Source organism: Cryptomeria japonica, chromosome 1, assembly GCF_030272615.1.
Source record: "Cryptomeria japonica chromosome 1, Sugi_1.0, whole genome shotgun sequence".
Lineage (NCBI taxonomy): Eukaryota > Viridiplantae > Streptophyta > Pinopsida > Cupressales > Cupressaceae > Cryptomeria > Cryptomeria japonica.
The window spans coordinates 413,246,477-413,390,655 of NC_081405.1; the positions used below are offsets into that span (position 1 = coordinate 413,246,477).

The 144,179-nt window shown below is 37.2% G+C and overlaps 1 protein-coding gene across 3 annotated transcripts; it reads right to left on the minus strand.

Moving 5' to 3' along the window:
* Positions 1-34,866: 34,866 nt before the first annotated feature.
* Positions 34,867-88,778, minus strand: LOC131065450 (GPN-loop GTPase QQT1). Of its 3 annotated transcripts, XM_059218398.1 has the most exons (11): positions 88,573-88,777; positions 88,091-88,470; positions 38,645-38,689; positions 38,053-38,132; positions 37,819-37,893; positions 36,722-36,825; positions 36,340-36,496; positions 35,946-36,033; positions 35,778-35,850; positions 35,355-35,486; positions 34,867-35,249 (listed from the first exon to the last, which is right to left on the minus strand). In XM_059218398.1, exons 2-11 carry the CDS (start codon positions 88,180-88,182, stop codon positions 35,205-35,207), a joined length of 891 nt encoding a protein of 296 aa, XP_059074381.1. In that variant the 5' UTR covers positions 88,183-88,470; positions 88,573-88,777; the 3' UTR covers positions 34,867-35,204. The 3 variants fall into 3 exon arrangements, with proteins under 3 accessions (XP_059074381.1, XP_059074382.1, XP_057855948.2); XM_057999965.2 differs by lacking the exons at positions 34,867-35,249; positions 35,355-35,486 and adding an exon at positions 35,583-35,669 and having other exon boundaries at positions 88,573-88,778; XM_059218399.1 differs by lacking the exons at positions 38,645-38,689; positions 88,091-88,470; positions 88,573-88,777 and adding an exon at positions 38,311-38,584 and having other exon boundaries at positions 38,053-38,172.
* Positions 88,779-144,179: the final 55,401 nt, after the last annotated feature.

The window sequence follows — 144,179 nt, forward strand, 5'->3', positions numbered from 1 at the left end:
GAATGATGTGTGGTGTCTCTTGACTCCCAATGTTCACTGGTTGAGTTGGCTCAATCAATATAGAAGACCTTTCCTAAAAATGACTTGGAAATATATCAAGTATCTCACCTTCAGGCGCCTCAGAGAGGTTTTCACCTTTAGGTACGTCCTTTATTTTCTTGTTTTTAGATTCTGACACCACCACAATGTGGTTTTCACCATCAGATCTTTTATTTTTATTTTACTTTTTTTTGCAACTAAGATACTTGATATCTATTTCAGTCACGTTTTCACTTCGTTCACTAGTGGAAGAGTCCATATGTTCAACTGCATTGAGGTAATAGGCTAATGTATAGTCATTAGCAAAAGTAAGTATATTCATTGGCTGGTTTTGTAACGTGCAGTCAATCAGTTCTGGATGTAGTAGGGATAAATGTTGGACCAGTTCGAGGGAGTTCACGATATTGTCATCATAGCTGCGGATCGAAAAGTCAAGTTCCAGATTGATACCCTACGTAAATTTCTTGAGACCAAGAAGAGTCAGAACATGATTATTAAAGTTCACGTTAATATTTAGTTGACCCAATCCAATAGACATACTTGTAGCATCGTTCTCTATGCCAAACTGGACTTCATATTGTGGTTCAACAACAATAAGATCAATAGACAAATTTTCATAATTTTCATCAGATGATTCAGAATTTGATGCTGAGTAGATATTGTCATGAATAGGACTGTTGTCAGAGTTACCAGAGTCATCGGATGAAGTTTCTAAGTCTTCTTCAAGTGATTTAGTGAGTATATGTATGGTATCAACACCAACATCTTTCATGCTACAATTTCCTTCAAGCTCTGGCTCATTTATTATTTGTATCTAACATACTTGTTGACATGATCTTGATGTTTCTGTAATTCCCTGTCATCTACTCCATTCAGCATCCTCTGGACTGATGACTGGTTCTGCTTCTGTAGCTTCCAATTCTTCCTGTGTAGTGCTATACCTAATTTGTTATGTTTTAGTATAGAGGCACATAGATGAAAAAATTTATGGTATTCTTCCTTCCTTTAGTCCTTGTTCATAGTTTGCTTGTCTCTTTTGTCTAATTTCTTGTATTTCTTTTTCTAGTTTTATTCGCATCAGCTCTTGAGTATCATATGTGATGCTAGTAGACTCTTCTAGAGTTTCTATAGTGGATGTGTCTGAGAGGTGATATGAATCCCATTCATACTCATTTGAGTCAGTCTCTGAATCTTCTACTTGTTTCCTACTAGTGTATGTGACTAGAATTTTCAGCGGTGTAAACATTTCCCCAAATCTTTCTACTTCCTCTTTCATATCTTCCGGGACCTCTACTTCTTGTAGTATTGTAGTTGATACCATCAGAACTTGAGTCCTCATTGTCTCTTCTCTCTTGATTGCTATTTCCTCTTGTTATGTTTCATAGTTGTCTTGAAGTTGTTGAGTTTTTACTTCATGTAATGTTGAAGGTGGTGTCTTTTTCTTCCACTTAGTCTTAGAAGCATGTTTTTGGTCTGATGTTTTTCCTGGAGTGTATCCCAGTCTAGCCTTATCATTTGTGGATTTTGTTTGTAGCTGAATCGGTTCAATAATACCCTCTTGATATTTTCCCAGAGGACTAGTACCTGAATATCCCATGCATTGGATCATTTTGTAGCCAAGACCATATTGAGTTGGAGAAATCTCATAATGTCCTACTTCCTCGTTTTGACTATCTTCCTTGAAAAGCCAGTTAAGAACTGCATCCTCTTCTATTTCATCTGCCAGGGAAGTAGAAGATTGTACAAAAAGACCATCATATATGATATTAGGAGTTGAAGTTTGTGTTCTCATAGCCTCTGATGGTTTACCTAACTGTTTTGGTGATGGAGGGAGCAAGACCAATGAAAGTACCAGTTCTATTTTGTAGCCATCCACGCTGGTATTTGTGATCTTCAATCTCTTTTCTAAGTCTTTCATCAGTGCTTCTGGATTTTCATTTGTAGAAGTTGCCCTATTATGAGGCACAAAAGTATCTGCACCTTTTGTCAGTGCATTGTAGGTGACATTTGTATCAGCAGGAATAGTGACTTCAACTCTATTGGAGGGGAATTTTAAGCATTGATGGTATGTAGATGGAACTTCCTTCATTTCATGAATCCACGGCCTACCCAGTAAGATATTGTATGACAAAGGAAGATCAAGTACCTGAAAAAAGGACATCTCTCTCTACAGGTCCCACTTTGATTGGTAATGATACCAGACCTTTAGAGGTCCTTTCTTCTTCATCATAAGCTTTAATTATTATTTTCTTGGCGTGATCAATGACATTTTCAGAGAATCCTAGTTGTGTAAGCAGACTGTAAGTACAGATATTCAACCCCGCGCCTCCATCTATCAAAACATGTTTGACTCTGTGTTTATGGATCATGGCTTCAATATGCAATGGTTGGTTATGTGGATAATTTAGCGAGTTGTCATCTTCTTCAGAGAAGGTCAGATAGTGAGGTGAAGTTAGGTGACACACCATAGACTGAAATCGATCAATGTTTAAATCTTTTGGAACATTAGTGGTGAGCAATGCTTTGTTTAGGATCTCTTTGTGAGCAGAAGAGATTTTTAGCAATTCAAATATTGAGATTTGGGCGTTTGTCCTTTTCAATTGTTCGACAATGCTATATCCAAAGGGTCATGTTGAAGTTAGCCTTTTTAAATTTATCCAAGGTCGATTCTTTTTGTTTGTTTGACAAGGCTGGTGGGTTCGATGTTGCTTGAGCTGAGTTGGAAGAACTAGCTCCTTGGAGAGTGACTTTATTTTGAGAATGGGTTAGAGCTCTTGCATATTGTGATTCATTTGGTTTATCTTGGACTATAATCACATTGCAGTATTCAGATTGGGAAGACTCAATCATGTTAATGATGTTGTCATTGCTGGTATAAGTATAATTTATTTTGGCACCTCCTTTGGTCTTTGAGAAATCACCTTGTTCGTAAACAGGTAAAGGGTCCTTAAATGCTTTGTGATTAGCATTGGTCGGGTGATTCCCGACAATATTTTTACTAGTGTCTACAAGATCTTGAATCTCATGTTTGAGCTTCATACAATTGTTTGTGTTATGAGATTTATTCTGATGGAAGTCATAGTATTCATTTTCTTTCCACCATTTTGGTTTGATTTTCTAGATCATATGGCCTGGAATTATCTGGTAGCATTATCAGATTATTTGCCAATAGAGTTTTGAAAGCGGATTCATATGATTCTTCGAGAGGAGTGAAATCACGCTTAGGCTTGGAAAGCCAAGGTTTCTCTTTGAACCACTCTTTTGTTTTTTTTGGAGGATTTTTTGTTGCATCTTCAGCAACTTTGAGTGCTTGTGTGCCACTAGCCAAGATGAATATCATGGGTTTTGAGTGTGTTTTAACAGTGTCTACTACTTTGTCATTAACAACGTTCTTTTTTTTGTCTTTGCCAAATTTCCAATACTTGTTCTTTTCTTTAGAGCTAGATCCTAGTTGTGTTTCTTTCCAAGGTGAAATATCCCCTTTTTGTATGAGGACATCTTCCATTTGAATGGCATTATCTATCATTTTCTTAAATGATGGGTGTACTTGCATTTGTATACTATATTTTAGTTCTGGGACCAAGTTATTGACAAATATATCCATTTTCTCATAATCTAGGATAGGTCGTGAGTACCTAGAAAACATCTTTCTCCAACGTTGGAGGAAAGTGAGAAAAGGCTCCCATGTTTTTTGTTTAGTATTGCAAAGCTCAATCATAGTCACAGGATGTTGAATGTTGTATGAGTATTGTTGTAAGAATAGCTAGATTAGTTCTTCAAATGTTTTTATTCCTTTAGCTAGACTTGAGAACCATTCCATGGCTTGTCCTCCCAAACTCCTCGGGAAAAGGCACATGAGATACGTTTGATCATGCATGAACTCCATACAGGAAGTACAAAATTCCCTGATATCATCTTGAGGATCTGAGGTACCATCATATTTGTCAAATTTTAGGATCTCAACTCGTGAAGGAAATGGAGGCATGTATAGATTCAAATGGAAAGGGGCATATTGTCTCCAGAGAATATTGTTTTGGGGACTTATCTTTATTTTTCAGTCCTGTGATCTCAGTCTATAAGGCTTGTAATTGTTTGTGTACTATGAGTATAGGAGACTCTTCCTTTTTAGTAATGAGTGTCTGAACATCATATCCAGTAGGAAGTTTGGCACCTTGTTTTGATATTTCTAAGAAATAATCTTCCTTCTTTCTAGCCAGGATAGCTTTCATCATTTTTCTAAAGTCTTTGTCCTTTTGATAGTCACGAATATCTTTTTCTGGAGGTTCAGTGTCTTCTTCAGCTTCACTTGATGAGGAATCATTATCAGGTTTGTGAATACTAATGTTGTCTTTATCATTGTGTTTTGTCTCATATATAGTGGGAGATTCAGGTTCATTAAAAACTGGTACCCCTGATGATGAAGGTTTGTCAGTGAGCAGGTCCTTCATGTAATATGGGTTATCTTGATATGTGAAGGGTTGTCCCTTCATTTTTCATCAAATCCTCCATAGGGCCTATCAGTGACCCTGCTCCACCTTGTCTCGAGAGCTCCTGGTTTGAATAGGCATTTTTATGGATTAGTGCAACCTAAAGTTGTTTGTGATGCAGAGGTCAAGATCAATTTCAAAGCTAGTTGTTCGGTTAATGTATTGTTTGAGAGTAACAACTGAGATTTAGTCTGGTTTCAGGAAAGATCTATCCAGTATAAGACGTTTATCTAAGTTGATTCGAGAGTAGTGACTAAGATTTAGTCTAGTTTTAGGAATGATCTATCCTATGTAACACGTTATCTAAGTTACTTAAGTTTGATAGGTAGTTGATTAAACTAGCTGAAAGATGATCTACCAAATCGTGCAACACAAATGGCAGAGGTACATTGTCTTGATCTGTTTATGCTTAGGATGATGATAACCAGTATTATGCTTGCTGTAGACTATTTTAGGAAAGTTTGATTTCTCTATACTGACAAAATCAGAGATTCATATGACAAGATTTACTGAGCCAGACGACAATTTAATAGTTCCAGGATGATAACAGTTTTATTTCGTACGAGTTGCTGCCTAGTACCGTACGACATATGGGCATGTCTAGGATGACAAAAGATTCAGTGCAATTATGTATCGTACAACACGGGATTTACTTTTAGATGACAGACTGCTGGGTTTCGTACGATAGAGAATTGAGCTCACACGACAAATAATAAAACTCATATGACACCAAATATAGAGCAGGACGATAAATGATCAGATTCATACGACTGTTAACAGGATAGAGACAAAAAATTTGAGTTTTTTAATAGCTGAGTATAATAACTGAGTATGACCAATTCTGAGATGGACTGATTTTTACTCGAATAGACTAGTTTTGGATAGAATTTTGACTTGGGATAGACTAGTTCTGACACGGATAGATTTTTTGATCACTGAGCTTGTTTCTTGTTTTATCCAGTTTTCGTATACCAGTTTTTAGTTTCAGGGATGAAAACATAGAAAACATGTAGTATGAATAGTAACTCCAATCACATCATGCAAACCCTATGGAATTTGGTGAGAGAAGAAAACCTTTGCTTGTAGACTCGGGTACACACCCAATGGCTAATCAGAATAAGGTCGCTAAGTCTCACACAATGGACTCTCAACGTCGTATTATCCAACTCAAAACACTAATGGGGGCACAAAATGACAGGTATCTTGGGAGATTTACTATCTCTCTTGCACAAAGATTATCCCCCTTTCGGAGGTGAACCGAGTAGCTTCTAATTTTTTAATTGGATCTAGTAAGGGGTTCGTTCGATGTGTCGAGGTATAAACTCAATTAAGAGGTCTCCCAGCCTTGAAAACCAAGGTTCAATATAACCGAAGGTACTGAGGAGAGCTATTCCTGAGCACTGTCGTTGACTTGATTTTCGTCAAATCACGTTTATTTTATAGTGGCTTGGAGTACTTGGCATTTAGTCATTCCCACTTAGGTCATTCCCCTCACACCGACCATAAAGGCTTTAAGAGTTTTTAAGCTCCTCGGTAGGGCAGGCCTTCTAAAGATGTACAAATCTCAAACAAAGAAAATGCCTCAAGGGTCTGGATTTTTTATTGTCTAGAAAAAGACAAGAGCATACTCTCCTACCTCTCAAAATTTTCTAAAAAAATGAAAGACAGATTTGTTCATTAACCAGATAGCAATTTAGGTGCCTAAAAATGAATTTAAAGAGTACACGATGTTTGGTCGATTCTTCTCAGGCAACCTACAAAGACAACGAATCAATAGTTATATTGTCTTTGTGCGACAGGCATATTCTTCGACAAGTGTTCTACAAAAACTGATTAGGCTGTGAAAAATTCTAAGATAGATAGATAAACAGCCAGGGTCAATCATCAGAATAATCAATTTGAATCAGAAAACCAAAATCATGAAATTTTCTTTTTTGCCTTTCTAACCATAAAAATACAGAGTCGTACGACAGAGTTTACCAGATCGTACGATACAGGATTCTTGCACATACGACACCTACAGTTTGTCATTTCAGCCTGTGGAAAATATCATACGATATGACGCAGAGGCTGTACGACCGAAAATCCAAAAAGTCAAAAAACCTGAAAAATAATAAAAATAAAAAGTCAGTCTTGGAGGCCGCAAAAATGTAGTCTTCTGCCCCACGGTGGGCGCCAGAAATGTGTGTGTGAAAAGTGGAATAAGAATTTATATTTGCAAGACACAACACTTCAATTAAGTCATTACATGTATGGTTAGACAGATATAAGCATGAATAATAGAACCATAACAAATCGACTAATTTCCTTCTAAAAGATGCGAGTATAAGATTGCTCTCAGATTTTTATAAGCAATACCTGTGACTAGACTACACCAAGACGGAGGATTTAATCTATATGAGCATGATATTAAGCTAGATGGATGCAAGATGGATGAAATATTCAAGCAATAACAAATTCAAGCAATATGGATTCAAGCAATAATGGATAAAACTAAATATGGATGCAAATAATCAAAAAAATAAAAAGCAAGCACAATATATTCAATGACTCCAGAGTAAAATCAGCATAATAATAATCTCCAAGCGTGTTCTTAAAAATCTCTGGGGTGTTTGGAATGAGAGTTGAAGGATGAATTTATAGAGAATTCACAAAAGAGATGATGAAAAAGCTCAATCTAGGATTAATTGAAAATAATTGAGAAATCTGGTTCAATTAACCTTGAGATAGATTCCAATTATAGTTTAATTGAAATGCATTCAAATAAGAAGTTCAAGTTTGCATTGAAAATAAGATTTAATTAATTCCATGCATTTGTGATAAAAATAGATAATTCTTTGATTTATTTAAAAAAAAAGAGCCTTTTCAATGCAACTGAACTTCTTTTTCTAAAAAGCTTTGAGTTCTAATTTTAGAGAATAATCAATAATTCAATTAAATTTCTTTTCTGATTTCAAGTTCTAAATTTAGAAAAAAAAGTAATATCTCAAGTTTGATTTCTCTCTCAATTCAATTATTTTATTTTATTTTCAATTCAACTCTAGCTTTGTAATTAATTCCTCTTTTGTAATAAATTAATTCCTTTTTTGCATGATTAAATGGCAAATTTATTAATTAATTAAATATGCTAGGATATTTAATAAATTAAATAGGATAATTGATCAAAATGATTTTCTTGGAATGATTTAATTAATTAAATAAATATTTAATTAATATAGAGTAATTCACTTGCCATGTGACATTTGATGATTAAAGAATTAATTATGTGCTCAAGATTGATTTAATTGCCTTTGGTTAGGACCTTGGTGATGTTGTCGAGATTAGGGGCCCATGGCTTAGATGACCATTTTTAGGGTATTACAAGTATAAGATTGCTCTCAGATTTGTATAAGCAATACCAGTGACTAGACTACACCAAGACGAAGGATTTAATCTATATGAGCATGATATTAAGCTAAATGGATGAAAGATTGATGAAAGATTCAAGCAATAATGGATTCAAGCAATCATGAAGTAAAATAAATATGCAAAAAGCTAAACTAAGATGCAAATAATCTCAAAAAGCAAGCACAATATATTTAATAACTCCTGAGCGAAAAGTGTATAATAATAAATCTCCAGGGTGATTTGAATGAGAGCTTAAGGCTGAATTTATAGAGAATTACAAAAGAGATCAAGAAAAAGCACAATTGAGGATAATTGAAATAAATGAGAAATCAGATTCAGTCAACCTTGAGATAGATTCCAATTATAGTTTAATTGAAATGCATTCAGATTAGAAGTTTGAGTTTGCATTAGAGATATAATTCAATTAATTCCGTTCACTTGAGATAAAAATAGGTAATTCTTTGATTTATTAAAGAAAAGAGTCTTTTCAATGCAACTGAACTTCTTTTCTCAAAAGTTTTGAGTTCCAATTTTAGCGAATTGATTAAATTCCTTTAATTATTTTTTTGATTTCAAGTTAATCTCAATTTAGAAGAATATCTCAAGTTTGATTTCTCTCAATTCAATTTTCAATTTAACTCTTGCTTTATGATTAATTCCTCTTTTGTAATAAATTAATTCCTTTTTATGATTAAATGGCAAATTGATTAATTAATTAAATATGCAAGGATATTTAATAAATTAAAATAGGATAATAGATCAAAATGATATTCTTGGAATGATTCAATTAATTAAATAAATATTTATTTAATATTGAGTTATTGATTTGCCATGTGACATTTGATGATTAAAGAATTAATTAATATGCTCAAGATTGATTTAATTGCCTTTAGTTAGGACCTTGGTGATGTTGTCGAGACTAGGGGCCGATGGTTTAGATGACCATTTTTAGGGTATTACAGGTACAGGGTTGTAGGTTCGTATGAGAGAGACCTTCAAACACGCCATACCACAAAACATGCCCCAGTATGCCCCTTTCCATAACATACCAAGATATAGATTGATCCTGACAGTTGTGGGTAGGAGAAGTCGTAGGACAAAGTGATGCAAATCAAAGCAAACAAATCAAGTCATGCAAACAAAATGCACAAGGCCAATTGATATCTCTTTCCTAGAGTAGGATTTAGGATTTGTGGATGTACTACCAGATGGGGGAAGGATGCATCTCGATGGGCAGGAGTAATTGATGGATCTTAACAGGCAATAGACCAGAAGGCATAGACACATGAGTGCAGATGTGATACTTGATTGTTGAGACTTGATGGAATGCATGTGGATGAGTGTTTGAATAACACGCAAGTCAAGAAGAAGCCTAAGCTCGAGACTAGGAATTAAGCTCAGTTTACTGGGATAGAAGCTCTATTTGATGGGATGATCCTTATTCATGATTTAGGCAAAGACTCATCATTATATGTTGGAGGAGAATTGATAATTGGCCTGGTGAGGATAGTTTAGTGGGAGAAAATGGGTAGGGCTATTGCGGAGGATACTAGAATGAATCGTGACATCGGTGGAGGCGGTCAGGAGCACCTTGTTCATTTTCCTTTTGTTGGGAGGGGATGGCACTATCATCAGGTCAATTTTCTTGACAGAAGGAAGGAGACAATCAACAACAGACATGGTAATGGATGTCATGGGAGAAATTTTATGCAATGACATGGATTAAAGAATAAAGGAGACAAGCGGCTGCAGATAAGGAGGTGGAATGTGGAAAAGTATATCAATTCACCACCTTCAATTTAGATCACAGGGCAACCTTTCTTGCACAAATTGGTCATTTAAATAGGCTTGTACAATCCTCCTCATTGGCAAGGGGTGGGGAAATGCAAAAGACGTCAGAATATTCGATTTAAAGAATATGGATATTGGGTGGGTGGGTGGAGAAGGTAGAGTCTGACTTGATAGACGATGGATCCAAATTATTTACTACGACACCTGTGAACAGGTTTTCACCAAGGTACTTGTCTATAGCGCCATAAAGTGGTTTTCACCGATGGACAAATTGACTTTTCTTTACTTTTGCTTTTTTCATTTTTTTGTATTTTTATATTTTTTGTATTTTTCTTGATTTTTATTTTTTTTGTATTTTTCTGGATTTTTAGACAATTGGTGAGCTTCTAAAGACTTAGGCATAGAATCTCTTCAGGTGCATGATGTTCATAGGCTCATCCAAGGGATCTCCTTTGGGAATAGCCAACTGGTATGCCCCTGGTACATATTTTGTTGTGATCACATAAGGTCCAAGCCAATTAGGCTCGAACTTGCCTTTCTTTTCTCTTTCTTGAAGATTTCTCTAATTTTCCATAAGGACAAGAACACCAACTTCAAATTCTCAGGTTCTAACTTTCTTGTTGTAGCTCAAACGTAGGCAATTTTGATATACCTAAAGATGGTTTAAGGCCTTGAGGCCCCTTTCATCTAGAAATTCTAGCTCTTGCAGCCTGGTAACTATGTATTCCTCATCAGGGGGAATGTTCTATAGGGATACCCTTAGGGAGGGGATCTCAATCTCAAGAGGGAGGACATCATCAAAGTCAAAGACAAGGGAATATGGAGTGGTGTCTGTAGGTGTGTGGATGGAGGTGTGGTAAGCCCACAGAGCTTGATCGAGTTGGAGGTGCCAATCACAACCAACTTCATTGACTATCTTTTTAAGGATTTTGATTAAGGTTTTATTAGAAGCATCATCTTGACCATTGCCTTGCGCGTAATAGGGGGTGGAGAAATGGTGTTGGATATCAAACTTCTGACAAAGCTCTTTAACATCCTGGTGCTTGAAAGGTTTTCCATTATCCATGATGATAACTTTGGGGATTCCATATCGGCAATTTAGATAATTCAGAATGAATTTAGAGATTTGTTTCTCAGTGGTGAAGGTAAGAGGGATTGCCTCCACCCACTTGGTCAAGCATTCAATGGTGGTGATGATGAATTTGTGACCATTGGAGGATGCAGGGTGGATTTTCCCAATAAGATCGAGCCCTCACTGTGAGAAGGGCCAAGGTGTAATAAAAGGATACAAATCTTTTGATGGAGCGTGAATCTTGTCACCGTGCTTCTGACAAGGGATACATTTTTTCACATAATTATACTCACCTTCTTCCATTGTACGCCAATAGTATCCCATTCACAATAGATTTTTAGCCAAAGTGAGACCACTTGAGTGTGTCGCACAGATACCCTCATGTACTTTGCATAGTGTCGATTCAGCCTCTTGTTTGTCTAGATGCCTTAGGAAGGAACCATCGAAATGCCTTCTAAATAGGGTGTCTCCAAGGATGGTGTAATGGGCACAATGACGGAAAAAGGTTTATTGTTGGGTTTTAGTGAGGTGTGGAGGGATGTTGTTGTCTTTCAAGTAGGTGAAGGTCTTTCAGTACTAAGGGGATTCGGGACCAATGAGTACACACACCATCTCAGACTCGGGTAGGTCATATGCTGGTATCAAGAGTTGCTCGACCAAAAACTCAAATTTTTGACAATGTGCCGACATCTGAAGGAGAGAACCAATAGTGGCTATTGCATCTGTAGCTCTATTGTTTGTGCATATAATTTGATTGAATTTGATTGATGTAAAGTGTTGCTTGAGGTCCTCAACCATACTACGATAAGGAAGAAGCTTGTCATCTTTTATTTGATACTAATCGTTGACTTGTTTAATGACAAGTTGGGAATCACCATAGACATGTAATTCTAATATCTTCCATTGCATAGCCAAGCGGAGTCTAGTTATTACTGCTTCATATTCTGCACAATGTTGTTGGTGCATGCAAAGGCTATCTTGTATGATTTAGGGATGCAATCTCCTTGAGGTGTAACCAACAATATGCCTGCCCCCGATCTATTTTGTGTGCAAGAACCATCAAAATACAACTGCCATGTGGAAGACATAGTGATAGACATTATGGATTCATCTAGGAATTATGCAAGGTAGGGTGAACATCTTGAAGTGGAGCATATGTCAGTTGATCTACTATCACTTGTCCTTTGATTTCTCTTCTATCTACATACTCAATGTTGACCTCACTTAGTAACATGACCCATTTAGCGGTTCTCCCTGTGAGAGAAGCCTTTGATAAGAGATACTTGAGAGGGTCAATCTTAGCAATCAATTTTGTTTTATTGTTAAGCATGTAGTGTCGAAGTTTCTGTGTGTTGAAGACAAGTGCTAAGCATGCTCTTTCGATAGGGGTATAATTGAGCTCATACCCTACTAATGTGCAACTGATATAGTAAATAGCATGCTCTTTTCCTTGATCATCTGTATGTGCCAATAATTCCCCTTGTGCCATTGTGGTTGTTGATATGTACAAAAGGAGCGGTTGTCCTATAAGAGGAGGCATAAGTACGGGAGGTGATGCAAGGTATTCTTTGAGTTTCTCAAAAACCTTCTAACATAGGTAGTCCCATTTGAATTTGGTATCTTTGCATAGTAGGTGTGAAAATGGGTGACATTTATCTACAAGCTGTGAGATGAAGTGTCTAATGGATTGGATTTTTCCTTGAATGTTGCGTAGTTATTTGAGAGTCTTCAGGGGTGGTGTTTCCATGATAGCTTTCACCTTTGCAGGATCAACCTTTATGCCTCTGCGAGAAACAATGAAACCCAATAGCTTCCCAGATGTAACAAGACACACTTCTTAGGATTTAGGCGTAGCTTATACTTTTCCAACCTCTCAAAGATCTGCCTTAGGATAGGGATATGCTCATATCTTGTCTTAGATTTTCCTAGGAGATCATCCATGTAATCCTCCATAATTTAATGCAAAAGGTCATGAAATATTGTTGTCATTGCTCGTTGATATGTTGCTCTGGCGTTCTTGAGACCAAAAGGCATGACTTGATAATAAAATGTACCCCATGGCATGGTGAATTTTGTTTTGTGTTGGTCCTCTTATGCTATCTTGATCTGATTGTATCTAGAAAATCCATCCATGAGTTATAGCATTTCATGTCCTGCTATGAGATCTACGATCATGTCTATGTTGGGAAGTGGGAAGTCATCCTTAGGGCATTGTTTATTTAAATCTCAGAAATCTATGCAAATCCAAATGTCCCCAGTAGCTTTTCTAACAGGAACAATATTAGATACCCACTTAGGATAATCTATTAGTTTTATGAATCCAGCATCCAACATCTTTTGAAGTTCTTCTTTTACAAGGAGTGCAATATGTGGATGCATCTTGTGTAATTTCTGCTTTACAAGCTTAGCATTTGGTTGAACAACAAGATTGTGAACTACTAAGTTGGGATCAAGGCCTAGCATGTCAACATATGACTAAGCAAAGTTGATCTTTGTTTCTGATAGAAAATTGATGATTTTTTGTTTATCTTGATCCGATAGGGACTTAGCAATGAGAACGTTCTTTGGGGTGTCTTCAGTGCCCACATTGATAGTGTTTGTTTCTTCTATAGGTAAAGTTGGCATGTCTTGTTGCGGGGGAGCAATGGTAGGGAGATCAAGTTCCTCGTCTTCAAGTGTTTGGTCCAAGTTTTCACTGGAAGATACGCCCTTTATTTTTACTTTTTACTCATCCATAGGTGCCTCAGAAAGGTTTTCACCTAAGGAATCATGATTTTTCTTTTTATTATCTTTTTTGCGAGTAAGGGCATTAGCCTAACTACCAAAGTATCTGTTCTCATGTAGTTGGATCCTATGAACTCTATTGTAGTCTTTCAAATTGTGCATAGTCAGGAGAGACATGAGAGCATTATCATTGACACATATGTCCAAAGCAGGCTTGTCTTGTTGGTCCTAGTTTATAAGCTCGGGGTGGACAAGTTGCAACTCATGTGGAGTGGAAGGGATTATGGGGGTGATAGTGTTGATATGGGTGTCAAAGAATATGTCATCTTTGTATTCAAAAGGCATTTCATGAAATTCCTCTTCATTGAAGTCTTTGACATCCAAAGGGGAATCTAAAGGGGTACCGATGACAGTGATCTTAGGTACTAGAGTGTAACCCAAGCCCATATTATACTTGTATGAGATGGGATTGATTGGTTCTTTTATCCCTTTCTTCCGGCCCCAGGCCATGTCCTTTATAACCCATCTTATCCACTATAGTTGATGCTTTTGGGTACATTTTTTGGGGGATCTTTGCTGGTTCTTCATCCTCTTCATGATACAACCAAGAGGAAACATTTGTCTTGAGACTCTCCTCATCAGGTGGACCCCATTGCTTGAAGGGGTCATCTTTGCATTGTATAGTGGGATTGTGATTTTTTTTATTTCATTAGGCTTGCCAAACGACTTAGGAGATAGGGGGAGATTGCCTACTAGTAAGACATCCTCAAGTTTGTACTCTCCACAGCCATCATCTACGATCTTAACCTTAGGTTCTATTTGGGATGAAGTGGAGGAAACTTTAGATGTGTCATATGGAGGAGGTGGAGTGGGCCTATTTAACAGGAAATGGTATGGATGTTTCCCTTCTAAGAGCTTGCAATACTAAAAAGGTTGTGGATCACCCCTAATAGTAATTTCTCTAACATTGAAGGGAAATTTAAGGCATTGGTGGTAAGTGGAGGGAACGGCTTGAAGAATGAATCCATGAACGACCGAGAAGAATTTTATAAGGGAGATAAAGATCTAAGACTTGGCAAGGGGTTTCGACTATAACAAGGCTCACTTGAAGAGGTAAAGTGATCATGCCTTTGGAAACCCTTTCTGCATTGTCATATGCTTTGATTGTTATTTATCTTGATGGATCAACCAAGTCCTCAGAAAGTCCCAGTTTCTTTATTATCTTGTATGTACAAAGATTGATTCCAAATCCACAGCCTATCAAGATGCATTTGACCTTGTGTTTCTGGATAAGGGCTTCAATATGTAATGGTTTATTATGATCATCATCAGAGGGAGCATCCTTGGAGGTGAAAAAAAGGTGGTGTTGGGTAGTGAGGTTTCCAATGAGGGCTTGGAACTGGGTAGAATTTATGTTTTCAGGAACATGTGATTCGAGGAGGGATTGTTCCAAAATCGGCTTGTGAACGGGAGAGGTCTTGAGGAGATCTAGGATGGAAATGTGCAGGAGTCTTCCCAAAATGATCAAGGAGGTCATATCAGCAGGTGGATGATGTGGGAAGAGGATTTGGTGGAGGAGGATCTCCTTGGACAGTTACTCTTCTACGACGAGTGCTTACATTACAGTCATTATGAGAATGGGATGTGGGAGGTGGAGCACCTTGAATGACTATCTTAGCAGGATTGGGCTTGCTTGCTGGTTGTGAAGGAGGAGGACCACCTTGAATAGTGACCCTAGGTTTGTTTTGTGAAGGAGGAGGATTGGCTCCCTGAACAATGATCACATTCACATGGTTATCTACAGGCTCTATACGACCCACCAAGGAGTCCAAGTTGGATATATAATTGGTGTAATCATAGTTCATAGCATTAGATGATGAGGACTTTCCTTTGTCATGCTTTGGGAAAGGTTCCTGGTATATTTTGATTTTATCATTATTATTACCAGGTTTTGTTTTTGCTACCTCAATACCACCCTTATCAATGAGATCTTGGATGTATTTCTTGAGTTTCATACACTTTCATGTATCATGCCCATTGATGTAGTGATAGTCACAGTACTCATTCTCATTATACCACCTAGGTTTGGGTTGGTTAGGGTAAACTGGGTGAGTTATCAGAAAGACAACCGCACCATCTTGGACAAGCTTTCGGAACACAACCTCGATGGGCACCGCAAGAGGAGTATACTCCATGGAAGTCTGATTATTAGATTGGGGTGGTCGCCCCTGGATTGAGACATTGTTGGGGGGTCTTCGAGATTGATTTTTATTATTTGGCTAAGTGTTGAATTGATGATTAGTGGTGGTATATTTTGGAGGAGTGGCCATAGTTTGGACCTGCTTTGTGTCAGTGACACCGTACATTCTTGTTTGTAGACCAAAATTTTGGTTTATCATTGTTGTGAGAGGAAGTGTTCTGCTTTGATCTCTGATAATGCTTTAAAGTACCATCCTCTAACAAGACACATTCAAGAGCTAAGCCCTTGTCAGTCAACTTTTGGAAAGAGTTTATACACTGAAATGTCAAGGGTTTTGATAATTCGAGCACCAGGTTCTTTTGAAATAATTCAATTTGATGTGCATCTGGCATATCCCACTTTTGGTAAGATTTCGCCATCTTTGCAAGAAGTTGGCAAAGGTTTCTCCAAGCCTTTGTTTTGTGTTACAAATATCCATCATAGAAACATCATTGATGATGTTGTAGGCATAGTGAGCCATGAAATTTTTTGCTAAGTCCGGAAAGGAGGTGATAGAACCTTGAGGCAGGGATGAGAACCATGCAAGGGTGTCTCTGGTAAGACTCTTAGGGAAGAGTCTACGAAGATATAAATCACTATAGGAGATCTCTTGACATAAGATGTGGAACTCAAGGGCGTGCTCTCGGGGGTCACCCTGGCCTTCATATTTCATGAACTTAGGCATCTCAAACCTCAGCGGGTAGGGTGCAACTGATATTGAAGGATCATAAGGACAAGGACAGAATTCCTCAAATGAATAAGGTTTTTTTTTGTTAGTCCCTTCCTTCATGTTTTTTGATGATATTCTTCATGTCCTGAATTCCCTTGATTAGATTATGTTGTGGGTCTTGGACATGATGGACCATGTTTTCCCCAGGTATCTGGTGAGTCATGGATGACATACCACCACCACTAATATATTGGTAGGATGAAGAAGTAGGGATATGAGATGTGATGACCGATGTGACAGGAACTTGGGAGGTTATGATTGGTCGCGATCCGTGAATTGTGGTAGCATGAGAAAGAGAGGTATTGATGAAATTAGTGGTATTGTTGAGAGGAGTGCAAGATTGAGGAATAAAGACATGTGGGTGAGTAGAAGAGGATGTTATAGAAGCATGTTAGAGAACAGACGTGATCGAGTTGGATAATGGTATAGATGCTAAAAAGGAAGAAGAAGGTTAGATGGAAACCATGGGGATGGATACCACGGGTGTTATAGATTGAGGATGGATAATAGGAGCAATGATATGACTAGTAGAAAATTATCTCTATGGTCGTTGATCAAGAAAGTATCTATCGAAATCAAGGGGAAAGCGAACTCCATTTTCTATGAGGGTCTTTAGGAGATCACTAGGATTATGTCAGATGAATTTCTCCATCATTTCCTAATTGTATGAATCCTCTAAGAATGTTTGCACTTTCGGGGAGAGGTCGTCTTGATCAACCATGTTAGGGTCCACTTGTTGTTGTGGATCTTGAATGTCGGGTTGTGAATTTTGCCCTTGTGTGGGGTCCTATGTAGGATCTTGATATAGGACACTAATATCTAGCATGCCATATTATTGTTCATCCATCTTCTTCTTTTGAGATCAAGTTGTGACCATACAAGAATAATCTTAGGGAAGATTGATTAGAAGAATGATCTTGATGAAAAGACTTAGCGAAAATTTGGATTTTGATGAAGTTGGATTCAATGATTGATTGGTTCCTTAGATTAGGACAAAGTTTGATTAAGATTGCTTCTTAGTCCTTGGATGAAGATTTTAGGTGGGGGATGTGTTAGGATAACCGATGAACAACTGAGAGGGGGGGGGTGAATCAGTTGTTAACAGATTATATCAATTAATCCACTTAATAACCTTTAACTAGATCACATAAACATTAAGTACCGGAATAGCAGAAACAGATATCGGTAAACAATATAACTTAACAATAAAACAAATAATCAGCACAATGCAACCATACCATATAACACCATGATTTGTACGTGGAAAACCTGGAAAGGGAAAAACCACGATGGGAAGCCTACCCACAGTCAGATGATACTTCTACAGAAAGTATGTGATACAATGAGGGGCTTGCACATGCAGGAAGGCACACTACCTAGAGCGTACTACTCATTACAAAAGAGTCTCACTAACTACAGAGAGGTTATAACCACCTCAAGATAAATGGACAACAATCCAGAATAATGAACTGCCAGAGATAGCATCTACCATGCCTGATTACAATCTTGATTAAGCTCAATACCAGAGGCCTTTGACCTCTTCCTTGATCCTAATTCGATCACCTATGATCGACCAAATATCCTTTGCATATGATATTACATTTCACGACCACGAACATATATTCTACAATGAGATCTTGCATCAATTTATACCAACCCTAAGGCCTAAACCAATTAGGTTGGCCACCTAAAAGATATTACAATAAGATCATTACATGCATCCATATTACAATGATATGCCATGTTGGCTTAAGACCAAAACAACAATAACCAATCCATAAATCATCCTGGTAATGTGTAGAGAACACATTAACATGATATCGGTCCATAACCTAGATAGGCACCGGACCTAATCTAGGTCCACCACGCCAAAGAATTGTCTTCAAATAGTTGAAGAATGGTCAAAGAAAATCCTCAGCATCCTGAATTCCATCTAGAAGTCGCACCAACACCACTTATGCATCATGTCAAGATTTCTCAGTGAAAGCTCTGCCGGTTAAACCTTAAACCCATGTCGGTAAGGGTTTACAAGAGTGTATGATAACATTTGATCACCAAGTAAATACCAACTGACCAAAACATGCTCCATAAGAATGTAACACATAAAATCAAACATACTCCATTGATCCAAACATGTCAGAAGTGTCCAACAGATAGTCCCTTCTACTAGTAACACTAGATCTTCTACCGGTAACCAAAATCTGTCTATTGGTAACCAACCAAACAGCGAGTGTTGACATCAATGACAAAAAATAAATGCAACACATAATCAATTCATCCATATTTCCAACAAGATGTTGATGATGAAAACCACAAACAAGGTGACAACCAAGTTGGGTGAAATTTAGAAATAATGATCAAAATCTCTTTCTACTAAGGATTGACTAATTATCCTAAGCAAAAATAAGACGTGGGATTGGGGGTCTTGATCAACCCAAAAGATAAGGCAAAGGTACTTGGGGGATATTCTTTCCCAAGTACAAAAGCCAAATGATTAATTGATTAAGGATGAGGTCTAAATAAAACTTCACAAGGTACAAAACCTTAGAGTGAGATTGATTTGATTTGGATGATTGATTGAGGGATTGGATGATTAATTGATTTGATTAAGGTTTGATTGTTGGATTGATTGATGTGCTAAGTCCTTAGATGGAAGACGAAAGATCAAAGGGAAATGATAGTGATGACCAGAAGAAGGTAATGATTAGATTATTTTTAGGATGACAATGACTCAATAAGTGATAGGTTCAGACGACAAATTGTAAGGAGGGATGTGACCACCTTGATTTTGATGATAGTTGGTATTAAAAAACAAGCTTGATCCTTGGTGTAGGGCACAGACTCTTAGTTAACCACTAGCATCAAACTCATTGCTATGACCATGAGTATAATCACGATATTAGTGCAAGAAGGTCCTATGTTTGAAAAAGAGTTTGTGGTTGGTGTACCAAAACTTTCAATGTCTAATGAGTTGGGCTTGGGTGAGTTTCTTCTTCTTGACTTGATGATGGATAGACTTCTTGGGATGCTTGTACAACTTAGGCTTATGGAACATGAGGTGGAAGGTGAAGTGGACTAGGTTTGGACTTTGTAAGAATTTGGACTTTGGAATATTTGTCAAATGTAAAAAGTGGGGAGCTTGTTGTCAATCTGCTCTTGGCAAGAAAACATCAAGCATAGCGCAACTTATTGGCCAAGTGTATTACCCAATGATGAGTGTGCAAGTGACGTGGGGTCCTAGATTAGCCCAAATTGGTTTTACGGGTATAGCACAAATGAAGACACTTGAAGACAACACAACTTAGGCTAGAAAGTGGAAACCACTTGATAGGCCCCTTGCATAAGCAATACCTCACGCAGGCAAACAAATAGAGATTATGATAGCTCTGGCTCCACTCCATGACACTCACTTCTCGGGCATACTAGATTCTCTTACCCCAAAGATCCAAGGATCTATTATATGGGGAATTTATGTCTCATCCTAAGCAGATACATGAGGAGTAACTTCGGGGTACAATTTGTATCCCCTGCACTATCAAATGTAGGATTTTGGCTACTAGAACTGGTGTCTAGTGTAATTTCTAAGGGATCACCAATCTGACAACGGATTCTCAAAGAAAGCCACTTAAGGTTCTAACTAAGCTTATTGGTGTAGGAAAGGCCCCCACATACGTCAAATTCACTCAACACTCCAAAAACCCGACCAACTTATTTATATAGCGGCTCAGAAAACCCAATCGAGATCATGTAGGGAGAGTTGATATCCTCGACGTGTCCCAATTCGAGATACCCTTGTGGGGTGGTGAAACACCCAATCAAGAATAACCCTCACTGCTAAAATAAAAATAGAGTGTCGTTGATCACTCATTCTCTTACACCCAAGATCCGCGAAGGAAAGGGGAGAGGATACTAGAGTGCAAAGGTGGGTCCACTCAACATAAAGTGCGCAAGCGCACAAGAGACAAAAGACAATGATTTATTTTAGTCCCACATGAATAAGATTTTCTATCTAGAAAGCACAAAATGAAACTAAAGTAGTGGGAAAAATGCTTCTTTGGCATGTGTGCTGCAAGAAAATAGAGTTAGTAGTTTGATTTTTGACCTTGGACAATCGAAAAAGTGTGTGCAAAACTGAAAAATTAATTAGTAACCAAAACTCCTAAGGATACATCACAGGCGTTGATCCACGGGTGAATGCGTTGTAGTGCTTGCACAAGCGCTGAAGTAAGTCTGCAACCCTAAAACAAAGAATAGCAGGAAAACTAGAATTTAAAATTTTCAAGAATTTTTTGAATAACTGATACCTGAGCGGACACGCTGACGTTTGAAAGCAGGCATTCATGCACATGCGCAAACATCGAAAGACAAAAACCTGACACTAATAGTTAAGTAAATTTTGAAATTTAAAAATTTTTAAAAATGGCGGGCTTTCAGGTTCATCGGAGGTGTTGATCTACCTGTAAGCCCAAAAATGTTAATTAATTGCTTAAATTGACAAAAACATAATAAAGGAGCCTATTATACTATTGTTTTTTTTTCCTTTTTGATGTATTTTTAAATGTTTTTGTGATTTTTTAGTTAACAGAAAGAAAAAAATTAAAAATCTAGCTCTAGAAATGAGTGTCAAAAGACACTATGGTGCATGCATTGATACAGGGGGCAGTCGCGTTGATCTACAAACTTGCAAAAAATGGCGGTTAAAATTTCAAATTTTAAAAATAGACGCGTTGAACCACGTCTAACGCGCTGACGCAACGCAGCAGACACGCTGAAGTGCCTGCGAGATAAAAACACGAAAAATCACAAATAGGGTTAGAAAACAAGACGTGAATCCCACCGAGCGTGCCAAAATGAACCAAGGGAGAAAACACATGCAAGGTTATAGGTACTCAAATAACATGAAAAACCAAATAAAATGCATAAACTAACACCATTATACCTTGCAAGAGAGGGTTCTCTCGTGTTCCTCCAATTTGGACTCTTGTTGAAGCCAAGAATGTGCCCCTCCTTGACTTGTTTGGATTGGTCCAATATTGGGATGTGGGTTGCTCTCCAAATTGCACAAGGGATGAAGATGGATTATGGATGCAAATATGGCTATAATGTGGATGCTCTTGATGGATGTTTAAACTCAAACTAACAGCATAATATTACTTGGATTGGAGATGGAAAATGAAGGGGAGGAGACCCCAATTTATAGAGTTGAGGTAGGTTGAATGGACAGTTGATATTGAAGATGAATCAAGGGTGGAGATTGAAGGAAAGGGGAGCACATGGATTGAGAGGACATGATGTGACAAGTGTGGATACCAAGAGATTTTTCATAAAGACATTTCTTGTCTCCACACTCCACAATGTACATGGGGAAGAGATCCCCAAGTACATAGGGAAGACAAAAAGGAATTAAAAATTCATTGGGGGGTGAAGAGGGAATTTAAAATTCCCAAATAATGAGGTGCATGGGGATGAGACAAGAAAAGGAATTTAAAATTCCTTGGGAAGGTGAAAGGCATGGGAGAATGTGAGCTTTTGAAATCCTTGAAATAACCCAATTGGGTGCATTTAAGATGGAAGGTGAGGAGGGGACAAGTGGATTTTAGCCATAAATGGCTATGAGTTGACTTCGTGGCTAATCATGGGGATTAGCCACTAGCAAATGATTAAGAAGGAGGATTAGGTAAGATAATGAAAGATTAAGAGAAAAGTGGGATTTGTAGGAGGATTTGACAAGAGGAGAGAGAATGAGTGGGGGAATTAAAAATTGAAGAATAATGTTAAACATGATTATGAAAGATTCTAGAAGAATTAATTAGGCTAATGAGAATTTAGAAAAGTGATTTGTAGGAATCACAAGATTTAGCTAATTAGTTTAGATTAATTAACGAAAGGGATTTTAGAAGAAATAAATAATTGGATAACTTTAGAAGAATAGGGAATAACTGATTTATTAAATAGATCAATTATCTGGACTATAGTGATAGGGTTAATTAAATTAGATTTAATTAAAGCTGAGAAGAATAAGGACTAACATAATTAAATTAATTAATTATGTAAAAAGGATAAAATTAATTAAATATTTAATTTAATTACTTTTGGACGTCTACAATTGATATTTCAAATTCTTTCTGCGTCTCTTTAGCAAACTCTTTACATAAACTATCATTTCCTCTGAATATAATGTCATCAACATAAACTATAACAATTAACAACTTATCTCCAACAATATAGAAATAAAGATTACTATTTGATGTACCTTTCCAGAAATTTTGTCGAAACAAATACCTGTCTAATCTTGCATACCAGGCTCTAGGTGCTTGTTTGATTCCATACAATTCTTTCTTCAATTTGCACACCATATCCGGATCTTCTATCAGTCTGAATCCATCTGGTTACTCAATGTATACTTCTTCTTCTGGATCTCCATTCAAAAATGTTGATTTGACATCCATCTAATAAATTGTAAAGTTCTTGTAAGCAGAAAATGCAAGAAACATACATTTAGCTTCCATCCTTGCTACCAGAGAAAAATTCTCTTCGAAGTCTATCCCTTCCACCTGAGAGTATCTTTTGCATAGAAGTCTTGCTTTGTTCCTTATAGATTTTCCTTTCTCATTTAGCTTATTCTTGAATACCCATTTAGTTCCTATCACATTCTTGTCCACCGATCTAGGTACCAGCTCCCAAGTCTTGCTCTTCTGAATTTGATTTAGTTCTTCTTCCATTGTTTTTACCCAACTTTTATCTTTACTTGCTTCCTCATAAGTCTTCAACTCAATCATTAATAGAAAATAGTAGTTGGCTCGTTCTTGAGCTTTTGCAATCTTCCTTCTTGTTTGAACACCTTTTGTCTTATCTCCAATTATCTGATTTTTTGAATGATGCTTATGAACATAATTATCAGGAACTTTTGTCGAGTCTTTCTCTTCTTCTTCTACTTCATGTATTTCCTTCTCCTTTCTCTCTTTCTAATCACTTGTCTTCTCTGTAACAATCTCAACCTTATGTGCTAGAAAACATTAACCTTCTCTCTTATCCTTGATGTAGTATACATTTCCACTTGTTCTAACTCCTTCTGCAACCCTTTTAACAACCTTCTCTTTTCTGATCACACATCTGGTGCTATTGAACAAAACTTCATAGCCTTTTCTACACATTTGTCTAACACTTAACAAACTATGTCTTAACCCTTCAACATAATTAACATCATCAGTTTTATGCTTACCATCAATAGAGATACTTCTAATACCTAAAATCGTTGCACCATCTTCTTTGGCAAATTTCATCGATCCACCATCATATTTCTTGAGATTAATAAACTCATCTTTATAACTAGTCATATGATTTGAACATCTGGAGTCAATAATCCATGTATTCGGTTCTATCTTAGCATACAATGTAGTCTTGATTGTTCTCTCATCTTCCGATTTCTCCAGGGCATTCTCCTTATCTTCAATTTCTAGAAACAAGGATTCTTCATTCAAGTCATCATCAACTTCATCTTCCGATGTATGTTCCTCAATAGAACATAAGCTAGGTTCTTCTCTCTTCTATTAAATTTGTGCTTCTTAGTACTATTTTTCTTCTCATCATCATTTGGTCTCTTATAATTTTCCCTATAAGTGCAATGAGAAGCATAATGTCCAATTCTACCACAAGAAAAATATTTCAAAGGTAACTTACCTTTGTATTTTCTAGTGCCTCGCTGCAATCTTGTCATAAATTTTTCTTCAGCTTCATCTATATCTCCCCTGCATTCTGGATCATCATGTCTTGAAACATTAAATGATGCTTCTTTCTTTACTATTTTCTCTTCCTCCATTTATGAATTTTCAAAAGTTGGTAAGGTTTGTAGGATTTAGGCAAGGTCAGCAAGATCTTCTGAACAACACTACATTCATCCAAATGTCCACTAGCAGCTCTAATACCATCAGCAAGATCAGTCACTCTATGAATATAGTTCTCAATACCTTCATCTTCAAGAATTCTTAGATGCTCATAATTTTGCTTCAGATTCATCAGCCTAGCCTATTTTGTCTTTGAATCTCCTTCATATGCCAAACACAGCTTATTCCACACAGTTTTAGCTTCTTTCAATCATTTTACTCTTCCAGACACCAAATCACTTATACAACTAAAAATTATAGCTCCATCCTTCGCAGTAGTCTCCTTTAGCTTTATCTCATCCAGAGTTTTAGGACCACCTTGCAGAGGTGTATATCCAGTCTGAATGATTTCCAAAATTCCATTTCGCAATGTCTCCAAATGCGACTCCATTCTCTCCTTCCAGTACATAAAATTTGTACCATCAAAGATTGGAACTTTGTAATGCATGTCGTGTGCCATACCAGATCTACCTCAAGCAATTAAGCTTACTCAAAAGGAATCTTGCTCTGATACCAATTGTTGAACCCAAGGCAGGACTGAGACGAGGGGTGAATCAGTCTAAATAGAAATTAATGCAGCACATAAACAATTAATCAACAACACACATCCAACACATGAACACCAAAATTTTCTACGTGGAAAACAAAAACAGGGAAAAACCACAGTGAGCACTTGCTCGCAAAATATGTCCACTATGTATATCAGATTACAATGAAAAGAGCTCACTACTTCGTACTTGCAAACCAAGGCTAACTGCTCTTGGGGCAAGATACAAGAAAGTACTTGCAAAACCTGAAGCTAATTGCAACAGGGCAAGATACAAAAATGATCTAAAAAGAAGGATCTCTTGATCATGAAGTTGTCCTTGAACTCTGCATCAAGCGGCCAACATCAGCACACACAACTCAGACCTCAACTGTCAACACTTTGTCTCATACTTTTGCCATGATCTCAAAACAACTTGCATATCATTCGAACACAACTCTTCTTCTCTTCTCTTCATTGAATTTTGCACACTTCCACTCACATTCTCTACATTGTTCTTCCCTCTCTACATACTCAACTCAATCATATGCATTCCTTATATACAAGATAGGTCATCAAAGCCTGAACCAAGTCGTCTTGAAACAAAATATACCTTCTAGATGAAAAACACACACACTAATCCACTCCAAGAGAAAGAGGAGACCAAAACACATCTTCCAAAGATCAATTCACAGATTCACAATCACCGAAACATAATTATCAGCATATCAACATGTAATGCATCCATATAAGAAATTAACAATCAAAACATATTCTCTAATGTAGATAACTCTAATGTGGATCTCCACACACTATGGTGAGACCCATAACACATCAAACAACCTTTCACAAAACATATTTGGACCCAAGGATAGGTCTAACATAGAATATCACAACCAACTATGACCAATGTCACAACATTCGAAGAACGCAAAGATATTTTCGGACCACAAAACTATCATATCCATGATATCGAAACTATATCCAAAGAAGATAACAATAACAAACAACATCGGCAATACTTTCGGAAACCGAACACTAATGGAACAACCAATAGAACAACTGCAACACCAACACAACAAGATATCTCTGCACCACAGACTTTCTGAACCAACACCTATCCAGAACAACAAGCTTGACATCAATGACAACAACAACACAATTCTTATAACCCCATAAGATGATTTCTTTTAATATTCCATACACATTGGCAAAGTATAGAAATGTTGGTAATGGTTCCCATAAAGTTTAATTGTTCTGGTTTACTTTAGATTTGTCATTGGTTTACATTACTAAATAATCAATACCATGTATAATTCATAATCCTACTCCTTCCTAACTATTGGTAATTTATTTTATTAATTTTAAATATATGTGGGAAGTCCTGGTTTTCAAGGTTGATGCCTTATTGGGTCATAGAGTTACATTCAGCCATTAAAACCTGTAAACAAGAGGTTATAGTAGAGACATGAATATTGCAACTGCGCCTACTTAATAGACTCCTCACTGTTCTATGAGATTGACCTCCAAACCCCCTAAGAAATCCTTAAGAGACCCCTCCTCATCCCATGAAACTAGGAATTCCATCTCCTTTAAGAATGTGGTCCTGTTTCAGTCTACCTCGACCCCCCACTCTGTTAGCCTCACCCACGCTTCTAAGAGCCCAATAAATTCCATGAGACCGAAAGCTGGCCCCAAGTCCCAGACAAACTCTCTCTCCCCGACCCTCAGGTTAGATAAGATGATGGTGGTGGAGGAAGTGAGCAGCATAAAGGAGGAAGAGGACAGCAACCTGGCGAAGTTGGGTAAGAAAGTGGAGGGTTTGTTTGATAATTTGCAGAAAATCATCAATAGAATGGAAGCCATGGAAAACAAGTTGCAAGATGTCTTCGGGTTTGTCTTGAACGTTATGCATTGCTCGGCGACCACTTTGTATCTTCTGCAGGAAAGTACTATTAAAGGCAAAGGCAAGGAGGACGATGACTACAGGGCCCTCTTCAAATTCCTGACCAAAGAATGGGCTAGGAAGGTCCTCCCCAAGAGGAGCCATGGAAAAAAGAATTAGTTCGCTCCTATGTCTTGAACCTCTGATTTTTTGTTTGGCCCTATTAGCCTCTGGGCTTTTTGTTTGGCCCTAGTAGCCTTTATGTTTGAACTTATCTACCTATTGCCCTACGTGGCAAATGTTTATAATGCTTATTAAGACTTATATATCTGATGAACATGTGTAGAATGATAATTGTTTTTTATAGAGGAAAGTTGAGGGGGTTGTAATTTTGTTGCTGCTCTGGTGACAGTTGGCTTGCCACTGTTTCTTGTTTTGTACCTAGGTCAACCCCCTTGTTTTGGCTTCTTTTAATATGAAAAATAATTCTTTTTAAAACTTGTAAATATTCACATACAACAAGAAAATACCATTATTGTAATAGATTACAATTTATTAAAGTGTTGCAACACCTGTCGAATTCTAGTTATTTAATCACATTAGTAAACGTGACAAGAGAAACCTCATAGGAAATAAGACCTATCACACTTCTCTTCTCAAGAGATCTCTCAAATTATAAAGGAAGAAGAAGAAGACACTTTTAATGTCCACAAGGCTAAGTATAGCCTATGTGACAACCTTTCCAATCAAAATGGACTTCTACAGATTAGTTATTTGCCTATGCAAATTGATGATGCGTGCCCCCAACTTCTCAATATTCTCCTTGCTGAATAAATTATACCACGAACTACTGGTTAAGATATTAATAAACTTGTCCTCGATGTCTTTGAGGGCATCACACTCTAAGATAAAATGCTTTTTAGTTTTCACTTTCCTAGAGGTGCAAAAAGTGCAAACCCTTTCTTCCCAAGCCTCTTTTGGCCTTTTCCATTGTCTTGTCTCACAACAAAGTTGACAAGAGTTATTTCTAAGCTAAACAATAAGAATTTTAGCTCTTCATGATATATTAGACCCTATGTAAACTTTTTGAAAATGATCATATGTGGGGTTGAACTCATTGATATAGTATTGTTTCTTTCTTCCTAGCCTAATACCCCAAATTCTCTTGTAAAACTTATCCATAATGAGGGTCTTTATCTCTTTGTTATTTGTGGAGCACATATTCAAATAAATGTTTCATTTACTCATCCATTTAATGTTTTGTTGCATCCAAGTCTTCTTTATTTTGCACAATATGTCATTAAAGACAACCTTAGGTCATGTACCTTCTCCCATTTGCTCAGTTCTTTTTAAAGAGATAATGAGGTAGCAATTACTTTAATATGTACCTTATCCCATTTCACTTAACATGATATTGAATAGGGAATTGTGCTTTTAATTTTGAACTTGCTTGTGATTAAACATTTTTGAATTCTCTCAATTTGCTTCCATCGTGAGACTAAGGTATTCCTAGCCCAAATTTCACTCCCATAGAGGACAATCGACAACACTAAAAGCCTGAAAAGATTGGATGGCTTTCCAATCCCATAGCTTTGCCTCTTTGCATTTATTTTGAAGAGCATAAAATGTTTTCCAACATCTTAAAGTTATTTTCTTCCTGTAGCCTTCCCAACTTAGATTTTTGTTGAAATCAATTCCAAGATATTTGTAATTTGTAACTTCTTCAAGAATGTTGCCTTCAAATTAAAAATTGTGTTGATTTTGTTTTCTTCTATTGGAGAAAATCATGACTTTTGTCTTGCTAGTGTTAATTTGCATTCCCACCATGCTACAAAAATGCTCAAGTGAAAATAAATGTTCTTGCAAACCAAGGAAAAATTTAACAATCAAAATGAGATCATCCGCATAAAGGAACAGTCTTATCGCAAATTCACCTAGCTGAATACCCTTGCCATTTTACATGTTTAACCACTCTTCAAGCTTGTTAGTATATAAGCCAAACAAGGTAGGAGATAGAGGGCACACTTGTTTGACCCCAATATCGCTCCTAAACCTATTTGAAATGCCAACTGAGGTCCTAATTTTGACTTTAACCTCCTCATAAAGCCTATGAACAACCCTCAGATGCATAGGAATCTTAAGTTCTTCCATTATGTGTCAAAGCTTATCTCTAAGGACCGTGTCAAAAGCCTTTTTGAAATCGAAAAAGAAGCAAAAGACTTCTTCATTTTTCTCCCAAACTTTTTCAATGATGTGTCTCAAAGTAATACTATGGTCAATTGTGGAATGTTTAGGTTTGAAACCAACTTGACCTTTTGCATGTTTATTATTTTCTTCTACCATTTATTGATTCTATTTTTTATTATGCTGCCAAATAATTTTGCGAACAAAAGATAAATCATTATCATCCTATAATTGGAGGTGTTATTAACATCGCCACTTTTAAAAAAACATATAGCTAGACTAGTTATCCAATCTTTAGGGAACCCTTGAAGGATGTTGTAGAAGATTTTCAAAATGTGAGGTGCAAGGGTTTTCATGCCCCACTTGAGATACTATGCTTGAAGCTCAACCAAGTCTTTAGCTTTACCAGCACCCAACTTCTTGATACCCAACTTCTCTATACACCTAATCAAGGAGGCACGTGAATACTTGCCTCTCTATGATTCTAGGATACTCTATCCTAATGATGGATAAGCTAACATAGCTAAGACCCTAGAACACTCTACAATTACACCCTCATTCTATGAAAACACAAACTGACCAACCTTTAGAAAGAAGAAAGAAAATGTATTTATAGATCTAGTAGTTGTACTTGAGTTGTACGAGTGGAAATGTGCGCATGCGGTATTACGAAGATGCACCTTTAGAAAGAAGAAAGAAAATGTATTTATAGATCTAGTAGTTGTACTTGAGTTGTACGAATGGAAATGTGCTCATGTGGTATTACGAAGATGCCCACATTTTATCATTTTCTTTAATTATTGTGTATAAAAAGTGTTCTTCACACACTCAGACTATGAGAAAATTGTTGTCATTGAATTCTCTATCATTTTATTCATAAATGATGGAATGATTCGAGTGTATAGAGTGGAAGAGTGCTTATGAAATTCACTAAAATAATAGCTTGGAGATGGCATGAATATATTGGGCTTTGCAACTTAATTGCTATAATGAATTAGGGCATAGTCATTTATGTCGTTTCCTCCTTTAAATCTGTGCCTTCTTGCAAAGACAACGATTTCCAAGCACACATGTCTAACTGGATAGATGCAAGGTCATATAAGCTCATTGATGGCATCGTATTCTATTTTCCACTTTACCACTAATAAAAATTGCATGCAAATCCATGCCGAAATGATGAATAGTACTTTTTAGCTGAAAAAAAAAAACCTTTTCCAAGGGCTGCTACATCAAATCTAACCATAAATGGCTTTATGGACACGTAGGGGAATAGGTGAGTTGGAACATTGAAAAATATCACAGTTTGAAACTTTAGATATTGGGCTCACCTAATAAGTCTTTGTTTGGGGCATTAGGGATCGAGAGTGATGGGGGACTCGTACCATTAAGGCATGTGGAATGGAGAAAGTTTGAACGAGCAACTTTCAAAAGGTGAGTGAGTGTCAGAATATTGGGGATACCTCATGACAGATGCTTAGGAGAGGGAAGGCCAAAAATTCAACTTTGAAGGAGTGCTTAGAAGAACATTCGAGAATTGGCGGTTGGAGTTGGTAGAGAAGGCATGAGAGAATAGGAAAGTCCAAAATTTTAAAAAATGATTTAGGAAAATTTTGAAGTGTAGGACATTGGTATGTAAGGGATGATATGGAACGGGTAATTAGATAAGGGATGTTTTAAAACTTAGATAAAAAAGAGAGAAATTTTTAAATACAAAGGACCGAAATGTCAAGGACTAGGAAAAAAGTGTGTCAAAAAGTGGAAGTTCAACGGATTGATAAGAATGGAAGGGAAGGCAAAAATGAATGGGATGACATATTGAGATAGACAACCTTGAAAGTATGAAACTTTGACAATTTTTAGAAACATAATGCAACAAAGCCAATATTTAAGATTTTTTTTTTTTTCCTACAACACAACCCCAAAAGGGTACACAAAGGAAAACAACTAGGCAAAATATGCAAACAAAGACCCATACAAAGTTTCGTAGATCAATTAGAAATTGAGAGTAAGATGTTAGTGCAAAAGGAAATTGGAACTATAACAAAATATTGTACTACAAAATTGAGTCCCAACAAGAGGTAAATCCAAAACTTTAGGATATTTTCTAAAAATTGGAACACAACACTTGGTCAAAGCAAGGATTCACAATCAAGGTCATGTGTTGAAATATCACAACAAAATTTATGTGTCACACCTCCCAACTCAAGCAACAATTACTCACTAAGCTCCACTCGTCTCCAATAGTCAATTACGTTGGCATTTTGAAAACATGTAAGCACATCAAGCAATATTTATTTTGGGATGGAATCAAGCAAGAAGTACAAAAATCATTGAATGTGGTGTGTGTTAACATAAAAAGGAGGAAATGATCAAAACATTAGGATATTTACAACCCCTTCCTATTCCAAACATAGCACGGGTCAACATTTTCATGGATTTCATTATGGAGCTCCTTAAGTATAGGTGTAAACAAGTCATCTTGGTGATTGTGTACTGACAATCCAAATAGTTCATTTTGATGTCATGCCACACCCTACACTACCATAATATATCTTACATTTGAACTACAACTACTAGGAGTTTGTTTAAGTCACATGACACTGAACTAAAAAATAAGTTTAACATAACATCCACAAATGTATGGTAAAACAAAGATTGCTAAAAGCATACACTCATTTTTTTGTGTTAGAATAAAAAAGGATAGTGGGCTAGGTGGTTGGGCTGCCTTTGACATAATGGTGTTACAAGATCACTTATCACAAGGGATCCAAAATGATCCAATGGGAAGTTTTATACGGTTATTCTTTGCATTTTTTTAGCTTATTGTATTCCAAAGAGTTCTAAACTATAAGTTGTTGATAGTTCCTTATCCCATAAAGTGTAGGTTCTCAAAAACCTTAACAAGAACTTTTAAAAGGCACATAACTATATGACGTGGCATGTGGATTAGCATGGGTCAAAGTGGTTGATTGTCTTTTTTATAGCGGTTGATTGTCTTTTTTATAGCTTGTAATTGTCCTGTTTGTATGATGAGGTGGATCATAAGGTGGGTCCCAAATTTTATGGCCTTTATTAGGTGATCAACTACTTCTTCCACCTACCATGAGGGTCCGCCTAGTTTTTCATGTCTCATGTGCCAGAAGTTAATGACCAAATCGCAAGGGTGCAAACATCCCTTCCAACATTGGATTGTGAGGAGTCATTCTTGTTGGAATTTGCAATTATCTTTATACCCTTGGGAGGCAATATCACACTTGCACCATGAAGGATGTATTTGTGCACTAGCAAGGAATGTAGCCTAAAGCCACAATGTGGGAAGCCAACTACCATTTGTCATAGTTTCCACATCTCGATTTTTTTTACGACAAAGTTTTCTTAAAGGGGCAAGAAATGTAATGTCAACAACCTCCTTTCTCATATGTCTTGTATTATTGAATAAAGGCTTGGATTCATATACTTTGTAAATCACCTTGTTAATTAGTTAGAATAAAATACTTATCTCGCATTATGAGATAATAGTAGTTGTCTTTAGTTGTTAGCTATACATTGTATAGCTTGTTATATTTTGGCAAAAGAGAGGATCTTTTATATTCCAATTAGAGTTTATTGGAAGGATCGTCTCCTCAAAGTAGCAATACAAACTTAATATACAAAGCATTCTTTTACTTTTACTTTTATTTTATGCAGATATTTGTGTATTGTCATTGTTTTCTGCATGCCATTGCAAAAAGTGGTGAGAATTTTCACTAAGGAATGTGATAGTGCTTTTGATTTGTTGAATTATGACATCAATGATGCATTAGCATTTGCTCTTCATAATTTGCAAAAATAAAAAATCATTTAAAATTGAAACAAATGTGAGTATTCTAAGGTGCAGTTTTTTTTAGAGGTGAGTTTATTTGTTATCAGATTGCCCTATTTATGTAAGAAATGTATGCACACCCCATTTATGATAGAAAACTGTGCATGCCCCATTTATGAGAGAAAAATGTGTGCACCCTTCACGCAATTAAGAAATGGAAACACCATTTGTTGGGCAAGGAAACAACTGTTCATACTGAACATAAATCTACTCAAATATAGAAACATGAAATAAATTATAAAAAGAATGGCATTACGAATGGATAGAGTTTCTTCAACAAATTAATCAAATCAAATAAAAGAAATGGATATACGTGTATGGTGTATGGTCTAAGCCACCAAATTTAATGTGAGTTTCACAACGTGAACCTACTACAAAAGGGACATTATAAGGAAGCATGTCAACAAAATGCAAATTTTGAGATGTGTCAAAAGTTGAAGACGAAGAATACGCTGAGATGATTTCTACCTTGAGGTTAGACTGCTCTGCAAGTTCCACAGTGCCAGAAGAGGCGTAAAGGTGTAAATTGTGCTATACAAGCAACAATATCATTAGGAAAGAAGGTTGCAGTTGCCTTTACTAGACCATGTGAAAGCATCTTTTAAGCATAGACATGATTATTCATGTGTTGGTGTAGATTCAACCAAAAAATTCATTTAATTCCATCTAAGCAGAAAAAATAGAGGCATGAAGCAATTACATTATATTTTCTACTATATAGGTGCACTTTGTCTTGCCAAGGTGTACAATGCCAACAATGTGATGGTTTCACATTTATCAAATGTCAGTTAAATTGTTAGTAGCAGTTTCATCTTTGGGACCTGAACAGGCAAAATAGCAACTGGAAACAAGATGATTGACTTCATCTTGTGTTACCCAGATGATTGACAACAAAATACTTTCAATTTAATACACCTTTTTGGTTTATCACATTTTTCCAGGTTCTTGCCCAACTTGCTAGTCAATCTTGACTCCTTGGCTTGTGGAATCTTTGCCAATTTTCTGTTTATCTATTTGCACAGATTTACAAAAATTGCCTTTCTTGCAAATGCTGAAATGCAAAAAATCAATAAATAGTGCACGGTTAAACCAGCACAGATGCATGATATACCAATTAGTCTTTTACAAAGGCATGATACAAAAAGCAAGCTGCATAAAATTGGTAGATCACAGGTCAACCCAGTACTCGGAGAGAATTCAGAGTAGACAGCACAAAAATACCAATTCAACTTCAGTCTTTAAAATTGCAAAGGATGACCTTTGATTCTTTGAACGTTTGCCTTTCTAGCACATGCTAGTGGATCGGCATCTGTTCCATTGGTCTGCAAATGTAACTTTCTTGAAATCAATTGAAGCCATCAATCACAATTATGCCATATTTTAGGCTGACAAGATACTAGATGTATTAAGCATGCTCCGTTGGCCTGTTCAGATGGATCATTACCTGTTCCATTAATCTGTTTCATTACTTGTTAACCACTGTACATCAAGAGAAGCTCGAAGAGGCTAACACATTATGACATCTTTTCACCAACACTGCTTATTCCAATATATACTCTCAACAACCTCCACATTCATTTCTCTTGATACATCCCAAACATTAATTTACAACAACAATACTTATTACCAATCTATTAACTTCACTGAAACTTATTCTTAATGTTGCAAGACTTACTCTTAAAGCATAATCAAAACATTGTAAGGCTCATTCTTAAAGCAATAAAACTTCTCAATTGATTTGCAGAATTTGACATGTTCAGTTATTACTGCAATATATTAATCTTCGAGATTACAAACATTTGACACATGAAATTTTACTAGTAACTTGCCTCGTAGACTATATTTTTATATGGTATTGTGGAAGTTTAATTTTCATAAATTCTAACTGATACACATATGCAACTTATCATACTTCCCATACTTCTCAAATATCTCAATGTTTATATGTTATTGCACCTGCTTTTACGATCCCAGCAATTGAAAATATTTACATGCAAAATCTTCAAGTTCCAATATAATGATAAGAAAATGTTTGAAAAGAGAAGTACAAATGAAGGTACAGAGATAAGATATTTTGTTTAATTGAACATATGATCTATATTGCTAGTCTCTACAATAGTAATCAATCAAAAGTATTTCCACAAAATTGACCCCGTCATATATATTAGCATGATAATCAAATACAGTTACTTCAGAATAGAATAGGCAAGTCTTCTTCCCTACTAGTCTAACGTTTCTCTGGAAACTCTGAGAAAATATTTCTTGGATGCTTTATAATTTAGGTTACCATCTGATGAAATTTGTCCCTAGAACACCTACAATTTCTGTGTCCTGCCTCACTAATAATCACACTAGTACATTTCAAAGAAGCATCTCAGGGAACCTTAGCTTAACATCAGTCGTCCTCATCCTTAATGTACTTCTCTTGTACTGCTGCATTTGTAAACTAGTCTGTCAAGGGAGGCAATTCACTGCAATGTGATGGAAGTATGATCTCAAATAAACAATAAGCATAAGTGTACATGACATGATTGAAAAAAGGATATCTATAATAATCCCAATCTACAGGTCCCGCTGCAATTTTGCTGAATTCAACAACATTGCCTTCGACGCCAGCAAACACATATCCATTTGCTTTATCGATCAATTTAACAAGATAACCAACACTCTCCTTGTCCTTCAAAAGTTTTAAAAAAAATTGAACTATTCAGAGCAATGGAAGTAACTAAATTGAAATTTAAACAAAAACAAAAATGTATTCAATGAAATTAATAAAAGCAACCTACCTCCTGCAAAAGGAAACAACCTAAGCAGACAGGCCAATGGAAGTAACTAAACTGAAATTTAAGCAAAAAGCAATCTGCATGCAATGTAATCTAACAATTATGATAACCAACTCTTAACAGTTACCCCATGAACTCCCACAGACAACAAAACATAATACACACAGTAGTACTCAGGTACATACCTGGATGTCCAATGGTGTAAAACTAACTAAAGAAAAGTCTTCCACCACTTCACAGAGTGCCTTGGTGAGTTTTCTGTCATAGGAAGCAACACTAAGTTTCACTACGAAAAGTAGCTGATGGACCTTAGCAATGCTAACATTATAAATCATCACATGTAAGTGTATAACCTGTATTTGGAAGAACGGGGATCCTCATCAAGATGAGACTGTAAGTAAGATAAGTCCTGTACATCTGTGTAGAACTCTAAATTGAAAGCTGCACCACATAATGTTCTTTGAGTACATATCGAGAGCATGTAATTAACAACACAAATATCATTTAGAGTTATTTCATAAAGCACTTGCAAAACAAACACAAGGAATGCAGAGTTTCTATATGGCTTCTGAAATACAGATATAATGAAAAAAATAACTTGAATTTAATTTATATGTTGAACAATGCCAAAGCTCTCCATTATGATGAAAACAAGTTCCACCTGAAGGCATAAGCTTTCTCCCAAAATGATCATATATAATGGACCATGAACATACTGCTCAAACAAAGAAAGGATCTGTTTAATACCTAGCTTGCCATAACTTTCAATAAGATCCATCTTTGACAACACATTAATATGTGGCAGTTCCAAATGTAACATTGTTGTCAAGGAGAGCAGTAAAGCACTGATGTATTTCCCAGGATCACTGCATAGATGAGCATCAACTAAGTGTATAGCTGTGAGCTGCATAGACAAGAGCCTGTGTAAGCCAATAAGGAAACACATCTAGGAGCTGTCCTGTTATTTAGTTCCAGCATTGCAATCTTGTTATTAGATGTTGCTGGCAATGAACTAAGAAATTCAAATTTCAGCAGTTTCAGCAACAGACCTTAAGACTAGAGCCCCTCTACAATATGGCAAAAACTTTTGTATATAAATAGCCTATTACTTTGCCTTAACAACACATACCCTTAAGTCCATTTTTTTTGTCAATCCAAAGATGACATTCTTGGCATTTGAATGAAGAGTGAATAGCTCAACCTGCCCAGGAAAGTCGAAGAGAAAATAGTGATCTGCAGATATGCAACAACAGAATAGTGAATACAGATCACAGTGATCATGAATATAGTACTCTCAAATGTCAATCCATGTGCCACAATTTAATAAGTCATTTAGTGGACTAGAAACACAAACTGAAAGATTAATCTAATCGTCTGAGTAAACAATCATTGATTAAAAAGAAAAGGAAAATCTCAACTTATTCATGTGAAGCATGAACAGCAGCAACTAAGCTGTGGAACATACAGATTATGTCTCAGACAAAAAGAGGTAAGTCATTAATTGCTTTATGAAAGACCAAAAAGACCAGAGCAAGTAGCAAGGAAAGCTAACTATCTTGTATATTGTACATGGCTGAAGATCCCCTTAATCATATAAGATTCAAGAAAGCTTTTTGTAGATTTGCACCATAAGTCATTAATTAACCTATCGAAGACAAGATGCAATATAAAATTGGAATAAAATACAATGAATTTTGAATTTGAATCATTCTGAGCAAAAGTGATATTCCTTGAAATTAGAATAAATTTTATCGAATATTTCAAATTTTAAAAAATGACTTCAGGATAATTAACCAATAGAAAAAGAGCTGTATACATCCATACATCAACATGAATATCATATGAGCTACTGATTTGAAAAAGACAACTTATTATACTAACCAACACTGTAAGACTCTGCCATTTGATTTAACTTTACCTATCGTAAAAAAAATTATTTATTTTTAAGTAGTCGATTGGAACTGACAGACCTTCCTACCATAAACAACAAAATAGACTGAAACCCTATGGCTATGTATCGATGGGATTAAAAATACCTAGGAGGAGCGTGAGCAAAAAGTGACGACTCTAAATACAAAACACCTCAAGACATAAGTTAAAAATGCAAATCTTCTCAAAAAACTGCATATAAACTTAACTTCATCATATTCTTCAAATGTTAGTGTTATGCACTTCAATTTGGAGAGGAGCAAACCAAGAAATATGCTACATTTAAATTTCACTCACCCTTTGCAAGAGGCTCTAGTTTTGACTGCAACCAGTCCATGTTCTTCTCCAGGTAATCCATGCAGTAAACCAGGCCTTACTCGCACAAAAACTGATGTTAATGAGTGCTCTATCTGAAATTCTCCAGAATTTACTTTAAAAATAGTTTCTTTAGCAAGAGAAAGATCTCAATATTTAATCAAAAGTCAGGTGGCATGCTTTATCTAGTGAATGCCTCTTTTCTAACAACTCTACCTCCATTAGGACCGAGCCCATGCTCAGCCATAACATCCTCGAGCTTGATTAGATCCTCGATATTTACAGCACATTCAAAGCTAACATGTGCTAAGGAAAAATTGATAATTTCAACAGTATCTGTGAGTCAAACCAAAGAAATAAATCTCATTCCTAGCATTTACAAAACTGATATCTGCAGAATGGGTGAACTGAAACAATCGTAGCCACATTCAACTGAAAAAAGGGGAAAAATAGGGACAGAACATGTATATATACTTTTTCGGGTGTGGTTGTCCATGGGGCTGTTCGTCCATCTTGTGCTCAATGGATAATAATATCAATTAAATAGGTTTGTTAAACAAGTTTGTTTTGTTGAAAATCATCCAGGAAACTTCTGGCAAGTAACATATCAATATTTAAACTTTTATTTATTATAGAAATGATGGTCAAACTATTTCTCACTCACCATATCCAGGCCCATTTACTCTGAACATCATAAAGTGAAGCAAATGATTTTTTTAATACTATTTTCACTAACCTCTTTGCTATCATGATATAAATTTTGAAGAATGAAATGCAGCCATATCTATTAAAAGAAAGCTGAGGATACGGCAAGGCATCATTTGCTGGATCCAAGTTGACAACTGCTACCTTCCTGTTAGTAGAATAGAAAATTTCTAGTAACATTAAATACTTGAATACGATTGGATATAATTATATTAATGATATTTACAAAAATCATAAATTTAATGGCATTAGATTCTACTTCAGAGCTTGAAATGTGCTACCTAAAACATGTTGTAAGTGCAATTTCTTATTTTGCTCAGAAAAAGTCCTCTATGATAGTAGATGAAATTTCAGGCAAAGTTACAAAACTTATTCCAAGACAGAACATCTATAATACTGTGAAGTACAAAGGACCATGGATGGAACAAACTATTGCTAGCAATTGCTGGTGGAAGCAATTATCAATAAAATCTATTGTAAACACAAAGCTTGAATTCAAATCCAGCAAATACAAACACATTTCCTTGAATTGGTTAAGTTTTGAGCTGGCCTAGATGCTTCTGAATCAGTTGGACTTGCTCTGCAAGATGATCTAATTCTAAGCGCCCTACTGCTTCTGATCTTATTGCAGATGATGTGCAAGAGGCTAACTCTGTAAGGAAGGTCATTTTTATATAATGTACTCATGAAAAAATAAGGTTAGACTTAGAATACATCTAATAGAGCAGGAAGGGCAATTCTCAAAACATGAGTGACCTACAAGTTGGCAAACGTGACTGTGTGGCAGACATGCAATCATTAAAAAAATCAATTCTCTCAGTATTCATTCCTTTATATTTTACTTTTTTCACTCATAGAAGTATTGCAGTCAAAAATTCTCCTTTCTAATGCTACAAACTTGATATCAATATGCTGACTGAAGGCAGCTATAGCTTAACTACACACTGAGTAAAGAAAAGTGGATACACTGTAAAGAAAATTATCTGCCTCGGATGGTTTCCAAATCCTGGAGATCACAGAGGATTGCTGCTGCAAAGTAGAATCTACTGAGTTGACTGCAAAACTACCAGAATTGCATATTTCTTTCCTTAATATAGGATTCCATAAAGCTAGCAACACTTCAATTCATCAGGTCTACAAAGATGAAAGCAATCAACTGCATTTCATGTTGGCTGATTGGAATACTATGTCCAATACGAAAAGAAAATATGAGATCTTACAATTTTAAAGCTGATAGATTGTCAAAGCAAATATAGATGGTGGAATTTTGATATATTAATTGGAACTTGAGACCTGTAGAAAAAACAGAATCAGATTAAGATATCCTCTGCAAAAGCACTCCATATTAAGTGTAGGTGCAAAAAGAATGGAAATTATGTTTGTTCACTGACCAATATATAGCCAGTGAATAGGTAGCTATAGTGCCATTAAATATGATTAGATATAACACAAGTAAATGGTTTCTAAGATTTTGGGCCCTTGCTTTTAATTGTAAACAGCTCCAATACAGCTGGTGTGTCAGATCTTCAGCTTCTGGACGTGCAGATTGAATATGCCAGTTAATAATTGTTTCTGCTCAGTTCAGAAGTGACTGCCCATACAAAAGGTTTTCTAAGCCTACTGTTTATTTAACACTATGTCAAGAGCAGCATCGTTAGCCCTAGGGTTTATTAAATTAATTGTGATCCTAAAAGTTATAACATTGGGAATATTCATAGATTTAAAGTTACTGGATTATGCAAAGCCTTAATCCTAGATTAGCTGGAAAAGTGGATTTTGGAGGTTCACAGCATCAACTATCTTGCAATTGCAGGCAGGCCTGTTAAAGAGGAACAATGAATGGAGGAGGTTGACAGTCCATATCTCTACTCTTATACATTACACTCATTCTTTTTTTTTAAATTCATATTTTGATTAAAATTTTGCCAATGGACCATTTTTTTTCATATTTTGATTATTGATATCAGATGTCCCAAGACAACCTGGTGGTGCTACTGCTAACCAAAGGCCACAACAGAAATTGGGAGCAATAGTGAACTTTGTTTTTCTTCTCAGTTCACAGCTTCGTTGTTTATCTCTATTTTGGAGGGTGGGGGGAAAAATGGTGTTACTGGGAATATTCATATTCATAGATTTATAACTTTTAGGACCATTGCCAATGGACCATTTTTTTTCATATTTTGATTATTGATATCAGATGTCCCAAGACAACCTGCTGGTGCTACTGCTAACCAAAGGCCACAACAGAAATTGGGAGCAATAGTGAACTTTGTTTTTCTTCTCAGTTCACAGCTTCGTTGTTTATCTCTATTTTGGAGGGTGGGGGGAAAAATGGTGTTAGATATGACCCAAACGATGTGTCCCACTACCATCCCAAGTTAGCCATCCACTTAGAACCACCTACTTGCTGGCCTTTGCAACCTATCAAGTGAAAATCCTCCACTGGCCACCAACACCAGCCCAAATCAAACATTATAGCTATGGTTTACCAAGTATCCATTCATGATAGTTTGTAGGCTGTAATCCAGGTCCATCAGCACAATCAGAGTGTAAGCTGCCTAAAATTTGAGCTCTAGATAGGGGGCTACATGACTAACATTTGTGGGTTGACATTGATTTGGGAATCTCATGGTTGTATCACAATTTATTTCATGCCATATACTGCAATTCACAAAGAAATACTTATCGTTCTAACACAAAATGGTCACAATATATTACTAGAGAGAAGCTCTCTCAAATACTCAGACTATTAATTCCAAACATCTTAAAAAAGGTTATTCTACATTCATGACCCAAGTTTACTGAAAGGAGTTGTTTTCAATCAGACTTTACTGAACAAGGCATCTCCACCTTGCTGTTAGGATTAAACTGCCATCAACCTTGTAAATTCTATGTCATTTATTGTTCCAACATCCTTATCAAGGTGCCTCTAGATGCCTAAGATGTTATTGGTGTAATAATCTTCCACCTATAGTTTGTAAATGCATTCATAAGGGATGAAGGGGTATATTGACAGCAAACACTAAATATTTGTAACTAATATTAATTAACTACTCAAGTGGGGTGCTTGGAAAGGGGTGTTCATGGAGGTGACTCTTTGTTTTGGAGGAAAAGTCATTTTGGGCGCCATGTTTGATGACTCTTATGCTTCCAAGGGTGAATCCAAGGGATAGGGTGTTTGGTTTTTGCAAGAGGGCTTTTGGCACTCCTCTTGTTGTGGAGAACTATCTATTGGTTTCCCTCCTCCAATAGCTCTATAAATTGGACCCTTGGGATGAAGGTTTAATAATATATATTGAATTTTCATAGGTTCACAGGAGCTGTCTCGTTGAAGACAAAGGAAAAAGAAAGGTAGTGTGTTGTGTTGTAATCTTGCTTTTGAAGATAATACATACTTGGCCTCTCTTCTTGGTGGAGTTTTTTCCTACAAGGGTTCCTCCATGTTAAATCTGTGTTGTGATGTTTTCATGTAGTTTGTTGGCTTTTTTTGTTGCTGATTTGTTTCATTAAACTTTATGGTATTCTAAAAAAAGTTGAGTGGATTTCCATAAGTAAAAAGAACTTAATTTCAGATTTGTAAAACTGATTTTCAAATTTCCATTTAGTAGTTGTTTATCTTTTATTCCAATCATTTGGTATCAAAGCTTGGCCGCCCTTGGTCCCTATGGGTGGAAAGGTTTTATTGGCTGCAGTGGGAGTTCTAGTAATTTTATTTGGCAGATTTGTGTATGGAAGCCATGGTTGCGTCAACATCTCAGTTAGATATTGTGAAGTTCAGTGGAACTAATTATAAGTTGTGGAAGCGAAAGATAGAGGACCTTCTAAAAGAGAGAGAACAACGGATAGTGGCAACATAGGAATCTAAGCCTGAAAGTATTGTTGAAGACTTGTGGGAGAAGATGGATATAAAAGCACGGAGGACAAACTAGCTTTGCCTTGCAAATTTTGCCTGTTGAATGTAGAAAAAGGTTCCATCGCTTATTCCCTGCAAAAAAGGTTGGGTGAAATTTAGCAATCTAAAAATTTTGTGAATAAATTATATTTGAAATGCAAATTGCTTTCTCTAAAAAGGGAAGGTGAATTAGTAGCTAAGCATTTAAACTTATTTAATTTGATTTTGAGTTAATTAGCCTCTGTAGATATAAAATAGAAGAGGATGGTAAGTGTAACTGTATTATGTTTCCATGTTCTTTGCCTAAGTTATGGGAGAGTATGACTGTCTCTATTAGTGCTAACTATCAAATCCCAAGTTGGATGTCCTTGTTCAAACTTTATTGAAAAAGGAAATGAGGAATAAAGCCATCGAGAATCAAGCTAAGGGTGCTCTTCATGTCAAGGGAAGGTCGAAAGAAAGAGAAGGATATAAGGGAAACCAAATGGGGTATAAAGAGAGGTCTAAGTATTGAGGGAAATCTAAAACTCCTAAAAAAGAACAAAGTGAAGTGTTGGAATTGCAGTAATGCAAAAATAAGAAGAGACAATGGGATTCCTTCATGAAAAAGTCCTAGAAATCAAGTGATGAAGCCTTATTTCTTTCTTGCAATATTTCTTTTTATCAATAAAGGGCTATAGCCAAAATATGTTTCTTTCTTGCAATATTATGTTTAATGAACATTGACTACTTGACTCAAGATGCTTGCACCACATGACTCCTCATACAGAGTGATTCACCTCATATCAAGAATTTGATGGTGGTAGGTATACCTTGGAGACAATAATTCATATTGTTGGACGAAGAAAGGTAGAGTTGGGTTCTAGTGATGGAAAGATAAAAACTTTCCTAGGTGTTTTACATAGCAATAAACTTAATTTCAGTGTAAGAACTAAATGATTTGGGATGCATTCGACATTTAATAAGATTGATTGTAGATCTATTTGAGGAAACATAGTGGCAGCATGTAAATATATTGATAAAGCTAAATGATTACAAGAGAAGACAAAAGACTCCTTAAATAGAGAATACAAGACGACGAGAATAGAAACATGACAGAAGCCTAAACAGAAGTTTCTAAAAAGACACTTTCAGAAAATAGAAAGTTACTAACTAAGCTTAAAAGACCATTAAATATAATATTACTCTAATACCCTCCCTTAAATGTCATTCCACAAACTACCCTACAAAAGACTAGACAAAATCTACAAGTCATTTTGCCACAAATGCATAGAAGGTTGACTCCTCAGAATGCTCTGCAACATGAGCCTACTACTGAGACTCTCCCTAGATGGACTTTTGATCAGCCAACCGCTTTTTGCAAAACCTCTGGATATGACCAAGCTTACCACAATAGTGACATGTGAAACCCTCCTCAGATTTGCTTTGTTCTTTCTGCTAAGGGGACTCGCCTTTGCCTTTGTCCTTGGTAGTAAACGTTTGTTCCACACTGGCCATTGCACTACTGCTACCAAACTATTGTCTCCACCTATCCTACTATAGAAGCTTGTTGCATAGGTCAGCAAACTTCAGGTCAACATTCGTGGATGTAATGTTGAGCGTTTCAATGAAGTGTTCGTACGATCGTGGTAAACTTTTGAGTGTGATTACCACCATATCCTCTTCCTCCATCTTGCAACCAATAGCTTCCAATTGATCACGAATGTCTTTGATCTTCATAAGATGCTCCTATAAGAACATCTTGTCGTCTTATGTCGTCTATAAGATGCTCGGCTCTTGTCTCACATTTCATGGAGATCCTTCAGATGCGTCCAAATCTCCGCAGCTGTCTTGCTAGACAACACTTCCGGAAGCATTTCATCGGTGATTGATAGCTTCAACAACATAACCGCTCTCGATTAATAAATCGAATGAATGATTCAATAATCTATTCAACAATATACAAGCGTATATAAAGAGATTACAAGGACGACGTTCTAAATTAAGAACAAGTCGTTTAAAGTGAACTACTAAAAAGCTAAACGCTAAATAAAGCTTAAAAGCTAATTAACTAAAAAGAAAAAGCTAATTAACTAAAAAGAAATAGCTAAATGCCAAATAAAGCTTAAAAGCTAATTAACTAAAAAGCTAAATGACCATTAAACAAGGAACTAAATATGGGTGACTAAAATATAATTAAATATTCTAATACCCTCCCTTAATGGTCATTCTATCTACTAACTACCCTACAGAAGACACTACAGGTCTTTTGATCACAAATGAAAAGAGCACTCTGTTGTGGTGGAGACCCTCCCTAAATCTCAAAAGTGTTAATGACCAAGAATACCAAAAGCCATCCAAGCTGATGTAGCCTTCACACGCAAATTAGAGATTTGGCACACACGAATTATTGAAGCCTGAAACAATGATTTTGAGGAAAAAATCAGCAAACCCTTTTGCAGAAGAGTACGACCTCCAAAATTGACTGCAAGATACCATGGTTGCAGATGTTCGCCCTGGCAGGTGCGACCCAAACTAACTGCAACAAAGCACGATTTTGAAGCAAAAAACAGTCAAACCTTGAAATGGGAACCTTTGAAAAGACAATTTACGATTTTGAGGAGAAAATCGAAAAACCAAGAAATTTGAGGTTACAAATCATCGTTTTTGTGGAAAAAAAAGGGTAAAACCCAGTTAACTAAAATCTTACGCGAATATCGCGGATTACAGATGAGATAATTTTTAAGGGAAAATTATAAACCTTGCGAACAATTTTTGAGGAAAAAATCGTTAAAACCCTCCCATGATTTTTTGTGGAAAAAATCAGAAAACCGACAGACAATTTTTAGGAAAAAATGGTGAAAACCCTTGAAACGATTTTTGTGGAAAAAATTGAACAAAACCCTAAAACTTTGCATGGCAAGACCCAAAACACCACGTGGTAAGACACCAAACATCACGCGGTAAAACATCAGACATCATGTAGGAAAACACCAGACAACATCACGTGGTAAAATAGCAGACATCACGTGGTAAAACCCTGATTTTTAAGGAAAAAATCAAGCAAAACCCTCCCATGATTTTTTATGGCGAAAAATCAGAAAACCCACACAAGCTCTGCAGATGACAGATAATAATTTTTAAGGAAAAAATTCTAAACCCTTCGAACAATTTTTGAGGAAAAAAAAGGTGAAAACCCTAGGACCTGTAGGACGAGGTTTGGCCTGAATCAATCTGATCAAGACAACGATATTCAGATATCGTGAGCATGCACTGTTTCCAGGTGTTGTGGTTGAGGCCACTAAACTTCTGACTGTGTTCCAACATGATGTTGGTCAAAGATGCCATCACGGAAATGGAGGTTGAACGAGGTCAACCTAGTGAAAGCATGAGACAGAAGAATCTGATTCAAAAATCAGAATAGAAGCAACAGCACAAAAAATCTGAAACCCTGGAGGAGAATTCTGGCACGAATTCCAAGGTGCAAATTTTGAGGTTTGGAAGAAACCCAGAAATTAAAATTTTTTTGCAAACTTAAAACCTGAAATTTTTCCTGAAAATAATCAAAAAAAATAATAATTTGCAGAAAATAAAAAAATACCCCTGATTTTTTTTTGTAAAAAAAGCAGAAAAATATTGACGATTTTTTTTCTAAAAAAAGGCAAAAATAATAGGGGCAGAAACCCTAGGTCAGATGTACAGCATAAACAGTGCCCACAAAATTAGCAGAAATCGCAAACTGTTTTTAAATTCCAAGGAAAATTCGTTGGCACAAAATTCGAGGCACGAAAAACGAGGCACCCTAAAAAATCTGAGAGCAACCTAGAAAAGCTCTCAAAAACCCCACCAAGAATCTGAAATCAAAATGCAAACCCTACAACTCAAAAAATGGGGCACGGAAAACGATGCACCCAAAAAAATATGTCGACGACCCAGTTGAGGTCTTGAAAAACCAACCAAGAATCTACAAGCAAAATAAAATTTCGACTTGAACTGAAGGGTCAAAACCCTAGTCAAAAATTGCAAAAACCCTAGGAAAATTTTCAATCTGCAAAAAAAACTCCAGGTTGCAGGCCCGAAAATCTCCATAACTCTAAAAAAAAAAATTGAATTGCTGCCCAACACAGAAATTTGCCCACAAACCAAAAATCCTCAAAAAGCCTTCTAAAAAGCAAAATCATTTTTTTTTATAAAAAAACAATTAAAAAAATCTGGAAAATATTCCAAAAAGAAGGGCATGAATTTTTATTAAAAAATTCGCCAAACTTTAAAGAATCCCATTGACCCGCTTTGATGCCATGAAAAATAAATTGAATGAATGATTCAATAATCAGATAATCTATTCAACAATATACAAGCGTATATAAAGAGATTACAAGGATGGCATTCTAAATTAAGAACAAGTCATTTAAAGTGAACTACTAAAAAGCTAAACGCTAAATAAATCTTGAAAGCTAATTAACTAAAAAGAAAAAGCTAAATGCTAAATAAAGCTTAAAAGCTAATTAACTAAAAAGCTAAATGACCATTAAACAAGGAACTAAATATAGGTGACTAAAATATAATTAAATATTCTAATAGACGACATTTCTGGAAGCATTTCATCGGTGATTGATTTTTTTAAACAGCGCCCACAGAATTAGCAAAAATCGTTGACTGTTTTTAAATTCCAAGGCAGATTCGCTGGCACAAAATTAAAGGCATGGAAAACGAGGCAACCAGAAAAATATGAGATCAACCCAGAAAAGCTCTTGAAAAACCCACCAAGAATCTAAAATCAGAATACAGATCCAACGGCTCAAAAATTGAGGCACAGAAAACAATGCACCCAGAAAAATCTAACGACGACCTAGTTGAGGTCTCAAAAAACCCACCAAGAATCTACAAGCAAAATAAAATTTCGACTTGAACTAAAGGATCAAAACCCTAGTCGAAAATTGCAGAAATCCTAGGAAAATTTTCAATCTGCAAAAAAAAAAATGAACTACTGCCCAACACAAAGAAATTCGTCCATGAACCAGAAACCCTCAAAAAGCCTTCAAAAAAGCAAAATCGTTTTTTTATAAAAAACAATAAAAAAAAATCTGGAAAATATTCCAAAAAAAAGGCCATGAATTTTTATTAAAAAAATTCGCCAAACTTTAAAGAATCCCATCGACCCGCTCTGATACCATGAAAAATAAATTGAATGAATTATTCAATAATCGTTTTTTTATTAAAAAACAATAAAAAAATCTGGAAAATATTCCAAAAAGAAGGGTATGAATTTTTATTAAAAAATTCGCCAAACTTTAAAGAATCCCATTGACCTGCTCTGATACCATGGTTGCAGATGTTCGCCCAAGCAGGTGCGACCCAAACTGACTGCAACAAAGCATGATTTTTGAGGAAAAAACTGTCAAACCCTAAAATGGGAACCCCTTGAAAAGAGAATTTACGATTTTGAGGAGAAAATCGAAAAACCCAAAATTCTGAGGTTACAAATCATCGTTTTTGTGGAAAAAACGGTAAAACCCAGATAACTAAAATCTTACGTGAATATCGCGGATTACAGACGAGATAATTTTTAAGGGAAAATTATAAACCCTGCGAACAATTTTTGAGGAAAAAATCGTGAAAACCCTCCCATGATTTTTTGTGGAAAAAATCAAAAAACAGACAAACAATTTTTAGGAAAAAATCGTGAAAACCCTTAAATCATGGAAGGGTTTTGCTTGATTTTTCCTCAAAAATCAGGGAGTGTTGTTTTACCACATGATGTCTAAATAAAGCTTAAAAGATAATTAACTAAAAAGCTGAATGACCATTAAACAAGGAACTAAATATAGGTGACTAAAATATAATTAAATATTCTAATACCCTCCCTTAATGATCATTCTATCTACTAACTACCCTACAGAAGACACTGCAGGTCTTTTGATCACAAATGAAAAGAACACACTGCTGCAGTGGAGACCCTCCCTGGATCTGAAAAAGTGTTAATGACCAAGAATACCAAAATCCATCCAACCTGACGTTGGGTAATCAAACTGAAACCTGAAACCATCATTTTGAGGAAAAATCGGCAAACCCTCCAAAACTGAAGATACAAAGCATCATTTTTGTGGAAAAAAATGGTAAAAACCCTTGAAACAATTTTTGTGGAAAAAATCGAACAAAACCCTAAAACTTTGTATGGCAAGACCCAAAACACCATGTGGTAAGACACCAAACATCACGCAGTAAAACATCAGACATCATGCAGGAAAACACCAGACAACATCACGTGCTAAAATACCAGACATCACGTGGTAAAACAACAAACCTCACGCAGCAAAATAGCAGACATCACGTTGTAAAACAACACTCCCTGATTTTTGAGGAAAAATCAAGCAAAACCCTCCCATGATTTCTTGTGGAGAAAAATCAGAAAACCCACGCAAGCTTTGCAGATGACAGATAATAATTTTTAAGGAAAAAATTCTAAACCCTTTGAACAATTTTTGAGGAAAAAAAAATGTGAAAACCCTGGGACCTGTAGGACGAGGTCTGGCCTAAATCAATCTGATCAAGGCAACGATATTTAGATACCGTGAACATGCACTGTTTCTAGGTGTTGTGGTAGCTATTGAACTTTTGATTGTGTTCTAACATGATGTTGGTCAAAGATACCATCACAAAAATGGAAGTTGAACGAGGTCAACCTAGTGAAAGCATGAGACAGAAAAATCTGATTCAAAAATCAGAATAGAAGCAGCTGCACAAAAAATTTGAAACCCTGGAGGAGAATTCTGGCACGAATGCCAAGGCGTGAATTTCGAGGTTTCGAAGAAACCCAGAAATTAAAAAAATTCTGCAAACTTAAAACAGCATAAATGGTGCCCAAAAAAACAACAAAAATCCCAACATCCATAGAAATAGCAGAAATTGTGAACTGTTTTTAAATTCCAAGGCAAATTTGCTGGCACAAAATTCGAGGTGCGGAAAACGAGGCACCCAGAAAAAACTAAGACCAATCCAAAAAGGCTCTTGAAAAACCCACCAAGAATTTAAAAAACAGAATGCAGATCTGACAGCTCAAAAATCGAGGCACGGAAAACGATGCACCCAAAAAAATCTGACGACGACCCAGTGGAGGTCTCAAAAAACCCACCAAGAATCTGCAAGCAAAATAAAATTTTGACTTGAACTGAAGGGTCAAAACCCTAGTCAAAAATTGCAGAAACCCTAAAAAAAATTTCAATCTGCAAAAAAAACCTCTAGGTTGTAGTGCCGAAAATCTCCAGAACCCTAAAAAAATATGAACTGCTGCCCAGCACAAAGAAATTCGCCCACAGACCATAAACCCTCAAAAAACCTTCAAAAAAGCAAAATCGTTTTTTAATTAAAAAACAATTAAAAAAATCTGGAAAATATTCCAAAAAGAAGGCCATGAATTTTTATTAAAAAATTCGCCAAACTTTAAAGAATCCCATCGACCCGCTCTGAGACCATGAAAAATAAATTGAATGAATGATTCAATAATCGGATAATCTATTCAACAATATACAAGCGTATATATAGAGATTACAAGACGACGGTCTAAATTAAGAACAAGTCGTTTAAAGTAAACTACTAAAAAGCTAAACGCTAAATAAAGCTTAAAAGCTAATTAACTAAAAAGCTAAATGACCATTAAACAAGGAACTAAATATAGGTGACTAAACTATAATTAAATATTCTAATATGAAAAATAAATTGAATGAAATGATTCAATAATCGGATAATTTATTCAACAATATACAAAAATAAAATCCCATTTATGTTGTTTTAAGTTTGCGGAAATTTTTTAATTTTTGGGTTTTTTCCAAACCTCGAAATTTGTGCCTTGGAATTCGTGCTAGAATTCTCCTCCAGGGTTTCAGATTTTTTGTGCAGCTGCTTCTGTTCTGATTTTTGAATCAGATTCTTCTGTATCATGCTTTCACTAGGTTGACCTCGTTCAACCTCCATTTTCATGATGGCATCTTTGACCAACATCATGTTTGGAACACAGTCAGAAGTTCAGTGGCCTCAACCACAACACCTGGAAACAGTGCATGTTCACGATATCTGAATATCGTTGCCTTGATCAGATTGATTTAGGTAAGATCTCGTCCTATAGGTCCCGGGGTTTTTACATTTTTTTCCCTCAAAAATTGTTCGCAGGGTTTAGAATTTTTTCCTTAAAAATTATTATCTGTCATTTGCAAAGCTTGCGTGGGTTTTCTGATTTTTCACCATAAAAAATCATGTGAGGGTTTTGCTTGATTTTTTCCTCAAAAAACAGAGTTTTACCATGTGATGTCTGGTATTTTACCACGTGATGTTGTCTGGTGTTTTCCCGCGTGATGTCTAATGTTTTACCGCATGATGTTTGGTGTCTTGTCACGTGATGTTTTGGGTCTTGCCATGCAAAGTTTCAGGGTTTTGTTCGATTTTTTCCTCAAAAATCAATTTAGGGTTTTTTACCATTTTTTCCACAAAAATGATGATTTGTATCTTCAGTTTTGGAGGGTTTGCTGATTTTCCTCAAAATCATGGTTTCAGGTTTCAGTTTGGTTACCCAACGTTAGGTTGGATGGATTCTGGTATTCTTGGTCATTCGTGCCAGAATTCTCCTCCAGGGTTTCAGATTTTTTGTGCAGCTGCTTCTATTATGATTTTTGAATCAGATTCTTTTGTCTCATGCTTTCACTAGGTTGACCTCGTTCAACTTCCATTTTCGTGATAGCATCTTTGACCAACATCATGTTGGAACAGAGTCAAAAGTTCAACAACTGCCACAACACCTGGAAACAATGCATGTTCACAATATTTGAATATTGTTGCCTTGATCAAATTGATTTAGGCCAGACCTCGTCCTACACGTCCCAAGGTTTTCACATTTTTTTTTCCTCAAAAATTGTTCGAAGGGTTTAGAATTTTTTCCTTAAATAAATTATCTGTCATCTGCAAAGCTTGCGTGGGTTTTCTGATTTTTCTCCACAAAAAATCATGGAAGGGTTTTGCTTGATTTTTCCTCAAAAATCAGGGAGTCTTGTTTTACCACGTGATGTCTGCTATTTTGCCGAATGAGGTTTGTTGTTTTACCACGTGATGTCTGGTATTTTACCACGTGATGTTGTCTGGTGTTTTCCTGCGTGATGTCTGATGTTTTACCGCATGATGTTTGGTGTCTTACCACGTAGTGTTTTGGGTCTTGCCATGCAAAGTTTTAGGGTTTTGTTCGATTTTTTCCACAAAAATTGTTTCAAGGGTTTTCACGATTTTTTCCTCAAAAATTGTCTGTCGGTAAATGGGATTCTTTAAAGTTTGGCGAATTTTTTAATAAAAATTCATGCCCTTCTTTCTGGAATATTTTCCAAATTTTTTTTATTGTTTTTTTAAATAAAGCTTAAAAGCTAATTAACTAAAAAGCTAAATGACCATTAAACAAAGAACTAAATATAGGTGACTAAAATATAATTAAATATTCTAATACCCTCCCATAATGGTCAGTCTATCTACTAACTACCCTACAGAAGACACTGCAGGTCTTTTGATCACAAATGAAAAGAACACTCTGCTGTGGTGGAGACCCTCCCTGGATCTAAAAAGTGTTAATGACCAAGAATACCAAAAGCCATCCAAGCTAATGTAGCCTTCACACGCGAATTAGAGATCTGGCACACGAATTATTGAAGCCTGAAACACAATGATTTTGAGGAAAAAATCAGCAAACCCTTTTGCAGAAGAGTACCAACTCCAAAACTAACTGCAAGATACCACGGTTGCAGATGTTCGCCCTGGCAGGTGCGACCCAAACTGACTGCAACAAAGCACGATTTTTGAGGAAAAAACCGTCAAATCCTTCCCTTGAAAAGAGAATTTACGATTTTGAGAAGAAAATCGAAAAACCAAGAAATCTGAGGTTACAAGTCATCGTTTTTGTGGAAAAAAAGGGTAAAACCCAGATAACTAAAATCTTACGCAAATATCGCGGATTACAAATGAGATATACCTACCTAGTCTTTGTCTGCCACTGTAGGACAAGTATACCTACCTAGAACAATTTGGTCTAGGCACTAGTACTCAAAAATTGAGAGCATCTTCTACTTCTAGGTATCGTAGTTCTTGCAATTGAAACGTTGATTGCCTTCCAACATGATGTTGGTCAATGACACCATCCCTCCCGTTTTCAAACGAGGTCAACTTCTCACAAAACTTTGGTTTGATTTTTCCTAGCCAAAGACAAGAAATACCAGTCTGTAAAAAATGTGGTCAAACGGCATTGGAAAAGACCCCTTGCAACCAAAAAAACTCCAAATCCGTCATAGAAAGGAGAGAAAACGCAACGCGCCCAGGGTAGAAAAAATCGTGTCATGCGCAAGAGAAGAAAAATGCAAGGCTGAATAAGCTTCGTGTTTTAGAAAACACGATGAAAAAAGCTTTCGCGATTCCTTCTCACTAAAATTCTCGAATCTTTGCGCACAATAGGCACAGAAAACCCACAAACTTTGAACCAAAAGTCCAATCACGCGACCAAGGAAAAAGACTAAAAAAACCCACAACAAATGAGATTTTCAGAAATGCGAACCGCGCCACGCATTTCTCAGCAAGACTTCACGTTTTTCAAAAGAAAAAAGCTCGCGTTCTAAAAAAAAAAAGTTGCGACCTTCAGAAACAAAGAAACCCTCGATTTTTGAAAAACCCTTATGTAGTGTGCAGGTACAAAAGCCCTTCCCATGAAAAAAACAAACTTCAATTTTTCAAGAAAAAATCGATCAAAACCTTCAAACTTGAAACCACATTTTTTCATAAATAAAACAATCCAAAAAAAAAATTCTAGGTAGCCCATAAATTTTTTTTAAGAAAATCCGTCAAAAAAACTCAACTCACTCTAATACCATGTAAATATTATTGATAAAACTAAATGATTACAAGAGAAGACGAAAGGCTCCTTAAATAGAGAACACAAGATGACGAGATTAAATATAATAATATTACTCTAATACAGAAAATAGGTCAAGAGCAGAAAACTTGTTTAAGAGTGCCACTACTATTTGTAATTTCACCTAAATAATTGAAAAATCTAAAAATACATTTATGTTGTGTCACCATAGATGAGGCCAAATAAGTGAAAAAGGTTTCAAGACTACTACTAATAAAAATTTGGTTAATATTATTGCTCCCATGATGTGGTCTCTACTCTATTTCTCGATGCTAGAGCATCCTCCATAGCATATCGTTAGCGAGTTTCTGGAAGGTGTGACGATGATGGTTTTCAACAGTTTAAGACGACCAATAATGGCTACCCTGGAGGCGGAAAGCAATAAAAATGGGCAAGTGAGTGTGAGTATAGTGCTCATTCCTTCCTTGAGCCAAATGGGGGGATGCCATATGCAAACATGGCAAGGAGGCAAAACTCAAGCACACCTATTTTTGACAGGCGATATACAAGGAGTAAGAAATAATACAAGGTAGATCGGCCTTTGGTCTGGGCCGATGGGGGATTTGATTAATGAGAATCTACCAAAGGATAAAAGCCCTCATGCTTTGGGTTTTGGGGTTATTTTACCAACCTAGACACACAAATGTGCCAACAGCTCTCCAATTGTGGTGTTTGGAGAGGATAAATTGCGAGAGGTGGCTAACAATAACGATTATTTTGCTAAGCATAGTTTGATCGACACATTTAGAGGGTATTGGCCAAGCCTCTCTAAACTACACCAATGGATTTTGGAAACATGGCGTCCAATTTGAATGATGATATTCAAATTACCCTTGTGTGTGGGTTTTTTTCGTGGTGGTATTTGACAATTTTAAGGATAGTTTACATACTACTATGTGATTAGCAGTGGAGCCGTGAGCAGAGCTTTATTATGTTGAAACCCTAGCATCCCGCTTTCAACCTAGCTTGCGAATCTTTTGCAGCTACTCCAATCAAGGTAAGGCTACTGAATCTCCCATTATAGTTTTGGTTTGATTCATGTTTTGAAGCTATTGGTAATTTGTTGGAAAAAAAATTTGCCCACCATTTATGTTTGTATTTGGTGGACATTGATATTACTAAAGATCTCCTTGAGGATATATCCCTCAACACTACAGATGGGTGCTAGAAGAAATTACATTATGAGGGAATTCCCATTTGCTGCTGCAAATGCTTCAATACTGGCCATAATGTTGACCAATGTTTTAGAAGGAAGCATGATATTTACGCCACTTGGTGGAGAGATGTCTCCCCCCATCATTATTTGGTGGAGAAAGAAATTCCTTGCGAGGAAGGTGGACCCCTTGCTGCTGTCCCAAAGAAATCCATTGGGTTTGAGAATCAAAAGGTTCCACCAAGTAAAGCACAAGCTACACTAAGGACGACAGATGGTCCTCCTCCTGCAGGAAGGGATGGCATCAATCTTAACTCAAGTGAGGAGATGGCAGATCAAACGATAAGCTCAAAAATCATCTCCCCTAGAGAAAGAAATAAATCCCCAGAGTGATCAATCGAGGTCAAGAGTGGTGGGGAATCCAAGGAAAACTAGATAGTGGTGCAAGGGAAAAGGAAGAACAAAGGTATTGTTTAACATGCATCTTTGCTTTCATACCAAAGGTGAAGCAAAATCCTTAAATTGCTACTTATTTTGGTGTCCACTATAGATCCTCGTGCTATCTTTTGCATTCCCTGTTTATGAGGTCTCATGTTTTGGCTATCAAGTTCTTTTATCTACAAGGATGGGGTCCCTTATTCGTGGTCCTTCTCCTACAGGACAGGACGACATCAAGTTTGCAAAGGATCCTAATTCAAGTGAGGAGATGGCAAATCAAACGATAAGCTCAAAAATCATGTCTCCTAGAGAAAAAAAAATCCCCAAAGTGATCAATCGAGGTCAAGAGTGGTGGGGAATCCAAGGAAAACTAGATAGTGGTGCAAAGGAAAAGGAAGAACAAGGTATGGTTTAACATGCATCTTTGCTTTCATACCAAAGGTGAAGCAAAATCCTAAAATTGCAACTTATTTTGCTGTCCATTGTAGATCCTCGTGCTGTCATTTGCATTCCCTATTTATGAGGTCTCAAGTTTTGGCTATAGAGGACTTTATCTACAAGGATGAGGTCCCTCGTTTGTGACCTCACCTACTACAAACGAGGCAAAAAAATTGTATTCACCAATCCAAAAAAAAAAGAAATTGGTTGAATTTTTTATTATTCTAATGAGCCTTTTGATTTCTGTGAGAGTTGTGTTTGGTAGACAAAACAGATCATCATTTCCTTCAAAAATTTATAAAACAAAGAGTAAATTAGAAATCACTCATATGGATGTATTCGATCCTATGGATGTTGATTCTATTGGGAAATCTTAATATTTTGTGACCTTTATTCATGATGCTTCAAGATTCACCGAGATTTATTTTACGTGACATAAAACTTCAAGTTTTCACTAAGTTTAAAGAATTTTAAGCCTTTGTAAAAAAGCAATCAAACATAAGTTAAAGGTTTTGAGATCTGACAATGGAGGAGATTGCTGTTCTAAGGAATTCGGTGAGTTTTACAAAAATTAAACACAAAATGATAACAAAGATATTTGATATTAAACTAAGGAGTGAAAGTCTCCTTAAATAAAATTACAAATGATTTATTTGATAGGATAAGAGTGAACAACTATGAGGATAAGACTTACAACTGATAAAGAAGAATGAATAAAGAATGTTCATAAAGTATATCCTAAAAGATAGATGATCACCATGAATAAGAAATTACTTTAACATCCTCCCTTAATGGTTAATCTACAAACTAGACCAAGCTTATCTCGAAAATTTTACAAATTTGTAAGGACTCAAAAAAGACTTGGTTGGAATGTTTGCAGTTTGATTCTCAAAAGGACAATACTGCAACATAACCAATCTATCTTCTACAAATTGTCTAAGGAAATGGCAATCAAGTTCCTGTAATGTCCCCATTTTTGCGCTACTTAGTGTTAGTGTTTTTCATGGATTAGGCTATCTCTTGGGTCTCCGTAGGCTAATATCATGATTTGGAGACCATTGTGGCTTCATCAGTGAGCACAACGGGTGCCATTCTTTTGAGTCTTCCTTCTCAGTGTGTCATCAACTTTGAGGTTTTCCTTTGGGAATGCATTAGGTTCCATTTGAGCACACTTACTATTTATAGTAAGTCACCTGCACGTTGGGGACCTACCTTACTATTTATAGTAAGGCATTAAGATGATTCAACACATCTTGGTGATCTTCTAGAAGTTAGTAGATGATCGGATGTTAATTATATTGGCGTTTCAGGAGCTCAGAGCCAACTTCCTATATTTTAGGAGGTATTGCTATTTATAGGCGTCGCCAATGGGCCACAGGAGCAACATCCGTTACCAGCTTTTAGTGGTCAGGAGATGATTATGAATAAATGTTTAAATATTAAAGTTGATATAAAGTTAACTTTATTAAAATCAAAAAGTGACTTTTTAAATAAATTATAAAGTTCCTTTTTAGAATAATAATAAAGTGAATTTATATAGTCACATAAATTGACAATAAAATTGCGCCCACTTTGAAGAAGTTTAATAAATTTAATAATTTGTGTGTGGGTTTTGAAGAGAATATAAAAGTTTATTTTGGAGAGCTATTAATTCATTATGATTGAGTGCACGAGTTTGGACCTTGAGGAGAAACAAGGGTTTCTAGAGAACTTTCAATCTTTGAGAATGAAATCTCTCATAGATTCATGTGTTTGCAAGTGTGAGAGATCACCCAAGGACATCACTACAGGTAGCCTCAATCAGAGGTTGCATTTGAGCCATTAATTGCAGATTTTGGTGAAGTAATTCAAAGATTACATTTGAGCTTTCAATTACAGGTTTTGGTTCATATCTTTCAAAGGAAGTTCTTTTTAAGTCTAGGTATTGTTTCTATTATCTTTCTACAGCTGGGCAATAGAGATTAATATATTATATGCAGGGTTATAGTGTTGATTGAATTTATTTAAAGGGATGCCTACAAAGATTGTGAAGCCATTCAAAAACAATTTACCCACTATTTACAAGGGTTTATAGGCAAAGTTGCACAATGAAATAAAGGCTACGTGGATTTATTGGAGGCGATTTTCAAATCTTTTGTGGGCCCATTTCAAGTTGTACCAGGCTGCTCCCTCTTCATTCTAGCTATTTTCAGTGGGGCATTTGGAGTTTGGTTGTCAGGCAGATTTGAGGTGTAAGGTTTTGTGCACTGGATCTGCATTTTCAGAATTAATCTTGCCTGTAGCTGATTTGGTATTTGGTATTTGGTATGTTAAAAATAATTAAAATGCAATCTGGAATTCAAGGATTGAAGAAATTGTTTATTGTATTGACTGGAATTGTTATTTTAACATATTGCATTTGTTTCCAAGTATTTATATTCCAACATTCATATATCAAAACAAAAAAATCACAAGTCAAATATCTAGAATAAGGTGAAATATTATAGTTCCACATGTTTGGTACGCTCAGGAAGACTAGATGCTTGGCAAGTTTTAGCACCCCTTGATTGTCATTGAAGAAGGATGAAGGCCCTACTTGAGGCATCTTCATGTCTAAAAGAATCCTTCTAAGCCATACTGCCTCACAAGCTACTTACACTGCTCCTCGATATTTGTTTCTATCGATGATAGAGCTAATACCTATTGTTTTATCTTTGGTCCATGCGACTACACCAGTGCCAAGGTTGAAAAGATAACCAAAAGTGGATTCAAAATGGCTAGGTTTTGTAAATATTGAAAAATCCACCCATTTCAATCAAACTGTTTCTCCCAGCACGGTCAGTGAGTGCCCAAACCCAATCACACCCATTTCATTCCTCACCATTGCCATCACCATTCCACCTCTCCATCATTCATCCCTCCCATTTTCCTGTGCCTTTACCTTTACCTTTACCTCCACTGCCACCTCCGTCTCCTTTAGCTTGCATCTCCTTCCACATCCACTATCCCTCCATCTTCTTTCACAACCTACCCTTCTACCTCACCCTCACCTTCACCTACCTTCACCTACCTGACCCTCTTCCCATCCTAGCATACTCATCCGCTACCCTTCCATCCTTCATTATTAACCATCCTATACCACTACCCTTCTATTTACTACAACATATCCTAAACTTCATTACCCCCTTTTACCCCCATCCTAACCTCCCTACCCACTTATCTATCCTCATCTACCTTCATTCCCCAACCCCAATTTTCCTAACCCTAATCCGCTCTTAACTGACATCCTAACCTACCTTCAACCCCTTAGCTACCCCTTACACCCTACACCCAACCCCTTCCTTATCACCTTCTACCTCCTTTACCGCCTTCCTTACTCCTTTATTCCCTTTCCTAACTCCTACCTCCCACCGCAACACTTCTTATAACCCCGTATCCACTTTCAGTTACCCCTTATACCTCCCACATCCTAAACCTCCCTACCCCACCATAGCACACACTCTACCTATTTCCCTACATCCATACCCCTTATGTCTCCCTTTCCTCCAATATCCCATTCCTCTTCTTTCCCCACGTAGTAGCCTCCCTTACCACTTCCCTCACATTCCTCTCAAGCATTCTGGGCCCCACAAAATCTGAAATGGAGATTTTAAAAGCTTGTTTTAAGGCATAGTATTTCCTTTGACTTCCTTTACCACCGTAGCCTCTATTGGGCCCCATCAAACTCTAAGATGAAGGAAAAAGTTTTTAAGACATTTTATTTATTTATTTTAAAAGGAAAGTAGCCACCTCACCATTTCTTTAACCACTAATATCCCCAACATGAGCCACGATAGGACACAATGCAAGATGTGGGACCAACAAAAAAATAACAAGTTGGCCTCTGAAGTGAAAGATGTGTCACATGAACAAAACATTGGGGGCGATTTAAATTCAAAATCAGATCATCATAGAGAGAGCAGATTGCAAATTTCAGTCACAGCAGTAAAGGAAAGGTCCAAACAATTATCTCACGGTATGATGCAAATCAACACAGATGCAAGTACTAGCAGTGGAGGTGAATGTGAAGCAAGGCATTCTGGTTTTTCTACCTCATATTATATGAATCTCCTCAAAGTTCCATCATTCTGCACACAGCCTCTCCAAAATCTGAAAAAGCATCACAAGATTGCAACATCAGATGATCAAGTTCCAGCGATTCAAGCATTCAACAATTCAACGTAAGTCCCTTTGTGATTCCAACATAATCACATCAAACCAATGAACTTATCCACACGTCGTGACCCAACATACCAGCCCTTGGAGTTGTCTCAAGTGATCCTTAAGCTAATCTTCAGCATTTGAGAGACTTTGTTCAAGAGAGGATAAGATACTTTTGGGTATTTTATTCTGTGTTCACATGTGCATGAAAAACATATCAACGCCTCCAATGACAATGGGTGATGGAAGTTCATCAATAAGCCAACCTCCATTAAAAGAAAGATGATACAATCCTGTCGAACTCCAATCAGCAGCTATCCCTGAAATCTTTGTGGTTTCAGCTTGCCATGTACCAAGGCTCAGCTGAAGACTTATTCACTCCAAGTAAATACCATTCATCATGAAGAACATTGATTATGCACACTTCATACATTGAAAATTGAATAGCTCCATACTCTAATAATGTATCATGAGGTAGAAGTGTAACAATAGCTTGTCCAAGAGTATCCACATGCTTAAACAAAGCTGAATCACTAATGCCCCCATCCATGTACACTCCTTCATAGGCTGGTCCAAAAAATGTAAGCTCTACCATGTGAGCCTCACAAAGAGACAACCCCTCAAACTCTCGATGCATGACCAAAAGCCCAGCCAAATTACGTATGCTTCCCTCTGCATGTGTAGGTATATCACAAGTGACTGATCCACCAAGTGTATGCCCAACTATCCCATCTTCCTCTATGACTTGAACCTTGAATGGATTATCTAAAAGAAGTAACACCTGGTCCCCATGATGTATACAAACAGAAATTTTGAAACTATACCTCTTTCCATGTCCACACAATTCTGAATGTTCCTCTTGTAAGTGTTGTCTTGCCTGCTTGGCCTTCCTATCTCATTTTAGCCATTCATCACACATATCTCGTGATTTCTTTGCATCCCCCAAGGGATGATGTACAAAATCAGAACCTTTGTGGCTTGAATCTTCAATACATTCCTCACACAAAATTGGAGTGCCCATATTGGGAGACTCCTCAATACCATCATCCTCATGTGAAGTGGCTACTATCTCATGATTATGCAAAGGTGAGGGACTGTTATTGCCAAGCAAAAAATCAGAAAGGCAGTCATGCCTTCCTGTAGTGTCCTCAAAAGCCTCAAACACTCCTTCCTTTTTTGTTGAAGGTTCTTCATCAAGCGCTGCTCCAAGAGATGTCTCTAACAGAAAATCACATGCTTCAAGCTTGATTCAAGCCTCCATCCTCTTGGTTGTCATGTTCATAGGTGTGCCATTAATTTTTGTTGTCCCAAAGTGTCTACCACACCAAAAACCATCCTCCTCAAGGTTGTCAACTGTACCAACTGAAGTTCTGCTCTCAACAATCAGAAAATCAGAATTTTCTGAGTTTAGGGCAGCATCATGTCCAATCAAGAAATCACCCTCTTCATAATGAGATGTCAAAACACCAGGAGATCTCTTCCATTCTGAATCAATAATAATTTCTTCCCCAATTGCACCACTATCATCCCTTGATGGCCCACAAGGAGAATAAACAATATTTTTTCCTTTGGTCATAGTTCGAGCCTTCATTGCAACTTCTTCATTGGGAGATTGCTCCTCAACAAAGGCTGGTCCAAAAGAAGCATGCAACTGAAAATTACATGTATCTTCTTCATGTCTACAAACTAAATCCTCTTCTCTATGGAGATCCTCCATCCCCTCTACTGCTTGCTTAATTTCTACCATTCTTGCATTATTTTCCTTATTACCTTCAATTGACCTTTTAAATGACGTGACTCATGGGACCTATTTGTTGATTGTAATTAGGGATGGTGGATTCCAATTGCCTTGGGCAACATTGGAATCCGCCTAAGGGGCCAGCCCCTTCTCCAACGTATAGGGCTGGGCCCTATACCTCACGGCACATCATAAAAACCCCACGCTACTCCACGCCACATGAAAGTTAACGTGCCAAACAAAATAGGGCCAACCCTATCTAATGCATTTCGGTTAAAGGAGAAACAATAAATTAAAGGTCAATAATTTAGTATGAGCCAACATAAATGTATTTTAGTGTAAGCCGATATAAATGGATACCGCATCATATAAGTAAAGTTACCTTCTCCTCAATCAAATACATTCAATACATTATCATGCAAAATATCTACATCTGCCTAATGTGAATTTGAAGGAGCCGTACTACAGCGAATTACATTTGCTATACCAGCGAATTACATCTGCCATTAAAGGTGCAAAATTCATCCATGAGGAGAGCGAACTAAGGGCTAAGGTTGCAGTCCAACAAAGTGCAGATTTCATAATGCAAACCTAGGGTTTGGACCTGATTGATGTTGGAAGTGGTAAAGGGATACTTGTGAAAGTGCAGTCTTGTGAAAGACATTATCAAACCCTAAGTGCAATCACCTTCAAATACTTCAAATAAGTGTCGTAATCTTCATATGAATATAATCCATAATCAAATCTGAGGATCTTTTCTGGTTGGGTTTTTCCTCCTAGGAAGTTTTCCCAGGGTAACTGTGTCTTGTTCTTATTTTGTTCATTTCTTGGTTATGCTTAATTCTGGAAAACTATAAATCTTTCATCTAATCAATTTAGTTAGTAATTAAATTCTGATTTTCTGAGTTTACATTAATCTGAAAGTGTTAAAATCAACATGGTATCAGAGCCAAGTTGTACTAACCATAACTAGATCTAGCATCCTGTAGCCTAGATCTTGCACTTTCTTGCTATCGTAAAATTGATGACAGGTTCCAAGATCGAGGAAAGATTGAAAAGGTTTTGTGATCAAAGGTTTAGCATGCTCACATCTTGGTCCAGTATGCTTGAAGATCTGACTCTTCAGCGTCATTCAAGCTAAGTATTTTTGAGTCATTGCATTCTTGATTGCAAGATATATTATACTCAACTTATCCAAAAGATTGAAGTATTATCGTCTGGCTGACCTAGTTCTAGGTCGTATTGATTTTATGATTCTAATTGCCTTAGTTGGTAGACTTATCTAATATAGAACATTATTTAGATATCATCATGATTTGCATACTCTTTTTGTTAGAACTTAGAAGGAACTTAGAAGGTATTCTAAATTTCTATTTGAGTATTGCAAGGTATTATAGATCGATTCTTCGTTAACATTTTGATTGGAATCAGGAATGTCTTGGACTCATCATCCACAGTTGTCATCTATATAACTATTATCTAAATACTTGTTATGTTCTCTACATATGTAATTTAGATATTGTTATTATGTAAAATAATATGGACTAGTTCTATTATTGACTTTTGATCTAAAAGTTCTAAGTATTCTTGTGATGAATACTTATATGCATTCTAAGTGAGTAGCTATGCTTGGTTGAGTTATGTATTTTTTTATCTTCATTCATGACATTTTTTATTGACTTGAATTCTACTTGACATGAACGATTTACGGAGATGTGTACAGTCATGAGGAGCTAATGATTGTTTGCCTTGGCATCATTGATATAAGTATACCGATTGAGGTGTAGGAATTTTATGTTCTATTAATTATCGAGATGAACTCTTAATGAACAGATCGAGTTCATTTTGACTTAATATTTTGGCCTATGTGTAATTTTACTAATAGGTGTTCCTGATAGAAAAGTTTAGTTGAAAGATGATCTGCAATCATGTTCGTAGTATGCAAGGGTTAATGCTAGACGAAGAAACTTATTTCTCCTGTCTATTACACAGCCTTGTAGTTCGTATAATATAGATCTTCTTCATGTGCTTTTTGACGTATGGGATTCTTCTACTATCATAAACTACCTTGAGATCTATTTGGTTTTGATCAAGTATAAATTGTGCTTGGTGGTTAACAAAGAGTATAACTAATGAGTATTTTATTAATATCATTTTGCAAAATGATGTTGTTGTTAGATCAATTTTATCAATGCTCACTCGTTTTGATTTACTTCTGATTACTTCCTCTGGACTGAACTCCAAATAGATGAACTAATGGATATTATGGCTGCATTCAATCTTTGGTCTTTTCTATGTTCTTTCTTCTGATTTTAGTGAACTATTACTTTCGTTTATTGTTACACCAATGTTAGAAGTTGTTCTAGTATTCATGTGTTTCAGAACATAGCTTTGAGATGTTTTCAACCTTCAAATCTGACCATTGATGTGAAGAATGAGATCTACTATAAATGTTTTATGAAGAAGTTATGCGTGGCTCCTTGTTGTTTTAGAAGTGTATTAAAGACCCCTTTTTGCTCTTGATGTTTTAGGGCAAATCTTTCTTGTTTGGTTTTGTAATACCAAAAATAATGATCAACTATGGATCTTAATGGAATCTTGAGTTCTGATAATTGTAGATTCATCACTTCTCCTATAAGAGGCTGATGGGGCACGGGTTGGATGATTTGTGAGGTTTTCTTTATTGTGCTTACTCTGTCGTCTGTTCCAAGAGATTGAATTTATATCTTGTCTTACTAACGTTGCATAATGTTGCTATTCATTGGCTGAAACTATTTTCTACAAATCTGTGATTCTATTTGTGATTCCTCTTTGAAAGATTTCGCAATTGATCTCTTAGGATTTTCATTTTCTATTGATGACATTTGATTGGCAATCTTGTTGTGTAATCTCTTGATGGAAGTTATCCTCATCTTATCTCAACAATTGTGCTATGGGTCCACCTTATTGATTGAAAGATGGGTGGACAAGATCCTTGAGATTAACATAAAAGATTGATTGTGCAGAAGTTAAGAGGGAGCGCCTCCTTCTGAGTTTGGTATACTCTAACTTATGTTGGTTGATTACCTTTGAGTCAAGCATTTTAATTTCATTATGATTGAACTGACTTGATGCTTAAGTTTATGATTTCCTATCCTTGAGTACAAGAAATTGATTGGATCTTTCAGTGGCTTGGAGTGCTTCTGAAACAGGGCATACTAATTCTTCAAGGGAAATTATTGGGATGGGCATACACTCGAAGGAAGGTCGAGTGCTTTGGTAGCTGTGATTGGACACAGCTGCTGCTAAGAGGGAGTTCCAGCTATTTTGATATATCTTGAGGGTTATGAGATTCAGGATAGAGTAACTCATGTGTGAAGAAAGCCCTGTATGGCCTCAAACAGGCCTCTCGTGCTTGGTATGAAAGAATTGATAAATACTTGTTAAGTTTAGGATTTTGTAAAAATGATGCTGACTCTAACATCTACTTTAAGTTATCCAATGATGAAATGCTAATTATAGTTCTATATGTGGATGATTTATTTCTTACTGGTAAAGATGAACTTATCATTAGATGTAAGAAAGAACTAGCTTCAGAATTTGAAATGAAGGACTTAGGTTTAATGCATTATTTCCTAGGTCTAGAAGTATGGCAAAGGTCTAACGAAATTTTTCTAAGTGAAGGAAAGTATACTATTGATATTTTGAAAAGATTTAGAATGATGGATTGTAAACCTATGTCTACTTCTATGGAATCTAACTTAAAGAAGTTAAGTGTTTCTGTAGCTAATTCTGATTTTGCAGATCCATCAGAGTACAGGCAGTTGATTGGATCACTGATGTATCTAGTTAACACTAGACTAGACATATGCTTTGCAATGAATGCTCTCAGCCAGTTCATGAGCTTGCCCAAACATGTTCATCTTGTTGCAGCCAAGCACATCCTACGATACTTGCGAGGCACAGTTTTTTATGGGCTGAAGCTGCTTAGGTTCAGATTGGTCAAGAAGTGTTACAGACAAAGAAAACACTTCAAGCATTCACCCGTTGCGATCTCTTGGACCTACAGGGACAGTCCTCAGTTGCATTGAGTATTGCTGAAGCTAAATACATTGTTGCAAGTGTTGCATCAAGAGAAGCAGTGTAGTTTCTCAAAATTCTTGTTAAGTTGTTTTGATTTATTATCAGGGTTGTATAGAGATACCTGACAATTCAGTGTTTTATGGCAGGACAATCATGTGCTGCAGATGTTCTCACCAAGTCTCTTGAAGCTTGAGTACTTCAAAAGATAGACTTGGAGCTGTGGAGAACACCGCCTTGATTGAGAGGGAGTCTCAACCTCAGTGATACATTGTGTTGTATCAACCACCCTCTGCGGGCAATGTAAGGTGGCAGTGTAATCTTCTCAAGGAGAAGAGTAATTGTTACCATCCTCTGCGGGCAATGTAAGATGATCGAAAAGATTCTCTCCACCCTCTGCGGGCAATGTAAGGTGGATCCAGTCTATGTTTGTGTGCGAACTGGAAGACTATGTTATGTAGTTCCATTCTATGCTTGTGTGCAAGATGGAAGACTCCAATATTCTGATTATGTTGATTCCATTCTATGCTTGTGTGCAAGATGGAGGACTATGTTTTCATTTTATGCTTATGGAGAACCATGATTATGTAACTCCACTCTATGCTTGGGTGCAAGATGGAAGATTATGATGTTACATTCTTCTTTGGGAGAAGACTGAGGTAAAGACAATGAATGATGGATATGAGTGATCGATGGCATGGAATGACTCCATGATGTGCATGAATAATTGTGTATATATTCATGACTTGCAAGTGTGCATGTTAAATTTTTTCACCCTCCATAGGCAGTACAAGATGGATACTATGGGCTACTATTTGTGGTTATTTGTTGTGATCCTCCCTCAGGAGTATTTGAAGTTGACAGCTACGTTCGGATTACAACTTAAACATTGTATGTATTACTTAGGGCTGGGCCCTAATCTTGTAACCTGGTTGTAAGATTATCTTTCTCCCTAATTAAGAGGGAGTGTTGATTGTAATTACGGATGGCGGATTCCAATTGCCTTGGGCAACATTGGAATCCGCCTAAGGGGCCAGCCCCTTCTTCAACGTATAGGGTTGGGCCCTATACCTCACGGCACATCATAAAAACCCCACCCTACTCCACGCAACATGAAAGTTAACGTGCCAAACAAAATAGGGCCAACCCTATCTAATGCATTTTGGTTAAAGGAGAAACAATAAATTAAAGGTCAATAATTTAGTATGAGCCGACATAAATGGATACCGCATCATATAAGTAAAGTTACCTTCTCCTCAATCAAATACATTCAATACATTATCATGCAAAATATCTACATCTACGTAATGCGAATTTGAAGGAGCAGTACTACAGCGAATTACATCTGCTATACCAACGAATTACATCTGCCATTAAAGGTGTGAAATTCATCCATGAGGAGAGCGAACTGAGGGCTAAGGTTGCAGTCCAACAAAGTGCAGATTTCATAATGCAGACCTAGGGTTTGGCCCTGATTGCTGTTGGAAGTGGTAAGGGGATACTTGTGAAAGTGCAGTCTTGTGAAAGACATTATCAAGCCCTAAGTGCAATCACCTTCAAATACTTCAGATAAGTGTTGTAATCTTCATATAAATATAATCCATAATCAGATCTGAGGATATTTTCTGGCTGGGTTTTTCCTCCTAGGAAGTTTTCCCAGGGTAACTGTATCTTGTTCTTATTTTGTTCATTTCTTGGTTATGCTTAATTCTGGAAAACTATAAATCTTTCATCTAATCAATTTAGTTAGTAATTAAATTCTGATTTTCTGAGTTTACACTACTATCTTCATACGACTTTTCAGATTTGTCTTCGTAACAAAGCCTCTTCAAATCAGCTTCCTCCAAGACATATTCTCCACAATATCCATGTTTAAAAGCTTGGTCACTATCACGCTCAATCAAGGGATCACCATCATAATAGTAAGTAAAAACATTTACATCATGCTCCTTTTCAGCTGCTAATACAAAATCAGACTGTAAGCAATCTGAATTTTCAACTTTCATCCTATACTTATCAAACCACTCTTGAGTGCCCTCGATGCAAGGCTCCTGAGATAACAAAGGACTCTTGGTCAAATTCAGAAAATTAGAATCATGTTCATGCCTCTTCAAAGTATCTTCGTTGTCCTTTATTGCATCTTCTTCCAATGTAGGTTGCTTCTTCATAAGTGCTGGTCTATGAGGTGCGTCCAGCTGAAAGTTGCATATCCTCCTAACTGCCTTAGCTGTCAAAAAACCGTTCCATACCTAAACCTCTTTAGCTATTATATTTTTTGCCTTAAACCAACTCCATGATAAAGTATCCATGACAAACCAAACATTATCAAATTGTACGATCTTCTTGTTAGGCAATCTCTTAGTCTCAACAATCAGCTCTTTACGACAATACAAATATTCTTCCAAGGTAATCATGGGTACGAAACAAGGGAAATCGATCTCACTACATGACCTAATTTTTGTATTGCTTTCATATGTATGAACATCATCACTATCCAATTCACAAATTGATTCCTTACTGTAGATGGAGGAAACGGGTTGAATACGAGATTCAATCTTCCAACATCCAACAATGAAGTTTTTCCTGTCAAAAACACACATGCAACTTAAAATCTAAACTAAGAACACACATGCATGTTACATAATCCACTCCATTGCACTCTTTAAACCAAGATCTCATGTAGATAATATTGCTCTCAGAAGCACACACAAGAAGCTATGGTTTTTTGGAGATTCAAGATGATTAATGCAAAGGAAGCTCTAAAGAAAATGAAATGCCAAGATGTTGAAGAATATAAACTAACATAAGTTCGACGCATAAAGATGAGATGCTCAAATAAGAGAGAGGGGCTTGGTTTAAATAGATTTTCTCCGGGCGAGTTCATGTTGTGGGATGAATATGGGATAATGCAAACTGAGTGGTATAGGGAAGATGAGTGTTAAATGGGAAATGGTAAGTGGTAGGAGGGGATATTTAAGGGTTTTATTAAATAAATAGATAAATGTATATAAGGTGAATGCATGAAGGCGTATAAATGAATATGATAAATGTTTTATTTAATAAATTTAATGGATAAATGGTAATATATTAATAATAATATAATAAAATATGGAAATTATGAATGATGAATTATGGAGAAATAATAGTGTAATAATAAGGACTTGCTCGATGTTCGAAGAAATTTAAAATTAAATGCAGACAAATTAATGGAAATTTTTATGTGTCTACATTTTGCCCCTCTTTGAGACAATGCAGCATGTCGCGTTGTTTCAAAGAAAATGATCAACTGATATATGCCCCAAAGGTGTCTTGGTAAGGATGATGATTGAATGGTTATGCCCCCTCGAGAGAATGATCGAACATAATGATGGAGATTGATCTCTCGATAGATCACGGGAGAGAAGATTGGATGATTGATATTGCGCAAGTGATTAGATTGAGATGTACATTTGATAGAAATGCACAGTTGATGAGGCGTAACTGAACAATTGATGAAAATGAACAGTATAGCCAAATTGATAAGCTGATTAAGCTGATTGAGTTGATTAAGCTGATAGGGATTGATGCTAGCGCAAGATAAGGTGATCCAATGATTGATTTATTGATCCAGGGCATTGAGATTGCAAGAAGCGAGGTGGTTGATAAAGAGATTAAAGATTCAAAGACATGCATCAGTTGGATAAAGTGTTTAATTGATCTTGCTGCAATAAGAAGAAGGAAGAAGATGATGAAAGAAATGATGAAAAGGATAGATGAGGAGAAGGATGAGAAGAGAAAAGTGATGATTATGAAGAATGATGAAAAATAGGTTATGAAAGGTGATGAGAATTCTTGTGCTTTTTAAGTGGTTGTATCATCATCGAGCTTATTATAGCAAAAGGCAAAAATATTTGGATATCAATTAGATCCAAATGAATCAGTCACACCAATTGCGAGAAAGAAATCATATCAGACAGTAAAGGAATGCCTTAGTGTGTATCAGACCAATATGTCCTCGATGATCTTAAGCGATCATGTCCTAAGACGTGTCGTCATATTCCTAAGGAACATCCCGCAAGCATCAAACAAGTGAACATGCCCCATCCTCGCCTTTCTAATCAAAGACATCCTGGAAAAGCTAAAAGACATGTCACCAAAAAGGAAAATTAGAAACAACCAAGAGAAAATAAGCAAATAATATGTTTCACATCGAATGATTTTTTGTTCACAGTTCATGTGTTTGGTTTTAATAAGTTGATCAGATGTTGTTCTGTTTGCTCAATTTAAGTGTCGTCCTGTCATGAGTCCATTGAAGTTCCAAAGTTGCATGCTTGTCCGAAGTGTTTGTGTCATCGCAATGTTTATTGCATGTTTTTGGAGTTTTATGATTTTTAGGGTTTTATGAATGTTTTAATTTTTAGGGTTTTTCAGGAGATTTTATGATTTTTAAGATTTTTTCAGGAGATTTTATGATTTTTAAGATTTTTTCAGGACCTTCTATGATTTTTAAGATTTTTTCATAACATTGTATGATTTTTAAGATTTTTTCAGGACATTTTATGATTTTTAATGATTTTTTCAAGACATTTTATGATTTTTTCGAATGTTTGCCCCTAGTGTCTAGCAAGGTAAAAGGGATTTTGAGTGAGTGAGTGAGTGAATGAATGAATGAATGGGATAGAAATGGATAAGTGAATGATGGAGAGAGCTTATGTGATTGTCAAGGACTATCTCAGAATAGGGTAGCATGTTAATCCAAGCTCAAGGACCGGATATAGCAATATAAAGCAAGGGTATGGTGTAACTAATGTCATATGGTCCAAAGAAATGACCATGTCAAGAGGTTTGTTACATTTTATGTCCTTAGTTTGGATCAAGATCAAGGGATAGATTTGGCTAGGACGTAGATAGGATAAGCAAGATCAAAAGGGGGTAACGATGGATGGAAGCAAGCAATTGACAAATAATGGATAGGAGCGTAAGGGTGTGGATCAAGTGCAATAGATAGGACACACAAAAGCCTATAAATATCCTTAACCTTGTCAAGATCAAAGGTGGTAAGAGGAAATGGATTGAATACAAGATTCAATCTTCCAACATCCAACAATGAAGTTTTTTCTGTCAAAAACACACATGCAACTTAAAATCTAAACTAAGAACACACATGCATGTTACATAATCCACTCCATTGCACTCCTTAAACCAAGATCTTATGTAGATAATATTGTTCTCAGAAGCACACACAAGAAGCTATGGTTTTTTGGAGATTCAAGATGATTAATGCAAAGGAAGCTCTAAAGAAAATGAAATGCCAAGATGTTGAAGAATATAAACTGACATAAGTTCGACGCATAAAGATGAGATGCTCAAATAAGAGAGAGGGGCTTGGTTTAAATAGATTTTCTCCGGGCGAGTTCATGTTGTGGGATGAATATGGGATAATGCAAAATGAGTGGTATAGGGAAGATGAGTGTTAAATGGGAAATGGTAAGTGGTAGGAGGGGATATTTAAGGGTTTTATTAAATAAATAGATAAATGTATATAAGGTGAATGCATGAAGGCGTATAAATGAATATGATAAATGTTTTATTTAATAAATTTAATGGATAAATGGTAATATATTAATAATAATATAATAAAATATGGAAATTATGAATGATGAATTATGGAGAAATAATAGTGTAATAATAAGGACTCGCCCGATGTTCGAAGAAATTTGAAATTAAATGCAGACAAATTAATGGAAATTTTTATGTGTCTACACTTACCAATAAGATGTAGAATTGGTTCACGCAATGGAACATTACTAGAATTCATACCTCCAAAGAGCTGGTAAATCAATGCTGGTTTGGCAAACTCCATGAACACATTTTCTTCAGCCTTGTGGTTGTCATGAAGACTTATGTGTTCTCCACTTATAGGTGCAATAGTTGAATCTTGCTTATATACATCCACATATGGCTGGAGTGAACTTGTGAACATGGCTTCATCCTCCTTAGGGCTTCCACAAGTTTCTAGACATGTTGACCGAATTCTATCTTTCCCATGATCATTTGTAGGTTGAGTCACAAGCAAGTGATTCCTCTTTCTTCTCCATCCTTTCTTCAATGATGGTTTATGAGTTTTCTTCTTCCAAGAATGTTCCTAGTAGCTTTAGCTCTTCACTCTTCTTATTCATTTCAGTTTGTCCACAAGCATCGACTCCCTCTTGACTAGGCACAATTTGATCTTCTTCTGATTGAGTTCCTGATTTAGGATACAATTCCTCTTTCCTTTTTCTCAAGTAGTACCTATCAAAAGATTTGGAAGCCTTGACCTCCTCAGGTTCACTTGAGTATCCATAAAAAATTCTAATAACCTCCTCATTCACAGGTATAGTATTTCCTATCAAACTTACATATTTCTGAAATGTTAGTAGATTCTTCACCTTTTAAAATCTGTTATACCATCCGGCAATTTTAGAGGCTGCAATTTCATTTTCCCCTTCTTCCATTTCTGTAATCATCCTTAACATCCCACAAACTGGCAAAATTTCAGCTCTGATGCCACTGAAATATCCCTAAATAGGAATATTAAGAAAACAATTAAAACTCCTATAATTCTCACCTAATTTCAAACTTTTTACAAATAATCTCAAATATTTGTAAGATTACTATTACTTAGATCTCAAACTACAGAACTTCTTCTATTATTCATTCAATTATAGGTACAACGACAAATGAACAAAAAGATATGGAAGACAATATTTCAGAATCCAAAATTTATTTGTCCTCAACAATGTCAATATAGCAGCCACTAATGCTAAGTATTAAATAACAGAGATTTCACTTACAAATTATAGGAAATTCACGAACTTACAAATTATAGGAAATTCACGAACAACTGAAGACTCTTCTTATATTGGAAGTCACAATATGGAAGCACCAAGGGCAATTGATACCGTAGTATTGATTCCTAGTGTTGGAAGTTGCTGGAATCAATAAATGTCAAGTCGAGTCTCTAGACTTTGCATCCATTTTAAAATGTCATCCGCACAAAGTAGCTGATTCAACATTCACACCAAGCATGTCGGATGGCAAATACAACCCGGCTGCAAGAGTATCAATATTTACTTTTGCGGCTTTGAATAATGATGATTAAAACGTTTGACTTCTTAGGCCAGCAAACAATATATAATCATTGAACAAGAGCACTTGATAATTGGTAAACCACAGCAACAGTATAAATGAGGATATCTCAATTTCCTATAGCATCGACTCCTTTATGTAACCCTTCCACCTTGATTCAAGGAATCGACCCACACATAGCTACTGCCTAGCAATCAATAATATTTGATTCAATGTTTCCCCGGAACATAAATTGTGGAAATATAATTTCTTCAATAGTTGACTTTGGTACTTGGTTCTTCTTGGCAATCCATATAGCTAAGGCTCTAGCTTGATAAAAAAAAAAAAAAGTCTTCTCTTATTGAATCGGCCTTATAAAAAATCCCACCAAACACTTATAATTCTGGAAATAGCAATCATGCACCAAATATTCACGATGCATAGATTCATTCACTAATACCTTAAACTATAGCGACAAAAATAAAAATTTATGCCCAAAAATTATATTCTCTGCTCAATCACAAAATCCCCTTTATATTGCTCAATAAATGTTTACCCAACTTCACTAATATTATCAATGGCACTAGTAGTCTGAATATAATAATCTTCCCACCTCCAAAATATAACTCTATACAACATACAAAATTCAAAATATAATCAACTTAGAAATTAAGGCAAATATCTTTATTTTTGAAACCTTACAAGTTTATCTCCAATGGAGACTTCACAAATTTGCCCAACTATGAACTCCGTCGCAAATCCACCTCTTGGAAGAACCAGGTTTTCGTCCAGCCCTTCTTTCGAACTCCTTAAGGTTTTCGTCTACTAAAATCATAAGTTGTTTATCAAATTCAAGCATATCCAATCCACCCCCAGGAACTCCCTTATAAAGATCTCCAAAAAGTATCTAGAAAATAGGCCAACTTGGAGAAATAAACTTAATAAAGTGACAACAATATTTTATTATTTTATTGTTATTAAATTATTGATATTAAATTTGTCATTTGAAATATTTTACTTATTTTTGACAACTTAAAAAATCAATTTAATTAATTGTAATTTTAAAAATTGGGAACATTACAGTCCCTTTCACATATCTCAACACCCTCTTCATTGTAGTCCAATGTTCTACTTTGGGTGTTGCCACGAATCTAGAAATGAAAATCACTACATAGCTCAAATCAGGTCTAGTGGTAATAAGATATATTGAACTCGCCACTAGTTGCTTGTATGTTGACAAATTATCTATTAGAGAGTAAATTTTGACTGAATGTTTCAGCCCTTTCTCCATAGGTGTTGATGAGATTTTGCAATGTCATTTGGAATTTTTCAAGCAAACTCCTAACTTATTTAGATAGTGAAATAAAAAATTTGTCACTTGTTTGCCAAACTTCTACACCTAGGCAATAATGTAAGAGGCCTAGTTTAGTTGTGTCAAAAGTTGTACTCATATCTGATTTGATCTTTGTAATTGTGTGTGCCTCATTACCTGTAATAATGATGTCGTCCACATAAATTACTAGCATATTTGGATCCAAAGGACTCCATTAGAATCCCCGTTCAACTCTATACATGTCAATTTTTACGTAGAATGCTCTAGGTGCCTACTTTAGGCCATATAAAACTTTCTTTACTTTGCATACAAGATGCTCCTTCTGTACAAATTGAAAACCCTATAGTTGTGACGTGTAAACCTCTTCCTCCAAATCTCGATTGAGGAAGGCACTCTTTACGTCCATTTTATGGGTGTTCCAACCAAACTAAGTGGCCATGGCTACGACTAAGCGAATCGTGCACATCTTTGTCCAAAGAGAAAAAGTTTCTTCATAGTCAATGCCTTCTCTTTGTGAGAACCCTTTTGTGACCAACCAAGCTTTGTACTTTTCAAGAGTACCACCTACCTTGTACTTGACTTTGTACACCCATTTGCAACCAATGGGTTTCTTCCTTAATGGAAGATATGAGAGATCCCAAGTCTTGTTTTTCATAAGACATTGTTTGCTTGCTCTAACCTCTTGATGATCTACCCTCAATCCTTTCACTATCCCAAACATCACCAATGGTGCTTTCCCAACACTTTGGTCTCTTCTTAAAAACCTATTCAACCAAACAACCATTGTCACCATGACTTGAGTTGCTTGTTTCTGTGTCATCTAGATGTTGATCTACGTTATCAAGGAATGTTGGTACTGTTACATAATCCTTCCCCCTTTAAGTGGATCTAGTCGAAGTTGAACACTTGGAACCTTAGCCATGATATGCTAGGCTAGTCTTCTATAGTTTTGATGTCTAAAGAAAGTTGGAGAGGCCTTGACTCCTCATCAATAACATATCTATTGAAAATCAAGTGATTAGTGTCAATATCAATCAGCTTGCACACCTTACGATTTTCATTGTACCTTGAAAGCATTGGTTTCTTATTCTTAGGATCTAACTTTGTTCTCTTTGTATATGAAACAAGTATATACAATAGAACCAAAGATCTTAAAATGATTAACTTTAGGTTTCCTCCCAAACCATGCTTTCTTTAGGGTCTACCGCTACACCACTTGTGCTGGAGATCTATTTACTAAATAAACTATAGTATATACTCTACCTCAGCCCAAAACTTCTTGGGACCAATCTTGTTCTTCATCATACAACACACCCATCTTTGTGATAATTTGGTTTTGCCTCTCAACTACTCCATTTTGTTGTGGAGTGTAGGGTGTTGTATATTGTCGTTTTATGTAGTGTTTAGTACAAAATTCATTGAATCCTCTAGAACAAAATTCCCCTCCATTATTAGATCTAAAGGTGATTATGTCAATCAAACCCTTTTTTTACTTATGGTTTGAACTTTTAAAATTAGTTAAACACATCTAATTTTAATTTCCAAAAATACACCAACATTTTCTTGTTGAAATCATCTATGAACAGAAGAAAATATCTAGCAACAATGACTAATGCCATGTTCATTGGTCCACAAATATCTGCATGAACTAGCTCTATAGGACTCTCTTGGGTATCCAAGCTTGTCCATTCTCAAAAGGGATTCGGCGTTGCTTCCCTACTTGGCAAGCTTCACAAACACCTTATACCTACTATTGGATGTTAGGCAATCCATATACCAAATTCTTTCAAGCCAACAATGAGAGAGAATATAAGTTGAGATGCACATACCATTGATACCAATGTGTACTGATATTAAATGCACTCTTGGCTGCAAATTCACACTACTTGACTTATCCAAAGTCAACCTCAATACAATACATGATCTTTGATACCAATTGCAAGAGTCTTTCGGTCTCCTTGTCAACTATGTAGCATTTATATTTGTAATAACCACCCCTACATATTCTTTTTCTTTTTGCCAAATAGTTTATAGCATAAACTTGCAAATTGTTGAACATGCAACGGCTATCAAGTCTGATATAATGATGCATACATTCTTTTTCTACTGTCTACAATTACTTGGGGAACGAATCATTTACAAGATGCTAGAACCTCAAATGAGAATCATATACATGAATGCATTGGCAAATACCTTAACCAAATGAGCTGTTGCTATTAGCAGGCTTTGAGAAAGAGGCATTATATGCTGGTTATAGACTAGCTGTTGCAGATTTCAGATGTTGAGAGCAGATGATAACCCTCAAACTATCATTTCCAATCATTATTTGCTGGTTACAGATTGGCTGTTGCAGATTTCAGATGTGGACAGCAGATAATAACCCTCAAACTATGATTTCCCTATCATGGAAAGGCCACCCAGCTGGAGCAAAATGATTGCATGCCTTTAATTAGACTCAGCACTGTTAAACCAGAAAACCCAGCAACCTACAGATCTGAAAATGCAATCTTCAACTATTTTCCTCTCTATTTGAAGGGCAAAATTTGTGCTTCCACCTCAAAGATGACTGTAGTATAGCTCATCCCACACTTAACATCTAATATGGAGGCCTAAAAACACCATATACCACAGCGCTAGCAACCCAAATCTCACACATCCAAGCTCCAACAAGAAGTACACCTAGCTAGGGGCTTGACCCTTCAAGGATAATTCGGACCTAGCACAAAGGCATCTGAAAACACAAACAAGCTGATCACCCACCTCCTAGGAAGTCATTGGAGTAATACCCACAAAATTTAGCCATCCCTTCACAGCCTGTACAAAAGGATGTGTAAGGCTAAGGCTAGAAAACACCTGCAACCTTTTCAAAGAGCACCAAAATCTGCCAAAAATTATCACCAATAACCACTGAAAATTTGCTAATCAATTTACCTTGAAAATTTTCATCTCATGAAACCCCAGAATCCAAAAATTTCATTAAAACCACTAACTTTTCTGTGTGAAACAACAGACCAGCTACGATGAGTCTTTCACCATTAAAACTAGTAAGATTGAAGAGAGTTTTCATCATCTAAAATCTCCTTGAAGAAATCTCTGTTCATTCCGACAACATCTCCTTGAGTGTGCAAACTCTGAATAATAAGAATGAGAGCCAAAAACCCTTTATATAGAGTTGTAGACAATTAGGGCAATTTAAATTTTCAAATTATGTTATTTTCCCTCAAAAAGGACCCTTTAACATTTCAAAATAACTTAAGTCCCCAAATTCCCTTCCGTTAGGCATCCAACTTGGGGAAATAACTAAATTTATAATATTTAACGTTAAGGTGAACATTAAAATGATACCGTATAACTTTACTGAAAATATTAAAATAATCCAAACCGCTTTGCAGAAAGCACTACCAAGGCATTGAAAATAAAAACTGAACGCGCTAGGAAAGAACTGATGCTGAAGAATAATGTCAGGTGCCAAAACGGGCACTTACTAAAAATAGTAGTGTTCTCCAAGAACTGTGAAGAACAACCTAGAAGGCCCAAAATACTACAAAGAGCGTCTACCGAAAACTTGAAAGCCAATTGAACTCCAAACCACCACAAGATGCCAAGGAAGCCCTAAACTGATCTCCACAAACACTGGAACTCTCCCAACACACCTGGAAACCTTCAGAAAACCCCAAAAGGTAGCCAACACTCACAAAACACTATGACACAAAAATGGGGACATTACAATGTTTGCTAAAGATGACGTCCAGATTGGGACAATGGCACATAATCTGACTCACTGAGAGTAAATTAAGCTCCATTCCTGGTCATAGTACATAGAGAATGTAATAACCACCCCTAATTTTTATTTTTTTTATTTTTTAACCCAATGAAGATCACAATACAAGCATACAAATAGTGAAACTTGCTGTCATGAAGTTTTGATGTTAATGTTACAAGTTTCTTGGTGGAAAAAATTTCAAAACTGATACTACATTACATAGCATAGATGATCACACGAAACACAACATGAAATACCTTGAAACAGGAACAATGAAGGAACATTGAAGGTCTGCAGTTCACAAAATACATGACATGGCAGCCATAAACACTCCTCAAATTCACTTCTAATCAGTGTGGTACACTTCCCAAAGGTGTCAATCAGCAACAAACACTTTTCCAGCGCTTCAAAACCTTCGGTAAGGTGAAGGAATAGAAGGTTACAGGTCTGCAACTATTTTTCTATAATGTCCCCTACTTGATTAACATAATTAATCTATTTCAATATACTAAAATTGATTGAGAGACTAATCATGAAGCCAGTCATTGATATTCTTCAATTTATTGGTTAGTAACAAGTGCTTATATATTTTCCTCATTAGATGAGTAATTTCATTTTTCATAGTTCTTAATATAGATATCAGGCCTTGCTACTACTTTAGTTTTAAGGGAGAAAAGTCTATGTATGTTACCAAAGCGCTTAGAGACCAACTACAATAGGTTCCCTCAAATTTTACAGATCCAAGCCCTTACCTATCTTGGGTCTATACCCTCAAAGCTTATGGGTCGCTGATCCCCACCCTATCTTGGGACTTAACCTATTGCTTGGATTTAGACTGCCCCTCCTTGGAACATCTCAATCCCCAACTTCTTAATACTGACAGTAGTAACAAACATTATATATAAACATATTCTTCTTACTGTTATTAAACATATTCTTCTTACTGTTATTAACTGAAGGGTTCTTTCTGATCTACATTCTAATATTGTTATTTGTCTAATCAAACATTATACCTCTCTCTCTATATATATATATTAACTATGACTGCCATACATATTGCAGTCTATATTAATATTACTAATAAATTCTGCATAAGAACATTATCAGGCTTCATTTATTAAGTATACAAATTAAACACATCCCCATGCATACCACCAAGAACAAAGATGTTACTGACTGTAACTTAATAACAGTTTTGATCTGATCTGATCTGATCTGTGGTTATGTTACTGGATGCTTTCATTCCTTTCCTTTGTATCTCTCAATGTGAGAGAGAGGTCACACCTCTTTATCACGCATGCCCTTTTGCAAAAGACACACCGCCCTTTTGCAAGAGACACCCTTTCACCATTAGCACCTTTTCAAAGAGTGCAACTCTTCATTATTTCTGCCCTTTGAAAGGGGCACAACCTTTCACGATCAGATCTGCACTTCTTATTTAAATCAGATCTGCATTTCTGATTCCCAAATTATCCCCCTCTCAAATGAGGTTCTCTTCTCCCTTTTATATCTCATGTTTGAGGGAGTCACAATTTTTCATTCCATGTCTTTTGACCATTCATTAACTTAATCAAATATTAATTATTTTTTTTATATTTTTCATTTTAATTTTATTTTATTCTTTTGCATTTTAATTTTATTTTATTTTTTGCCATTAAATTATATTTCAGAGTGGGGACATTAAAGTCCGCCCCACTCAAGATCGCTTGTCCTCAAGCAATGTCAGTTTTAATTTTCTCAAACTGAGCCATCTACTAATATGATGATTCCTCAAATTAAACTTTGGGAATTTGTAATCTTTCATGTGGTGTAATTAGCCTCTTCTATACACCCTAAGATAGTTTAGGTATTGGAGGTTCTATACCAAGTGATGTTTCTTTCATTATCTTGGTTATGTTTACTTGTGCTAACATGATAAACATGTTGAAAATACATCAGGTCAAACACAGAGCATACACATGAATATATGCAGACACGAAGCATACACACAAATACACATGTTAGATTTAATGATTCATCTTTACCCTGTAGGATGGCAGGATCATAGCTCTGATACCATTTGTAATGTCCCCTACTTGATTAACATAATTAATCTATTTCAATATACTAAAATTGATAGAGAGACTAATCATGAAGCCAGTCATTGATATTCTTCAATTTATTAGTTAGTAACAAGTGCTTATATATTTTCCTCACTAGATGAGTAATTTCATTATTCATAGTTCTTAATATAGATATCAGGCCTTGCTACTACTTTAGTTTTAAGGGAGAAAAGTCCATGCATGTTACCAAAGCGCTTAGAGACCAGCTACAATAGGTTCCCTCAAAGTTTACAGATCCAAGCCCTTACCTATCTTGGGTCTATACCCTCAAGGCTTATGGGTCGCTGATCCCAACCCTATCTTGGGACTTAAACTATTGCTTGGATTTAGACTGCCTCTCCTTGGAACATCTCAATCCCCAACTTCTTAATACTGACAGTAGTAACAAGCATTATATATAGACATATTCTTCTTACTGTTATTAACTTAAGGGTTCTTTCTGATTTACATTCTAATATTGTTATTTGTCTAATCAAACATTATATATATATATATATATATATATATTAACTATGAATGCCATACATATTGGAGTCTATATTAATATTACTATTAAATTCTGCATAAGAACATTATCAGGCTTCATTTATTAAGTATACATATTAAACACATCCCCATGCATACCACCAAGAACAAAGATGTTACTGACTGTAACTTAATAACAGTTCTGATCTGATCTGATCTGCAATGATGTTACTGGATGCTTCAATTCCTTTCCTATATATCTCTCAATGTGAGGGAGAGATCACGCCTCTTTATCACGCATGCCCTTTTGCAAGAGACACACCCTTTCACCATTAGCACCTTTTCAAAGAGTGCAACTCTTCATTATTTCTGCCCTTTGAAAGGTGCACAACCTTTCACAATCATATCTACACTTCTTATTTAAATCAGATCTGCATTTCTGATTCCCAAATTATCCCCCTCTCAAATAAGATTCTCTTCTCCCTTTTATATCTCATGTTTGAGGGAGTCACAACTTTACATTCCATGTCTTTTGACCATTCATTAACTTAATCAAATATTAATTATATTTAATTTTATTTTTTTTTTTTTAATTTAATTTTATTCTTTTGCATTTTAATTTTATTATTATTATTTGCCATTAAATTCTATTTCAAAGGGGGGAAATTACATTTTCTAACATAACAGAATTGACATGGTGCTGGGACAGGGCGACCAGCACACAGAAAATTCGAAGCTTCCACAAAACTTGATGTGTATAACCTGGAATTGATTGCGAATATTATCTAGGAGCTAGGCATCTCATTTGAGATGGAATTGGTCTTCATAACCTAGCATTCCAACCTGGAGAGCTCACACCAGGCAAAACAGGGAACCCTTCAATGGTATGGCGTCTCATAAAATTTCATACCAGATGCAAACACCTTCAAAACCACCCTTAATAAAGTCCCATCCATTAGGAAGATGACCTAAACAATCTAAAGATGACTTTGACCCCTTAATCACAAGTATAGCCTTCCTTGCTAGGGCATCACTCGGAATCACAATTGTACAGAGAGCAAAGGGAACTTTGGAAACAAACTTCAAAAGCACAAAAAAATCTCTCAAATAATCTCCAAATACAAACCCCAAAATCTACAATCAAAAAACTTAGAAAATCTTCATTGTCTGAAACCCTGAATCTGTAAACATTGTGAAAACATTGGTGACTCCTATGTGGAATCACTCCAACCAGCTAGGGATTGTATTCCAAATCCGAAACCAGTTATCTAATGAGAGTTTTCATCCTCACAAGATCCAAGGAAGAACATGCAGGTTCAATCCAGTAGCATTTCATTATGTATATTCTTCTGCATAATCCAGATGAGAGCCCAAGACCTCTTTTTATAGCTTTCAAGGTTAAACAATCCAATTTTAAATTTTAAATAAAACATTTCCCATCCAAAACACTTTTTGAAATATTAAAATGTCTCACGTGTTAATCCCCTTCCCCGAGGCATTGACTTCAGGGGAACATAACATGATTTATAAAATCATACACTAAAGTAGAATAATATAACATTAACATTAGAACTTTAGTGTATAATTTAAATACTCTCATCCAAGTTGTGGAAAACATTGTCAAGGCATCGAAAACCTAATCTGAGCATGCCAAAATGAAACAAAGGCAATGGGATGAAGGTTGGTACCAACTTGGAGACTTACTTAAAATAGGTGTGCTTTCCAAGAAGTTTGGAGAACACCTCGGGAATCTGAAAATGCTTCAAAAATTGTACCTGAAATCCATAACACCAACTGGGCTCGAATCCATCAACAAAAACTAGGAAAGCCAGAACTGATGCACTCCAAGATCTATGGAGTCCCCTTACCATACCAATTAGCCTACAGGAACCTGGAAATAGGCTAATGGTCACCCCTACTGATTAGGCTCGAGAAGGGAGCATTATAGAGAAAAAGTTATTTTTTCACTTCAAAAGATATTTGCACATTACTTCTGCCAACAATTGTGTGGTCACACCACCACCAAAGCTACCATATAAGAGCAAGCCAGTATAACCAATCTTTATGTGGGAAAAATGACGTGATGCTCTTGAATCTATATACCATGCAAATGACTTTGATTGATCTACTGGTCATTTGGCCATGAATGCCTAGAAGATTAATTTCTTCTCAAAATGCTTGGTGCCGTGAGCCTTTTGTGAAGGACCTCCTTGGTTAGATTTTTGTGCAGCCAACCTTTTTTTGTAATGCTTCTTCATATGCCCATCTTACCACAATAATGGCATGTGATGTTTTTCAAATTCCTTGAAGTATCATCATCAGCACCTTGTCTTTCTTCTGTGACCATTTGCCTTTGCCCTTCTTTTGGTTGCAAATGCTTGTTCTACACTCTATGTCTCATTGCAACTACCAAACTGCTTCCATTTGTCCTTCTGCAAGAGCTTATTGCACAACTCTTCAAACTTCAACTCAACACCAGTAGATGTAAGCTTTACAGCATGATTACCACCATGCTCTCTTCCCCCACCTTCCAACCTATGACTAACAACTAATCTCAGATGTCCTTAATCTTGGGCAAATGCTCCTACAAATAAGATTTCTCATCCATCATGGTCAAAATTCTTCAAAAAGAAGGCCTACCTTTATCTGAAGTCTCATGTAGTTCTCACAAATGCTTCCAAATTTTTGAGAGGTTGTAACTGTTTGAACCTCCAAAAGCATTTCATCAATCACTGATAATTTTATTAACATGATTTCTTATTTGTCATGTTCATCCAACTTGTCATAGTCTTTACTAACAACCACTAGCCAGGTGTTGGTACCGAGGACTATCTTTTCGACAAATTTGTACTATAAGATTGTGAGCATTTGCTGCTTCCACTTGTTGTAATTCTTGCCTACAAAATGCTAACATGATGTTGGGAAAGAGGCTATCTTCCCTCCCACAACTCGTAATCACAAACTGCTGATTCAAAACCTTTTATAGCAAAATATCTTCCAAAACCTAGTTTGAAAATCTACAAATCGGTTCCACAAAGTTTGTTGTAGCTACAAAATATATAAATCCTATGCCCTAGCCACGAGTTAAAAACAGTAAAGAAAATTGTTCATAAACTTTAGCCTCCAATATAAATCCTAACTATTGACCATGATTTAAACCCTAGCCATCAGGTTTCTATAGAAAATGTTTATAAAAACCCACGCTTTTTTTATATTGCCAAAAATATTTAAACAAATTGCCTTCCAATCGCAACTTGTCAAAAAAGGCCCCACAAGATGGTCAATTTATTTTAGAACAGCCAAAAAGAGGCAAAAACTTGTAGACAACTAATTTAGGTGAAAAAAATTGCAATTTCTATTAAAAATTTGACCCAAATGGTGCAATTTAGAATCCACAACTTGTGAATCCCCTAAGGATCAAGCACAATTTTTACCAGTGCTAAAACTTGCAATTTTCAAAAACAATGGTGTTATGATTTCAAGGTTTCAAAATTCCACAATTTTAGCATACAAAACCGATGATTCGTCTTTGTAGAAACTTCACACAATTTAACACAACAAATAGATCCACAATTTTACCTTTAAAAAATCCAAGATTTTTTTTCCAAATTTGCAGGTTGTGATTTTCTACCCTTGACACTTTGTACAACTCTGTACATGTGACATATTTCGGCTCCTCATATGCTTCATAAGCAATTCCCACAATCCGTTACTATCAGTAACAGTCCCTAGAATGATTCACTTTCTTAGATCCCAAAGTTTGACTTGGGCTCTAATATCATATTACAAAAATATTTCATATTAAACTAAGGAACAAAATTCTCTTTTAAATTAGATTACAACTGCTTTATCCAAATAGGATAAGAGCAACAACTAAGAGGATAACACTTGCAACTAATAAAGAATAAAGAATAAAGAATATTCCTAAAGTCTATCCTAAAAGATAATTCACCATTATGAAAAAAATATTACTTTAATAGTACACACTTCAATAGAATGGAGTGGCAAAAAGGATAAATTGAACCTTGATAGAAAGAACCAAAAGTGTGTTTAAGTGGTGCACAACTGTATAGATATTTTTTAGCAGAAGCTGAGTACTACGTGTTACTTGATAACAGATCTCCTTGTAAGACTCTGTTCGACACCTTCTAAAGTGTGGATAAATAAGAATCCGTTTGTTTCAAATTTAAAAGCTTTTGGCTATGAGGTTTTTGTTCATGTGCCTAAAGAAAAATGATCTAAACTAGATCCAAAACCGCAGAAATGCATCTTGATTAGATATGGTGAGAATGTTAAAGAGTTATAAGCTTTGGAATCTTCTAACCTTGAAAGCTGTTTGTTTTAGAGATGTGATTTTCAAGGAGTGTAGAGCTACTATATTCTTGAACAGCCAAATGAGAAAGAAGAGAAAAAGACAATGCATTTTGAATTGGAGAAAAAGATAGTGCATTTTGAATCAAAGCCAAAACATGCATTTTGAATAATACAATAACGGATTAAAGGATGAAAAAAAAGAAGAGGGTTCAAGTGGGAGTTCTAAGCAAGAAAACCCTAAAGAAATTGAGTATGTAGAATAATATAATGAAGAATCATGTACTCCTTTGAGAAGATCCAAAATCCAAATGACAAGTAGAAATTTTCGTTGTGTATTTACTTTGTTGAGTATTGATGATGAACCGAGATCGTAAAGAGAAGCTATTCTTTCAAATGATAATGAGTCTTGGCAACAAGACTTGCAAGAAGAGATAATGGCCTAAGATTCATGTGACACCTAGGATCTTGTTCATTTTCTAAAAGGAAGGAAAGCCATTGGTTGTAAATGGGTCTATAAGAAATTTTTTAGAGCAAATGGTTCATTGGAAAGGTACAAGGCTAGACTGGTGATCAAGAGCTACTCCCAAAGAGAGGTAGTTTATTTTGGTGAAATATTCTCTCCTGACTAAATTATTTTTGCATGGGGATCTGGAAGAAGAAATTTATATGCAATAGCCTGAATGTTTTGAGGTAAAAGATAATATAGCTACTACTTATGATTTTGAAATTAAGCAAATGGATGTTAAAATTGTACCTTTGCATACAATTCTAGAAGAGGAAATTTGTATGCAATAGCCTAAATGTTCTGAGGTAAATGAGACAAACCAATTAGTTTGCAAGTTGAAATGATCTCTTTGTGGTTTGAAGCAATCACCCCAGATATAGTATCAAAAATAAAATTTGACTCATTTGTATTGAATTTGGGTTGTGTAAGAAGTGAGAAGATCATTGTCTTTACATTAGTTGTATTGATGATCACATACTAATTACTGTTTTGTATCTGAATTACATGTTTCTCAATAACAGCAAGTGCATGATTAACAAGTTGAAAACTCCTCTTTCAAGAGAATTTGAGATGAAAGATTTGGGGGCAACAAGATACATAGTGTATGGAAATCAAGAGGAATTGTGAGCATAGAAAGCTTTGGTTGTCTTAGAGTGAATATGTGAAAACTATTTTGTAAAGGTTTAATGTGCAATACTGTAAGCCGATTACATTCCTTTACTAATAGGCACTAAACCTTACTTTGGATGTGTCCTAAATGTAAGGATGATTTCGAGGATGAGTCTAATGTGCCATATGCTAGTACTATTGGGAGCTTGATGTATGCAATGGTTTGCACTAGGCAAGATATTGCCTTTAAGTAATACAAGTATCAAGCAACTTTATGTCTAACCCTACTAGAGTGGATTGGAATTATGTGAAGAGGGTATTTAGATATTTATGTGGCACTTATAATAATTGTTTGGTTTATTCTATTACTAACAATGTTAATAAGGAATTGGACATACAAGGCTTTGTTGATAAGATTGAGTTAGTGATTTGGATAGTCAAAGGTCCACCTATAGCTATGTTTTTACTTTGGTTGTAGAATGAGTTAGATGAGTAAGAGACAGCCCACAATTACTTTATCCACCACCAAAGTTGAGTATATAGTTGTTACTCATGTCTCTGAGGAGGTAATTTGGTTAGAAATATTGTACGCAAGTATTGGTTTTGATTGCAAGACAATTCAAATTGGTTGTGATAATTAGAGTACAATTTGTTCAGTTAAGAAACTCGTGTTCCATGCTTAGATGAAACATGCAAATGTTCAATAACACTTTGTTTGGGAAATGATTGCAAATGGACAAGATATATTGAAGAAGGTTGACAATCCAGAAAATGTTGTACATTCTCTTACAAAGCCTGTGAGCACAAAAATTTTCTCTTGATGGAAAGTGGTCATGGGCCTCATTTCTTGTATTTAATTAATTTTGTGTTCCTATGGATGTATTTGCAATGTATGATATCAAGAGAGAGAATATTAGGATTAAGGTGACATCAACCTTGTTTATCCTATGTCATTTATTGTGCCAACGTCTTTTTCAAGGTGTGTATAGGTGCAACGTCTTTTTCAAGGTGTGTATAGGTGCTTAGGGTATTATTAGTGTAGTAATTTTCCGCTTATAGTTTGTAAATGCACTCATGAGCGATGAAAGGGTTCATAGACAGCAAAAATTGATTATTTGTAACTAGTATTACTTAACTCCTCAAGTGAGGCACTTGGAAGTGTCCATTGGTGTTCATGAAGGTGACTCTTTGTTTTGGAGGGAAGGTCATCTTGGGCACCATTTTTGATGACTCTTATGCTTCCGAGGAAGAATCCAAGGGATAGGGCATGTGGTTTTTTCTTGGCGCTCCTCTTGTAATGGGAAACTATATATTGAATTCCCTCCTCCAATAACTCTATAAATTGGAGCCTAGGGATGAGGGTTTAATAATATATATTGAATTTTCATAGGTTCACAGGAGCTTTCAGGTTGAAAACAAACGAAGGAGAAAGGAAGTATGTTATATTGTAATCTTGTATATGAATGCAAAATTATGTTATATTGTAATCTTGTACATGAAAACATAATTAACCTCTTTTTGGTGGGATTTTTGTTCAATTTGTGTTGTGATGTTTTTATGTGGTTTGTTGATTTCGTTTGTTGCTGATTTGTTTCATCAAACTCCATATGGTATTCTACACTTAAGGTTGAATGGGTTTTTTCATGAATAAAAAGAACTTAACTTCAGATTTGTAAAGCTAGTTTTCAAATTTCCATCTAGTAGTTGTGTTGTGATGTTTTTATCGCAACAATAATATAAGTTCGTTTTCTAAGATTTATTGACACTCTTCCTCCTTAAGATCATGGCACAGAGAATGTTCTTGAGTTAGAACCGTGGAGCAGTTGATTACAACCAATATGAGCACAATCAAATGACAAACTTGACGAATTGATTTTGGAATTGTAGCAAGTTGTCAGTAATAAGTTTCACCCTTAGTTACAGACCCTAATTTAAACATGTAGATTGACTCTGTCAGAACAGTTACTTACATCTCTGCAGTGACTAAAGAAACTGAAGCATGCTACAAAGATCTGCATTCTAAACAACCTTTATGCCTTCATTTGCTTCCTGCGATAAGGGAGGGATCATAGTTCCGATGGGAGCTTCTCATCAATTGCTCATATGCTGCCAATCTTTCAAAGAGTGGAGAGATGCTTTGAGTAATTTAATTTTGAATATAAAAAGCTTTTGGTGTAAACTCTGACAAATTTTTTAAAAAAAATTGGATCACACTCCATAATCTACCATCGAGATGTATTAAAGTTAAGACTTTAAACAACAGTACATTCATTCTTTCTAAAGCTCAAGATGGTCTTTTCGCTTTCACCGGCATAGCCATCGCCATATTTTAGAATCTAGTGGTTTTGGATCAAGATAGGGTTTGCTGAATCCTTATGACTAAAAACAATGTGTGTTATCATTCTTTTTCTTATATTGTTCTACATTTTTACAACCTCCATTAGCCTATCTAAAAACGTAAATGGATAATTTGAGTAGCAGAAAGACCAAACAGATATTTGCCGCTGATCCGCAGAAATAGTAGGGAATAGAGAATAGAAAATAGACAAGACAAGATGTGTAGTACCTGCCAATAAGAGAAAGGAACTGAGACATGCCGTTGCAATAGGTGGTCTTCCCTGAGCCAGGTGGGCCGACCACCACTTGTCCAAAAGCCATTTTGCCTTTATGCAATCCAAATTCGATTTAATCAACGATTTTACCACTTCAAATTGTCATTCACTTTGCTTCACCAATCTTGCAAGAGGTGCTGCGGGAGTAATGGAACCCTTAGTTGTTCAGCAGAATTCGCATCTTTCCTCTTCTATTTTCTATTCTATATTCTCTATTGTGCCTGCGCCTGTTGAGCTGCAAGTATATCTCTGGTCTCTGTAATCAGTACAATTATCACTTCGTACATACGTTTCCTGAGAATGATCATGTTCGTATCCACGATGCTCTGTCCGCCTGGAAAACCCCTCCAAAGAAAAATAAAACATTGTTGCAAATTAATTCGGTTTGGACAAAAAATAATCTTAATGGTGAGATAAGATTTTAGTTTATAAATACCCAAGCCAATTTGACAATCATTGACGCCTCCAGCTGTCGCTGCGATCTACTTGGTATCGCCTCTTTCTCTTGAGAGAAACTGACGAAGCCAAACAAAAACCAGAGGATCTGCTCCGTAACACAAACAACCCTCTATTCCAACAGAAGTGCGATGGTGAAATTTGCACAACTATGCCATTTAACATCTAATTTTATGCATATTATGAGGAAATGTACATGAGACAAATAGCATGATCCGCTCTGAAATTGTTTATTCTCTAGGTTTTAATCTATTATTTTAATGTAGTTATATTTTATATATTTAGTCTTATATAAGGGAAGAGCACTTCATGTTTTTGATTAATAAAGCAGTGAGAACAAGGGCGCTCACCCTTTACATAGCATAACTATTAAAAATCATAGTGTAGAAACAGTACTATAATATTATTTTATAGCAACTATCAGCAAAAAGGAACCAAGTCTTTAGAAATCAGAAACAACAGCAGAAAACAAAAAAACAAACTACAGGGGTGCCTTGCGCACCCCAATGGCATCCATGGCACTGTTTCATTTATTGGACAAGAATTTGTAAAGGTCCCTAGCCTCCTGCTTGTCCTCATCCGTGTCCGCAGAACATTCCCTCAGTAGAGAGAGGGTGAGCGTCGAGTTGTGTACCACCTACACATCAAATTTGTTAAGGCCCACTATTTGGGCTTCCCAAGCCTCCATCTTGTTCTTCAGTCGGTTGACATCATCCTTGCTAGTATGCAAATCAAGCATAGGGTCAAGGTTTTCAATCCTCTGCGTGATGTCCAACACATCCGTGCTCAGCTTTTCCATTTGCTGAAGAGTAGGGACACCCTGGGGGTTCACAGCAGCCATGTCATTCGTGGTTTCCTCAATCTCTTTAGGCACATCTCCAAGTAGGGGAGTTATCAATGTCATTAACCAAGCCCATCAGGGGGATAGATTGCATCACCTGTTCAGCCATTTTTAAATCTGGGTCCAAGTTACCAAAGTCCAAGGCTTTGTTATCAGAAATTTCCTCGCCCATGACATCCTCAATGCCTGTGTTCATAGGGGTTGTATCCTTAACATCAATAGGGTCATGGGTTTGCATTTCAGAATTACCCATGTCAACAGCACCAACAGTGGTCAGAACCATGGGGTCCCTAGTCATATTCACATCCACAGCATCCCCATCAGGGGCCCCCATAGTGGTATTAGGGTCCTCTCCCTCCTTGTCCCCAATGGGGTCCTCCTTAGAGTCCAGATTTTCGATCACCGGGGTCTTCTTTTTGCGGCTTTTGGAAGCCAGTCTGGAGGATCTCTTTTTAACCTCAGAATCAGGGGAGGATTGTCATTCTCAGCATCCTTAGAGGAAGAATTGTCATCAAAGACAATACGTTTGCGTTTAACAGGGGTTTTGCCTTTACCCTTGGACACAGAGCGAGAAGCACTAGGAGAGGCTAATAGAGTTAAATTAGGGGAGACCGTCGATAAGGAAACTGTCGAGGCATAAGCAAGTAGGGACATGGTGGTTGTAGCAAAGCCCTCATGAGGATACTGGAAGAATCTAGGGAATACCATAGATAGGGTCACAAGTTGCTGAGGAGTAAGCATGGGAGGCTGAGAGAGCGAAAGGTTCTTATATAACCTGTAAATGAGGCCCTAGTGAAGGAGGTAGGGCGGCTTATCCCCATGCTTGGGATCCATGGTGTCTTTAACAAAACTTTCTATAGAGTGCAGTAAATAAAACGACAGACAAAGCAAATCATTGTTGCAGAAGTGATTGAGGAGGGGCAAATGATAATACTAGAATACCTTATGCCTGCCTTCGAGAGTGAAGTACTTCATGATCATAAGGCAGATCATGTTCCACGAATGTTTGAGCTCCTCCTGAGCAAACCCACCTTGTAGCTTGACAGGTTCTTCGCAGTTATTGAAGAATCGTTTCAACCCTTCGCTATTTGCAACATGGTTGGTGCGCTTCCAGCAGCGGTCGTCAAGGGTCAACTTCGTAGCCTGGGCAATAGTCTCCTTAGAGACATCAAAGGCAATGCCGCCAATCGAGACACGCCTCCCAGACTAGGAGGAGGTAAAAGCAGCCAAGAGTTGCTCATCATGGCCCTTCAGGCATTCCGAAAAATCGGCAACCCCGCCTTCAACGCAAAAATTCCACACCAGGGGGTCATTTTTAAAATCATCTGGATTATTCGCTTCGTATCTAACTCCGTCGCCCCCCATATCCTCCGCCAACAGAGCTTCTTTAGTCATGAAAAAATAAGCATAGAGAAAGTTGCAGAGACCCTTCAAGAAGCAAGCCAAGAAGAGATAATGGGAAGTGTGTGAGCCCAACATCAATAAATGAGACATGAAGTTGGGCGCATGGGAAAAAATGAAGTCACTTTTAGAAATGATTTCCTGGTTATGAGGCATTAAGAGCCAATAAATACCGACGGCAACCAACACGTTACCAATCCAATCATACCTCATCATGACGATGTAAGCCCAAAGGAATTGCCAACACAACAACACATGCATCATCGCCAGCTTGGTCGAATGAGTCACCACCACATCAGAAAGGGTCGAAGGGATATTCTCAAAATTTGAATTATGAAGCCGACACCTCCAGACTACCCCGAGGGAAGAGAGGAGGGTAAGGGAAGCACTTGGCAGCAGCTCAATCATTAGTAAAGATTTTGGATTTCTCTTCCAGAAGAAGGAAGTTAACATGGTCCAAGAGGGAATTATGACTCCTCCAACATCTCAATCATGAGAGGTTTAGACCAACAGCCACCAGGGCATCCGCCACACTGTTGCCTTCCCTGAGGACATGCATAATTTTGAACGAGTCAAGCCCGGAGATGAGCCTCAAGGTGTCCCTGATGGTTCCCTCAATTGTCCAATTAAGCTTATTCCACCCTTTGACAACATCAATGATGAGCTTGGAGTCACCCTCAATGTCCATAATCTTGATTCCCATGGAGAGGGTGAGGCGAATTCCCCAAGCTAAGGCCATAGCTTCAGCCTGATTAGAGGAATGCTCATTTAGGTTACCCGCATAAGCAACAACAAGGGCCCCCAAATGGGATCTGATAACCCCTCCACCACCAACCAGGCCCCCCTGGTAGCCCCATCAAAATTGAGTTTGAAATGTGTAGCCGGAGGGGTCCAGACCATGCTTTGTCTTAGGAGCCTCTTAGAACAGTCAACAAGAGAGAACAAGGGGGGAAGGTTCGAGCATCTAGCAATTTCCCAAACCCAGTTAGAGGGGGGCTTGGACGCCATCCGGGTTTTAGAAACAAAGATATTCTCAAGAATCAACTTAAGGAATCGAGCAAACATAGTTTCCACAGAGGCCTCTTTGTCTTTGAATATCCTATCATTTCTTTCCTTCCAGATACTCCAGCTCATGTGGGGGGGGATCTACTTCCACAGTTGTTGGCTAAGGGGGTTGGAAGAGGGGCCTTGAAACTCCTGGGAAAAATTTAACAAATTATCATTCATAATCCAACAAATATTGAGCTTGTTGTAGACCATCCCTCAGAGCTTCCAAGTGAAGGCACAATGGAGGAAGATATGAGCAGGACTTTCCTCATCATTTTTACAAACGATGCATCTGTTAGGGAATTGGAATCCCTGCTTGACCAAATTGTCTTGGGTCAATTTTTTGTTGAGGAGAGTAGTCCACCAGAAGAAATTAACCTTGGGGATGAGTTGGGGATTCCGGACCTCTTTCCAAATAGAGGTGTAAACAGGTTCTCTAAGTAAGCTAGTGTAGGCAGTTTTGACAAAGAAGTCTCCAGAGGGGTCCCACTTCCAAATGAATCTATGCTCCCTAGGAAATAGGGGGAGAAACATACCAGCCAAAAGCTTCTAGAGCTCTCTAGCAGCAGGGAGGAGGAAGGGATGATCAATGCAACAGTCCTCCAAGGCCCTCCAAGTGCGGTTGCTGAAATAATCACCGAGCCTTTCACTAAAGAAGCTTTTGGTAGTATCCTGGAGCCTTCTCAGGGAGGGGGAAGAAGCAAAGGGTCTCTCTCCTAACCAGCAATCCTCCCAGAAGAGTATTCCTACCATTTCCAATAAGCCACCTCAAGCCATGAGATAAAGGGTCCTTGTAGCTCAAGATGTTATTCCAAATTTTGGAACCTCTGGAAAGGCCCTCCTCTTTAAGAACAGAGGAAAAGTCCCCATTACCCAAGTACTTGGCCCCGATGATCCTACTCCAATCTGTATCCTTATTGAGAAGCTTCCAGGTAATTTTGGTCATAAGGGCCTTATTGAACCTTGAGATCTTGTGAGTTCACAAATTGCCAATGGCCTTAGGAAGACAAACTTTGTCCCAACCCACCAAGGCGAGCCTCTTCTTTTCTTCCATTCCTGTCCAGAGGAAATTCTTTTGGATGTTTTCCAGCTTAGCAGCCATAGCCGTAGAAATCTTAAAAAGGGAGAGAAAGTACATAGGGATCCCTTGGAGGGAGAAGGAGAGCAGCTACAGTTTCCCAACACTATTGAGGAATCTACCTTTCCAACCAACCAGCTTCTTCTGCATTCTTTCGAGGATAGAGATCCGGAAGGAATTAGAGACATCTTTAATAGTCAAGGGGAGGCCCAGGTAGGTGCCAGGGAGGGAGGCCCTTTAACAACCAAGGATTTTGCAGACTTTATCTTGGAGTTGGACATGAGTGTGAAAGAAGTAAATGTTGGTCTTTTCATAGTTAATGTGTTGGCCAGAGGCCAGAGCATAGGAGTTGAGAAAGGATTTCCAAACCTTAGCTTCCCATACAGAGGAGATACCAAAAAGAATAGTGTTGTCGATAAACTGCTGCAGAATATTGGGGGTTGTCATAGAGGTAGGTTTGATGCCCAATAGAGCTCCCCTGTGAACCATAGAGTTTAAGTTAGAAGCCAACACTTCTGCAAGGATGATGAAAAGGTAATGGGATAGAGGATCCCCTTGTCACAACCCTCTGGAGGCCCTGAACTTCTCCAGGGGGCTCCCATTGAGCAGCACAGCGTAGGTGACAGTAGATATACATTCACCAATAAGTTTGATGAGTTTATCTCCAAACCCCATAGCTTTAAGAACTTTGAAAAGGAAGTTCCAGTTGACTCTATCATAAGCCTTGGAGATGTTAAGCTTGAGAACCATCCCCGGCTGATGACACTTATCCATGGAGTGAATAATCTCATAAGTAGAGATGACCACATCAAGAATCTATCTACCCGGGACAAAACCCTTCTAGAAAGGGCTAATCAGAGGATCCAAGAAAGGTTTGAGCCTATTGCCAAGAACTTTGTTGAAGATTTTATAAATAGTGTTGCAGAGACTGATAGGGCAGAAGTCCTTGAGAGTAGATGCCTCTTGAGTTTTAGGGACCAGGGCAATGAAGGTGTGATTGAGTTTGTTGAGGAGTCTTCCAAATTTGAAAAAAATCCCTAGTAGCCAAAACAACATCAAGGCCCACCACATCCCATAAATCTTGGAAAAAAGTCGAGGGGAAACCATCAATACTCGAGGCTTTGAAGGAAACCATAGAAAAAACAACGAACTTGACTTCCTCCTCAAAAACAGGGGGCAAAATGAGGTTGTTATCTTCCACCGAGAGGGGTGGTGGGAGGCTATTGAGAAGATCCTCCCAAGCAGGGGCCCCCAAGTCACCATCTTCCCTAAATAAAGTGGCAAAATAGTTGGTAGTCAGTCTGCTCAAACTATCCACATCATTGACCACCTGATTGTTATCATCCACGAGGGAGGAGATGTGGTTTCTACACCTGTGGATAATAGCATATTTGTGAAAGAAAGTCATATTCTTGTCACCATCTTTGAGCCATTGAACCCTGGATTTCTGTTTCCAGTAGACTTCTTCTTTGTGGGAGTTTTCCTTCCATTTTCTACGGAGAGCAGCCTCCTCCATATGAGTAGCTTCAAGGGAGTCACCTTGATCAATGTGCTCTTGCATAACAGTCAGTTTACTATTGAGCTCCTTTTTTTGCTTGAAGATATCCCCGAAGGTGTATTTGTTCATATCCCAGACTTTTATTTTGACCAAGTCAAGCTTATGAGCAATCCTGAACATAGGTGTACCAGGTATGCTGGTGCTCCACCATCTTTTAATGCAATCCTTGAACTCCGAATGAGAGTTCCACATAATTTCATACCGAAAAGGATGATTTTTCCTTGCCACATTTGTGGTATCCTAGAGGAGCAGGGGGTTGTGGTCATAGACCGTTCTGGGGAGGGCAGTGAGCTTCAAGGAGGGACCAATTCCCCAGTTGCCCGAGATGAGAAATTTGTCAAGTTTGACCTGAATAAGATCCTTTCCCTTCCTAAGATTGGACCAAGTGAATTTTTGCCCTGTTAGTTCCACATCCATCAACCCATTCCTTCCAATGAAGCTGGCAAGATCAATCATGCTATCAGAGTACTCTGGAAGGCCTCCCAACTTCTTAGAGGGGATCAAAGGAGAGTTGAAATCACCTGCAATCGACCAGTGGCCATTGGCATTTTTTTGTATTAGAGTAGATATGTCGTTCCAGAGATTTAATCTACTTGATCTGACATTGGGGGCATAAACATTAACGAGAAGGTAGGAGTCCATTGGGAAGAGAGTTCAGAGACCAAAAGGTTGGCCGAGGAGGAGAGAAGACTGCCAGAAAAATGGGAGGGGTCCCACACGGTGACCAAGCCACTAGAGGCTCCAGTAGCATCACCGATAACAAACTTAGCACCAGGCCAAATTTTCCCAACAACAAGGGAAAATGAAGACATGGACATCTTAACTTTTTGGAGAAGAAGGACCATAATTTTATTTTCAAAAATACACTTTGTAAGAGCATATTTCTTTTGGGGGTTGTTGAGGCCCCTCATATTCCATGAGAGGACCTTCATTTCTTACTTTTTGTGGACATCTCCAAGGTCTGATGCCTGCCACTGGCAATATCCCTTGCTACTTCCTTTTGTCTTGATAGTCTATGTGATGGTTGACTCGCTTTAAGGTTCGTCCCCACATCAGGCTTTGCATTCTTGGTTTTGCATCTTTGAGTAATCTAGCCCTCGTCAATGGGATTCATGCAACCAATGGATGACTCACCGGGAGCACTAGGTGAGAAGATACCCCGGTTCGGAGTGGGAAACACCAACAAGGAGCGAGCTATCTCTGAGGTGAGAGTGGGGTCCCTCGCAATCTCGCCATCTTCTAGTTGATCAACTAGTGAAACTAAGTTGTCCGTCGGGGAGATGCACCGTTCCTTTAGGGCCGATTTAGAGGCTTCATCCACATTCTTTGTAGGAGATTAAGAAGGTTGTTAATACTCTCAACAAAGGGGTATTCTTCCATAGTTGGGTCCTCGACTATTGAGGGAGACAGGTCCAGGCCAGGAGTAGGAGTCACAACAAGTCCCACAACCTTGTCTTGATGAATAATAGGAGCATTTGGCACAAGGTCTTCAACCATGGTCAGGCCCTTAAGCTTGAGAGGCAAGGGGGGCAACGCTTTACATTGGGAAATGATATGCCTAGATTTGTGACATTTTTGGCAGAAGAGGGTGGCATTTTCATAAACCAGGCCTTGAGTCCAGCTACCAAGCCTGGATTTGAGGGTTATAAAGTTGGGGAGATTCATCCTCACAGTAGCTTGGGGAGATTCATCCTCACAATAGCTTGAACACAGAAATGAGCATAGACCAGGCGCGATTTGGTTCTGGTGATATCATCAATAACAACAAAACGACCAAAGGAGTTCCCAATCCATTTAAAGATGGACTCATCCCAGTATTCAAGGGGAAGCCCCGGGAGCCGAACCCATACCAGAGAAGTTTTCTGCAAGTCAGTTGGTGGGTCGAAGCCAGCCTTCCAATGACAAAGGGATAGGTTGTTTTGACCATAGGACCAACATCCAGAGAGGACAAGAGCGACATCCTCCTCAGTAGTGAATTTGAAGAGGAAGGGGTTGTAGGCATGGCACTAACAGAAACACTCCCTTTTAGTTTCCATTTGTCCTTGACCCATTTTTTGACCATCTCCACCATGGGGTGTAGGGAGAAGAATTTTCCCACCAGAGCATTAGCAATGTTTTGCAAAATGTGGTCCAAAACAATGTCAGGAAGCTCTAAAGATGTTCCCTCCTCAGTTTACGAGTAGACGTGGACAATGTTGGGGTCCACAATCTCAGTGTTTCCAACCAACATGTTTTTCCATCCTTTGAGATTTGTGTTAACAGTCCAAGGCTCCATGATATTTTGTTTATCATGAACAACCAACACGTCAGAAATAGGATCAAAAACCATGAATGTGGCCAAAGAGCTCTCCGAAGAAGAACTGTCAATCTGAAACACAATCGAACTGGATGGAGGATCCACCGCGGGACCAGGAGAGGATGTGACAGACAATGTCAGCATCACAGGGTACAAAACAAGGTCTGTAGGCGGTGGGGGGAGATCCCCACCAGCCGACTCCACCATGAATGGCAGGGGTTTGAATTTTGAACTTGCAGAGCGGGAGAGCGTTTTTATGTAAGAGAGAGAATGTTGAACAAACTCTTAAAGAGAACTTCATGTTTCAATAAGTGTTCACTCTTAATAAATTTCACATGTATCAATAGTCGCTTATATTTTAGTTTTTTTGACAATAATTGATCCATTTGTGCATCTTTATTGGTACCCATAGTGCATGACTACTAGGATATTTGTGCATAAATATTGGCAATTTTAAGTGCACAATTATTGGGACATATTTAAGCAAGTATCAAGGGACACTTTGAAATGTGTACTTTTTGACCCTTGCACACATAATGGATCCCACATCGTGCATCGTTACTACCCAAAAGCCAAAACAATAGCTATAAGCAGTTGAGTCACATGCAAAGACAACAACAAAAAAAATCGTCAAAATTCGATGTACCGTTCATAATTTTGTGGGTTTACAAAGTTAGTTATAATGGTTACTAGTACACTTCTCCTATTAGTTTTATTTATTTGTGTTTTTATATATTGGTTTTATTTATTTATCATATTTATTTATATATTCATTTCTATTTTTTCAATAGCCATTTGAATTTTATCATTTTTTTGTTTATATTGAATAATTTATATAATCACGAGCAATATCATGATCACAAATTTAGTCTCTTTCTTTTCAAAATTTAGATTTCAAAATTTGATCAAGAAGTTCAATTCATGTTTCTACATTAAATGAATTAAACACACATGTAGTGCAAATTGATGGTATGTGCTAACATTTAATGCATTAATTCCAATCAAATATCAATCTTAAACATTCATGTCCTCTCTCATTCTAGAGCATTAAAACAATCATGAATATCAACACATTTCAATTTAATGCACTTAAAAGAGAAAAGAGCGTACATTCTAAGATCCTTACCTACTATCTTCAATCTTTGGACATTTTCCAAGGACTGACCTAGGAAAATGTGTCTCCTTGCAACAAAATGAAAACTTTTCAAGGTATTTTTATAAATTACCAAATTAGAAAAATAAATACTATAGGAACACCATTAAATTAGCAAAAGCAACACTACAGACAAAGATCTACCAAGCTAGTAAAAGAGCAATAATTCATTGTGGATAAGGATAAATCTAGACTCAAAAAACTATTGATGCCCATGTTCATATAGTCAAAACACCCCTCAAACTATAATTCCCTCCACACCCTAGGTGGGGGTTTATGTTTTATAGGTGTCATGTGCAAAATTGTGGAACTCCATAGGATGTGCATAAAGTTGGAACCTTGTCCATGGTGGTTGATTCCACCAACTAGGACTAGTCTATGACTACAAACTTATCTTCTATAAAAGTACATATCCAACACAAATCCTGAGGCACTTCATTAATTGAGAAGTGTTATTTTCTAAAGCATACATCTAATAACATCCAAATTCTTCCTCAAGCCACTTAATCTTTGATCAACAAGTTAAGTACCCTAATTGTTGTTGATGCTCTACAAAAAAGGAAGGTTAGTCAATGATATCAAGACACAAACAAGAAGAAAAGGGAAACCGTTAGTGTCAGAAATCACAAACAAAATACTTTCCTACATAAGCATATCAAAAGAGATATCAAAAGCATGATAAAATATCTAACTAAGAAGGTAAATATGATGAGGCATCTCCAAATGCCTCCTAACATGCTCTTGGTTTCTTCTCCTTTGTTCCTCTCCTCTCCAAGTTCCAAAATAGTGTAGCTCTCAGCAACTTTTTGCACTATGGATGCTTATGGAGGTTTGAGATCGAAGTATTTGCTCTAAATGTAAATAAAGAAGCTAATACTCATCTATTGATACTAAAATGATTTATTTTATCCAAAATGACAAGATATTAGTGATTTATGCTAAATGCTCTCTAAAAATGCCTATAGATTAAATGCATACAAGTTTTCAGGATCTGGATTGTGAAGAAATGAGCTCTATTTATAGGAAAAATGGAGCAATGGATGGTTGAGATTCAGTAATCTCAACAAGGGTCAGGATTAAATAATTTGAGATCCATGTGAGGGCTTTCAACCCAATCCCAAGATGATAAGTGTCAATGTGAGATAGGTTGAGAGGAGAGGGAATAAGCATTAAATGATTGACATGACCTTGGGAGTTAAGGTCAAGGTTAGTTGAATGAATAAACTCTTTATTCAAAGAATAAAGCTTTTATTCAATGGATAAACTCTTGTGCAAAGGCAAGAGGGATAAATATGGTCAAAGCAATAAATGTTTGAGGAGACACATGAATGCAAGTTGAAATAACCATAAATGGTTGTGTAAGAGCCATTAATGGTCATATAAGAGCCATTAGTGGTTTTGGAAGACTTTGGAGGTTAAATTGTTGAACACACAAAACATTTAATGCTTTTCAAAGACTTTGGAGTCTTTGAGAAGTGACTTAAACTTGCTTAGAAATGTGACAATAATTAGGGAATGGATTAGGCTAATTAGGAAGGGGTTAGAAAAATCTAGAAGGGGTTTAGGAATGCAAGTGGGTTTGGTGGGTGAGGGAAAATAGGATTTTTATTAAAATAAAATTCATTTATTTCAATAAATGTGTGCAAGTTGCATTTGTAGGAAAATGCAAGTGGGGGGGGATAAATGAATTAAATAAATGTTTTATTTAATTTATTTAAAAGAGAAAAAGCGGGATTTAATTAAATAAATAGATTTATTCATTTAATTGATTTGAATTTGGTTTAATGAATTAATTAAAATAAATTTAATAATTTATTTAATTAATAGGAGAATGTTTGGAGATGAATTAATTAAATATTAATTTAATTAACTGATGGCTAGTGGATTTTTAATCAAATAAATAGGGAATATTTATTCAATTAAAATGGACAGATTTATGTGACTACATTTGCCCCTTTTTGAGGCGGTGCGGTTTATCGCGTCGTTTCAAAGAAAGAAAAATAGGCGTGAAGAGATGCCCCATAAAATATAAATTTAATTGGTGGTATGCCCCCTCGAGAGATGGGCCAGAAATTTTTGAAAAATAGGGCGATCTCTCGAAAAAGAATGAAAATTGGCAGGGTAGTAGAAAAGAAGAAGTTAACAACGCAGGTGAAAAATAGAAGAAATCGGGGGTAAAATGGAGAAATGGGAGGCTCGGGAAGTTTATGGGGACCACAGCGGTGAGCGGGGGAAAATTACGATGACGGTAAAGGGTTTAAATGGGGAGAAAGGGGTGAAAACAGGATCATTTGTTACCGCGACTAGTGTGAAACCAGAGCTTTGAGATTGACTTTTGAGAGGAGCAAGCAACAATCAGGATGTCGGTACCAGTTGCAGAGCACCGATTTGAGCGAGTCCATCGGTTCCAGCGGCCAGACGACTACAGACTAGCGGTACACAAATTTGAATTTTCAAGTTTTATGCATTTTGGTCATGTTTTCTACTGAGTCGAAGTTGAGTCAGAACAATAGTGTTGAAACTACGTTTTGGCGCTATTGTCCAATTAACTAGCGCTATTGTGCCGCAATGGTGCTATTAAGGTGTTGTTTGAGCGCTTTTGCAACTTTTAGCGCTATTGTAGTCTAGTTTAGGCGCTTTTGATGGATGAACACTATTGTGTGCTTAATTGAGCGCTTTTGTCGTTAATCAGCGCTATTGTCTTATTGTTGTAGCGTTTTTGTAGTTTTAGCACTTTTGGATAGCTGATTAAGCGCTTTTGTTAGGGGTTTAGCGTTATCGTAGAGAAGTAGCACTTTTGTGTGTAAAATAGCACTTTTGTTTGCAAGATAAGGAATGCCCCAGTTTGTGTAAAAATCTCCCGATGCCAAAGATGGATAGATAGGGAGGCGAAGTGAGTTGTTTTGAACCATAGCAGTTTGATGAGACTTAGGTCATTAGGATAAATGTCTGTTGAAGTTTAGGTGTGTCATGATTGCTTACCTGTTGAGACTCGAAGATACTTGATCAAAGTATTTGTTGATAGTCTTAGGTTTAAACTTTAAGAAAGTTTGAAAACAAAACAACTAATGAGGAGTGATTGATGTCCGTGTGCAAGAGGATCTACGCATGCTGCAGTTACGTGAGGGACATCCAGCAACATAGGGTTTGCGGGATCGGCTGACAGAGGCCGAGATTGATTGCATTGCAGCTACTGGTTTGTATGATGTGATGCACATGCTCGTGATTTGGATGAATCATGGATTGATTACTGTGTTAGCAGAGCGTTGGCACAACGAGACTTGCACTTTTCACCTTGCACAGGGGGAGATGATAGTGACCCTAGAGGATGTGTGGCACATCCTGCGTATTCCGATTCAGGGGGAGCTGGTGACATATGACAGATCTTGGGGGACTCTAGCAGTACAGAGGTTCTTCGATGAGGATGTTTTCATTGATGATAGCTCCATTGCTTGGGAGGAGATTGCGACCTTATACGAGCCTTTACCAGCAGTCGTGTCCGACATTGTGGGAGGACTACTGTGTCTTGATAGGCGCTCTCATGGTCTGGTCATTGGATGGGGACAGGTGATAGAGGAGATGATTATAGAAGGGACCCATTTTGCCTGGGGACCGTGCATGCTGACGCACCTGTATCAGGAGCTGCATTAGGTGGTATACTGTGGGAGGGGCTCCTTAGCAGTGGGGGTGACGCTGCTACATATTTGGGCGTGGGAGCACCTACCAGTGACTCGACCAATGAGTCTCAGGTTCCGCGTAATGGATCAGCCATATATGTTCATGTATAGCGATATGATGAGTCAGCCCCACCTGAGAAAGTTAGAGTGGTGGCGGCGGGCATTGGATGATCTTGATGCAGTTATATGGAGACCTTACCTAGAGTGCGAGCCCTAGGATGATGATGCAGAGACACGGTCATATGTGTTTATGACCCGATTCCTTATTAGGAGGACCTCGTACCATGTAGAGAGACAGGTGTCGGGCAAAGTGATGAGGTAGTTTGGACGGCAGCAAAGACTGCCTAGTGGTTCAGGGGAGTATGCTCAGGTGATACGAGAGAGATATGCATGGGGGCCAGTGCTTCCATATGACCAGGCACTGGCAGAGTTTCAGATGCTATAGGTGAGACCTTGGGACATACGACCGAGGGTCATGGATGTAGGGGTATCAGATGAGTACACGTAGTACCTGGCGGCTCATTCAATTCTACGGATATCTAATCCAGTAGAGCCGATGCCCGGTTTTGAGGATGAGAGGGGACGGAGATGGAGGAGGGCAGGAGGCCGAGGACCGATAGCAGGTGGAGGAGATGGTGGAGATGGAGGAGGAGGTGGTGGGTTGGGGAGTCGGATTCAACGGAGAGGGAGAGGTGGATTGCCATTGCGGATATCGCAGGGACCATTGATGCAAGGAGGAGTTAGATTGGGCGGGAGAGGTATGGAAAGGGAGATATCGATGGATAGAGGGGAGGGAGCCACTGGAGAGGGATATACCGGTGAGGCAGCTATGGAGACAGGAGAGGGATCAGGTGGAGATGTGTAGGAGCGACTGATATTACATTTGCAGTCTCGACTTGTGGCATCTGAGACACGGGTGGAGGATGTGGAGGCAGAGGTGGCAGCTAGGGATGTGTAGCTATTTGCATGAGAAGCGGAGCTGACTGTAGTGTTGCAGGAGAGGGATAGTGTAGTGGAGAGATTAGCGGAGCTACAGGAGAGAGTCTGGGTTGGAGTAGGAGCACAGAGTCCTACTGGGGAGGTGATGAGATAGTTTAGACAGGCACAAGCCGAGATAGAGTATTGGCGGAGTTTATATGAGCAAGTGGTGCTAGCTAATCAGTGAGCACTGAGCTATACATAGATGCAAAAGACCAGGTCAGAGCAGTCGCAGAGCAGTGGGGGAGTGATGGGTCCTCTACGGAGAGACAGGTTAGGGGGTGCAGGAGCTGGTGGGGGATTGATGGGGCCTCCACGGAGAGATAGATCAGATGGTGCAGGGACTAGTGGGGGAGCAGGTGGTGATGGTGGTACAACATCTAATCAGAGTGGCATCTGAAAGAGCATTTTTGCATATATGTATTTTATTTTTGGACTATATATTGGATGGCTCTTAGTAGCCGATTTTGTAGACTTCATTATACTCTGATACATGAGATGATATATATGAGGAGATCCCATTGTTTGATTATATTCATTTGATATGTATGGATGCTATGCAAGATGGTGATTGTATGAGTTTATTACTGAGATGGATACGTGTATATGTATGCTTTGATGAGATGATTCCTATATGCGTGCTTTTATGATGATTTTGGATACTGACATATGAATGCAGGTTTATACATGTGTGTATGTTTTGTTTTGATGTAATGCCATGATGATAATGTATGCTTATGATGAGTTATGAACATGATTTTGGTGTTTCTCATTTTGATATAATGATGAGATAATGATATGCCATGATGTTAATGCAATGTTTGAATAAATGATGTTATGTATGTTTATGCATCTAGATGTTTTTAGATGAATGTAATATGGATAAACAAAATGTAAAGTACAAATGTTTATATGATAATGTCTAAATGAATGCATATGTATAATGGATATATAAAATGGTATGAACCAATGTTTTGGAAACAAATGGTTTTATGATTCTAAATGCCTTAATATGATTAAGTAAAAATGATAATGTGATGATACTACAACGTATGGTTTAATAATTGCACCTTAATGCAATTAAAAAGGAATAATGAATGCAATGTAAATGAATCCTAAAATGAGCATAATAAGACACTTAATAATGGATGAATGAATGCACCTTTCAACTAATGAATAGATGAATGTATGCAATGATAAATGATAAAGGATAATAAAATGATAATGGATAACTGATACTAAATGAATGCATAGTAAATGGTTTAATACAATCAAGGATAATTTGATCCTATGAATGAATCAAATCACCATGATTATGCAATGATGCAAATGATTTAATGAAGATTAATGTCAACAAACTAAATGAACTATATGTAATTTAATTAAAAATGACATGAATGTACTGAATGCAAAATGCAACTAAATGTAATGATGATATGACCATGAGGAATGCAAGGTTTTTGAGACTGTGCATGATGCATCGATGATGTATCAGGGTACTCGGTCGTGATTGTATCCAAGACCAGCTTAATTTTCACATAACTATTCATATGAACTTTGTTCATATTTGCATATAAATCATACATATGAGTGAATGGATGGGTGATATGCAATGGAATGCAATATATAATCAGATGAGATGAAATGACGATCCATAGTGCTCTATTTTCATCATTGAGCTTTAAAATGTTGGAAGAGAATACAAGCATCTTGACATAATGATTCAAGATGACCTGAGTATTTCTTACATGGACTTTGATATAGCCAGTTAATACAAATGACTTGATATAAGGGTCAAGTTGACCAAAGTATTGCTTGCGGAATAGACAAGGATCATCTCCGTTCATGCATGACTTGGATCGTCCTCCTTGATCTTGAATTGATCATATCCTGAGACAAGTGCATACCGTAGTAAGAGATAAAAACCTTTATCCAGTTGGATGAGGTAGGAGGAACCAAAGAAAGAGCATTGTTCTTGTAAGTAAACAATATGTACATAAAGAATAAAGAATATGGATCCTTGGTAATGGTTCATGCTCATATGGTCGAGGTATACGCTGTAGTTAGCAAGCCGTAGTGATCTATGACTCAATTTTGCATAAGATTATGTAGCTTAGTGAACTTCCCATGTAGACACCATTAGTACATGCCCCAGTACTTCATTGGAATAATGCGCCGAAGAGATACAAACAATGTTGTAAGAACTTGATACATATAAACGAATGAATTACTCACAAATCAACCAAGTATTTGATAGCTTAACACAATTTTCTTGCTAAAGAAAACGTCATTTTGTCTTTGTTCGGGTAAGGAAGGATGCATCCCTGTTGAAGACAGTGTGATTTGTTGATGTCGATTGTTTGGTCAATTTTGAGAAGTGATCATTGTGCGAGTATTTTTCAATGCTTGTTTGGTATCTGCTTGGATGAGTATGTACAATGTTTTGCTATGTTTTTGTTTGATTTTTTATGTTTTCTGATGTTTTTGGAGTTTGTGATGATTGTTTTGAATGTTTTTGGTATTTTGGTTGTTGTTTCAAATGTTTTTGGTATTTTGTGAGATAGTTTTGAATGAAGAACTTAATGAATCACAAGACAATGTAGAATCCACTTCCATCAATAGGTTAAGGGCATTGCCCCCAGTTTAGACATGACTATGAAAAAGCGGGATGCAAGACGCATGAAGTACTTTTCTTGATTGCAGATCAATAACAAGCCATGGTGTTGGACTGATGGATGTGTGGATGTAGTGAATGTGATCGCAACAAGTTTGAAAGACAATGGAGCCATAGCCTTTATGAGTGGCGCCTGTTTGCCAGGTTTTCACCATCGCACTTACCCAAGGTGCCACCGGAGGGGTTGTTCACCGTTTGGATGCATGATTTTTCTTTACTATTTTGATGTTTTTGTATTTTCTTCAGGACATTTATTTGAATGTTTTTGGTATTTTTACCAGTATATATGGGAGCCTGATGCTCTGTGCAACTTATGTATAAAAATGTTTGAGGTGCATGTTGTTGATCGGATCTGCTAGTGGTTCTCCTTCTGACGTAGCCAACTGATATGCCCCGGACCCAAATACCGCAGTGACGACATATGGACCCAGCCAATTTGATTCAAACTTTCCTTAATGTTCTCGGTTGGGTTGGTTATGAGGATTTTCTCGAAGAACAAGATCACCTACCTCGAATGTACGAGGCCTAACTCGATGATTGTAGCTTCGGCTCATGCGCTGTTGATAGGCTTTGAGATGATTGTATGTCGCTTGTCATTTCTCATCAAGTAGTTCTAAGTTTTGAAGACGTGATACTCTGTATGCTTCATCATCGATGAGTTTGTGCAAGGAAACCCGTAGTGATGGTATCTTGACCTCAATAGGTAAAATAGCTTCGGCACCATAGACCAATGAGTAGGGAGTTGCGCCTGTAGGGGTTAGAATGCTAGTTCGATATGCCCATAGTGCTGGATTCAATCGAACATGCCAATCACGACCGGCATCATTGACTATTTTCTTTAGGATTCTCAATATGTTCTTGTTTGACACTTCGGCCTAACCATGCCTTGTGGGTAATAGGGAGTGGAAAAGCGATGTTGGATGTGAAATTTCTCATAGAGTTCATGGACATCTTGATTTTTGAAAGGAAGACCATTAACTGTGATGATGGACATGGGTACACCATACCGGTAGATGATGTGATTAAGGATGAATGAGGCGATCTGCTTCCTGGTGACTTGGGTAAGTGGAACAACTTCGATCCACTTTGTGAAATATTCGGTGGTGATAATAATGAATTTATGGCCATTAGATGAAGATGGATGGGTTTTACCCACAAGGTCAAGGCCCCATTGACAAAAAGGCCATGGTGTTGTGATTGGTTGCAATTCTTGTGCCAGTGCATGTATTAGGTCTCCATGAATTTGGCATTTCTTGCATTTCCTGACAAAGTAGTAGGAGTATTTTTCCATAGATGGCCAATAGTATCCATTGCGCAGGGATTTCTTGGCTAGTGACGGACCGCTTGCATGCATTCCACAAATTCCTTCATGTACCTCTTCCAAGGCCTTTGTTATCTCATCTTATTCCAAACATCGAAGGAGAGTACCATCAAGACTGTGTCGGTATAGGGTTTCAGCAATAATGGTATATCGAGCAGTTTGGTGAATGAAGGTTTTTCATTGGTTATTCGATTGGTTGGGAGGAAGGGTGTGATCACGGAGGTACGTGTAAAACTCATTGTACCATGGGGATTCGAAACCGACAAGGCGGCATATCATCTCGGATTCGGGGGTATCATAAGCAGGGATCCAAAGCTATTCTACCAAGAACTCATAGCGTGTTGAATTCTGCGGAAGATCTAGGAGAGATGCGATGGTAGTCATAGCGTCAGCAGCTCAATTATGATCTCTTGGTATCTACTCAAAGGTAATTGTAGCAAATGATGCCTTTAGACTATCCACCATTTGCTTGTATGTCATGAGTTTATCATCCTTGGTCTAATATTCATTTATTGCTTGTCGAATGACCAGTTGTGAGTCGCCATATACTTGTAGTTCTTGTAATTTCCTTTGTATGGCTAGTCTGAGTCCTGTGATAAAGGCCTCATACTCTGCTATGTTGTTAGTGCATGGAAATGTGAGCCTGTAAGACTTTGGGATGCTGTCACCTTGAGGTGTGATAAACAGAATGCCTGCCCCTGAGCCATGCCTAGTGTATGAACCATCAAAGTATAGTTTCCATGGTTGTGCTGTTGTGATCATGAATATCTCTTCATCTAGAAAATTGGAAATGAGAGGATGATCGCTTATGAGTGGTGCTTCGGCCAATTGATCTACAATAACTCGACCTTTGATAGCTTTGCGGTCTACATACTCAATGTCAAAATCACTTAGAATCATCACCCATTTGGCCAAGCGGCCTGTTAATGCTGATTTGCTGAGTAAATACTTTAGTGGATCAATCTTTGCAATGAGCTGTACCTTGTGTGTTAACAGATAGTGCCTTAGTTTTATTACTGCCAAGATTACTGCTAGGCAAGCTCGCTCAATAGGTGTGTAATTGAGTTCATAGCCAACCAGTGTACGAGAGATGTAGTAAACAACACACTCTTTCCCTTCTGCATTATGTTGTGCCAATAGTACACCCAATGCTGTACTTGTTGCTAATATATAGAGTAGTAGAGGTCGACTGGGATCTGGTGGGATCAGCAATGGTGTATTCATGAGATAGTCTTTGAGCATCTGGAATGCTTGCTGGCATCTGGCATCCCACTGAAAGCGGATGTTCTTATGTAACATGTGTGTAAAAGGAAGACACTTATCTGCCAGTTGTGCAATGAATCTTCGGATGGATTGTAGCCATCCTTGTAATGTTCTTAGCTGACTGATATTCTTTAGTGGTGGCATGTCCATGATTGCTTTTACCTTTGCTGGGTCGACCTCAATACCTTTACTTGAGACAATGTATCCTAGAAGCTTCTCAGAGGTTACTCCAAAGACACATTTCTTTGGGTTGAGTCGAACATGGTATTGTTCTAGTCTACCAAATATTTTATCTAATATGTTGAGATGCCCTTCTCTGGTGAGTGATTTTGCTAGTAAGTCATCAACATAATCTTCCATCATAGTATGCATCATGTCATGGAAGATGGTGGTCATTGCTCGTTGATAGGTCGCTCCTGCATTCTTTAGACCGAAAGGCATTACATTCCAGTAATATGTGTCCCATGGACATGTGAAGGTTGTCTTATGTTGATCCTCTGGTGCGATCTTTATCTAATTGTATCCTAAAAAGCCATCCATGAGTGAAGGCATGGCATGCCTTGCTGTTAGGTCTACTATGATGTCGATATTTGGTAGGGGGGAGTCATCCTTAGGACATGCCTTGTTCAGATCTCTGAAGTCGGTACAAATGCGGATGCCCCCTTTTGGTTTGCCGACAGGCACAATGTTGGATATCCAATCTGCATAATCAATTGGTCTAATGAAACCAACATCTAGGAGTTTCTTGAGTTCTGTTTTGACTAGTACTGCAATCTGAGGATGCATCTTGCGAAGCTTCTACTTGACAGGTTTGGCTCCTTCTGCTATGGTGAGGTGATGCATGACTAAATCAAGATCAAGCCCAGACATGTCTTCATATGACCATGCAAAGTTGATTTGACACTTTTGGAAGAATTCGACAAACTTAGGCCGTTCCTTTGGAGTTAGAAGAGATGCCAGATGTATGAGGTGAGGAGTTTTAGGAATCCCCACATTGTATTCTTTGGTTTCCTCGATGAGAATCGTTGATCGTTCCTGTTGTGTACTAGCAGGGAGAATGTCAAACCCTTCATCCTCAGGCACCTCAGAGAGGTTTTCATTATTGGATACGCTCTTTCTTTTTACTTTTGTTGAATCAAACAGTGCCACGGTGTGGTTTTCACTGGAAGATCCATGTTTTATTGTTATATTTTTGTAGCTGAAAGGTTTGGCATCCGCCCCAAAGTATGTTGTGCTATTAAGTTCTATGGCGAATCCAACTTTGTGATCCCCGCTTGGCAAGTTATCCCTTAATTCCAAAAAGTCAATGATGGCCTCATTGTTTTGGAAGAGGTCAAGACATGGGGGATTTGGTTGGTTCCATTCGATGAGTTCAGGATGGATAATGGGCATTACTTCATCGATTAGGTTAAGTTCGTTAGATGTATCAGTGAGGGTTAAGACGTTATGGTGAAGGTCATTGATGGTACTCTCCCTGTCAGAATTAGGCATAGGATGAGACGTAGGGTCTGTGGAAGAAGTTTCCAGCTCAGGAACCCAAGAGGTCTTTATCTGTGCTTCTCCGTAAACAGGGATGTCTTTGCGGGGTGGAGGTGGTGATGTGTCTTCCTCATCTGAAGTGTTAAGCTATATGGAATCAAATTTCCATTCATGTGAGTTGGTCTCTGAATCATTTTCCAGCATCCGATTACTATACCATACTGGGATGTCCGTTGTGTTAAACACTGTGGGTGTGGTCGGTTGATGTACCTTTGTAGATGAAATGATCGGAGCTGCAAGAAGGATGATAGGGATCAAAGAATCTGATACAGGTAGTATTGGTAGTGTTGACTCAGTTGCTGCTGTTGGAACTGCTGGTGTTGTAGATGCTGCTGTGAGTTCTGATACAGTTGCTGCTGCTAATGGTGCTTTTGATGTTATTGCTGCTGCTGATGGGATTACTGGTTTGCTTGGTGGGATGATTGGCATTGTAGATGGTTGTGTTGGGATTTCAAGCCTCGGTGGGGAAGTTGCGATGGTGTTTGATACTGCTTTGATAATGAAAGGTGTCCTCTTTGTAATAGGCTGATATAGTGGTTTGCTGGGTTTTCCTTTGAATTGGAGCTTAGGAAAGATCTCTTTTTCAAAGCCTAGGCCTGTATTACCTTTGGGCTTTAATTCTGGCAGCAGAGGTTCATGTCTTCCTTGTTTGCAATATCCCAAAGCACTCTGACCATCATACCCCATTCTTTGCATAATGAGGAGGCCTTTGCCATATTGATCCATAGGAAGCGTAGCTTGCGGTATATCAGTGGTGATGGGTTCTTTATAGATCCATTCCGCTAAGTCCTCATCTTGGGTTTCTTCTTCTTGACTCTTTCCAAGGATGAAAGGCGTTAAAGCACATGCTGGCATGATCAATGGTTGCTGGAGTAACTACTGCAGTTTGCCATATGTTCTAGGAGAAGTGGGCATTTGTCCCACATAAAAGAGTTGACTCAAATTGTATTCCCCAGGACCTTCCTCTGCTATTTTCATCTTAAGCTTTTCTTGCTTGGGTATAGTGGTGTTCGAACTAGCAAGAGAGGCTGGACTTATATATGATGTGGAGGAAATGGCTTCTCTATTATTAGGAACGGTAATCTCTAGTTGATGACTGATGTTATGACAATATGCAAAGGGATTTGCATCACCCAGGATTGTGATCTCTACACCGTTATGTGGGAACTTGATACATTGATGGTAGGTAGATGGAACGACTTGCATGGCATGTATCCAAGGTCTTCCTAACAATAGATTGTATGGCAGAGGAAGGTCCAGAACCTGATAGATGATGTGTTTCACCACAGGGCCCACTCGGATTGGTAGTACCACCGCTCCTTTGGAGGAACGCTCTGCATCATCATAGGCCTTAATTATGATTTTCTTGCGAGGATCCATAGATTCAATGGCATATCCCAATGTTGTGACTAACTACAGTGTACAAATATTTAAGCCTGCTCTATTGTCGATCAAGACTTGCTTGATCCTATGTTGGTTGATAAAGCCTTCAATGTGTAGCGAAGCGTTATGAGGTTGCTGGAAGGAAGAGTTGTCACTTTTGGAAAAAGTGAGACAAGGTGATGACTTTAGACTTCCAACCATGGCTTGAAATTGGTCTGTATTCAGGTTTGCAGGGACTGATGCCTCTTGGAGAGCTTGATCCAAGATTGTTTTATGAGATGGAGATAGGTGCAATAGCTCTAAAATGGATATAAGGGCAAGCGTTTTGTCTAATTGTTCCACAAGATTGTACTGCTTTGGTATGGAGGTGGTGCCTTGTGGAGCTGTCTTTATGGTAACCTTGCCGCGACGTGTAACAACATTGCAATTTGAGTTGGGATTCTTGATGGTTATAGTTGCAATTTGTTCACTAGCATCATACAGGTGATTTATAGTATAATTATACGTAGCCTGCATATAATCAGTGGTATTAGCGCCTCTCCTAGAAGTGGAAGGACCCCTTTGATCTTGTGATGGAAGTGGATTTTTGAACATCAAATGATCATTGTTTGTTGTTTTTGGGTCATGTCCTTCGATTTCAATTTCACCTCGGTCAATAAGATCTTGAATAAGATCTTTTAATCTGTGTCAATTACTTGTCTTGTGTCCTCTCCCTTGATGGAAATCACAGTGTTTAGTATCTCTCCACCATGCAGGTTTGACCTGAGGTTCATAGTTTGATGTTTTAGGTAGAGTGACCAAATTTTGAGAAACGAGTTGTCGCAACACTGTTTCAATGGTTTCCCCTAAGGGAGTGTATGTTCATTTTTGTTTTGGCTGACGAGGTCTAGGTTCATCATGAGATGTGATGAGACCTTGATTTGAAGGAATAATTGTGTTATTCTGAGGTGGAGGATTCTGTCCTGCAAATCGAACCACAGGTTGTGCACTTTTGATAGTTCTGACATCCATAACCCCATCATTGACGATATTCTTGTTTTTGTTCCAGAAGCTTGGTTTATCACTATTGAAGCGTGGTCGAGGACCATCCTTTGGTTCATTATAGATTTTGATAAGTCCTTTCTTGATGAGGGCCTGCTCACATTTCAAACCCTTGGTGATCATGTCATTAAAAGAGTCTGTGTCTTTGACATCCAAGTGAAATTCCATTTCTTCATTTAAGTTGGAAATGAATATTTCCACTAGTTCTTGTTTAGGTAACTGAAGAGAACGTCTGCTAGACATTTGACACCATCGTTGCAGGAATACTGAGAATAGTTCACCTGGTTTTTGTTTAGTGTTGCACAGATCAGCTATGGTGATGTCGCGTTTAATGTTATGAGAGTAATGCGCCAAGAACTTTTGGATTAGTTCTTCAAAGGTCCTAATGCCACCTAGTAGCCGGGAAAACCATGATGTGGTTGTTCCTCCCAAGATTTGGGGAAAAAGGCGCATTAGGTATGTGTCTTCATATGCCACTTTGAGGCAAGCGGAATGAAATTCTCTGACATGATCGCGAGGATCTCCCTTTCCTCTATATTTTTCAAATTTGGGTGTTTCGAATCCTCGTGGAAAGGGTGGCATATAAAGATTCCTATCAAAAGGATAGGGACATATGTCATTGAGTGAGAATTGGTTAGTCTTGACACCACTATGAAGTTGTTGGGCGAGATTCTCGACTTGTTGTCGCAACATCTCCATTTCATGTGGAGGAGGAGGTGGTGGGTTACCTCGAGGAATGTTATATCTGATGGGATCTCTACCTCTTTCCTCTTCATGGCGACTTTGTCATTCCAATGCTTGTCTTAATTAGGCAAGATCAAAGTCAGAGGGGAGCTTGGCTCCTTCTTGAGCGAGCTTTAAAAAGTGAGCATCTACATTGCTCCTGAGTATTTCGTCAAAAAGCCTGTTAAAGAGAGGGTTATTCTAGGCCCTTTCTATTGTTGCAGGAGTAGGAGTACTTGGGTTTTCGTCATTTGCATTTCCTCCAAGTGCTTCTTGAAATTAATTGATGTTTTCCTCCTCTTCTTCTTCAATTTTTGCTTCTCGTTGCCTTGAGTGTGATCGGGTGTGAGACATTTTATTTACAAGTTTTTGTTGAAGTTGAGTGAAAATGATGATGAGTTGATGAAATGAGAGATTGATGGTTGATGAATTGTGTTGCATGTGGATCTCTAGCACTTTTAAAGGTAGATGTAACCAAAATTCCTTTTTTGAATTGCTTGTTTGTTTTTTATAAGGTTTTGAGAAATCTGAGATGTGTTACAGATTTAACTACCTAGTAATGAGAGGATTCACTCATGAACTAGTTTTAACTTGCGTAGATGTGTCTCTTAGGATGAGCTTATCCTAGATGTAGAAACAATCTAAAAAGTGATGTGATGCATTTGATTCAAGCAATATCTAAAAGAGAACTTAGGACAAGAACCTCTTAATGTTTTGAGAGTTGGAACGGATTGATGATGATGTGTGATGATGTGAATGAGATGATGGATGAAATGTTTTAACTTCAATAAAAGCTTTGTGTTACAAAAGGGACAAACTCTACCTCTTCCCTTTCGGGTGTTGGTGGCATTTCTCGAGTTATGTTGTATGTGATACAAACGTTTGGGAAGAAGTTGGGATTAATCTTGCCTCCTTGGTTTTTGTGATAACTCAAAGCTCTATATTGCATAAAAGCTCTACGGTTCAATGACTCTGAATCAAATTCGTTTGTTTTGCCTTGAAGGTAGAGACGCATGTGACGTAGAAAAACTCTATGAGAGACAAAGACTTGTCTATTGAGATAGAAAAATTTCCTCCTTTTGAACAAAGCCTTTGAGCTCAATGGTCTTCTTTTCAAGTTGATGTTCTGATGACGATTCTTCTTTCGCAAGATGTGAAGAATGGTCATAAAGTTTGATACTTTGTTGTTTGCACTTTGTTTTTGATATTTTTGGTTGTTTTGAAAGATGTTTGGTTGGATGAATACTTGTTTTGATTTTTGGATTGTAGGATGTTTCTTTGACAAGAAAACAAGGCAAGCACACAAACACAAGAATGGTTCCTTAAAAAGGCACAAATGAGTATGGGTTTAGATCAACCCAATCTTTGGACTTTGTATGACCCTTTCCTTTAAGTGTATTTTAGGTGTTTTCTTTCCAAAGCTTGAAGTCGGCTCAATTTGTACTTGGTCTTGACTAACACAAAGACACTTCAAACACTTTATATCCCTAAGGTCAAATGGCCAGTTGTGATAAATTCAACCCACATCTTGATATTTCTTCAACTTTGGTACTACATACCTTATGAATCCCGTCATGGCAGGTAAGGATGTGATATACTAAGTCTTGCGTGAGTATAACAAATAGATGATCCCTATGATGGGGGAGTCACCACTTTCATTAAGCCACAAGTGACTTTTCAAAAAGCTATGTCTCTACTTAAGGAAATATGTATGGTGAGTATCTTGGGAGCAAAACCATCCATGCTCTTGCACTGAATTATATCTCAAATATTCTCAATCAATAGAATGGTGGGATACTACTTAAAGGTGTTTAGTCATTTTTGATGTTTTTGGACATAAGTTCATTCTGCAATGACTCACTTAAGAGCCTTGTAACTTATGGTGGGGCCCATTTGTCCTTTCGACAAGTTACACTGTAGAAAAAGCTATACCCAAGGCTACAACTTTCGCTCTCACCTGATTTCTATAGCAGCTCAAAGGATTTACCACACGAGGTCGTTCCCAAGAGTGATGTGTCTCTTGGTAGGCATCTCTTAAAAAGATAAAAATTTGAGTGTTACTAACACTTTTCTCTTGCACCTAGGACCACGAAAGCCAAGGAAGAGGATAGTGTGTGTTAGAAGTAGGACCACTCGACCAACTTTTTGGACAAGTGTGCCAAGCACGAAAAACACTTGTTCTTTTTAACTTGCCATCGCAATGATTTTCTATCTAATTGGAGATGTTGCTCCAACAACCATGATGTTCTTTTTAACTTCAAAGGCAATATGTTTAAGTAACTAGGAAAATGAAATCCTAGTCAACTTAATAAAAAGTACGTTTGCTTGAAGTAAATTGCTTGCAAAAATTGAAACAAGTGGATTGTAAGTTTTAATTGCACCAAAATTTTAAGTGTGGCTTGTAAATTTTTGCTTAAGTTTGATGCTAGAAATGGATTTGTTTTTGTTGATTTTAAGCACCAAATGAAAAGTGAAGCCTAAACTTGCAATAAACAAAAGTTTGTTTTGTTTAATTTTTATAGCACCAAACACAAATTTTGATCCTAAGCTCGCAAGAAAGCAAATTTTGTGTTGTTCAATTTTTAAAACACCAAAAGGAAGTTTATGATTTTAAGAGGTTGGTTTTTAGACCTGCACAAGAGACAAATAGCTAGTAAAAATCGAACCTATGGTGGGCTTCCACAAGCCTAAGAATTTTTTTATTTTTTTTTCGGTTACAGGGTCATTTTTACAACGTTCTGTTACAATAGCGCTACTCTGTGTTTAAACAGAAGCGCTATTTAACACAAACGCGCTAAAAGAAGAAAATGACAGAGAAGGCAAAAGTGCTCAAACATGCTCAATAGCGCCAAAACAAGCTCAAAAGCACCTAAACAATGTTAATAGCGCTAAACTTGGTACAATAGCGCTATTGTAAGAACAATAGCGCTAGAACAACAAGTTGCAATAGCGCTACAACGTGATCAATAGCGCTAAAGCGCAACCTGTGTCAAGTTCAACAATCAAACATGTTAGTTGTAAAAAAAATTGTTTTTTAGGTGTTTAGATTCACGTCGGGTTCACCAAATGATGCTCTGCAAAAAGGGAAGGTTAGTCAATGATATCAAGACACAAACAAGAAGAAAAGGGAAACCGTTAGTGTCAGAAATCACAAACAAAATACTTTCCTACACAAGCATATCAAAAGAGATATCAAAAGCATGATAAAATATCCAACTAAAAAGGTAAATATGATGAGGCATCTCCAAATGCCTCCTAACATGCTCTTGGTTTCTTCTCCTTTGTTCTTCTCCTCTCCAAGTTCCAAAATAGTGTAGCTCTTAGCAGCTTTTTGCACTATGGATGCTTATGGAGGTTTGAGATCGAAGTATTTGCTCTAAATGTAAATAAAGAAGCTAATACTAAGCTATTGATACTAAAATGATTTATTTTATCCAAAATGACAAGATATTAGTGATTTATGCTAAATGCTCTCTAAAAATGCCTATAGATTAAATGCATACAAGTTTTCAGGATCTGGATTATGAAGAAATGAGCTCTATTTATAGAAAAAATGGAGCAATGGATGGTTGAGATTCAGTAATCTCAACAAGGGTCAGGGTTGAATGATTTGAGATCCATGTGAGGGCTTTCAACCCAATCCCAGGATGATAAGTGTCAATGTGAGATAGGTTGAGAGGAGAGGGAATAAGCATTAAATGCTTGACATGACCTTGGGAGTTAAGGTCAAGGTTAGTTGAATGAATAAACTCTTTATTCAAAGAATAAAACTTTTATCCAATGGATAAACTCTTGTGCAAAGGCAAGAGGGATAAATATGGTCAAAGCAATAAATGTTTGAGGAGACACATGAGTGCAAGTTGAAATAACCATAAATGGTTATGTAAGAGCCATTAATGGTCATGTAAGAGCCATTAGTGGTTTTGGAAGACTTTGGAGGTTAAATTGTTGAACACAAAAAGCATTTAATGCTTTTCAAAGACTTTGGAGTCTTTGAGAAGTGACTTAAAGTTGCTTAGGAATGTGACAATAATTAGGGAATGGATTAGGCTAATTAGGAAGGGGTTAGAAGAATCTAGAAGGGGTTTAGGAATGCAAGCGGGTTTGGTGGGTGAGGGAAAATAGGATATTTATTAAAATCAAATTCATTTATTTCAATAAATGTGTGCAAGTTGCATTTGTAAGAAAATGCAAGTGGGGGGGGGGGGTATAAATGATTTAAATAAATGTTTTATTTAATTTATTTAAAAGAAAAAAAGGGGGATTTAATTAAATAAATAGATTTATTCATTTAATTGATTTGAATTTGGTTTAATGAATTAATTAAAATAAATTTAATAATTTATTTAATTAATAGGAGAATGTTTAGAGATGAATTAATTAAATATTAATTTAATTAACTGATGGCTAGTGGATTTTTAATCAAATAAATAGGGAATATTCATTTAATTAAAATGGACAGATTTATGTGACTACAGTTGTATTTAAATTTCTTAGGATAGAAAGAATGTTTATTTGATTTATAGTTCCCTACGATACTTAGTCAGGTTAATTGGACTTAATTGATTAGATTTATTTAATTAGTTCAAGTTAACCTTAAGGAAACATTTTTTTCCTTAACAAGAAGGTGTGTTTGCATGAACAATACAACATTTACATCATAAGGGTGGTACATTATAATAATTTGAATAATTATCCTCTAGGATTAACATCTAAAATAATTTTACTTGTTAGTGCCTCTAGCATTTTCTCCTTAGCTTTGTGCTTCACAATAGTGCTTGGTTAAATGCATTTCAAAGGTTTGATAGTTCTTTGTAAAGGAAAATATACTTTCCTAAGTGTAATTTAGAGTAATCCAATGAAATGCATACACAAGTATAATCAACCTAGACTAATTAATTATAGGTAGTGAATGTGATCTAAATGGGCATAGATACTATAGAGAATAAAAAATAAAATATAAAAGATGTGAAGTACCTACCAACAAGTAAGAGATCAATTGTGCCATTGAAAGGTTAAGCATTAGTTTGTTTGTAGGATTGTTGTCACCCATTACCTATAGTTTTCATTGTAGGTGATGATTTCTTCATGCCTCATTTTGTCTTCTTGTACTCTTCCAACCATAACCTATAGTTTGCATTGTAGGTGATGATTTATTCATGCCTCTTTTTGTCTTCTTGTACTCTTCCAACCACCATTGTAATTTTTTGAGCTATAGTTTATTCGGTTCACTAGTTTTATTAGGTTTATAATTTTACTCTTGATAATGTGTGTGAATGCACGTGTGTGTGTGTGTGAGAGAGAGAGAGAGAGAGAGAGAGAGAGAGAGAGAGAGAGAGAGAGAGAGAGAGAGAGAGAGAGAGAGAGAGAGAGAGCTTCAAGGTATTAGGGTTTTAAATTGTTTATGCAACATTTACATTTATGTGTTTATATATGCAAAAGATTTACAAGAGTCATTAAATTTTTCAAAAGTTTATTTATAAGAAATAATTACAAAATAATTTATATTTTTTTTAGGTATGGATATTTTTTTTGTGAGTAGGGTTGAGAAAATAATTAGGAAAAAATCAATGCCTTATTTTGTTAATGAGATTTTTTGTTTTGGGTGTGAGGATATTTTATGTATCCAAAATTTATATATATGCATAATTTTTTGGTTGGTAACTTTATTATTCTATTGGTTCCAGTATCTATCATAATAAATAATAATAAATCCACAAAGCATGTGTTCTTTTGGGAGTGAGGGTTTTTAATGCATATCTTCATTTGGAGATGAGGGCTAATGGTGTCTTCTACTAAGTATGAGGGCTTTTAGTGCATGCATAGTTTGCATATACACAATCATAGTTGTGAAGTATTTGTAGGTATCCCTCTATATCTTAAAACAATGTTTATATTTTATAATATTTATGTTCTTCTATGCATGATTGTTTGGATATTGTAATAACCCACACACCATAACCCCCAAAATTACACTTTTTTACTTTCTTTTAATATATGTTCAATTTAAATGCATACTTAGGTTCTTATATCCATACAAGATAGCTACCCAAATGAGGTAGGAATCTAACCATACGGGTTAAGCAATTGTTCATACTAGACAATGGTTCATCTATCCAAAATAGACATTTACCCAAGGGGGTAAGCATATATTCATAAAGAATAGGAAGTGCTATGGCCAAAGACTTAGACTCATCGAGACCATTTGGGTCTTGAGTCACTCTCTAAAGACTATACTCCCCTACTAGGATTGCATCGAGGTCATCATCCTTAAGAGTATGTGAAAATGTGCTATATGTTGAGTCTCACCTTGGAATCTGATCTAAAGCCTCGGGGAGCCAAGTGAATCCATTCAAGATTCCTTTTTAGTAAGCACCAAATATTTTTAATCTTTCAACTTAGAGTTATCTAATTTTTTTCTCATTCAATGATTATCTTAAACTCTTAGATCTTGAAATAACATAATGTCAATCTCTTTTAAGAAACCAAATCCTAAACCCCCTCCCCAAATGCCTAGGGACAATTTCGTCCCTAGATTGCCTACATACACCGTTTCAGCACACAATCAGGGCGTAATATATATGTAGATTTGTTTTCTAGCTAGGTTTGATGTAAATTGTATGATGGGTATGCAACTCTTTCTAGGGTCATTTTCCCAGACAAATTCTTTGCAGTTGCTACCCACGCTAGGAAGCTTTTAAGCATAATGGTCCATGGTGACCTTCTTCTTGTTTCTTATTTCATCTAAATCCTAATTCCTATGATTCATGTCACCCTTAAGCCATTATCAATCCACAAAACCTTTCGTAGATAAAGAAAATATCAAAATCATTCCACAAATCCATTCCATATTGGGGTTTACTACTATTTTTTTGTGGATGATGGTTCATTAAGAAAAAATATCTAATTAGATTTTCAATCCAAGAGGGATTTCCTGCCCCTTGGATTTTAACTTCCAGGTGTTCCTCATTTCTCCCCAATGATTTAAAGGGACGATGTCACAGACATCATTATTGCATCTTTATTAGGCAATATATGCAATACTTGAACACGATGACATTACTTGTAAGTATGACCCAAAGACACCATTAATATTGAATGTTGCTAGTTTTTCGTTTTACACATCTTACTTAGTTTTCTAACTATGAAATAAAATTAATTCTATTGCATGAAAAATAATCTATTCACTAACACATGCTTAAAACTTAAATAAAACAATAAAACTATGATGCTAAATCTAATATACTTAAATAAAGTACTATTATTTGAAAGTTACATAAAGAGGAATAAAAAGTCAAAAAAATTACATGTATTAGAAGAAAAACTAAAATTATTTAATGAATAAACTTTAAAACTTTGACTAATTAATTGGAAGATAATCAAATCTTCTTTTCTTAAATGAATCTAAGGTTTTAATTGTTTGAAGTTAAAACTATGATTGAAAACTAATTTTCTTAGAACATAAAAAATTTAATTAATGATTTAAATCATTTAATGACAAATATTTTAATAGGAAAGACTATTAGACTAAAAGTTTGAAAAGAAAAATCAGTAGTGGTCAAGTTTATTTGTTTAAAGAGACGATCTAACTAATAAATTTTGAAAATAATCTAAGCACTTGTAAAAAAAATCATTTTTCAAGGAATTCTAAATTCTAGAAATGTGCTAATTATTTTGAAAGATTTTAAATTAAGTTATAATTATTATTTGAAGATAGAAATATTGTAAAATTTATTTATTTTCCAAGGAATTCTAAATTCTAGAAATGTATTAATTACTTTGAAAGATTTTAAATTAAGTTATAATTATTATTTGAAGATAGAAAGATTATTGAAGGTTTTACAATAAATCAATATATAAGTTCTCATGTTTAGTTAAGTTCATTTTTACTTGGAGTTATCTATTGTTTAGAAGTAGATGTTTTTTTCATTAACTTACTCAAATTGATTATTTGTTGAATCGTGTGAAAATATATTCCATTAATCTTAGAAAGCTAAACTTATGAAGAAAAGACTACTTTACTTGGATTCCAATTCTTTTGATTTTATAAGAATTTATTGACAAAAAATGAATGAGACGTGTTATTTAGGTATAATAAACTCACATTATTATGATCATACATAAGAAAAATATTTACTCTTATTATTATTATTATTATTATTATTTTTTTGTCGTCAGGGTATCCCTACGGCCCCAGCCCAGCGCCCCGACCATGGTGCCATCAAGACTAATCCCTGCGGTCACGATGCCATCAACACCACCCCCAAGTGTTTGTGGTAGAATAACTCCGGGAGAGAGAGTCGAACCCAAGACCCCAGGGAGAAAACCCGAGACTTAAGATCAACTACTCTAACCCGTGGGGGCTATTTACTCTTTTTTTTTTTTATAGGTAATAGGCCGAAGCCACAATATTTTGAATTATTATTATTATTATGTTTGATTATATTGACCCATGAACTTTCCCATTATGGAAGGCCAAGAGTCACAACTTAGAATTCCACTTTAGATGTCCCTATTGAGAATTGAACTTGGGTCTCCACAGTGAGAACCCAGTGTTTTAACTAGTTAAGCTCAACCCCTTGGACTATTTACTCTTGTTGTTATGTGTTAAATAAATAATTCATTAAATTGATCTAACTTTATTTAATCATTACCATCAAATTATCCCTTCTCTTTTAACTAAATATTCATCATTCTTTTCCTAAATAAAAATCTTAACTAATAAATCAACATTACTTTTTGTAAAAATAAATTAATTGTTTTAAATAAGATTATTATTTATATATTTATATTTTGAGATAATAACCTTTTCTCTTGATGGATATTGATATTATATTGCTTTTAAAACATGTAACTTATCATTATTTTGTTATCAATAAATAAGTGTTTTTATATTTAGTAAAGTATAATTTATAATTTTTTTAAAAAAACTTAAAATAAATTAAAAAACTAGTATTTTTAAAACAAAATGCTTGGTTTTTATTAGGCTGTGGCCTTAAAAAAAGAATTATTATTATTATTATTTTAAAGCAATTCTTCCTATTCATAACAATTTTTTATTAGGGTTGACCTTGTAGTACAACAATTGTTGCAAGTGTAGTGTTGATACTGCATATCGGGTTTGAATCCCTCTAGGAGTGCTCGATAGAGTAATAAAAGATCGAAATAGAAGAAATGATGGAGATTGGAGGATGAATGATAGTAAGCAGTAGATGGAGACAATCGAGTGATGACAAAAAAATATTGCCAAAGGTACATGAGATGGAAGCAAGGAGGTTGGGGCTAGACGAGGAACAAGGACATCGCGTAAGCTATTGCAACAAGGTCAAGACAAGAGGTGTTAAGGCCTCAATCAAGATTGGCATGGCCAATATGAGACACATGGAGGAGGAAGGTGATAGAGAAGTCAAGGAGTTTAAAGGAGTAGTTCTGAATGGTCAACGAATAAGAGTTACCACACTTGCAACATGAAGAGAGAAACATGAAAGAGGTGTTAAGACCTCTCAGCTCAAGGAAGGAGTATGAGGTGAAGGATAAAGATGACAAAGGACACACGATGGAGAGATAAGGAAGGACACAAATGATTGGTATGAAAGTGTGCTATGATAAAGAGATATGGTGCCCAACGTGATGTAGTGATAAAGAGATACAGAGTAATAAGGAGGTCAAAAGGAGTGATAAGGAGGCACACAAAGATGTAGAGGTAAGGTTAGAGTAGTTCAGAGAGGCTAGCGGGGAGAGATAAGGGTATCAGAGCGATAAGGAGAGTAGGGGAAGAAAGCAAGAATTAGGATGGAAAAGGAGAGATAAGGATATATATGCCAAAAATCATCTCTAAGGATGAGGTCCCTAAAAAATGTGTCCTCAATGGTTCATAGCTCCAATCAAAAGGATTCATCGATCAAAAAAATAAATTAACTTATTCAATAAAAGAAGAAACTATGTATATATGTGTAATTTTGAGTATTATCTTGAGTTTAAATATATATTTTTTATTATTATTATTTTTTAAACCAAAGGGGTAAAAATTTATTAATCAAGAGAAACCATTACAAAGCAATTAGACCAGGAAACCAAACAGAGCCAGCACCCACACACACCAAAATCAAGTCTCACCCCACCTACCCATATGTCTGCACATATCTTCCTTGAGTAAATCCTCAAGGGCCCTAGTATTATCCACGGGAAATTGATTCCAATCCTCTACCTCCCACTAACCAATCTGCTCCGAAGCCCATCGAGCTAAGCAGTCTACAACCTTATTCCATTCCCGAGGAACATGACAGAATCCAAAGAACCACATAACTCAAAAATTTGTCCTACAATACGAGCTAAATGCCAACCAACCCCCTCAAGTTGTTTGCCAGCTAACATATCCACAATTATTTGAGAATCAAACATAACAATATTTTTTCTCCATCCTAAGAAATAACCCTTCTCCAACGCATAAAGAATAACCATGGGCTCCATAAAATTATTAGTCTGATGTCCCTTGTAAAAATAAAAGAAGAATTTCACCCCATCATTGGTATCTCTACCAACTCCCCCTATTCCAGCATGTCCTGGATTGCCATGTGAAGAACCATCAGTATTTATCTTCAAAATCTCCGAAGAGGGTGGCATCCAAAACCCATCCCGTCTAACCTTCTTCTTGGTATGCGAGCCATTCCTATGAGGGAGGTCCTACCTCGACATCCAGCCAAATCCAACCTCTGGATGACCGCTTGATCACTATCATCCACAGGGCCAGACATTTCACAATTGGACATGATAGTTTCCTGCAAGCTACTCATTATACACATCCACAGTTGATGACTAAACATTCCTTTCCCTTGAAATATCCTTCTATTCCTTTCTAGCCAGATATGCCATAAAATGAAAGAAGGACCTATGTCCCAAGCAATTTGAAGAAACAAGGCTTTGGAAGGAGCAACCCCCACTCGGTCCAAGAACTCAAGCAAAGAGGAAACATGAAAGCAAGTCTTTTGCCTGAATTGCCCACCAACAATGCCATATTTCCCCAGAGAAAGGGCACTCGAAGAAAAGATGAGAAGGGCTTTCCTCACTTTGTCGGTATAAAAAACACATGGAGGGACCAAGAAAACCTCTTCGTCTCAAATTATCCCATATGAGACACCGACACCAAGAAACCAACCATGATAATAAGTTACATTTAGGCCATGCAAATCTATTCCACACATGCTTCCACCATGAGATCTTTGCCCACCCATATTATCAAGTTCCTGATATCCCAAGATGACAGTGTATTTCCCCTTGGGGTCTAATCCCGAGGCGAGGCAGTCCCCCACTTCCAGTGAGCTACAGGATCTACCTACCAAGATACTATATAGCTCATGCCTATCCTCAATAGATCCTCATGGGGGCCATTCCTCTGGCCCCTTCCATCTAGTTGATTTAACTTGGCCATTCCACTCACAGATCTTATACTCTTGCACTTTATTCCATCCAGCTATCATAAAAATATCACATAAATATCTCAGATGGGGATGAGTAGTCAGAATAGGAGGGAACCCATCCCATGAATCCAACCAAAAAAGGGTTTCAAAACCTTTATTACAAACCCAGAATAGACCTTGCTTAATAAGGCATGCCCCTCTTTTGAGAGTGTTGCAAATCATGGATCCCTTCCCTTCAATGTCATACCGAGGCACATCACTACTTGCAACCCCATGTAGATACTTTAGATTAAGATTCTTGGCCCAATCTTGATCCTGGCAACAACACCATCTCCAATACAATTTAGCCGCCAAAGCTTGACCATTAAGAGAAGTCTGACGAAGACCCAAGCCCCTAACTTGCTTTGGTCTACAAACCGAAGTCCACTTAACCAAGTTCCATTTCCTCACTCCCAAATTGCTAGCCCATAAGAATTAGTGGGACAAATCATCAAACTCCTGAATAAAACTAGAAGGAGCGGCTTGCACAAAAATTCTATATAGAGGAAGAGCCTAAATCACTGACTTAAGCAGAGTAATGTGACTGACCACAGAAATCCATCAGTGATTCCAATGGGATATTCTCTTATGAAATATATCCAAGATATCTTTCTAAAACCCCTTAGGGACCAAACCAATGACAATGGGAATGCCAAGGTACATGAAGGGGAGAGAACGAACTTGGAATCTTAGAATTCTTGCAATCCTATTTTGTATCAACTTAGGAGTGTTAAAGAAGTAAATAGATGATTTGTCTTCATTAATCCTCTGCCCTGAAGCAATCAAATAAATGTCCAAGGTCGATCTAAAACTCACAACCTCCTTAACCTTGGACAAACCCATCAAGGGAGTGTCATCTATGAACTGCAAATGTGAGTTAGGAGGAATTCTATTGCCTCAACTCCAACCCTCAATAATTCCATGACTTACCTGAGAAGAGATAAATCACCCTAGACCTTCAACAATCAAAATGAAAAGGTAAGGAGAAAGGGGGTCACCTTGGAGCAAGCCCTGAGAGGATCCAAATAACTCAGATGGTTCCCCATTAATGAGCACCGAGAAGGAAGTTGAAGTAACACAACTCATAACCCACTGAATCCACTCTTCACAAAAACTGAAAGCACCAAGGATTTTTGCCAAAAATGCCCACTTAACACGATCATATGCCTTTTCCATATCAAGCTTAATGAACATGGCCTTCTCTTTTAATGTTGCCATAAAATGAATAACTTATGTAGCAACAACCACCCCATCAAGAATTTGTCTCCCTACCACAAATCCCCCTTGCTCTTCTGAAATGAGAAGACCAAGCCATGATTTAAGTCTCACAACAATCAATTTGGTAATGATTTTATAAGTAACGTTACATAAAGAAATAGACCTAAAAAGATCCAAAGAGTCTGCATCACCTCTTTTTGGGATCAAAGCAAGGAAGGTAGTATTCATGGCCTTCAACATCTGTTTGTTTTTCTGGGATTCCATAACCACCTCCAAGAGATCTAGCTTGACAATTTCCCAATATTCCTAAAAAAATTCTGAATGAAACCCATTAGGTCCTGAGGATTTACCCTTCTTCAACTCATATAATGTCCTTTCCAACTCATCCAAGGTGACAGGTTTGATTAAAATCTCATTAATCTCATTCGAGACCAAAGAAGGAATATAATCCAAAATGAGATGCTCCTCCTCAACAACAACAAGAGAATCCTTAGTAAACAAAGTAGAAAAATAGCGAACTGCCTCACAAGAAATATGTCTATTAGAAGATAAAAGGTCTCCATTTGTAGCTATAAGAGAAGAAATATGATTATATTGTCTTCTATCATTGACATAACTATGAAAGGAAGCAGTATTATGATCTCCCTCTTGAAGCCAATCCACCCAAGACTTCTGCTTCCAAAAGATTTCCTCTCAGATCTCCCACTCCTCTAAATCCTTAACTGCTTCAGCCTCTAAAGGAAATTTTTCCTGAGTGAGGTCCTGATCCCGAATAAGCCTTATGATCTCATTCAATCGAGATTGGGTAGTAGCCTTCGCTGAAAAGACATTCCCAAAACGTTGTCTGTTCCATTGCTTCAACATGTACTTCACAAACTGTAGACGTTTTGTGAAAGAAAATATTGATGTCCCAAAGGCAGGTTTCCCCTGAATCCACCACTCTGTAATTAACTCATGTAATGAGAAATCCCAAAGCCACATCAATGGAACTTAAAAGGGTTTTTTTTTGAAGACCCGAACATGACTGCAAAAAACTTGATCGGCCAATGATCAAAGCCTCTCCAATCTAAAATCTCAAAACTAGTAATCCAACTATCACCCACCCAATAACTTGACATGAGAAACCTATCTAGCCTCTCAGAAACAACCTCCACACCCATCCTTCTATTATTCCAAGTGAACAGATCACTAGTAGGCTTTACTTCCACCAAATTCAAAGCATCAATGTTCTCACTCAAAATTTGTGAGGACAGATCAAGCCTACCAATTCCACCCCGCTTTTCCTCCATACTAAGGATTGCATTAAAATCCCTAGCGAAGATCCAAGGGAGATAGGGAGCATGAGATCTAACTGTAGCATAGGAAATCGGAAATCATCAAAGCATATCAAAATACTAATCTAGCTCAATCACGAAAACTAAAATGCAATGATCTATTCTAAACACACTCAATAAAGACATGAAAATGAAACATTCAAAACTAAAGACTATGCAAACCAAATGTAGATCTAAATGCTTCCTTCATGCGGCTCCATTTTCCTTCTTTCTTCTCCAAATAGCCTTTGTTTGTGGATCTCACCTTCAAGTGCACACACATGAGATGAAAGCAAATAAACAAGATCGTGGCGCAAGAGTACTCGAAGCGTGATTGATTCGACAAAGTGATTATTAGATCGGGATTGAAGAAATTCATCCAATTTATAGACAAATTGGAGAAATGATCAAATTAGCATGATTCAATTCTAATGGAAATTGTAAATCAAAAATGTCAATTATGACAAATTATGACAAATTATGCACTTTCTATGCAAAATTGATTGATTGATAATTTATGACAAATTATGACAAATTTCTATGTCAAAAATTGATTGATTGTCAATTATGACAAATTATGACAAATTGAAATGTCATTCCCATGAAATTAGGAGAGAAATAGGAGGAAATTAAAATTAGGAATTAGAAAATTAGAAAATTAGAAAAAGAGGGAAAATTAAGAATTAAGATAAATTAGGTGAATTAATTAATAATTTGTCATTTATTAATTAATTCACAAAAAGAGGAATAATTAGCCAATTAAATGAACATTTAATTGTGACTCGAAGACTTAGGATAAATAAATAATTTATTAATCCTAAAGGGAGAAATGACAAACAAGGTTAAATGATTAAATCACGAAACCCTAGAAGATGAATTAGCAATGCAAGGATGACAATTAGGTCTTGATGAAAGATAATTGACTTGATCATGATTCTGATGACAAATTGATCAATGTGATAAAATTATTTGATTGATAAATGCGCCAATTGACGAGGAACAATGAATAATTGATCCAAATTGACATAATTGAGACAGACAATGATCGATGGCAAATTAATCACAAAATGACAAAATTGACAAGATGACAAAATAGGCTGCAAGATGACAAGATTGAAAATGACCACGATCGATGACAAATCGATCCCAAAATGATAGATGGAACATGACAATGACCGATGACAAATCGATCGTTAAAACGACAAGATTGAAAATGATAAGGATTGATGATAAATCGATCGCCAGATGACAAGATTGATAATGACAACGATCGATGACAAATCGATCACAAGATGACAAGATTGATAAGAGGACAAAACCCTAATTAGGATTGACGATGTCCAAAATGAAATCGAATTGACGATGTCAAAATATGAAAAATGAGCACGCACATTGATGTGATAAGATAAGATTGACCAAAATCATGACTGAAGATTGTTGTCGACAAGACCAAATTTGAGAGCGAGACGAATGAAGAATGTAGAAGAATGACTCGATGCTCGCAAATGATAAAAACCAAGTGTGTGACATAAGAGAAATGTTAATGCGATGCAAAAACCCTAAAATAAGGCAATGCGCAAATGTTAAAGTATGACTCCGCAAGCGTTGACCATTTTTAGGTGTCTACATTTTGCCCCTCTTTGAGACAATGCGATTTTAAGCGTTGTTTCAAAGAACAATAATGAAAATGCCCCAGACACTGACAATGACATATGCATGCCCCCTCGAGGAATTGGTCGAAAACATGCAGAAAAGAGGCCAATTGATTGATAAAAATGATAGAAAATGATAGGTTCGAACGGACTGACAATCGGAGATCGGATGCACGAAGGACAAGCAATGAAGGACACAAAAGACCGTGACCAACATAAGATGGAGAGGGTGCACATCCATCTATGCACTGACAAAGATCTATAAATGAGACCAAGAGAGTGAAAATTGCTCATTTGCACTAGCCCAAGAGGAGAATTTGTTGCTTTGGAAAAGGACACTTGCAGAGAGATGGTGAACATTCCAATGGCAGATCACCTCAGAGAATGTGTACGCATGTACAGACGACCGAACGACACAGGAGCAACGGTATGTATCTCAAAAACTCATGTGTTCAATTTTATGAATTTGACTTGCTTGCGGGACATTGCGGGGCCCACAGGGAATGCAAAAATTGACTTCTGCGCTTATGTAGGGCGAATCCTGCGCTTGTGTGATGTCTTTTGTGCTTGTGTAGGGAGACACAGGCGCATGACTCATCACACATGCGCAATTGTGTAATGGAAACCCTAATTTTGGTCAAAATAGCATGCAAATGAGCCGGAAAGGGGGGATAAGGGTAGGATAGGTCAGATTAGATGAAAACACCCTGATTTGTGGATGAAATGAGGAAATGCAACCCATAGGAGCAAACCCTAAAACTGACAAAATATGCCCCAATTGTGATGCAGAGTCGATAATATCCATTGATCACGCGGGAGAACCGACCAGACTGCTTCATGTTACGACATAGACTCAGGAGCACGGACAGAGATACATTAGTAGGACTTGGGATATACTATGTCACATTCATGCCCGAGATTAGGGCAAACACCGGACTGCTTACCGCATTGGCAGAGCAATGGCATTCAGAGACTTCCTCATTCCATTTGGCGACTGGAGAGGCGACTGTGACACTAGAGGATGTATGGCATATCCTCCGCATTCTGATTCATGGAGAGATGGTAGAGTATGACCCAGTGACAGGGAGAGACACGTTGTGCAGATTATTCGAGTGCAACACAGATGATCTGGATATCGTAGAGAGGGAGATTGGCTAGGAGACCATGGCATCAGAGTATGATAGACGATATGTGGTGATAGCCGTGGTGATAGCATGTCTACTAGCAGGAGATAGACGAGGACATGGATTCCCTATTGGATGGGGAAGAGTGCTAGAGCAGATGGTGACAGAGGGGACAGTGTATGCATGGGGACCATGTGTACTTGCTATGCTGTATTTTCAGTTGCATCAGATAGCATATCAGGGAGTGCAGATGTTAAGCTGTGGAGTCACATTGTTACAGGTATGGGCATTTGAGCACATAGCCATATGTTGACCGATTATAGAGAGACAAGTAGTACCACATCGACCATATGTGTACTGCTATGGGGGAGCACTGAGACAGGGTCCTTTTGGATACATATTATATTGGTGACACGAGCTAGACAGACTGAGAGAGTTCACATGGAGGCCATACTGTGATTGCCCTGGATGGTCAGATGATAGGGATGAGCTACCGTATTGCAGACAGGAGAGGTACTTGATTGGGCGACCAATGAATCGCTAGAGAGTGATTGAGTTGTACCTACCAGAGAGAGTCAGACGATAGTTTGGAGAGAGGCAGGATGTACCTAGGAGGACTGCACACTTTGCCCGATCTCACAGAGAGACGAGTCAGTGGGGGAGTATGGTTCAACCACACATAGCATATGCTGACTTCACATAGCTACAATAGAGATAGTGGGATTGGAGATCTGATGTGGCAGATGCTGGGATGACATAAGAGTATGAGAGATGGTTTGCACGATGACGGCCAGTGCCATTGACAGATCCGGACATTCCAGTACCTAGGCGACAGGAGGACTTCCCACTCATAGGAGAGGAGGAGGGAGATGATGAGGATGAGGAGGACGAGGGTGGTGATGAGGATGAGGAGGATGATGAGGGTAGTGATGAGGGTGAGGATGATGAGGATGAGCCAGATTCAGGCGAGCATGAGGCATTGCAGGATATACCCATAGAGCCGGAGACAGCTAGCATAGAGGAGATGGAGATGTGCAGGGCTACCATAGCGAGTCAGCAAGATCACATTGCGACTTTAGAGAGAGAGAATGAGCAGTTCAGAGCGGAGATAGCCAGACTCACAGCGGCTCGAGATGCAGCAATAGCTCAGGCACAATGAGAAGAACAGAGAGTCACTGAGTATATTGGGTCGATTAGGGATGCCAGTGCACGGGAGATGGTACAGATGCTAGTAGAGACCGGAGAGGAGATACGCCATTGGAGGACACTATATGAGAGTGCAGTTCCACCTGAGCAGAGAGCAGCATCATATCAGGCACGATCGAGGACAGAGAGCAGGGCACGCTCTCGGAGGTCATTGAGCAACATGGGGGTGAGTGGACCTATGAGACCACCACAGCCAGGACCGGGAGGGACATCATCCATGAGACATGGTAGGGATGAGGAGGATAGAGGGAGCACCTAGTGATAGAGGCACGTACTTCGTATGACGGACAGATGTAGTTTGACATTTTGTAGTCAGCCTGCGGGCCATACTTAGGACAGATAGTCCAATTTTGTACTCCGATATTATGATGATATATGATATGATATACATCGATATGATGGGATGCAATGTGTTATGACTGATGTTATTTTCCATGTATGGATGACTTATGCACTGTTGATGTATCATTATGGAACATGTATGGATGTATTTTTTTTTTATGTGTTTTTGATGCATTCATAATATGAGATGGATAAAATGCTTGATGTGATGGTTGATGTAATGCAAATGTACTAACCAAATGGATGCAGGATGCAGCATATGTTTTTAGAGATCGGAGCACTAGACCGAACTGACTATCTGATGGAAGAAATGTTAGTAAGAAGAAAAATGAGACGGAGGACAGTTAGAGACAAAGAAAAACTTGCTTTCAGTAATGCACTTTGTAGGTGAGAACCTTTATTTTAATGTAGCAAAATGGATGCATAGCATCATGGCATGGAAGGCTAGAGTTGAAATGCAACCCTTTTTGCAAAAGATAGACACATCGCAGACAAACAGCAATCACAACAAAAAAGAAAAGGACCATGAACCATCCCGATCACTCTAAATCACTCAGTGACATCATCGAGCAACATAGGAACATGATCGAAGATAAATAAATAAAAAGATAAGATGCACAGATCCCAACAAATCAAACAAACATCTTGATCTTCATTGTCAAAAGTTGAAAGTGCTGATAGGACGATCATGCTGTCTGGTTTCAGGGAATGCGATACCCCGTCTAAGACAGGACACAGTCTGGTTTCGAGTATACCACACCCTGTATAAGACCCATGATAGTGTGCCAAGGAAAAACAATATTGATGGTAACGTTCGATTGATATGACAATGTGATCAGTTTGAATGTCTAGTTCGAGTGAAAAGTTCATCTGTTTAAGCGTGATTTCATTAAAGCACAGTGTATGATTGCGAGTGTCGTTGGAGGGATGCTCAGTGATCTATCTTATGCACAAAGGGGATATTTTTTTTGTTTTGCTTTTCGAGATTTTACAATTTTTTGTTTGTTTTTTCGGGACTTTATTTGACTTTTTAGAGATTTTTTTTTTCAGGACATTTTTTGATTTTTTTGAATTATTTCAAGACATTTTTCAATTTTTTTGAATTATTTTAGGACATTTTTCAAATTTTTTGAATTATTTCAAGACATTTTTCAATTTAGAAGCTCCAGTGATTGATCATGACAAAGGGAGCGTACCCAATACACATCGGAAAGACATATATAGAAGCCCAGACCAGAATGTATGCACAAGAAATAGAATATGCAAGACAATGATGTTGACCAATCACAGGCCTGGAATAGAACATTGAGTCAAGAGAAAGATAGACATGACAAACCGGCCGAGAGAAAGCATAGCTAGAGGTCATGACAGATGACGAAGCAATGATCTTGTTACACATGGCGCCTGTTTGCCAGGTTTTCACCATGGTACTTGCCCAAAGCGCCTGTTTGCCAGGTTTTCACTAGAGGGCGAATCATTTTTCTTTACTCTTTTGCTCTTTTTTCACTTTTTTTTTGTATTTTGCTTTTTTTTTTTTCACTTTTTTTTGTATTTTTTCAGGATCATACTTGAAGAAGTGCTGATAGAAAATTATGCCCAGTACTTGCAAAGATGCATGCTGTTTATAGGATCAGACAGAGGTTCACCTTCTGAGGTGGCAAGCTGATATGCCCCCGAGCCATATGCTGCAGTTACTATGAAAGGCCCAACCCAATTAGGTTCAAACTTGCCTTTGATGATGTCAGTAGACTGTGCATTCTTAGGGTTTGCCTTTAAAACCAGATCTCCCACTTCGAAGTGTCGCCCTTTGACCTTCTTATTATAAGAGCGACGGAGACGATTTTGATATGCTTGCAAATGTGTCAGGGCTGTCTGACGTTTCTCATCTAACATTTCAAGCTGATGCAACCAAGAGACTCTATGCATCTCATCATCAATCAGATGTTGTAAGGAAACACGCAAGGAAGGAATCTCCACTTCCAAGGGTAAAATGGCTTTCACACCATACACCAAGGAATAAGGTGTTGCGCTAGTAGGTGTGCGGATAGAAGTGCGATAAGCCCATAGTGTTGGATTCAACTGAACATGCCAATCTCGACCAGTGTCATTGACAACATTTTTTAGGATCTTGATAATGGTTTTATTTGATGCTTCGGCTTGACCATTCCCCTGTGGATAGTATGGATTGGAGAAACGGTGTTGGATATGAAACTTTTCACAGAGTTCCTTGACATCTTTATTCTTGAAGGGTCGACCATTATCTGTGACTATGGCAAGGGGAACCCCATACCGACATATGATATAATTCAGTAGGAATTTTGAAATTTGCACACCAGTGATATAGGTCATGGGGATAGCCTCGATCCATTTTGTAAAATACTCTGTGGCTGTGATGATGAACTTGTGTCCATTTGCAGATGTCGGGTGAATCTTGCCAATAAGATCCAATCCCCATTGAGAAAAGGGCCACGGAGATATGACAGAATGAAGCTCTTGGCCTGGTGCATGAATGTAGTTTCCATGAATCTGGCATTTGTAGCACTTCTTAACAAAATCATGAACATCTTTTTCCAGAGTGGGCCAATAATACCCAGCATGAATCAACTTTTTAGCTAAGCTCAGACCATTGAAATGGCCCCCACATATTCCATCGTGAACCTCGTGTAAAGCCGTTTGTGCTTTGTCAGAATCCAAACACCTGAGGAGGGTATGGTCAAAAGAACGACAGTAAAGGGTGTCGGCAATGACGACATATTTGGCTATCTGTCGGATGAAGGCTCGACGTTGGTTAGCAGAAAGGTTAGGTGGTAAGGTTTGGGATTTCAAATATTGATATACATCATTGTACCACGGGGAGTTGGGACCAACAAGAACGCACATCACATCCGCTGTCGGAATGTCAAAAGAAGGAACCAGCAATTGTTCGACTAAAAATTCACATTTGTCCATATTGTGGGGCATATTCAACATGGAAGCAATTGTAGCCATCGCATCTGTCGACTTATTTGCATTTTGGGAACTTGACTGAAATGGATAGTCGTGAATTTTTTCTTTAAGAAATCTACCATGTGCTTATAGGGAATAAGATTTTCATCTTTTGTTTCATAGTCATCATTGACTTGTCGGATGACTAATTGAGAATCTCCATAGACTTGTAAATGTGTGATGTTCCAGTGGACCGCTACTCGGAGTCCTGTGACCAGTGCTTCATACTCTACAATGTTATTGGTACAATGGAAAGTTATTCTGTAGGACTTTGGAATAGCATCACCTTGAGGGGTGACAAACAAGATGCCTGCTCTGGACCCGAACTTGGTATGGGATCCATCAAAGTATAACTTCCATTCATTAGAGGATGTGAGAGAAAAGACTGATTCATCTGGAAAATTGGTCAACATGGGATGATCATCATAAATAGGAGCCTTTGCAAGTTGATTTGCAATGACTTGTCCTTTTATTGCCTTTCGCTCCATATACTCAATATCAAATTCACTGAGGATCATAACCCACTTTGCTAGGCGACCCGTCAAAGCTGCTCGGCTAAGCAAGCATTTTAAGGGATCAATTTTTTGCAACCAACAATGTTTGGTGATTTAACATATAATGTCGAAGCTTTTGTGTTGCAAATACCACTGCTAAGCATGCCCTTTCAATAGTTGAATAATTCAGCTCATAGCCTACTAGTGTCCGGCTGATATAATAAATAGCTCGCTCTTTGCCGTTCTCATCTTGTTGGGCCAAGAGAACTCCTAGTGTTGTTTCAGTTGCAGAAATATATAATAAAAATGGCTTTCCTTCTATAGGAGGCATTAGGATAGGCGGCGACAACAAATAGTCTTTGAGAGCTTGAAAGGCTGATTGACATTGCTCAGTCCATTTAAAAGCAACACCTTTACGCAATAGATGCTGGAATGGATGACATTTGTCGGCCAACTGAGCTATGAAGCGGCGGATTGACTGTAGCTTTCCTTGCAGACTGCGTAGTTGCCGGAGATTTGAAGGTGGAGGCATATCCATTATTGCTTTAACCTTGGCAGGGTCAACCTCAATGCCTCTGTGAGAAACAATGTACCCTAGTAATTTGCCAGCTGTGACACCAAAGACACACTTCTTTGGATTGAGTCTGAGCTTGTAGGTCTCCATTCGGTCAAAGATTGGGCCCAGGATGGCTAGATGACTATCTCTTGTGACAGATTTGCATAATAAGTCATCAACATAGTCTTCCATCAAAGTATGCATGAAATCATGGAAAATTGTCGTCATTGCTCTTTGATATGTTGCGCCTGCATTTTTAAGACCACAGGGCATCACGTTCCAGCAATAGGTACCCCAAGCACAGGTGAATGCTGTCTTATGTTGATCTTCAGGAGCAATGCGAATTTGGTTATAGCCGGAGAAACCATCCATCAATGAAAGCATCTCATATCCAGCAGTCATCTCCACTATGATGTCTATGTTTGGCAGTGGAAAGTCATCTTTAGGGCATGCTTTATTGAGATCCCTAAAATCTGTATAGATTCTGATGCCCCCAGTTACTTTGCTAACTGGTACCAAATTTGAAATCCAGTCTGCATAATCAATGGGTCTGATAAAGCCCACATCCAATAATTTTTTCAGTTCTACCTTGACCAAAAGAGCCACCTGGGGATGCATCTTTCTAAGTTTCTGTTTGACAGGCTTGGCATCTGCTTTCAATGGTAAATGATGAAGGACTAATTCTGGATCAAGGCCAGGCATGTCTGCATAGGACCATGCAAAGCTGATCTTCTTCTCAAGAAAGAAATTGACAAAATCTATCTTTTCCTGTTGTGATAGAGAAGCAACAAAGTGAATGACCTTAGGGTTGTCAGGTGTACCCAAATTGATTTCCTCGGTCATTTCCACAAGCAATGTTGATTTGTCCTAACTTGATAGGGGTATGTCCACTCTTCCACCTTTGGGCGCCTTAGAGAGGTTTTCACCCGCAGGTACGTCTTTTATTTTTACTTTTTCATGGTCAGAGAGTGCCTTACGGTTTTCACTCAAAGACCTATTCTTTTGATTTTTTAATTTTTCTTTTCTTTTTTCATTTTGATGACTGGAAGAGGGAGTTGACTCCCCAAAATATGCTGTGGAATCTAGGTCAATAGCAAATCCTGCCTTATGATCACCTTCTGGTATGTCTTCCCGTAGTCCAAGGAATTCTGCAATTGCTTTGTCATTTTGAAAACAGTCGAATGTGAGTGGTTCTTGTTGGTCATGTTGGATAAGCTGGGGATAGATGAGGGGCATGTCATCATCGGTTGTAAGGAGAGAAAGGGATGATATGGTAAAGATGTAAACATCTGTGGTGTCACTATCCGAACTGCTTGTATCTGATTCGGAGCTTGGATCCCAGAATGACTCTATCCAAGCATTAGGACATGTTTTAGGAAGAGGAGTTATTTCATGTTTGTCTTCCATAGGCAAATTATTAGGGTCAAGGAACATATTGTCAAGGGCATAGGAGCTAGAAGAAAAAGAACTCCACTCCCATTCATTGGAATCCGTTTTGGGTCGGGTATCCTCAGGTGTTATTTCATCATCAGAGTCACGCCCTTTTCTACACGTGGGCACTTTGGAAGATGAGGGTCCAATTCGCAATGGTACAAAACCTAACCCTAAAGTCGGAGGTCGCATCTTGGGTATAACAGGTTCTAGCCTTCCATTGTTGTTCAGGCCTAAGCCACTACAGTCGTCATATCCTTTCTTTTGCAACATAGTAAATCCTTTGCCATATCGTTCCACTGGCAACCTGACAGGTGGGGTCTCAGTTGGATCTTTGTAAAGCCAATCTATGACATCATCATCTAAAGTTTCTTTGTCAAGTTCACCCCATCTTGTAAATGTAGTGGGAGGCTGATATTGAATAACGAACTTAGGTTCCTTTTGCAATAAATGCGGTTTGCCATATGATTTTGGAGATATTGGTAAATTCCCGATGAGGAATGTTTTATCCATTGAATATTCTCCGCATCCTTGGTCCTGTATCTTCAATTTTCCTTTGACAACATCTAACAATTCATTAGGATCCACATAACTATGTGATTTGGCCTCTCTATTGACTGGGACTTGCTGCTGAGGGGTATCCTTTAGAGTAGCACAAAATTGAAATGGATTAGGATCTCTTGGAATAGTTATCTCAGTTCCATTGTAAGGATATTTTAAACATTGATGATAGGTGGATGGAACTGCTTTCATTGCATGGATCCATGGACAGCCAAGAATCATATTGTAAGGGAGATCAAGGTCCAAGACCTGCAAGAAAGTGTTTTCTGTCATTGGACCGACTCTAATAGGCAATGTAATTATCCCTTTGGATGGGCACTCAGCATCATCATATGCTTTGATTGTTATTCTTTTGGAAACATCAATGTCATTTGCTGTATAACCAAGGCGAATGACCACTCTCAAGGTACAAATATTAAGACCTGCTCCGCCATCTATCAAGACTCATCGGATTTTGCAATTATGGACAAAGACTTCAAGGTGTAAAGGATCATTATGAGGGAGCTTATCAGGTGAGATATCATTATCAGAAAATGCGACATTTTGGGAAACAACTAGATGTCCAATCCGGGCTTGAAACTGGTCAACATTAATATCTGTCGGGACAGTGGACTCAATTAAAGCTTTATCCAGGACTGCACGATGCATGGGGGACATTTTCAACAACTCAAGGATTGATATTTGCGTAGGTGTCTTTCCTAGATGATCCAAAAGATTATACTAACTTGCAGGAGTTGGTTTGGAAGGAGCTGCAGGAGCTCCTTTCAGGACTATTTTAGATCGCCGAGTGGTAACTACGCAAGAAGGATCTTGTCCCTTTATTCTTAGGGTGGAAACATACTCATTTGATGCGCAAAAACAATTGATGACATTGTTATAACTAGTATTTGCATAATTTGCTGTTTGGGTAGAGTTTGAAGAAGACGCTTTACCCTTGTCATGATCAAGCAAAGGAGTTTTGAAAATAGTATGATCAGTGTTAGAGGTTGCATGGGGTGGATCTACCTCAATTACTCCTTGCTCTAACAAATCTTGAATCATATGTTTCAATTGAAAACATGACGTGGTTTTATGTCCTTTGGACCGATGATACTCACAGTATGCATTATCATTCCACCAATGCGGTTTTACCACTGGTTCTGCCTTGATATCTGGTAGCTTAATAAATTTTGCTTGTATTAATTGTTTCATTACCAACTCAATAGGCTCTCCCAATGGTGTAAATTGTCGAGGAGGCCCATCCCTTGATCAGAAAGGTTTGTGATGTTGGCTTTGTTGCTGGCCTTGTTGTTGATTATATTATTGAAGAGGCTGTTGGTATTGCGGCTGAGTGACATTGTTCGCTAGTGTTCGATTTTGTTCCATAGTTGACATATTAGAAACACTCAATTTCTTGATCATGAATGGGGGTTGATTTGTATTCACCGCTCTTGCATCAACAACTCCATCATTAGTGACATTCTTGTTCTTATACCAAAATCTATTTCTGTCCCCTGAATTGTTCGTGTTGTCACTGTCTTTGTTAAGCTTAATGATTCCCTTAGCTACAAGAGCAGTCTCAATATTCATCCCTTTCTTAATGAGTTTCTCAATAGTACTGGGACTTTTCAATTTCAGTTCATACATCATTTCTGGGACCAAATTTTGGATAAACAGATTCACTTGTTGTTCTTCAGGTATATCTAGGGAAGAACGACTATACAAGCTTCGCCATCGTTGCAAGAAAGTCACTAATGGTTCACCTTGCTTTTGCTTAGTGTTGCATAAATCTGACATGGTCACGTCACTGTCGATGTTAAGTGCAAAGTGAGATATAAACTTTTGAGCCAATTCAGACCAAGTCTTTATATTTCCTGGCAGATGCGAATACCAATCCATGGCTTGTCCCGTGAGACTTCGTGCAAATAATCACATTAAATATGTCTCCTCATAACTCACTTCAGTACATTCCGTGAAAAATGCTTGAATGTGATATTTTGGATTGCCATTCCCTTTATATTTCTCAAAATTAGGTGCCTCAAAATGTTTAGGGAATGGAAGCATGTATAAGCTCTTATCAAATGGATTAGGACACAAATCCTGATCTGTATACAACTTCTTTGCTCCTTTAGTTTCCAATGCATCAACTTGTCGTTGCAATTTCTCAAGTTGTTGCGCAATTGTATCAGATTTTGGAGGTCCATCATTAATCCCGGTGAGTACTCTTTGTCGATACATCGTATTTCCGATCGGTTGTTGATGCTCTGAAATGGCCATTTTTGGTGTCTCCGGCATATAATGTTCTTGGTACATCTCTGGTTGTTGTGGTTGTGCCATGCTTTGATATCGACCTTGTTGTTGTGCTTCTTGTAGCCTAGGTTGATATTGCAATTGAGTATGTTGTTGATATTGCACAGGCGCCAATTGTAGTTGTGAAGTATGATAGCTTGTTTGTCTTGGCACATATTGAGGCACATGTTGTTAATGCTGACGAATCGGAATTTGTTGACTTTGTGCCAATTGTTGTCGCGGTGTATATCCCATCATTTGCAAAAAACTTTGTTTAGGTGGTTTTTGTTGTTTCTCCTTAAGATGGGGTATAGCACTTGCATTAACTTGCTGTGTTGTTTGTCCAACCCATTGTGATGGTTGCAAGTTTGCATTAACTTGTAATGGTGCCGAAGGCGCTGCAATTCGTTGTCGAATGCGATATTGTTGTTGTTGTACATTGCTTGTTTGCACATTCGATTGTACCTTTTGTGTATTACTCAATTGTTGCAACAATTGTTGTTGGTGCAAACCACTATCCGTAGTTCTTTGTGTCGCCATTATCGAAGGATCTGTCGCAATAGTGTTTGGCAAATATATTGAGCTTAACGGGACATAAGAACTTTGTTGCATCGTGGAATTGTTTTGGACATTGGTGATACCAGGCATTCCAGTCGTGAAGCTTTCTTGCATCTTAGATGTTGATCCAATTTTATGCATGTAAGGAACCACTTCTTGTTGAGGGATAGTTGTCAATATTTGAGCGGTCTTCATTTGATCTTGTTGCACAGGTGTTGTGTTGAATAATGGATTATTTATTGTCTCAAATGGTGACTTTTGAGGAATAGTCACTATCAATGCTTTTGAAGCATGTTTACTCATCAAGGTAGGTTGAGTTTCTTGTTGCATATTTCCTTCATTTGGATGCGGAGAGAAACATAACAGCTCACCACTTTGTTGTTTTTGCACATTGATTTGCTCACTTGAGGTGGTCACATTACTCATCATGTTAAGATATTTTTGTGGGAACATTTTAAAGACCTTGTTCAAGAATTTATCCATCTTTTTTGTCAACTTTGGATCTTGAAGGAACATGTCAACATCATCAGAAGCATCAGAATCTAATGAAGAATCTGGTTGGACATTTGGATTCGTTTCTTGTTGAATGCCTTGATCTGAACCAAATCCTTGCGAAAGAGTTTGTTCTTCATATAATGTTTGTATTCCATGTTGCAAGTTTGGTTGATTCCAATCGAAAGGTGCATTTCCTCTTGGAGTTGGTGGAACACTCCCATGTCCTAGTTTCATAGGTACAAACACTGGTTCATATAATGGAGGTGGTCCAAGTTGAACCATTCCATATGGTGGTAATGATGTATTTGATGAACCTTCAATTTGCACTGTCTGACTAGTTTGAAATTGTGAATTTGATATGTTGTCAATGGGTTGATATGCTGGTTCCCCCATCTTTTTAGATTTTGATCTTGTTTCAACAGGCATGTCACTTATGCAAATGCAATATTTTTGAAAGTTTTCAAGGACAATATATGATATGCAACTAAATGCGAACTAAATGAATGAGAATGCAATCTATGGCAAGAATGCAACCTATGTTTTTGGTTGTTTTTTCAAGATTTTGACAAACTTTTGAATGCAAATCTAAAAGAGACCCTTAGGAAATTGAAATGATGCCTAGACCTCAAAGGACAAAAGGACCAAGTGACAAAAGGACAAGATGACAATGTCTCCCCTATATGCTTGGATACTAAGCTAGGTTTGACGAAATGACATTGATGACAAAAGGACAAAAGGTTTGATAAGGTCTAGACTTCCTAACAATGACTTAGGGTTTATCAAAGATTTGGATTACTCAAGTATGACAAAACCTAGTTTTGACACTATATGCTAAGGGACAATTACTATGCAAGTGACCTTAATATGATATGATAATGACCTAAGCTTAATGAAGAGACCTAGGGTATGCAAATGCAAATGTATGACAATGGTATTACTCTAATGCAAGAGGACACATGCAAATGGATGACCCTTATTGATATGCAAAGGAGTATGACTTAGGTGAAACCTATTCTTGGTACTTGACAATGAACTTTGCAACATGCAACCTAGGATGAACCTAAATCTAAGTGACATGAATGTTGAGACAAGATTTTGAACAATGTTTGACAACCATGTTTGAAGGTGTTTTGAACTTTGTTGGATGAATGTCTCTTGTGTTTAACCTTGTTTTGAATCAATTTGTCTTGTTTTTGAAATGAGATGCAATTCAACTTTTGACAGACAAAGAAGACAAGATATTTCAACTTAGACTCAAGCCAATCATGCTTATTCACACATTTCTTATGGTAGGCAAGGACATTAGGTACTTGAGAGGTAGACTTGTTATGGGATTCAAGGAGAATACATAGATGCTTGACCCCACGGGCTCCCCTCCACGGCACTCACTTCTCAGGGAAGCCAAGCATTAGTCCCCATGGAAATCTCCCCATGGCGAACTTAGTATCTCTTCCAAGTATCTGAACTTGTCCTTCTCAAGCAACTAGAAGGGTTTTTGGCCTCTAAAAACAAGGTGTTTAGTAAGGATTTCTGTTAAGCGTTACTCCTTGATGTCACACAAGCATGATTGAGACATTAAGCCCATCAAGATACCAAACAAATGTAGTCGTGCAAGCACGATTTAGACCATGAGGTCCTACTTAGATGTTGATATGAGAAAGAGTTCAAGGGTCATCACTTCCCAAGTAACTGCAATTCCCACGTAACCCTTCCTTCAAAGCTTTCGCTCATCAGGTATTTTTTTATAGTGAGTTAGAATGCCAAGGTATTCTAGCCGTACTCACTTTGGGTCGTTTCCTTCTCACGATTATCACTTGCTTGCAAAAGCAAATGGTCGAGAAGGCAGGCCCTCTAAAGGTGACACACAATCAAAGACATGAGCATGGTATTGAAGATCTGGATTTCTGATCACCCTAAGAAGGATGAGAGCATACTCTCCTACTCCAATGTCAAACTCGACAATCAAATCAAGCATAGATTCATTCCATCCTATTTAGAAATCACTAGGTGCCTAAACATTAATTTCAAACACAAAGTTTAGTTGTATTCCAAGGCAACTTGCAAAACCCAAGTCAGAAGTTTGATATGTTTAGTCTTTGACTATCGAACCTGCACAAAAACATGTTAGTAGTTTCATTTGTTTGTCTTTGCCATGCGTATGCCAAGGTTCTGCATAGAGAATCAGTACCAAAAACCAAAAAGCAGAAAACAGGATGCAAAACAAACAATTTTCAATTAAAACACTGCTTTTCTTTTACCTCTATTTCTGGACTTTACACAGGTGCAAAATTCATAACACAGGCGCATAATTCATGACACAAGCACAAAATGTCTTTAACACAGGCACAGGTTGCTTGACACAGGCGCAGGTTGTCTCACACAGGCACAGAAGTCCCCAGAAAGCCCTGCATTACCCTATTTTTTTGGTTTTTGGCCTGCAAATCAACTCAAAAGGCACTCAAGACATGATTAGAGGGTTAGTTCATGTCAGTTTCACCAATTAATGTAGCATAGGAAATCGGAAATCATCAAAGCATATCAAAATACTAATCTAGCTCAATCACGAAAACTAAAATGCAATGATCTATCCTAAACACACTCAATAAAGACATGAAAATGAAACATTCAAAACTAAAGACTATGCAAACCAAATGTAGATCTAAATGCTTCCTTCATGCGGCTCCATTGTCCTTCTTTCTTCTCCAAATAGCCTTTGTTTGTGGATCTCACCTTCAAGTGCACACACATGAGATGAAAGCAAATAAACAAGATCGTGGAGCAAGAGTACTCGAAGCGTGATTGATTCGACAAAGTGAATATTAGATCGGGATTGAAGAAATTCATCCAATTTATAGACAAATTGGAGAAATGATCAAATTAGCATGATTCAATTCTAATGGAAATTGTAAATAAAAAATGTCAATTATGACAAATTATGACAAATTATGCACTTTCTATGCAAAATTGATTGATTGATAATTTATGACAAATTATGACAAATTTCTATGTCAAAAATTGATTGATTGTCAATTATGACAAATTATGACAAATTGAAATGTCATTCCCATGAAATTAGGAGAGAAATAGGAGGAAATTAAAATTAGGAATTAGAAAATTAGAAAATTAGAAAAAGAGGGAAAATTAGGAATTAAGATAAATTAGGTGAATTAATTAATAATTTGTCATTTATTAATTAATTCACAAAAAGAGGAATAATTAGCCAATTAAATGAACATTTAATTGTGACTCGAAGACTTAGGATAAATAAATAATTTATTAATCCTAAAGGGAGAAATGACAAACAAGGTTAAATGATTAAATCACGAAACCTTAGAAGATGAATTAGCAATGCAAGGATGACAATTAGGTCTTGATGAAAGATAATTGACTCGATCATGATCTAATGACAAATTGATCAATGTGATAAAATGATTTGATTGATAAATGCGCCAATTGACGAGGAACAATGACTAATTGATCCAAATTGACATAATTGAGACAGATAATGATCGATGGCAAATTAATCGCAAAATGACAAAATTGACAAGATGACAAAATAGGCTGCAAGACGACAAGATTGAAAATGACCATGATCGATGACAAATCGATCGCAAAATGATAGATCGAACATGACAATGATCGATGACAAATCGATCGTTAAAACGACAAGATTGAAAATGATAAGGATTGATGATAAATCGATCGCCAGATGACAAGATTGATAATGACAACGATCGATGACAAATCGATCACAAGATGACAAGATTGATAAGAGGACAAAACCCTAATTAGGATTGACAATGTCCAAAATGAAATCGAATTGACGATGTCAAAATATGACAAATGAGCACGCACATTGATGTGACAAGATAAGATTGACCAAAATCATGACTGAAGATTGTTGTCGACAAGACCAAATTTGAGAGCGAGATGATTGAAGAATGTAGAAGAATGA

Bases quoted from the DNA above. Each gene is read 5' to 3' on its own strand.
- LOC131065450 (XM_059218398.1), bottom strand. From the start codon at position 88,182: ATGGCTTTTGGACAAGTGGTGGTCGGCCCACCTGGCTCAGGGAAGACC. The intron at 38,690-88,090 runs GTACTACACATC...TTCTACTAACAG, and splicing joins TTCCTTTCTCTTATTGGCAG to GAAGGTAGCAGTTGTCAACT. The intron at 37,894-38,052 runs GTAGAGTTGTTA...TGTGCGAGTAAG, and splicing joins TGGGCTCGGTCCTAATGGAG to GCCTGGTTTACTGCATGGAT.